The sequence below is a fragment of the Agelaius phoeniceus genome, chromosome 35 (genome assembly GCF_051311805.1).
Source record: "Agelaius phoeniceus isolate bAgePho1 chromosome 35, bAgePho1.hap1, whole genome shotgun sequence".
NCBI lineage: Eukaryota > Metazoa > Chordata > Aves > Passeriformes > Icteridae > Agelaius > Agelaius phoeniceus.
In genome coordinates this window covers 2197052-2304727 of record NC_135299.1, presented here as the reverse complement: position 1 = coordinate 2304727, position 107676 = coordinate 2197052, and the positions used below count along the sequence as shown (strand labels likewise).

The window sequence follows — 107676 nt, the reverse complement described above, 5'->3', positions numbered from 1 at the left end:
AACGGCGCTGCCAGCCCCGGGGGCGCTGCCAAACCGGGCACAGCCAGCCGGGTCCCCCCAGAACCCCCCGTTTGTCCCGGGAGTGGAACCGGCGGGTACGGCAAGGAACGGTACCGAGCCGGTACCGAGGTGGATCGGGAGATACCAAGGGAGTACCGGGGTGATACCGGACGGTACCGGCTGGGGAGCTGCGGGCGCTACCGGGGGGTATCACGGGAGGTGCTGGAGTGGTACCGAAGGGTACCGGGATGGTACCGGCGGGTATTGAGGGAGTACCGGGATGGTACCGGCGGGTATTGAGGGGGTACCGGGATGGTACCGGCGGGTATTGAGGGAGTACCGGGATGGTACCGGAGGGTATTGAGGGGGTACCGGGATGGTACCGGCGGGTATTGAGGGAGTACCGGGATGGTATTGAGGGGGTACCGGCGAGGCACCGAAGGGTATTGCGGAGTTCTGGGTCCCTTCCGTTCACCCTCCGGCCTCCCGCGGGCCCGGGCCGGCTCCGCACGGGCTGAGCTCATCTTTCCAGCCCGCGGGCGCTGTTCCCGGCGCCGGCGCCCGCCAGCAGCCGCCGCTCTTTCCATCGGCCCGGCCAGGGGCTCCCCGCGGGGACCGGGCGGGGGCGGGACCCCGCGTCATCCCCCCCGCACCCGGCACCGAGCAGGAGGAGCCCGGGGGTACCGGTGCCGCTGAGCACCGGAGATACCCAGATGGGCACCGGGCAGAGCGGTACCGGGGGTACGGGAGGCACCGGGGGCACACCGGGAATGGGGGCACACTGGAGATACCGGCACCGAGAGGGCTCCGGGGATAATGGTACCGGAGATACCGGCACCTAGAGGGCACCGGGAATGGGGGCACCGGGGTACCGGCAACGAGGGACACCGGGGATTCCGACACAGACAGAGAGATGGGCACTGGGCATAGCGGTACCGAGGGTACGGGAGGCACCGGGGGCACACCGGGAATGGGGGCTATGAAGATACCGGCACCGAGGGGGCTGCGGGGATGCCAACACTGAGGGGACACCGGGGATAACGGTACAGGAGACACCGGCACCGAGAATGGGGGCACCGGGGTACCGGCAACGAGGGGACACCGGGGACACCGACACCGAGAGGTTACCGGGGGTGGGGACTGAAGTGATGCCAGCACCGAGGGGGCATCGGGGGTGGGCGCACCGGAGTACCGGCAACGAGGAGACACCGGAAATCCAGGCAGCAAGAGAGCGACAGGGATGGAGGCACCGGCGGACACCAGCCCCGGTGTAACGGCAGCGAGGAGACACCGAAGAGCCACCGGCTCTGGGGACACCGGGGATACCCCGGACACCGGGGCCTCCCTGCCCCCTCCGGCGGCCCCCGGAGCCCCGGGGGGGATGAGTAGGGAAGCGAGGGGCGCCCGAGCTATTTTTAGCCGGGGCCGCGGGGTATTTTTAGCCGGGGCCGCGGGTGCGTCAATGGAACCCCTCGTGCGTCACGGCCGCGCCCCCGCCGGGGCCGCCCCCCCCGTGCGTCACCGGCCCCGCGCCGCCCCGCGCGTCACCGAGCGCTTAAGAGAAAGTAGTGGCGGGGCCGGAGCCCGGCGGAGCCCGCGGAGCGGCCGTGGCAGGAGCAGGAACCGGAGCGCCGCCGCGCCGGCACCCGGGTACGGGCGGCACCGGGATGCGGGGGGCACCGGGGGCACCGGGGGCACGGGGGTCGTGCTGGCAGCGGGAGGTGCACGGCGTCCCGGTGGTGTCCCGGTGGCACCGGGGGAACAGGAGCCGTTGTGTGTGCGGGGCGGCACCGGAGGGGTTCAGGTCGGGCGTGTCAGGTGGCACGGAGGGGATCCCGGGTCGGGCATCCCGGTGGCACCGGGGGCTCAGGGCGGTGTCATCCTGCAAGGTGGATGGATGTGGGCGGGTGTCCCGGTAGCACCACGGGCAACCGAGTCGCGCGTCCCGGTGGAGCCGGGGCTGACGTGTCCGAAGGACGCTGTGGAAGGAACTCCCGGTGCCACCGGTGAGAGTCGGGGGTCCCGGGGGAAGGCACCGGGCGGTGCGCGCTGTGCGGGGCTGCCCCTTGTCGGTATCCGGTGGCACCGGGAGGAACCGAGTCGTGTGTCCCGCGTGGCGCTGGGAGGCGCACGGGATCGGGCGTCCCGGTGACACCGGCAGGAACTCGGTCAGGAGTGCCGGTAGCACCGGGGGTCGCGCACCCGGCAGGAATTGGCAGAGCGACCCCCGGCCCCGGGAGTCCCGGGAAGAGCCCGACACGCCCCTGTCCTCTGTGAGGAGCTGCGCAGCACCGGGAGCTGCTTCTTGGGCCGTGGGGGACCGGGCTGGTTCCCCCATCACGGCACCCGAACCGGGACGCAGGAAATCCCCGTGTCTGGGGATCGCAGGGGGCAGAGCTACCCCACACCGGGCATCACCCCGAGAACCCCGAGCAGAGCGGTCACGGAACCGGAGAGGGCAGCAGCGGGGCAGGCAGGAGCACGCGGGCAGCACCGGGAACGCTGCAGCTGGGATGTGCGGGCAGCACCGGGAGCTGGCAGCGCAGACGGGGATGTGCGGGCAGCACCGGGAGCTGGCAGCGGAGACGGGGATGTGCGGGCAGCCAGCCCCGTGCGGGCAAAGCCCCCGCTGCCCACGTCCCTGCCGGCACCTGCTGCCCGGTAATGCCGCAGCGGCGGCTGCCGGGCCCGCGTGGGCAGCGGGAGCCACCCCCGGTGCCACCGGCTGCTCTCGCCCGCCCGCGGCTCGGGGCCCGGTGCCAGCGGCTGCCACCCGCCCGTGCAGGCGGCAGCCTCGGGGCTGGGCACGGACGGGCAGCTGCCCTCCCAGCGCAGGAATCTGCAAACAGAGCCCGGCCGTGGGCAGAGCAGAGGCTGCTGCGGGAATCTGTGCCCGCTCCCCGTGGGGACAGGGCAGAGGGGACCCCAGATGCTGTCAGCGAGTGGGTGGGAGCAGAAATGTTCAAACTGGGAGCACGGGAAGGGTCGAGGCGTTGCATCTGCCAGGGTTTCCATGCAGGCATGGAGAACTCCCCCTGGCACAGACAGCGTCCCCTGGGGCGAGTGCCCAGCACGGCCTCAGATCCCCTGGGCTTCATTTGGGGTCGGGAGGCAGCTGGGGGGTCTCTGTTCCCTCTGCACCCGGCTGGACACGCACAAACCCCACCGGCACCTCCAGCAGGGGGCTGGGGGCTGGTGCCATCCCCTGGGTGCCAGAGCTGCAGCCACGCTGGGTATTTTTAACCGCGGCTCCTGGCGGGGTGTCGGCTTTCCTGGTGCCCGAGAGAGCTGCCCAGATTTGGCTGGGGGAATCCGGGGGCTCTGGCAGCAGGGCCGTGCCAGGACGTGGCCGGGGGCCAGCGCAGCGTGACCTTTAAAGGTCTGAGAGATGAATTACATTATCGTCTTGCCATCGGGGTCACTTCTGCCTTGGCTTTCAGCTGGACACAGGACTCTGCTTGTCTTATGTCTCACCAGAGCCATGCACAGCCCCCGGGGGGCTCCAGGGACACAGGGTGGGCTCCTCTCCCCCTCACCTGCGCTGATGTTCCCAAAAAGCTCTAAAAGGGATTATGGGGGAAGTGGAATCCTCAAAACGCAGCTCAGCCCCAACTCTGGCTTCCCTTGGCCAACCCGAGGGCTTGGGAATCTGCTGGCCACATTCCTCCCTCATTCCCTTTCGGGGGCTTTTGCTAAGCCAGCGTTTTGGGCAATGTCCTTTGCACCCATTGGCTGTGCTGTGACCTTTCCTGGGGACACTGGTGGCCGCCACCACGCTGCCAGTGGCCATGGAGGCGCAGCTGCAGCACGAGGAGAACCCGGGGGAAGCTCTCACAGCTCCCACCCTGTCTCCATCCTCTGCACGGATGCCAGAGGGGCTGTACCGAGCTGAGGGGGGGGGGGGGGTGACACCTGGGTTTCTGCTTGGGAGCCCCAGCTGTGCCCAGGGTGACATCTGGATTTCTGCTGGGTGTGATACCTGGATTTCTGTGAGGGGTGACAGCTGGATTTCTGCTGGGGGAGCCCCATCTGGGGGGGTGTGACACCTGGGTTTCTGCTGGGTTGATACCTGGATTCCTGCTGGGGTGACACCTGGGTTTCTGTGAGGGGTGACACCTGGATTCCTGCTGGGGTGACACCTGGGTTTCTGTGAGGGGTGACACCTGGATTTCTGCTGGGGGAGCCTGAGCTGTGCCTGAGGGTGACACCGGGATTTCTGCTGGGGGGCCCGAGCTGGGGGGCTGTGACACCTGGGTTCCTGCTGGGGTGCCCCCTGTGTTTCTGACGCCCCTCTCTCCCCTCAGAGATGCCCTGCATCCAGGCCCAGTGCAGCACCACGGGCGCCGGCCCCTGCGAGCGCTGCCCGGCCGAGCTGCTCAGCCCCGAGGGCGGCCGATTCCCCATGGAAGTGGCCGGAGCCGATCTGGCGGCCGCCCCAGCCCTGCCCAGCTTCAGCACCTTCATGGAGGGCTACGCCGGCGAGTTCGACGCCTTCCTCTACCAGCTGCCATCCAGCGGCCAGCCCAGCGCCGCCACCGCCTTCAAGCTGGAGGATTTCCAGGTGTACGGCTGCTACCCCAGCGCCTTCGGGGGGCAGCCGGACGAGACCCTGTCCTCCAGCGGCTCGGACTGCTACGGGAGCCCCTGCTCCATCCCCTCGCCCGCCACGCCCGGCTTCCAGCCCCCGCAGGCCGCAGGATGGGAGGGCTCCTTCGGGCCGTACTCGCCGCTGCCGAACTATGAGGCTGGGCAGCCCTGGGCTGAGGCAGCCAAGGGTGGGGGGTCTCAGCCTCCTTTCTTCGCCTTCGGCCCCCCGGCCCCCAGCCCTGCCGGCTCCCCGGCCACCCTCAAGGGGCAGCTGGGCCCCTCGCCCCGCGTGGATCCGCGGCTGCTGGACACGGACGCCTTTCCCCCGAGCCAGGGGGCTCCCAGGGGCTTCGGGGGGCTGCCCCTGGCTCCCAGCTCGCCGCTGCTGGAGGGGCCGGCGCTGGCGCCCAGCAAGGTGCGCAGCCCCGGGGCAGGTGAGGGGCGCTGCGCCGTCTGCGGGGACAACGCGTCGTGCCAGCACTACGGCGTGCGCACCTGCGAGGGCTGCAAGGGATTCTTCAAGGTAAGGGGACGGCCTCGGGATGTCGGCACCGTGCTCTGCGGCAGCGGGAGGATGCTGAGGGGTGTCCCGGGGAGGGGCAGGGCAGGGGGCACGGCCGCCGAGCCCTCCCCGCGGCCACGGAGCCGGATGCTGGGCCGGAGAGGGAGGCAGGGGAGGACAGAAGGGCTTTTGTTCGGAGCTCGGCGCCCCGGGCTGAGCTGGGCCGCTCCTTCCCCACCCGCAGCGCACAGTGCAGAAGAATGCCAAGTACATCTGCCTGGCCAACAAGGACTGCCCTGTGGACAAGCGGCGCAGGAACCGCTGCCAGTTCTGCCGCTTCCAGAAGTGCCTGGCCGTCGGCATGGTCAAAGAAGGTACCAGGACCCCTCCCCTCCCCAGCAGGAGCGGGGAGTCCCCTCCCTGCAGCCTCTGTGGCTGCACTGGGGACAGGAACTCACCGCAAGTCCCAACCACAGTGGTCCGGACCGACAGCCTGAAGGGGAGGCGGGGCCGGCTCCCCTCCAAGCCCAAGCAGCCGCCGGATGCGTCCCCGGTCAGCCTCATCACCTCGCTGGTGCGGGCTCACATTGACTCCATCCCCAGCGCCACCAAGCTCGACTACTCCAAGGTAGGGCTGGTGCCACTCCATGCCCTGCCCAGGGCCGTGCCAGGGCTGGGGTTGGATCCTGACCCATCCCCAGCTCCTCACCCATCCCCATCCCAGTCCTGACCCATCCCCATCCCAATCCTGACCCATCCCCAGCTCCTCACCCATCCCCATCCCAGATCCTGACCCATCCCCATCCCAGTTCCTGATCCAAACTCATCCCTGTTGCTAACCCAACAGTTCCTGACCTGTCCCCATCCCAGATCCTGATCCATTCCCACCCAGTTCCTCACCCATCTCCATCCCAGGTCCTGATCCCATTCCCACCTCAATTCCTGATCCACCCCTGTCCCAGGTCCTGATCCATTCCAGTTCCTGACCCATCCCCATCCCCATCCTGACCCATCTTCATCCCAATCCTGACCCATCCCCATCCCCATCCCAGTCCTGACCCATCCCATCCTATCCCATCTCATCCCAATTCTTCACCCAATGCCCATCCAGTTCTTCACCCATCCCATCCCAATCCTGACCCATCCCACCCCAGTTCTTCACCCGTGCCCATCCCAATCCTGACTCATCCCCATCCCAGTTCTTCACTCATCCTCATCCCAATTCTGACCCATCTCCATCTCAATCCTGACCCATCCCAATCCCAGTCCTGACCCATTCCCATCCCCATTCTTCACCCATGCCCATCCTGGCCCATCCCCATCCCAATCCTTCCCCATCCCACTCCTGACCCATCCCATCCCAGTCCTGACCCATTCCCATCCCAGTTCTTCACCTGTCTCCATCCCAATCCTGGCCCATCCCCAATCCCAATCCTGGCCCATCCCAGTCCTGACCCATCCCCATCCCAGTTCTTCACCTGTCTCCATCCCAATCCTGGCCCATCCCCAATCCCAATCCTGGCCCATCCCAGTCCTGACCCATCCCAGTTCTTCACCCATGCCCATCCCAGTCCTGACCCATCCCACTCCTGACCCGTGCCCCCGGCAGTTCCAGGAGTCAGCACCGTGCCCGTTTGAGAAGGAGGACTCCGTGGACGTGCAGCAGTTCTATGACCTCCTCACGGGCTCCATGGACGTCATCCGCAAGTGGGCTGAGAAGATCCAGGGCTTCAGCGAGCTGCCCAAGGAGGACCAGGACCTCCTGCTGGAGTCAGCCTTCCTGGAGCTCTTCATCCTTCGCCTGGCATACCGGTGAGCCCCAGGGGGAGTGGGGTGGGAATGACGGGGGTGACACCTGGATTTCTGCTGGGGTGACACCTGGATTTCTGCTGGGGGAACTGAGCTGTGACCAGGGTGACACCTGGATTTCTGCTGGGGTGACACCTGGATTTCTGCTGGGGGAGCCCGAACTGTGCCTGGGGGTGACACCTGGATTTCTGCTGGGGAACCTGAGCTATGACCAGGGTGACACCTGGATTTCTGCTGAGGGTGACACCTGGATTTCTGCTGGGGGAACCTGAGCTGTGACCAGGGTGACACCTGGATTTCTGCTGGGGAACCTGAGCTGTGACCAGGGGTGACACCTGGATTTCTGCTGGGGGAGCCTGAGCTGTGACCAGGGTGACACCTGGATTTCTGCTGGGGGAGGTGACACCTGGATCCTGATCCATCCCCAGTTCCAGGTGTCACCCCCAGCAGAAATCCAGGTGTCACCTCTGGGCAGGTGTCACCTGGATTTCTCCTGGGAGGTGTCACCTGGATTTCTGCTGAGGGTGACACCTGGATTTCTGCTGGGGAGCCTGAGTTGTGACAAGGGTGTCACCTGGATTTCTGCTGGGGAACCTGAGCTGTGACCAGGGTGACACCTGGATTTCTGCTGGGGGAGCCCGAGCTGTGACCAGGGTGACACCTGGATTTCTGGTGGGGAACCCTGAGCTGTGACCAGGGTGACACCTGGGTTTCTGCTGGGGAAACTGAGCTGTGACCAGGCTGACACCTGGATTTCTGCTGGGGGAGGTGACACCTGGATTCTGACCCATCCCCAGTTCCAGGTGTCACCCCCAGCAGAAATCCAGGTGTCAGCTCTGGGCAGGTGTCACCTGGATTTCTCCTGGGAGGTGTCACCTGGATTTCTGCTGAGGGTGACACCTGGATTTCTGCTGGGGGAGCCTGAGCTGTGACAAGGGTGTCACGTGGATTTCTGCTGGGGAACCTGAGCTGTGACCAGGGTGACACCTGGATTTCTGCTGGGGAACCCTGAGCTGTGCCTGGGCCTTCTGCTGACCTGGATTTCTCCTGGCAGCTCCAAGCCAGAGGAAGGAAAACTCATCTTCTGCAACGGCGTGGTGCTGCACCGGCAGCAGTGCGTGCGAGGCTTCGGGGAGTGGATCGACGCCATCCTCGAGTTCTCCCAGAGCCTGCATCGCATGAGCGTCGATGTCCCCTCCTTCTCCTGCCTCGCCGCCCTCGTCATCATCACAGGTGAGATCCCCCCCGCTCCAGGCCTGGCGCTGTCCCCATCGCCACCTGGTGTCTGTCCCCACGGTCTCACAGCCTTTGTGTCACCGCAGACCGGCACGGGCTGAAGGAGCCGAAGCGGGTGGAGGAGCTGCAGAACCGCATCGTGGGCTGCCTCAAGGACCACGTGGCAGCAGCAGGGGCTGAGCCCGGCCGCTCCAGCTGCCTCTCCAAGCTGCTGGGGAAGCTGCCCGAGCTGCGCAGCCTCTGCACCCAGGGCCTCCAGCGCATCTTCTACCTCAAGCTGGAGGATCTGGTGCCGCCACCACCCATTGTAGACAAGATCTTCATGGACACTCTGCCTTTCTGAGTCCCGGGCAAGGGGCTGCCATGAGCCCCTGACCCGCCTGGGGACATCTGGGACCCGCCCTGGGCAACCCTGGTTCAGTCCAAGGATGCCTGGGAACCCCCTGGGAACCCCTGGGTCACCCCTGGGATGCCTGGAATATCTCTTGGGTACCCCTAGATCAGCCCTGGGATGTTTGGGACCCCCCCTGGGTGACCCCCAGAATGCCCAAAAACCACCTGGGCATCCCTGGATCACTCCCAGGACGCCTGGAACCTGCCCTGGTCACTCCTGGATCAATTCTGGGATGCCCAGGACATCCCTGTGGACCCCTGGATGACCTCTGGGACACCCAGGCCATTCCCAAGACTCCATGCACACCCCTGGATCACCCCCAGAACACCTGGAACCCCCTCCTGGGTCATCCACAGGATGCCTGGGACCCCCTGGGCACCCCTAGATCGCTCCTGGGATGCCTGGGACCACTCCCAGGATATCTGGAACATCCCCTGGGTACCCCTAGATTGCTCCTGGGATGCCTGGGACCACCCCTGCACCACTCCAGGGATGCCTGGGATCACTCCCAGGATATCTGGGTCCCCCCTCAGATGCCTGAGTCTTCTTGGGGGCACCTTTGGGGGTGCCCCACGTGCCTTCACGGCCCAGGGCGTGGCCTCCCAGCAGCCCTGGTGCCGTCTTCCCCGGGGGCATCGCCAGCGCGGTGCCCTTTTCCCCTGTAAAAACGCCCCTGATGTAAATAGCGCCGGCCGGGTCCTGTACAGAGCGGGGGCCGTGGGCGAGGGGTGGCTCCGGCCCCCTCAACCTCGGCCCCTTCCCCTTTATATATATTTTTCTGGGTTTCCCTCTTTTTGGCCATTTTCTGTATATAAACTTGTACGTACAGTGAGAGCCACTGGGCGGGACCTTGGTGCCTTGTGTGTTAATATTTTTCCTTTTTAGTTAAATTCGGGGATTGGGAAGGGGGGACAGGGGCTGGGGACAGCTGGGACGCTGGAGAGGGGGAAAAACCGGGATGTTGGAGTTGGGGGCAGCCAGAACATAGCGGAAGGGCAGAGCCTGAGGGAACAAACAGGACACGGGAGCTGCGACAGCCGGACTAGGGACAGTCAGAGCTGGGGACAGGAGATGGTGACAGCCGGAGCTCGGGACAGTGGAGATGTCAGAGCTGGGAGCAGCTGAGACACTTGGGCTGGATAAAAACAAGACGCTGGAGCCGGGGAAAAAACAGAGCACTGGAGCTGGGACAGCCGGGATGCCAGAGCTGGGGACAGCCGGGACAGTGGATCTGGGGACAGCCGGGACAGTGGATCTGGGGACAGCCGGGACAGTGGATCTGGGGACAGCTGCGGCACTGGAGCCGGCGGCAGCCAGGGCCAAACCGGGGACAGCCGGGATGCCAAACCCAGTGACAGCCGGGCCGGTGGATCTGGGGACAGCCGGGGACAGGCGGGATCCCAAAACCGGGGACAGCCGGGGCTCCGGAGCCGGGACATCCGGGACGCCAAACCGGGGACAATCGGGGCTCCAGAGCCGGGGACAGCCGGGGCTCTGGAGCCGGTGACAGCCGGGATGTCAAACCCGGGGACAGCCGGAGCTCCGGAGCCGGGCCGGTGGATCTGGGGACAGCCGGGGCTCCAGAGCCGGGGACAGCCGGGCCGGTGGATCTGGGGATCTGGGGACAGCCGGGGACAGCCGGGATGCCAAAACCGGGGACAGCCGGGGCTCCGAAGCCGGGGACAATCGGGGCTCCAGAGCCGGGACAGCCGGGACGCCAAACCGGGGACAATCGGGGCTCCAGAGCCGGGGACAGCCGGGACGTCAAACCGGGGACAGCCGGGGCTCAGGAGCCGGTGACAGCCGGGACGCCAAACCGGGAACAGCCGGGACGCCAAACCGGGCACAGCCGGGACGCCAAACCGGGGACAGCCGGGACGCCAAACCGGGGACAGCCGGGGCTCCGGAGCCTCACGTTGCCCACGGCGCTGCCCTTGAACCGTCACTCACCCCCGGCTGCCGCGGCCCCGCACCTGTCGCCCGCCTGATTTATCCTCCCCAAAATAACCGGGAAGCGTGACCGTGATCCCCGCTCGTGTTCCTGGGGACGTGGCCGCTGGCAGGGCCAGCCCTGGCGGGGGGGGTGGTGGCGTTTGGGGTCCCGAGCCCAGGAGTTGGGGACAGAGCCGGGGGGTCCAAGGCAAGGGTGACACGCGTGGCTGATGTGTCCCCCGGTTTGTCGCCTTCCTCCTGCTGGGGACAGCCTGGCCCCGGAGCAAACGCTAACGGGGACACCCGGAACAAGGGCCACATTGAGGCGCGGGGCCGAGGGCGCCCGCAGTGACACAAAACAAGGGTCCCTCTGTCCCCCCCGCCGCCGCCCCCGCCATGGGGACAGCGCTGACGCACGGCGGGGCCGCGAACGGGAACCGGGGCGGGGAACAGCGGGCACGGTGGGCACCGGGTTGGCACCGGTGCGGTTGTTCTGTCCCCTCCCCACAGCTCAGGGCTGCTCTCTGCCACCTTGTCCCCGTCGCTGTCCCCGTTCCCTCGGCACGGGCTGCTGCGGGAGGGACGGGGACGGTACCGGCAGGGCCGAGTAAAAGCAGCTCCGTGGAACCGGCGGGCGGGTCCGGGGCTGCTCGGCACAGACGCGGTCGTGTCGGTCGGTGTGTGCCCGGCTCCCCGCACGGTGACACGCCACGGCCACATTCCTGCTGCGACTGACACCGAGCCATGTGTCCTCATGGCAGCGTGGCCGATCACTGCCCCAAATGCCCATGTCCCCGTTCCCTGTGTCCCCATGTCCATCCATCCCCTGTTCCTGTGTCCCCCAAGTTCCCCCAAGTCCCCACGTCCCTGCTCCCACTGCACCCCATATCCACATGTCCCCATGTCCAGCCCTATCCAGCCATCTCACTGTCCCTTTGTCCCCCTAGTCTTCATGTCCCCTTATCCAGTATCCCCCTGTGTCACGCTGTTCCTTGTGTCCATCTGTCCCTGTGTCCCCACTTCTTTATTTCCCCTGCTGTCCCATATCCTTGTGTCCCTTCATAGCCAGGTGTCCCCGTGCCCCTGTGGTCCCCATGGGCCCTGTCCGTGCCCGTCTGTCCTGTGTCCCCACGAGTGTCCCCCCCGTTGTTGCCTTGTCCCTGCAGGGGTCAGACTGTCCCTTTGTCCCCCTAGTCTTCATGTCCCCTTATCCAGTATCCCCCTGTGTCCCCATATCCCCGTGTCATGCTGTCCCTTGTGTCCATCTGTCCCTTTGCCCACCCCCTCTTTATTTCCTCATGGTCCTGCTATCCCACATCCTTGTGTCCCTTCATATCCAGGTGTCCCCCGTGCCCCTATGCCCCTGTGTCCGGTGTCCCCACACGTGTCCCCCCCGTTGTCGCCTTGTCCCCGCAGGGGTCAGCAGGGGACACCGGCCCCGCTGCAGTAGCGGCGCCGCGGAGCCTCCAGCACAGAGGACGCTGTGGAGCCGCTGAGCCGCTCCGGGCTGCGGCATTGCAGCTCTATGGCCCCTTGGGAACGAACCAAGCAGCGAAGAGGGGAATCCACAGATTCCGAACGGCGATTCCGCCCCCGGTGACACCCCGCGAGCGGGAACGGCACCGAAGGGGAAAAATATTAAAGGAATCAAGTTCAGAGTGATGAAACACGGTGGTCATGGTCGGAAGAGCGGCTACGGTGGCCGGTGGTGTGTTCTGACCCCCCCCGAGCAGATGGGATGATCCACTTCCCTCCTCCGTGCCGTCAGATGGTCGGGCCCGGGCGGTGAGTGGGGACCGGGGCCGGGCCGGGGGTGAGGGGATCCAGGGACCGAGGGGGGACCGGGGCCGGGCCGGGGCTGAGGGGGCCCAGGGACTGAGGGGGATCCGGGGCCTCGAGCCTGGAGGGAGCCTGAGGCGCTCCGTGGGAGACTGAGGTGGGCTCGGACCGGGACGTCTGGGCCTGTGTGGTGTTTTGGGGGACCCAACCGGGATCCCCCGGGCCCCTCTGAGGTGGGGGTGGGCCCGTACCGGGACACCCGGGTCCCTCAGGGGTGTTGGATCCATGAGGGGACCTGAGCAGGACATTTGGGTCCCTGAGGGGACCTGACCAAGACATTCGGGTCCCTCAGGCGTACTGGGTCTCTGAGGGGACCCGATCAGGACATTGGGGTCCCTCAGGAGTATTGTGTCCATGAGGAGACCTGACCAGGATATTTGGGTCCCATCCTGGGACATCTGGATCCCTTTGGGACACCCAGTCCTGGACCCCCTTGAGCTTCTGTGAGGTGTGTGGGAGGGCCCATGTGTGTGGGATGTGAGGGATTTCAACCAACCCCATCTCTGTGGGGATTATGGGGCGGTGGGGGCTGTACCGAGGGTGCCTGGATCCTTGTGGCACGTGGTGAACTCAAATCAGGACACCTGGGGCTATGGGGGACTATGAGGGGTCTATACCGAGGGTGCCTGGGTTGTTTTGGCATGTGGGGGACCCAAATCAGGACATCTGGGTCTCTGTAGGGCTATGGGGGGGTCTGTACAAAGGGTGCCTGGATCTTTTTGGCATGTGGGGGACTCAAATCAGAACATCTGGGGCTATGAGGGATCTGCACCCAGAGCGCCTGGGTCCTTTTGGCATGTGGGGGACTCAAATCAGCACACCTGGGTGGGTCCCTGTGGGCTACCAGGACACCAGCATACAGGGGGGTGGCAGAGGGGCTGTCACCCAAACCAGGCTGCATCCAACCCCTTCCTGCCACCCTGGTGTCCCCTCAGCAGCCGCTGCTGTGGCCCCTCCAGCGCCAGCCCTGCCATGAACTGCCGCGCCGAGGTGCTGGAGGTGTCGGTGGAGGGCAGGCAGGTGGAGGAGGCCATGCTGGCCGTGCTCCACACCGTCCTGCTGCACCGCAGCACCGGCAAGTTCCACTACAAGAAGGAGGGCACCTACTCCATTGGCACCGTGGGCACCCAGGACGTGGACTGCGACTTCATCGACTTCGCCTACGTGCGCGTCTCCTCCGAGGAGCTCGACCGGGCGCTCCGCAAGGCTGTGGGGGAGTTTAAGGTGAGAGGGAAAATGGGGAGCATGAAAGGTTTTAAGGGGAAGCCACACATCTGCAAGGGTCCCCCAGGATGGAGCAGGGGGCTCGTGTGGGTGGATTAAAAGGAGCAGCTGAGTGTAGGGGGATACAGTACGGGTAAATTAAGGTGGTGTAGAATGTAATCTTATCCCCCAATGATTGTAGCTGGACCAATTGCTAAAAGATCAGGAGCAGGCCTGATCTTAACAAGCCACACCTGTGGCCAATAAGAACAAGTGGTATAAAAGAGTGGATTGGTGGGATCTGGAGTCAGATGACTACTGCAAGGACCAAGAAGAGTCAGTGCATAGAGGAACTGCTTACAGAAAACATCGAGGAGGCACAAAACTCTGAGGGTATAGAATCCTTGCACTATAATGATGATAGAACTCTTGATATATAAGACAACAGCTGAGGGCTGGAGGAGACTGAGAGGAGACTCATCAGCTTCATCCCCAGGGCAGCTCTGGTCTCTGCTCCCCAGGACAGTGACAGGACTGAGGGAATGGATAGGGCTGTGGCAGGGAAGGGGTAGGATGGATATTGGGAACAGCTCCTTCCCCCACAGGGTGATTGGGTGCTGGAACAGCTCCCCAGGATTTGGTCATGGCCTCAAGGCTGCCAGAGCTCGAGGAGTGTTTGGACACCGCTCTCAGGCACAGGGTGGGATTGTTGGGCTGTGCTGTGCAGGGCTGGGGTGGGTCTAGATCATCCTTGGGGGTCTCTTCCAGCTCAGGATATTCTGTAGAACCCAGTGGGATGTGCCTGGGGAGGGGTTGGTCAGTCCCTGCTCCCCCGTGAGCCCCGTGCTGTCCCGCAGGACGCGCTGCGCAGCTCCGGCTCCGACGGCATGGGGCAGATCTCCCTGGAGTTCTACCAGAAGAAGAAATCACGGTGGCCCTTCTCAGATGAGTGCATTCCCTGGGAGCTCTGGACCATCAAGGTGAACGTGGTGAACCTGGCCAACGAGCAGGAGCGGCAGATCTGCCGCGAGAAGGTGGGGGAGAAGCTCTGCGAGAAGATCATCAACATCGTGGAGGTGATGAACCGCCACGAGTACCTGCCCAAGATGCCCACCCAGTCCGAGGTGGACAATGTCTTTGACACCAGCCTGAAGGACGTGCAGCCCTACCTGTACAAGATCTCCTACCAGATCACGGACTCCCTGGGCACCTCGGTCACCACCACCATGCGCCGGCTCATCAAGGACACGCTGGCGCTGTAGGGCTGGTGTCACCCAGGCAGGGTCACTGTGACACTTTTGGGGCAGTGACTCTGCTTGGATTCCCCTCCTTCACCTCCAGAAAGCTTCTGGGAGGAGCTTGGCTTGGCCTAGCCTGTAATTTGGGGGTTGCTGCTCCTTGGTTTATGCCGTGGGGTTTTGGCCATCCTGGAGAACTGGCTCAGTGGCTCCAGCCTGGCTGATGAGCGGGGTGAGTCCTCAGGGCACGTGTGGCACCAGCCCTGAGGGGTGCTGGGGCCTGGCAGAGGGTGCTGGGGGTCAGGGTGACACCCCACCCCACCCCTCTGCAGCACACTTGGTGCCACACAGCCAGTGCTGGCCGTGTCCCTTACCACCACCTGTCCCCAGTGTCACTCCTGTCCCTGGGGGGCCAGAGCTGCCCCAAAAATAAAAGAATTTCTGCTTTCACATGGAGCCTGGTCACATCCTGGCTGTGGGAGCCATGGGAGGGGGGAATGGATGCTGAGGCTGAGCAGGTGGTCCCCATCACATCCAAAACCAAGGGGCTGAGCTGGGGGGTCCCCATTGCACCCCTGTGCTGTGGGGCTGAGCTGGGGGACCCTCATTGCACCCCTGTGCTGTGGGGCTGAGCTGGGGGGTCCCCATGGCACACTCACACCATGGAGCAGAGCTGGGGTTCCCCAGTGTAAAGGAGCTGAACTGCGGGGTCCCCATGGCACACTCACACCATGGGGCTGAGCTGGGGGACCCCAGTGTAATGGGACTGAGCTGGGGGATCCCAGTGTAAAGGAGCTGAGCTGGGGGTCCCCATGGCACAGTCACACCATGGGACTGAGCTGGGGGACCCCAGTGTAATGGAGCTGAGCTGGGGGTCCCCATTGGGGATCACAGTGCTGTGAGGATGAACTGGGGGTCCCCATGGCACGCTCACACCATGGAGCTGAGCTGGGGGTCCCCTGAGCCGTGGTGTCCCCATTGCTCCCCAGTGTAATGGAGCTGAGCTGGGGGTCCCCTGAGCCATGGGGTCCCCATTGCTCCCCAGTGCTGTGGAGCTGAACTGGGGGTCCCCTGAGCCGTGGTGTCCCCATTGCTCCCCAGTGCTGTGGGGCCAAGTGCCTGCAGTGGGGACAGGCAGAATGGGGAGCCCCAACTGCCCCCCCAGGGCACCTCGGGAGGGGCTGGGGTGGCTCCCCCTTCCCTGCAGGACTCTGCACCCCTCCAGGGGGGCTCCAGGGCGGAGCAAAGGGGGGGCACCCAGCGCCAGCGAGCGTGAGGGGGGCCGTGGAGGGAGGATCAGACAGTTCTTGACATCACTTAAACCCTCCCGTCTGTCACCGCCACACTCGGCTCCCGGGAGGAAGACCAGGAGGAGGAGGAGGAGGAGGAGGGGGACATGAACGCTACCCGTGAGGACACGGGGGCGAGCGAGGCCGCCCAGATCGCCGTGGTCCTGGTGCTCTGCCTCGCCGTCACCTTCGCCATCCTCTTCCTCGGCTGCAACTTGCTCCTGCAGGCCGAGAGCCTGGCAGCGCCCGCGGCGCAGGGGGAGCGGCGCCCGTCCGAGCCTGACGGTGCCACCGAGGGCACGTAGGGACCGGCTGGAGCCTCACGGATGGACAGATGGACTGATGGACGGCCGGGCACGGCTGGGTGTGGATGGACAGATGGACGGCTGGGTGTGGATGGACTGATGGACTGATGGACGGCTGGGTGTGGATGGACAGATGGACAGCTGTGTCCTTGCCTGTAGCACCTCTGAAGGCATGGGACGGCGCTGGAGGCTTGTGTGGGTGGATGTCACTGAGCTCATGTAGGGAACGGGCAGTGAGCCCAGTGGATGGACAGATGGACACAGATCAACAAGGATGGACATGGCTGGGCAGCAGCAGCCGCCTTGGCTGCAGCATCTCCAGTGACCCTTGGGAACAGGACGTGCACTGGGATCCTGCCCTGAGCACTGAGAACTCGGGGGCCTGGATGTCACTGAGGGCAGGTGGGACCTGCCTAAGCCTGGCAGACAGACGGACGGATGGATGGATGGACGGACAGATGGACACAGATCAACATCAATGGACATGGCCGGGCAGAAGTGTCCTTGGCTGCAGCATCTCCAGTGACCCTCGGGAACAGAGCAGGATGTGCACTGGGATCCTGCCCTGAGCGGCAGATGGATGGATGGATGGACAGACGGACACAGATCAACATGGATGGACATGGCTGGGCAGCAGCAGCCTTGGCTGCAGCACCTCCAGTGACCCTTGGGAACAGAATGTGCACTGGGATCCTGCCCTGGGCACTGGGGACTTGGGTGCTTGGATGTCACTGAGGGCAGGTGGGGCCTGCCTAAGCCTGGCCGATGGATGGATGGATGGACAGATGGACACAGATCAACATGGATGGACACGGCTGGGCAGAAGCGTCCTTGGCTGCAGCATCTCCAGTGACCCTTGGGAACAGGATGTGCACTGGGATCCTGCCCTGAGCACTGGGGACTCAGGGGCCTGGATGTCACTGAGGGCAGGTGGGACCTGCCTAAGCCTGGCGGACGGACGGACAGATGGATGGATGGATGGACGGATGGACATGGCCAGACAGCAGCATCTTTGCCCACAGCATCTCCGAGGGTCCCCCAGGATGGAGCAGGGGGTTTGTGTGGGTGGATTAAAAGGTCCCAGGTCAGCAGCGGCGCTGGGGGGGCTGAGGCCGGGCCAGATCCCACCCTGGGTGTGGCAGTGCTGGTAATCCCCCCAAGAGGATTAGGGAAAACTTTTATTCCCTGTTTCAGGGCTAATCCCTGGGCTGGTGGGGCTCAGCGAGGGAGGCCAGGCCCTTGTGCTGCTGCTGAGGGTCTGGGGGTCACATCCTGCCCCTCCCAGCACCCCCATGGCCACCCCCACAAGCCCTTTTTGCCATCCTGCCCCTCCAATCCCTTGGGACCTCATCCTGCTCCCCCTGCAGCCCCTCCCAGCCTCCAGTCTGTTCCCAGTGCCCCATAGCCACCAAAAATGGGGTGTACTGGGACCACCCCACACTGGAATGGGGCTGGGGATGCAGGGGGGCTCCCAATTCCTCCCCAAAGCAGGTCCCCCCTTCTCCTTAATCCCACAGCTTTAATAACAGCACTGCAAAGCTCTGCCAAATGTCTGGTCCCTGCACATCTTTGTGCCCCCTCCCTGCCCCCCCAGAAACAGAACCACAGCCTGGGGAGGCTCCCCAAACTCCTGGGCTACCTCTGTGTCCCCACCACATTCCCCCAAATCAGGCACTGGCCATGTAAAAGACTCCATATATTTCACATGTACAAAAAGTCACTGTGGGGGGGAAAGGGCAGGGGGGTCCTGGGGTGGGGGGCACCATCCTGCCCCTCTCCCAGTGCCCCCCCAGCCTGGCTTTGGTCCCTTTTTTTTGGCACTTAGTGTTCACCTCAGTGGTCAAAGTGTCGAGCGCGGGGTGGAGGGGTCCCTCTGGTCCTCTAGTGGGGCTGGGGGCTCTGAGCCCCCCCAGGGACCAGGGCACCCTGACAGGGAGGGGAACACCCCATGGGTCAGCTCCTGATGCTGGGGCCCCACCACAGATGGATTTGGCCTCTGCCCTGGGTGGGCAGGGGGTGCAGGGTCTCCCCAGGCACAGGGATGTCACCCGTGGGGATGGTGGCACGGGGACATTTTGGCCCTGCTCCACGTGGTGTCAGGGCAGGACGGAGCCTCACGGGGCACTTGGGGGGCAGAGGGGGGTGAGGAGGGGCTGAGGCAGCCCCAGTCCTCCCCTGCCCCCCGGTCGGGCTCCTTTGCCTTGCTGGGCTACAGGCGGATCCACCTTCGGGCTGTGGGATGGAAGGGACAGTCAGGGACAGAGCCAGGGACACCTGGCCTGGCCTGAGGGGGTGCCCAGCTGACCCCCCCAGAGTACAGGCACCACAGGCTGAGTCCTCCAGGCACTGGCCTAGGAGCCAGTAACGCTCTGGGATCCCCATTCTGGGCTCCAGCAGGGCACTGGGACCATACCCTGGCATCCAGTCTTGCACTGGGATCCTGCCCAGAACCCAGGAGTGCACTGGGACCTTCTCCTGGGACCCAGTAGGGCACTGGGATGCCAGTGTGGGATCCAGTACTGTGCTGGGATCCCATCTTGAGACCCAGTAGGGCACTGGGATACCAGCCTGGCATCCAGTCTTGCACTGGGACCCTGCTTTGGGATCCAGTTTTGCCCTGGGATCCTGCCCAGAACCCAGTAATGCACTGGGACCTTGTCCTGGGACCCAGGAGTGCACTGGGATACCAGCCTGGGATCCAGTACTGTGCTGGGATCCCACCTTGAGACCCAGGAGTGCACTGGGATCCTGCCCTGGGATCCAGTGACCCCACTCTGGGATCCAATATTGCAGTAGGATCTGTGCTGGAATCCAGCCTTGCTCCAAAATCCAGTACTGGGATCCTGCCAGGGCCCAGCCTTACATGAGGATCCAGTACTGGGATCTCATGCTGGAATCCAGCCTTGCACCAGGATCCTGGACTGGAATCCTGTGCCAGGATCCATGCTGGGCAGCAACATTTCACTGGGATCCAGTGCCAGGAGCTGGCCTTCCACCCAGATCCAGCCTTATGCTGGGATCCTGTGCTGGGATCCAGCCTTGAACTTGGATCCAGTGCTGAGACTCTGCCTTGAAGTAGGATCCTGTGCTGGGATCCAGCTTTGTGTTGGGATCCTGTGTGAGGATCCTGTGCTGGGATCCAGCCTTGAACTGGTATCCTGTGCTGGGATCCAGCCTTGCAGTGGGATCCTGTGCTGGGATCCAGCTTTGTGTTGGGATCCTTTGTGGGGATCCTGTGCTGGGATCCAGCCTTGCACCAAGATTCCTGTGCTGGGATCTAGCCTTGATCTGGAATCCTGAGCTGTGATCCAGTTTTGTGTTGGGATCCTGTGCTGGGATCCAGCCTTGCACTGGGATCCTGTGCTGGGATCCTGTGTTGGGATCCAGCTCTGTGTTGGGATCTTGCACTGGGATCCTGTGCTGGGATCCAGCTCTGTGCTGGAATCCAGCTCTGAGTTGGGATCCTGTGCTGGGATCCAGCTCTGTGTTGGGATCCTGTGCTGGAATCCTGCCTTGCACCAGGATCCTGTGCTGGGATCCAGCTCTGAGTTGGGATCCTGTGCTAGGATCCAGCCTTGCACTGGAATCCTCTGCTGGGATTCTGATCTGGGATCCAGCTCTGTGCTGGGATCCTGCCTTGCACTGGGATCCTATGCTGGGATCCTGTGCTGGGATCTAGCCTTGCACTGGGATTCTGAGCTGGGATCCAGCTCTGTGCTGGGATCCTGTGCTGGGACCCAGCTCTGAGTTGGGATCCTGTGCTGGGAATCTGTGCTGGGATCCAGCCTTGTACCAGGATCCTGTGCTGGGACCCTGTGCTGGCATCCTGCCTTGCACTGGGATCCAGTGCTGGGATCTAGCCTTGCACTGGGATCCTGTGCTGGGATCCAGCTCTGTGTTGGGATCCAGCACTGGGATCCAGCCTTGCATTAAGATCCTGCCCCAATCCAAAGGCCTGGGGCACACCAGACACCCTGGGGTGACAACATGCGGGGGGGGGGGCGTGCAGAAGGGGGGCATGCGGGGGTCAGGGGGAACCCAGGGGGATCCAGGTGGGATCCAGGGAGATCCAGGCATGCAGGTGGTACCTGGGCTCTTAACAGCTGGACTCGTCGTGGTGGGACGGGTCGCAGAAGAAGCGGGAGCCCCGCTTGGCCGTGCGGGCAGTGAAGGGGACGCTCTTCAGCGCTGCGGGGGGACGGGCAGGGGACGGGGGCGACAGGGACACGTCAGCCCCCGTGGCTGGCAGGGCCAGGGCAGGGGGCCAGGGCTGAGGGGGCCGTACCAGTGATGATGTCCTCGATGGTGCCATCCTTGCCCTCGTACATGGGCCGGTGGTCCTTGGCCTGGCGCCGCCGCAGCTCCGCGATCAGCTCCTGCTGCTGCCACTTGTTCCGCTGCGAGGGAGGCACAGGGGATCCAGGTGAGGGACAAAGGGGTCCCCTCCGTGCCCCCTACTCCCCAGCCCACCCCGTAGCTGCCTCCACCAACCTTCTCCTGCTTTTTAGCCTCCTGTGCCAGCAGCTTCTCCCGCATCACCTCCTCCTGCTTCTTGCGCGTCTCGTTTTCCTGCTCCGCGTCCTGCCGGGGCACACAGGTGGGGAGGGGTCAGATTTCCCCCACCATGGAGCCACTCACCTTCAGGGTACCCCCTCCTGGCCCCACCTCACCTTGTAGGAGTGGATGAAGCGGACAAAAACCGGGAAGAAGACAGACGGGGGGGTGGTCTTGGGGCTCTCGCCGAAATACCGCACCACAGTGTTGTAGGCGTCCTGGCACAGGAGCAGGGTCAGGCACAGGCAGTGCCCAGCACAGGGGGAGGGCAAGGCATGGTGGGCACCACGTGTGGGCAGAGCAGGGGAGGAGAGCACGAGGAGCGTGCAGAGCAAGGTGTGAGTGAAAAGGAATGCACAGAGAGAATGCAAAGGAAGGCAGGAGAGCACAAGGGGCGTGCACAGCCAGGAGCAGAACCAGATGTGCATGAGAAGTTTGCAAGACAAGGTGTGGATGACCAGGTATGCACAAGGACCGTGCAAGACAAGGTGTGGATGATGAAGAATGACATGGAGCATGCAAAGGTAAGCAGGAGTGCAAGAGGAGCATGCAGAGCAAGGTGTGGACCACCAGGTGTGCCCATGGACCATGCAAGACAAGGTGTGGATGACCAGCTGTGCACAAGGACCATGCAAGACAAGGTGTGGGTGACCAGATGTGCACAAGGACTGTGCAAGACAAGGTGTGGATGATGAAGAAGGACACGGAACATGCAGAGGAAAGCAGGGGTGCAAAGAGGAGCATGCAGAGCAAGGTGTGGATGACCAGATGTGCACAAGAAGTGTGCAGAGCCAGGAGCAGAACCAGATGTACATGAGAAGTTGGCAAGACAAGGTGTGGATGATGAAGAAGGACACGGAACATGCAGAGGAAAGCAGGAGTGCAAGAGGAGCATGCAGAGCAAGGTGTGGATCACCAGCTGTTTATGAGGAGTTTGCAGAGCAAGGTGTGGCTGAGCAGCTGTGCACAAGGACCATGCAAGACAAGGTGTGGATGACCAGGTGTGCACAAGGAGTGTGCAAAGCAAGATGTTTGCACAAGGACTGCATAGAGCAAGGTGTGGACGACGAAGAATGACACAGAGTATGCAGAGGAAAGCAGGAGTGCAAGAGGAGCATGCAGAGAAAGGTGTGCATGACCAGGTGTGCACAAGGAGCATGCAAGACAAGCTTTGGATGACTAGATGTGCAGAAGAACTGTGCAAGACAAGGTGTGGATGACAAAGAAGGACATGGAACATGCAGAGGAAGGCAGGGGTGCAACAAGAGCGTGCAGAGCTAGATGTGGCTGACCAGGTGTGCACAAGGAGTTTGCAGAGCAAGGTATGGCTGACGAATGGTGCACAAGGACCATACAAGACAAGGTGTGGATGAGCAGCTGTGCACAAGGAGTTTGCAGAACCAGGAGCAGAACCAGATGTGGACCAGGAGTATGAAACACAAGGTGTGGATGAGCAGATGTGCATGAGGAGTTTGCAGAGCGAGGTGTGGCCCAGCAGCTGTGCCCGTGGCTGGTGCCAGGCCGGGTGTGAGCCGCCCTCACCTCGGCCGTGCGCGCGTCGCGCTGCAGCCGCTCCAGCTGCCCCTCGCTGCCGCCCAGGAAGCTGCGCAGCACCGCGCTCTCGTGCTGCCCGCACTCCCGCCGCAGCAGCTCCATGCCCCGGCCCAGCTCCTTCACATCCAGCAGCACGTTCTCCAGGGACACTGCAGGGACACGGGATGGGTCAGTGTAGGGGGATACAGTATGGGTAAATGAAGGTGGTATAGAATGTAATCTTATCCCCGAAAGAGTTGCAGCTGAACCAATTACTAAAGATTAGGAGCAGGTCTGATGTTAACAGGCCACAGCTGTAGCCAATAAGAAGAGTGTTATAAAAGAGTGGATTGGTGGGCACTGGAGTCAGTTGGCTACTGTGAGGATAAGGAAGAGTCAGTGCCTGAAGGAGCTGCCTACAAGAAACATCAAGGAGGTACAAAACTCTAGTAATATGGAAGCTTTGCAATGTAATGGCAATGGAATTCCTGCGCTATAATGGTAACCAATGGTGACCCCAACGTGATTCGGGTGAAATGACCCCATGGATTCGGGAGAAAGGACTCAAATACTAAACTATATAACCCCATGGATTTGGGATGACCCCGTAGATTTGGGACTAAACTATATGACCCTGTGGATTTGGGGAAAAAGACTTGAATAATAAACTATTGGTAAAATATATCAATTGCAGCTATTAGTGTTTGTTAAATATGAGTATAAAAGATTTTGAAGATAAGTACTTTGTAAATTGAGAAAAACTGCAAAACTGAACCAACACTCAGGAATATATATATTCCTACTGTAATATGTTGTCTGAACATCTGTATAACTATTGGTTCTGAATGAAATATATGAATAGGTCATAATGTTAATTTATTTGAATATGTACTTCTAGAAATGCTGCAACTCTGTAATTAAAAGAAAACAGGGGAATTGTAGGGGGATACAGTATGGGTAAATGAAGGTGGTATAGAATGTAATCTTATCCCCTAAAGAGTTGCAGGTGAACCAATTACTAAAGGTTAGGAGAAGGCCTGATCTTAACAGGCCACAGCTGTAGCCAATAAGAAGAGTGTTATAAAAGAGTGGATTGGTGGGCACTGGAGTCAGTTGGCTACTGTGAGGATAAGGAAGAGTCGGTGTTTAGAGAAGCTATCTACAAGAGAAACATCAAGGAGGTACGAAACTCTAGTATTATGGAACCCTTGCAATGTAATGACAATGGAACTCTTGCACTATAATGACAACAGGTCAGTGGCTGTGTGGGGCCAGGACAGCGAGGTGGGACCATGGGTTAGATTGAGGAGCACCTGCTGCAGCTTTCTCCACAAAGTGCAGCTCCTGCCAGAAGGTCGCCAGCTCTGGGTACTTCTCCCGCACCGTCAGCGCGATGAAGTGCAGCAATGTCATCTTCCTGTCGGTTGACTTGGTGTCCAGGAGCTGCAGGAGGATTTGGGGAGGGGGTCAGGGCTGTGGGATGGGACCCTCAGGGTCCCAGGGAGCCGGGGAGGGGCTGCCCACCAGGTCCAGGCTCTGCAGTTTGAAGCCGTAGACTGCGCCGCGTTTGCTGCTGTTCATGTAATTGCCCAGAGCCAAGATGATCTGCAGGGGCAAAGCAGCAGGGTTGGAGGGTCAGGAGGGAGCGAGACCCTCACAGGATCCCCCTCACCCAGCTACAGTGAGGCTGGATGAAGGACTGTCCTCACATCCCCACCTCCAACATGTGCTTCAGCTTCTGCGACGACTTAACCGAGGCCGAGGCCGCGATGATGGCGTTGAGCTGCTGCAGGGGGACAGCACAGGGGGGCTCAGCTGGGGTTCAGGCTGCAGCAGCTCCTGTACCCCCCTCCCCAGCTCCGTACCGGTGTCAGCATCTGGATATTCTCGGCGAAGTTGCCGAGGAAGGCCATGATGGCCATGCGCTGGGGCAGCCTCTCCACCTTGCTGAACTGCAGCATGAAGCGATCCTCATCCGCCAGCTCCTCCAGCGGCTTCCGCTCGCGCTCGTACTGCCTCAGCGCCTTGGCCTCCGCCTCCGTGGGCAGGAACCGCATCAGGCACTCCACAAAATCCACCGGCAGCGTCGCCAGGTCGAACCTGCCCCCGCACCGCAGTGTTGGGGAGCAGATCCCCATGGTGCCCACTTTGGGAAGCCTGGATCCCATCCTTTGGCCACCCAGAACCACAGCCAGAGCCCCTGCACTCTGCCTGGACCTCTGTACCCCACCTGGACCTCCTGAACGCCAGTCAGACCACATGCCCCCCAGCCAAGTCCTCTGCACTCCAACAAGCCCTTGCCTGCCTCTCCTGTTGATCCCCCTCCCCCTGGCCAGACCCCCTGCACCCCAACAAGCCCCTCTGTATTCCAGACAGTCTCTCTGCACCCTGCCTGGACCTCCTGAACTCCAGTCAGACCGTGTGCCCCCCAGCCACGTCCTCTGCACCCCAACAAGCCCCTCTGCATTCTAGATAGTCTCTCTGCACCCTGCCTGGCCCCCCTGAACCCCAAACAACTCCTGCTGCACCTCTGCCAGGACTCCCTGTACTCTGCCTATGTCCTCTGAACCCCAAGCAGCCCCCTTGCCCCCAGCCAAACCATCTGCACCCCAACCGACCCCCTTGCACCCCAACCAACCCCCTTGAACCCTGTTTACCCTCCTGCACCCCATTCCTGGCCCTCCCTGCCCCGTTTCTGCCCCCGCAGTGCAGCCCATACGTGTGGATGGCCCGGCAGATCTCGTCGGCGCTGCGGCCGGCCTTGCGCAGGGTGATGGCCAAGTTCTTGGCACGGTTGGCCTCCAGCAGGGTCACCTTGGTGGCCACTTTCTGCGCCGCCTTGCTCTTGGCACACACCAGGTCCAGCGCCGGGCCCTGCGCCTTGGTCTTGAACAGCTCCTCGAAGCGCTCCAGGTCCAGGTCCTGAGGGGATCAGGGGGGTCAGAACTGGGGCTGGGGGTGCCCACATGGAGAGGAGGACTCCATAATATCAGAAGGCTAATTAATTACTTTATTATACTATATTGTTCTATACTATATTACTACTATACTATATTCTGTACTATATTCTATACTGTATTACTATTATTATACTATAATCTATTATTCTATTCTACATTGTTCTATACTATATTACTATTATTATACTATATTCTATTATTTTATACTACATTACATATTATAATATACTATATTATACTATATTCTATACTATATTATAGTGTATTCTATACTATATTACAGGATATTATTCTATACTATATTACTATTATACTATATTCTATACTATATTAGTAAATTATATACTATATATATTAGTATATTCTATGCTATATTACAGGATATTATTCTATACTATATTATATAATATATATTAGCATATGATATACTATATTACTATATATATACTACATATATATTAGTATATTATATCCTATATTACTATACTATACTATATTACATATTATAATATACTTATTATAGTATATGCTATACTATATTACAGGATATTATTTTATACTATATTACTATTATACTATATTATTCTATACTATATTACTATAATATTATATACTATATATTAGTATATTATATACTATATTACTGTACTATATTACATATTGTAATATACTGTATTATAGTGTATTCTATACCATATTACAGTATATTATACTATAATATAGTATATTCTACACTATATTACTACATCTAAACTGAATCTGCCAAGCACTCAACTCCACTGCACAGAATCTAGTGACTGTCAGCTGACAGTCCTGACACCCACACCTGGATTCAACTGGTCAGTTAATCAAATTGACCAGAATAATTGATCAAATAACCTGAATCCAATTATCAATTCCCTTCAGGTAAAAAATCTTCCACAATGCACCCTACTCGCGAACAACAAGAGGAGCAGCAATTGAGATAAGAACTGGTTTTTTCCTTTCTCTGAGCTTCAGAGAATGTGAATCCCAGAAATATCCTAGGGAAGTTGTGCCTTGCTTTTTCTCTGTGGAGAGAAATGTGGCTCCAGAGGGGTCCTGGGCTCACCTCCAGCACCCTCTCATCATCCAGCTCGCTGAACACCGTCCCGCTGATCTGGCTGGGCTTCAGCGCTGTCCAGTTGAACACAGGCAGCCGGAACTTGGTCTTGATGGGTTTCTTGATCCGGATGGCTGCCAGCGGGGTGGGAGCCAGCTCAGCACCCCCAGGGCACGGGGACATGTCCTGTGCCCACCCTGAGCCACCTGAGCCTGGTGTCATCAACCCCCGGGTCACCCAATCCCTGTGCTGGGGTCCCCTGAGCGCGTGTTCCTTGGGGATTGCAACTCCAGCACCCTGGTCCCCACATCTTCCCTGTCCCTTGTCCCTGTCCCCACAGTTCCCATGTCCTCCCTGTCCACACAGTCCCTACACCATCCCTGTCCCCATGGTCCCCACATCCTCCTGTCCCCACTGTCCCTGCACTGTTCCTCTCCCCACACCCTCCCTGTCCCTTGTCCTTACAGTGCCCATGTCCTCCCTGTCCCCACTGTCCCTGCACTGTCCCAGTCCCCACACCCTCCTTGTCCCCTGTCCCCACTGTCCCTGCACTGTCCCAGTCCCAACATCCAGTGCCCACACCCTCCCTGTCCCCTGTCCCTGTCCCCACTGTCCCTGCACTGCCCCACAACCCACACCCTCCCTGTCCCATGTCCCGTGTCCCAGCACTGTCCCAGTCCCTACATCCTCCCTGTCTTCTGTCCCTGCACTGTCCCACTCCCCACACCTCCCTGTCCCTGTCTCCATGGTCCCCACATCCTCCTGTCCCCACTGTCCCTGCACTGTCCCACTCCCCACACCCTCCTTGTCCCCTGCCCCCTGTCCCCACTGTCCCTGCACTGTCCCAGTCCCCATATCCAGTGCCCACACCCTCCCTGTCCCCTGTCCCCACCCCGTGGTCCCCCTCATCCCCACGTACCTGAGAGCCCCACGGTGAGGGCGATGGAGGGTGAAGCCCCGGGCAGCGGCGGGGCCGGGGGACATTTCCCTGTGGAGCCATCAGAGGTGGGGGGTGAGACCCCAATTCTGGGGACCACCCACCCTCGGGTGTGACCCAGCACCAGGGACATCCTTGCCTGGGACCCGTCCCACCCCTCTGGCAGCTCTGAGCTGCCCCATTTTGGGTGCCCCAGGAGCTTCCCCTCCTCCTCCTCCTCACCTGGGAGCGGGGGCGCGGGGGGCGGCAGCGGGGGAGGCGGAGGGGGCGGCGGGGGGGGCGCGGCTTCCACGGGGGGCAGGACCGGGGGTCTCAGGGTCTCCTCCGAGGGCTCGGGCAGCGGAGGGGGCGGCTCGGCCCCGCTGGGAAGCGGGGGCGGCTCGGAGCCGTAGTGCCGCCGGAAAGCCTCGTCCTTCTCCTTGATCATCCTGCGCAGCGTGTGCACCTGGTGGCTCGTGTGCTCGTAGGTCTCCTGGGGACAGCGAGGGTCACACCGGGGGGATCGGGACCCTTCCCCATTCCCGACAGCCCCTATAGCCCCCCCCCCAGCACACCTTGACCACCTCCAGCTCCTTCTCTCGCTGCAGCAGCTGCTTCTCCAGCTCTGCCACCCGCATCATGTTCTCGTTCTCCAGGTCCAGCAGCTTCTCTGTTAGCTGGGGAAAGGGACACGGCTGTGACAGCAGCTCGGGGACACCCCTGGTGTCACCTCTGACCTCCCTGGGACCCAGCAAGGAACATCCCCACATCCCCCTGTGCTCACATACGTGGGACAGGTGCTCCTCCAGCTCCTCCACCTTCTCCAGGGCCACATTCTTGGTCTCAGCATCCTCCAGCAGCCCCCCCACATCGAAGACGTTGTCCAGGTACGCCTGGATCTGCACCTGCAGCTTCTCACTCTCCGTGTGCCTCGACTTCTGTGGGCACAAAGGCACCATCAAGGATGGGGGGGCCCCCCAACACAATTCCCCTGACCCTCGACCCCCTCCCATACCTGCAGGAACTCCTCCAGCCCCAGTTTGGTGAACTCGTACTGGAGATGGACGCGGAAGTTCATGTCCTCCACCGAGTGCACCACGATGTTGATGAACTGCATGCAGGCCACCTGCAGGCAGGGCTGGCGTCACCAGGAGTCCTCCTGGCCCCCCAAAGAGCCTCCCCCTCACCCAGGACAGGGTGTCCCACCATGAAGTCGATGCTGCTGTCCTCGTTGCGGAAGTATTCCATCAGCCGCTCGAAGCGGTGTTTCTCCTTGCACACCTGGGCAGGCAGAAATGGGGTTCACCTGGCGTGGCCCCCCAGCCACTGACCCTCCTCTCATCTCCTGGACTCCACTTCCCTAATCCCAGTCTGGTCCTGCTGCTCACAGATCTTCCCTGATCCCTCCATCCCCTGCACTCCATTCCCCCCATCCCACCCTGGTCCTGTCTCCCTCCATTCCCCCCATCCCACCCTGCTCCTGTCTCCCTCCATTCCCCCATCCCATCCTGGTCCTGTCTCCCTCCATTCCCCCCATCCCACCCTGGTCCTGTCTCCCTCCACTCCCCTCATCCCAGACTGGTCCTGGTGCCCCCATCCCAACCTTCTTTTGGGGTTTCTCCCATCCCAGATTGCTCCTGGGGACCCCAGTTCCTCTATTCCAAGGGTCCTCTCCCCAGTCCCAGCCTGATTCTGGTGCCCCCATTCCCCCATCCCATCCTGGTCCTGTCTCCCTCCATTCCCCCCATCCCAGCCTGGTCCTGTCTCCCCCAGTTCCCCCATCCCATCCTGGTCCTGTCTCCCCCCATTCCCCCATCCCAGCCCCGTTCCCACTCCCCTTGTACCTCCTTGAAGTTGTCAAAGGCCGCCAGGATGATCTCATGGCCGCCCCTCACCAGGCACACAGCAGCCAACAGCTCCAGCACCAGCGCCTTCATCCTGGCCACAGCGTCACCATCGCCATCAGTGTCACCATCACCATCAGTGCCACCCCCTGCCAGCTCCAGGACCCCTGTCCCACCCTGCCAGCCCCTCCCTCACCTCGGGTTCTTGTTGTTGAGGCTCAGGGCGATCTCATTGACGGCGTGGGGGTGAGACATGACCAGGTTGAAGCCGTACTGTGGGGATGGAGAGCAAAACCAGCATCAGCCACGGTGGCAGCGGTGACAACGGCGTCCCCACCGTGTGGTGACAGTACCTGGTAGTTCATGATGGCCCGAAGACACATGATGCAGAGGTGAACATCGTCCTTCTGGCTCACCAGGCGTGAATTCTTCAGTGCCCTGCGGCTGGGCAGCGTGCCATAGCTGCAGGACAGGGCACACAGTGAGCGGGGCTGGCACCAACGGGGGGGACAGCGTGGGGACAGCCAGCAGGGATTCAGAGGGACAAAGGCAGCCAGAGGGTGACAGGGACAGAGCGTGCAGAGGCGGAGCAGAGGCGGGCACGGGGCTGGCCCCGGAGAGCCGGTACTTACCGGGCGGGCGGCGAGGTGGGCACGGAGGGGACAGAGAGAGAGCACAGCCAGAGAGGGGCACCCCGGCCCTGGAAGCAGAAACGGGGTGCATTACCCCGGGGCACAGGGGGACAGCCAGAGCAGGGTGAGCGGAGCCGCGGGGGCAGAGGACAGGCGGGATGGCGAGACAGCGATGGCAGTGCCAGGCCTGCGTGGGCACGAGAGGCAGAACAGGCTGTGACACGTGTGGCACGTGTGGCACACCAAGGGCGAGGCACAGCACTGCGTTTGTGCCATGCAGGTGGCGTGGGACAGGGCGGTGAGTGGCACCATGGCAGGACAGCGCTCGGCATGGCACACTGGCACACAGCATGGCACACAGCATGGCACACAGCATGGCACACAGCATGGCACACTGGCACAGCACTCAGCAAGCAGCCAGAGCCCTGCAGCAGGACGTACCCCCATGGCAGGACGTCCCCCCAGAGTGGGACATCCCCCCGGGCACGTACCGTAGGGCGGTCTGGCGGGCAGAGCGTGCCAGGCTGCTGGTGAAGGGGGCGGGCAGGGCGCTGGGGTGCTGCAGATCCTCGATGGATCTGCTCCAGGAGCGCAGCTTCTCCAGGGCACCGTCCTCAGCGCCTTCCAGGCCCTCAAAATCCAACCTGGAGGGGGAACACGCGCACGGCGGGGGGGGCACTGCTTTGGGAGGGGGCACAAGGCACTGGTGGGTGGCACAGGGCTCTGGCAGGGGGGACACAGCTCTGGCAGGGGGCACAGGGCTTTGGCAGGGGGCACAGTGCCCTGGAAGGGGGCACAGGGATCTGGCACAGGGCCCAGAGCTCTGAAGGGGGGCACAGGGCTCTGGCAGGAGGGACACAGCTCTGGCAGGGGGCACAGGGCTTTGGCAGGGGGCACAGTGCCCTGGAAGGGGCCACAGGGCTCTGGTGAGGGGCACAGGGCTCTGAAGGGGGGCACAGGGCTCTGACAGTGGGCACACTGCTCTGGTGAGGGGCACAGGGCTATGGCAGGGGGCACAGGGCTCTGACAGCAGGCACACAGATCTGGCAGGGGACACAGGGCTCTGGCAGGGGGCACAGGGCTATAGCAGTGAGTTCATGGCTCTGGTAGAGGGCACAGGGTTCTGACAGCAGGCACAAGGCTCTGGTGGATGGCACAGGGCTCTGGCAGGGGGCACAGGGCGCTGGCAGCTCTGGTGGGGGGCACACAGCTCTGGTAGGGGGCACACAGCTCTGGAGGGTGGCACACAGCTCTGGCAGGGGGCACACAGCTCTGAAGGGTGGCACACAGCTCTGGTAGGGGGCACACAGCTCTGACAGCGGGCACAGGGCTCTGGCAGGGGGCACAGGGCGCTGGCAGCTCTGGCAGGTGGCACAGGGCTCTGGTAGGGGGCACACAGCTCTGGCAGCGGGCACAGTGCTTTGGCAGGTGGCACAGGGCTCTGGCAGCTCTGGCAGCGGGCACACGGCTCCAGCACAGATGCAAGCACTGAAGCAGGTGCCAAGTGGGCACTCGCGGGGTGGGCAGAGGCACGAGGGTGGCTCAGGAATTCCCAGAGCAGCCAGGGAGGGTCTGAAATTCCCGCATCCCTCAGAAACGCGCTGGTCCCGCCCTGCCTCAGGGCTGATAAGGGACCCAGCCGGTATCAGGGAGCTGCCACGGCCACCGGCAACTTCCACACTCCCCAAGGATTCCCTGGAGCCCCGTCCCCTCACCCAGAGACCCCCCCGACCCCACTCACATGACGGCGCACTGGGCGAAGGACAGGTAATTCACCAGCACATCCAGCCCCTTGTTCTCATCATTGAGGAACTCCCGCACCCACCTGCGGCACCAGGAACCCATCAGAGCCCCAGGGGAAACGGGGACCCCCCCAGAACAGCCCCCTCCAACACGGGGACCCCCCCAGCACAGCCCCGTCCAACGCGGGACCCCCGTCCTGGCACGGGGCCGGTGCGGGCACTGCCCTGGTGGGTGCAGCCCCTCCGTTATCAGCGGTGCCAGCGCCAGCGCGGGGTTATCTGAGGAGGGCAGGGCAGGGAGGGATCGGGGCGGGCGGGAAACGGAGCTTGGGGATGGGGCTGCACCCCCATCCCCACCCGTCGTGGGGAAAGGAGGGGATTCGGGGTGCCCCGACCCTTGGGGTGCAATTGTGGGGTGCCAAGAAGGGGGTGGGGGTACAGGGGGTGGGGGGTTCATCCCGACCCTTGGGAGGGTTTTGGGGTGCATTGTGAGGTGCTGTGCCCACGGGCAAGGAGGGGGGAGTGGATTCACCCCGACCCCTGGGAGGGTGTTGGGGTGCACTTGAGATGTGCTGTGCCAAGGAGGGGGTGGGGGGTTCCTCCCGACCCTTGGGAGGGTCTTGGGGTGCATTGTGAGGTGCTGTGGGGGTACAGGGGGTCCCCGACCCTTGGGAGGGTTTTGGGGTGCAGTTGTGGGCTGCCAAGAAGGAGGTGGGGGTACACGGGGTGGGGGATTCATCCCGACCCTTGGGAGGATTTTGGGGTGCATTGTGAGGTGCTGTGCGGGTGGGGGTACAGGGGGTCCCCGACCCCTGGGAGGGTCTTGGGGTGCAATCGTGAGGTGCAAGGAGGGGATGGGGGTACACGGGGTGAGGGGTTCACCCCGGAGAACCGGGGGTCCCCAGCCCACCCCACCGCCGTGCGTCAGGGAGCCCCGGGGGCCGCGGCCGCCCCTTTCCTGCCGCCGCCAGCCCCCTCGCCCCAGCCCGTTTCCTGTCTCCGGCTGCTGCTATTTTGGGTTCCGTGGGCAGGGACGAGCGGGGCCGGCGGCGGGGAACAGCCCGCACGTGCACGAGCCGCCCCGGGCACGGCTGTGCCACCGGGAACCCTCCGCTGATGTCCCCGACATCCCCCGGGAACGGCTCCGTCCCGGCCGCTCCCTGCGCGGCTCCGGGGCATCATCCCGGGGTGGGTCGGGGATGGAAGCGACCGAGCCCCTCCGGTCTGTCGGGAGGAGCCGGACGGGATCTGGCCACGCTGCCTCGCTCAGGGCGTCATCGGCGGCCCATCCGCCCCGGCATCCGCCCCCGGGAGCTGCCCGCGGGCCGGGGCAGGAACCGGCCCAGTTCCTGCAGCGCCTCCGGCTTCCCCTGCAGCTGCGTGGGGCTGGTGACAGAACCCCCGATCCCCGCCGGGACCCCACGAGCCATCCGGAACTCTGCACCCCCAGCTTGGACCCCACAAACCATCCCCAGGACCCCCCAGCCCCTCCCCAGGACCCCCCGCTCACCCAATGTGGTTGGTCCTCAGGCTGATCTCCAGCTCCCGCAGCACCTTGGTGGACTCCTGCACCCTCCTCCTGAACTTCTGGGGGCAAAGCAAGGCTGAGCCGTGCCCCCCCAGATTGCCCAAACCCTCCAAGGCACCCCCAAGCCCCCCAAAGCCCCCCAAGGCTCCCCCAAAGCCCCCAGCCCCTCACCTTCCGTGTGACACCCGGCTCCAGGAAGCTGCGCAGCTTCTGGATGTAGGCATGGGGTGGGCTCTTCACCTGGAACCGCTCCTGGGAGGGGACAGGAGGGTGTTGGTGACATTGGGACGGCGGCATTGTCCCCTCCCCAGACCCTCCACGGGCCACCCAGCCCCACCTGGTCACAGATGAGGTCCCACTTCTTCTCGTTGTCGTATTGGCGCAGCAGCCGAGCTTTGTCCGGGGGCAGGTTCATGGAGCTCTGGGGACACAGGGGGGGTGTCACCCTGAGGGGCACGGGGACAGTGCCCCCCAAGGGCCACCGAGACCCATGGCACAGTTTGGGTGGCCCCAAAAAGCACCCACAGCACAGCCAGGATCCCCTCTAAGGGCACCCTGAGCCGTGACATTGCCAGAGCGCCTGGCACCAGGGTGGGTGCCACCCTGAGGGACACGGGGACAGCGCCCCCCAAGGGACACCGAGACCCATGGCACAGCCTGGGTGGCCCCAAAAAGCACCCACAGTGCCCCCCAAGGGGCACTAGGACCCATGGCACAGTTTGGGTGGCCCCAAAAAGCACCCACAGCACAGCCACGGTCCAAGGGCACCCTGAGCTGTGACATGGCCAGAGCGCCTGGCACCAGGGTGCACCAGCGGGCACAGATGTGGCACGGGCACAGCAGTGCCACTGGGGCCACGTGCCAAGCACCAGAGGCACCAAATCTCTCCATCCCTGACGCATCCTTCCTGTCTGCAGCCGCTTCCGTGCCACAACCGCAGCCTCCGCTCCCGACCGTGGCACGGGGCCAGGCACCAGTGCCAGCTGCCCAGGACACCAAACACGGGGCCAGGCACCAGTGCCAGCTGCCCAGGACACCAAACACGGGGCCAGGCACCAGTGCCAGCTGCCCAGGACATCAAACACGGGGCCAGGCACCAGTGCCACCTCCCCAGGACACCAAACACGGGGCCTGGCACTGGTGCCACCTCCCCAGGACACCAAACACGGGGCCAGGCACCAGTGCCACCTCCCCAGGACACCGGACACAAGGCCTGGCACTGGTGCCAGCTCCCCAGGACACCGGACACAAGGCCTGGCACCAGTGCCATCTCCCCAGGACACCACACACAAGGCCTGGCACTGGTGCCAGCTCCCCAGGACACCGGGCACAAAGCCTGGCACTGGTGGCTGCTCACTGGGACACTGGGCACAAGGCCAGGCTCTGGTGCTGGTCCAGGGTCATCGGGAAGACCCCAGTGGGATGTGGCACAGGACAAATGGGGTGCCACAGTGGGCACCAGGGATGCCAGAGAGCCTCTGAGTGCCCTGATGGGCAATGCCAGCCCAGGGAGAGATGCCAGCCCATGTGGGCGATGTCACCCTGGTGGGAGATGGCATTGCTCTGGGTGATGTCACCCTGGTGGGAGATGCCACCCGAGTGACACAGCCCGGGGCAGCCCCGTTATCAGGAGCTGCTCCACCCCTCCATGTCAGCCCTGCCCTGCTCGTCCCGATCCCACCGGAAACCGGGACAGAGCCCGGCGGGAGGCCACGCACCCCTGGACAAGGTTCCCATGGGACTGACCCTCAGGACAGACTGACCCTCAGGACAGACTGACCACCAGCAGGGACTGACAACCGGGACAGACTGACCATCAGGACAGACTGACCACCAGCACCAAAACTGCCCCCCGAGGGGCACCGTGCCCTCCCCACGGGGCTGTGGTTGTCCCCCCTTGCCCAGCAGTAAAACCCCGGGCCTGGCTGGGAACGGGGGCGGAAAGGACGCCCAGAGACCCCGCCTGGGGGCGAGGGGCACCCGCGGGGGGCTTTGAAGCGCAGCCGCCCGCCCGTCCCGGCGTTCCCGCTGCTCCGTTTCCTGCCTTTGTGGTGGGAACGCGGCCGCTCCCGGCCGGGCACTTCCCCTCCGCCGTCCGCCCCACCGGGAGCCCCCCATGGCTATCCCGGGCTTGAATCCCACCGGGAAACGGCGGCACCGGGGCTTGGGGGGGCTCCGGGGCGGATCCTCGCCCCCAGGGGCCGCCGGGCTTCCATCACATGATGGAATATTTTCCGCCCCCGGGACGGCACCGGGAGCTGCCGACGGCCGCGGGGACATTTTGGGGGAGGCAGGTGCCACCACCCTGCAAAGTGACCCCCCCCGGTACCGGTGTCGCCCGGCAGGACGTGTCCCCCCCGCCACAGGCCCCGCGTGGGATGCGGGACGGGCGGGAGCCGCTCGTTACCGGCGGGACGCGCCCACGCCGGTGCCCCCGGTGCCCCCCGGTGCCCCGATTTCGCCTTCCAGAGCCCCGTGGGACCGCACTCGGCATTTCCTGCCCGGCTGCGGCTTCCGCTGGCGGCGGCTCCCACCGGGATGGCGGGGGCCGGGGGGCACCGGTGTCACCCAGCCACGGTGTCCCCCCCACCCAAAACAAAGCCGGCGCCGCGGAGGGGCCACCGGGACGGCTCCGGGGCCACCCAAGCGCCAGTGGGACCCTTCGGTCCCGGTGGCACCGGGGACACCGGCGAGCCACGTCCCGGGGCCGCGGTGGCACCAGAGTGGCCACCGCCCCGGCAGTGACAGCGGACCGGGAACCGCGCAGGGCACCCGCGCCCACCGGGAGCCACTTCATGCACCGGGAAACCGGGAACCCCCGCACCCAGCGGGGAATCCCAGCCCCGCGCGCTGCCCCGACCGGACTTTCCCGGTTTACAAAGTCCCCGGGCCTCAGGGGCCCCCGCGGTGGCACCGGGAGTGGCGTCACCCCCGGGGCTGTCCCGGGTGGGGATCCCCCCGCGGTCCCGCGGTTGCTGCCCATCCCCGCGGGCACCGGCGCTCCCCGCCCGTCCCTGGCGGCTCCCGGCGGCGGTGCCGTCCCGGCGGTGCCCGGTGCCCGCCAACTGCTCCGGGAGAGCGCATCGGGAGGAGTCCCGGGAAGGGATGAACCGGGAGGGGGCTCAGCGGGAACACGGACGGAGCGAACGGGCGAAGCGCACCGGGGGGCACACCGGGGACGGAGGGTGAGCACCGGGAACTGGGGAGCGCGGCGGGGGTCGGCCTCTCACCAGCACCAGGGCGAAGCGCTCCTCCAGCTCGCAGGGCTCCGGCATCGGCATCTTTCCCGGGGCGAAGAGTCCGGCTCCCCCCGGGGCCGCCGGTGTTCCCGGGCCCCGGGGCAGCGCCTCCCCGTCCGCGCTCTCCACGTTCCCCATCCCCGGCCCAGGCACCGGGGGGCGGTGGGGGAGGTTCAGCCCGTTGTGTCCGGCGCTGCCGCCGCCTCCCGGTCCCGCCCCGCCCGCCCCGCCGGGTCCCGCCCCAGCGCTGCCCGTGCGCGGCGCCTCCACCAGGGGGCGCCATCCAGGGCGGCGGCGCCACCGGAGGGCGCCCGAAGGCCGGCAGCGAGCGTCGCGCTCCCATTGGCCAGGCCGCGCCCACACTGACCAATCAGCGCCGCGCTCGCGCGCGGGGGCGGGCTCTGCCCCTCCAACGGCGGCGCTCGGGCGCGGCCCGGACCGTGACGGCGGCTCGAGACCAGCCCCGCCCCGAGCGGTGACGACAGCCAATAGAATGAGTCGGGAGGCGGGACTCCGCGGGGTTTCAGCCAATGAGCGGCGGGGGCGTGGCGCAGAGCTCGCGGCCTGGCACGGACGGCGGACGCGGCGCAGGTGCGGGCGGGGGGCGCGGGCGGGGCGGCCCCGGGGCGGCCCCGGGGGATCCCCGGTGGTCCCGGAGCGCCTGCAGAGCCCGGGTGACCCCCACAGTACCCCCAGAGCCCATCCCGAGCGGCCCGGGGGGTTCCGCCCCCACCAGGCCCCGTTTGCGGGGGGGGGGGGGGGCGCGCACGGGTTGGGCCCCGGGGGCTCGGCCCGGTTGTAACGGGAGGAGCGGGGGGGGAGCGGGGCGGCGGAGCGGGGGAAGAAACGGGCAGCGCCGGCCGGGGCGGGGGGGTAAAGGTCGCTTGGAGCCGGCCAGGGGCGGCAGCAGCGAAAGCGGCGCTGGGGGCGGGGAGCGCGGCTCGGGGCCTGCCCGGTGGAACCGGCGGTCACCGGGGCCGGAGGGTGTCACCCCCGGCTGGGGCGGCTGTCACAGCCCTGTCCCAGCCGTGTCACGCACACCCTGCCCGGGACTGTCCCCGCGGCTCCTCGCCCTTTGACCTGGGGCTTCCCCAGCCCGGCGGTGGCAGCGCTCCGGTGCCACCCGGTGTCACCGTGCCCGTGCCCCGCTGTGGCACCGTGGGGCTCCTCTCCTGGAGCCTCCTCTCCGCCTGGGTGGCTCCTTGAAGCGTCCGCCCCGCTCCCCCTCGGGCTGTGCTCTGTCCCCTCCATCCCTTGGGGACACCTGGCTCCTGCCACTGGCTGGGCAGGTGCCACAGGGGACGGAGCCGGCCGAGCCGGCTGGACCAGGAGCAGGAGGAGGAGGAGGAGGGCGAGGAAGAGGAGGAGGAGGCCCTGCTGGGAGCCTCCCGCTGCCAGAGCCACCTCTGGGGACGTCATTACGGGCACTAATAGTCACCTGGCACAAAGACGTTTCCAGCTGCCAGCAGCGCTCCCACGACGCCTTCGGGAGCTCCCCTGGCCCCAGAGCAGCTCTGCTGCAGATCCCTCAGGGCTGCCCTGGCCTTGCAACAGCCCTGCAACACCCCAGGGCTCCCTGGCCCTGCAATAGCCGGCTGGGCTTGCACCAGCTGGACAAGGAAGGCTCCAGAGCAGCTCCTGGGCTCTCACTCAGCTCCTGGGGGAGGTTTGGGAGTTTTGGGTGGGCTCCAGATCCTGGGGGAGGTTTGGGAGCTTTGGGGCAGCTCTCAGCTCCTGGGGGAGTTTTGGGAGCTTTGGGTGGGCTCCAGATCCTAGGGGAGGTTTGGGAGCTTTGGGTGGGCTCTCACTCAGCTCCTGGGGGAGGTTTGGGAGCTTTGGGTGGGCTCCAGATCCTGGGGGAGATTTGGGAGCTTTGGGTGGGCTCCAGATCCTGAGGAAGGTTTGGGAGCTTTGGGTGGGCTCTCAGCTCCTAGCAGAGGTTTGGGAGCTTTGGGTGGGCTCTCAGCTCCTGGGGGAGTTTTGGGAGCTTTGGGGGCCTCCAGGTCCTTGCTGACCCCTCTTTCTTTCTTTCTTTCTTTCTTTCCCCTGGCAGTTTGCAGCCCCGTGGAGCGGCCCTGGGCCCATCCCAGCCTGGCACCATGAACGTCTTTGACCGCAGCATCAACTTCGATGCCCTCTTCAAGTTCTCCCACATGTGAGCGACACAAGGGCAGGGCAGGGGGTTCAGGGGGGCTGTGCCAGCCCTCCCTGCCCACCTCACCACCCTCCTCCTCCTCACCCACAGCTCAGTCTCCACCCAGGAGCACCTGAAGAGGGTCTATGGCAGCTTTGCCATCTGCATGTTTGTGGCAGCTGCGGGCGCCTACATCAATGTGGTCACCCACCTTTTCCAGGTGAGGGACCTTTGAAGGGCTGCAGGTGGCACCCCCAGCCCTGCAGCACCCAGGTGAGGCAGTGCCCAGCCCTCACCTGTCTCTCCCTCTCCCAGTTTGGGTTCCTGACTGGCCTGGGGGCTCTGGGGCTGATGATTTGGCTCATAGCCACCCCTCACAACCGTGAGACCGAGCAGAAGAGGCTGGGGATGCTGGTTGGCTTTGCCTTCCTCACAGGTAGGTGGGCACTGGGGACTCCCCCCACATCCCAAGGGATCCCAAATCCTGCAGAGGGGCCGGATGAAACCCCCCACAATGGCTCTGGTGCTACCCAATTCTGTCCTTCCAGGCATCAATCTGGGACCCCTCCTGCAAATGTGCATCTCCGTCAACCCCAGGTAGAAGACCCCCCCTCAAAGACCCCATTCCCCACTTCCAGCTGCCACACAGATCCTGTTTACCCCCCTGATGCCCCCCAAAACCCTCTGACCCCCTTCTCTTTGCCCCCAGCATCATCCCCACCGCCTTCCTGGGCACTGCCACCATCTTTGCCTGCTTCTCCCTGAGCGCCCTGTACGCCCGGCGCCGCAGCTACCTCTACCTAGGAGGTGAGAGGGGCTTTGGGGAGGGCTCTGGGAGGGCTGGGGACCCCCACTTTGGTGGGGGGGGTCTCCCCAAACCTGGCCCTGACTCCCTCACCCTCCAGGTTTCCTGCTCTCCGGCCTCACCCTGCTGCTTCTCTCCTCTCTGATCAACGCCTTTGTGAGATCCACCTGGCTCTTCACGGTGAGTCCACCCTGCTGAGGATGGGCAGGCAGACAGGTGACACCAGCAGGGAGGGGACAGTCCCCAACTGACGCCAATCTACCCCTCACAGGCCCACCTGTACGTGGCCCTGATGATCATGTGTGGCTTCGTGCTCTTCGACACGCAGCTCATCATCGAGAAGGCGGAGAGCGGGGACAAGGATTACATCTGGTGGGTGCTGGGGACACAGGGGGGTGACACAGGGGGCAGGGGGGCCCTCCCTGAGCATCCATCCATGCCTCCAACCCTCTCTTTCCCAGGCACTGTGTTGATCTCTTCCTGGATTTTGTCAACATCTTCCGGGAGCTCCTGATAATCCTGGGCATGAATGAGGTGGGTGAGGGGCCCTGGGCAGGGCAGGGGGACAGAGGGACAGAAGGACAGAGGGACAGAGCCCATGGTGACCTTGGCCACTCTCCTCTTGCAGAACAAGAAGAAGGAGAAGAAGTGAAGAGGCTCTGGGCCGAGGCAGAGCCACCCCTGTGTCCCCATGTCCCCTCCCGTCCCTCTCTGTCATTAAAGGGGCTGCGCTTTGCTGCCGAGGAAGCAGCCAGAAGCTTTTGCACCCTCGTGGGTTTTTCTCTTGTTCAGCTTTTTTTTTTTTTTTTTTTTTTGATTAAAAACCAGCCAATTTGTGGATCCTGCTGGAGTTTGGCTCCCCTTGGTTTTCCCCCAGCCTTGTGACCCTTGGAGTGGTCACCATTGTGTCCTCTTCCCTCCGAGGTTTGTCCCCAGCCCCACCTGGGGTGTCACCTTTCCCCAAGAGGCCATGAGGCCCCAAAACCAGCCCTTGGGGGGTCGTTGGTGGGACCCCCCCTCAGCCAAACTCATTGGTGGAGCCTCCCCTTCAGCACCAGTGCCAAGAAATGAACGTGTGCTGGGAGGGGGCCGTGGGGACGGGGCATTCCCAGCGCTCCCAGTCCCGCCATCTCCGCTCTTTGTACACCGGGATGATTCAATAAATCGCTCAGACTCCAAACTTTTGTCCCCCTCTTTCCGTCTGTCCGTCCGTCCTCCCATCCCTGGAGCACGGGGGACACAACAACAACAACAGCACCAGCACCACCACGTGTATAAATAACCCGGGCAGGGGAGGGGGTGGCTTTATTGAGTTAAAAACCCATCGGCAGGGGCTGTACAGGGCCATAGCACCATCGGAGAGAGCCGGGAGAGGGAGCGACAGACACCGGACACTCCCAGCCCGGGCAGCACCCTCAGAGCAGGAGCGGGGAGCGGCGGGGACGGGCTGGAAGACGCGGGAGCGGGGCCGGGGCGGCTCAGCCCTGGCTGCCGCAGGAGGAGAGGCTGTCGTAGAGCGAATCGCTGAGGGACTCGGAGTGCTCCAGCCCGGCGGGGCCGTGCCCTCCATCCCGGGACCGCGCCTCCGTGCTGCCCTCGTCCCCCACGTCCGAGGCGCTGGGGGTCCGGCTGCTGCTGGCGCTCAGGGCGGGGGGCAGAGGTGGGGGAACCTCCGGGGATGCCCCTCGATGCCCCCCCGGGCTGCACACGGGGGCCTGGGGAGGGACAGCGTGGACAGGGGGGGTTGCTTGTGGCAGACACCGCATCTGTCACTGCCCTGCGGTGGGGAACCTCTGCACCCACCCAGGGACACTTGAAATCCTCCCCACCGCGGGCAACACCATCACAGAATTCCGGGGAGTGAACTCTGCACCCACCCAGGGCCACTTTAAACCCTCCCCACCGCGGGCAACAGGATCACAGAATTCCGGGGAGTGTTCTCCCCACGTCCTCTCCCCGTGGCTTCATCCCCACAGCAAAGACAGGAGGGTCTCATGACAGACAGACAGACAGACAGACACCACACCTGTCACTCCCCTGTGGTGGGGAACCTCTGCAGCCACCCAGGGACACTTTAAATCCCCCCCACCCCAGGCCACAGAACTCTGAGAAATGCTCCCCCCACATCCTCTTCATCCCCACAGGGTGGGCAGGAGGGTCTGGGGTCCCTCTGCCAACAGTTTGGGGTCCTGCTCCAGAGTTTCAGTGTCCTTACTCTGGAGTTTTGGGGACCCCACCCCAAGGTTTTGGGCTACTCCAGGGTCCCACAAGCTGCCCTTACCTGCACAGGCCGATGCAGCCCCTCTAGCCCCCCGGGTGGGCACACGAAGGGGTCGGCAGCACCGCAGGCTTTGGCGTTGGGGAAGGTCCAGTTCTTGCTCTGCTGGACGCGCCGCGGCTTCCTGGCCTCATCCCCGGTGTCTGCGGGAACAACGAGGGCAGCGCTGACCCGGGGGGGTCCCCACACCCCCATCTCCCCCCGTGAGCCCCCGAGGGTGGGCACACCCTGGCACAGGGGGGATTCACCCACCTTGGGGTGCGGCGCGGTGCCCGTGCGAGCTGGGGGGCGCCGGGAGGCGGCAGCCCGGGCCACTCCGGTGTTTTCCCGGTACCAGCAGCTCCTCGGCGCTCGGCACCTCCCGCTCCAGCGTCCGGGCCTTGCGCGGCACTTTGGTGACGGCGGCCGGCACGGCCCCGGGCAGCGGCTCCGGGCGGCCCCGCGGTTTGGGGGTGCTCTTGGCGGGGACCCCCCCATAATCGGGGGGTGGGAAGGTGCCGATCCCGCTGTCCAGTGTCCGCGTCAGAGACCCGCAGGCTGCGGCACACGGGGACGGATGAGTCGAGGAGCCCATTCTGGTGCCCCCTCTCCACCCTAAGCTCCCCATCGCCCCCTCACCGGCGAAATGCTGCCCGGTGCCCGACTCGGACAGGCTCTCGTCGGACGGCAGCTCATCCCGGAGCGCCACGTCGGGCACCTGCGGGGATGCAGAGGCTGAAGGGCTGCGGGGTCCCCCCGGAGCCGAGGCCTGCGGGGTCCTCACCTTGTCCGAGGGCTCCCGCAGGTGTCCCACGATGCCGTTGCGGGGTGGGCGGCACAGCCGCGGTTCTTTGGCGTCGGGGGGGACCCTCCGGAGGTCACAAAGCTCCCGCTTGTGCTCCAGGCGGGTCTCGTAGGGGACGTCCTTGCCGTCCACCCTGTGGGGAGGCAGCGATCAGGGGGACACCCCACCCTCACCCTCACCCCGAGGGCACCCAGCTGGGAGCTCACCTGTCCAGCAGCTGCTGCATGAAGGTCTCGGCCGTCACCTCCTGGTACATCACAGGGAGGGGGCCGGGGCCTCTCGGGGGCCCACGGGGACGCCCCTTCTCCAGCGCCAGTCCCTGCAGGAACGCGTGCTCCTCCCGCAGCGCCTTGCGCAGATCCTCCGCCTTCTCCATCAGCTTCGAGATGTTGAGACTCTCGGCTTCCAGCTTGCGGGCGGCCAGCTTGACCTCTCGGCGAAGGGGTGCGGGGGTCCCAGCCCACTCACGCCCGCGCCCACCGTCCCCTCTGCGGCTCAGCGCGGGCAGTTTGCTCCGCCGCAGCCCGAACCAACTCGCCAGCCCCGCTGCTTTGCCCTTGGCCTCGGCGCCCGGCGCCCGCTCCTGCCCCTGCAGCCGCAGCACGTTCTCCTCGATGCCCTTCATCACCTTCTCCTCGATGGCCGAGTGCCCCGCGCCGCTCGCCGCCGGCCCCGTGGGTTCCGCGGGGTCTGCGGGGGTTTTGTGGGGACCCCCGCCCGCCTTGGCGCCCACGGGCTGCTCCTCGCCCCGCGGTGCCCCCGCGGCTTTGCCCGCCTTGGTTGGCAGCTTGGTGGGGCTGCCGTGGGGGCTGCGGGAGGTTTTGGCGGGGGGCGTGGGGGGGGTCCGGGACGGGGTCCGGCCGGTTCCAGGGCGGCTTTTGCCCCCCGCTTTACCGGGGTCCCCCATGGAACCGGAGGAGTAGCAGCGAGCCAGGGGCTCGGCGCCGTGCGCTGGCTCGGGGTGCTTCAAGCTGCCCCCCAAACCCCCCCGGGGTGGGGGGCGTAGCTCGGCCCCATGGCCCCGTTCGGGCCGCCCCGGGCCGGGCGGTTCTCGGCCCTCGGCGCCCCGCAGCTTGCCCAGGGCTGCCAGGCGCTCCTTGAAGGGCAGGTAGCCCGGCTCGGGGGGCTTCTTGCCGGGCCGGCGGCAGGGGGCCGAGCCCCCCGTGCCACGGCGGGAGCTGGGGGGGGACGCCGCCGCCCGCTCCCCGCCCGCCGCCGGTGCCGGGGGCCCGGGGGGCTGCTCCACCGCCTCGAAGGTGTGGGGGAAGGCGGGGGGCTCGGTGGAACCGGGCTCTGGGGCGGCGTCGGGGGACGGGCGGCGGCTGAGCACCGGGGACGCCTCGGGGTGGGCGCCGCGACACGGGATCTTGGAGGGGTGGGCGAGCTGGGGGCTGAGGCGCAGCCCCGCGGGAGGGGGGGGCGGCAGCTTGAGCACCTTGCTGGGGGAGGGCAGGGGGTTGGGGACGGGTGAGATGGGGGTGAAGCCGCCCTCGGGGCTCTCCTCGCCCGCAGCGTAGAGTCCCAGGAACGCGGGGTGCTCCCCGCGCCGCTGCCGGGGGGGGCCCCCGGGGGCTTCCCCGTTGCGCCGGCAGCAGCCCCCGCCCTCACCCCGCAGCAGCCGCTCGGCCAAGGCGCTGAGCAGAGCCCCCCGAGGCGGCCCCGCTTCCTCGGGGGAGGAGCAGGGGCTGCCCTCGGTGCCCCGCCAGGCCCCCGCAGCCCCCGGGCCCCGCAGAGGGCAGGGGGGCCACGCCAGGGCCGTGCAGGGCTCGGGGGAGCCGGGGGAGGCTGGGGGGGGGCCCAACAGAGGGTCTGTCTCCTCCAGCTTGCGCAGCACCTCCAGGATTTGGGCTTTCTTTTTGAAGAATGGGGACAGGGCATCCAGGGGAGGGGCACCGGGGCTGAGGCCAGGGCTGCCCGATGGCACCGGTGGCAGCACCTGTGGGGACAGGGCACCGTCACCCTGTGAGCACCTGGCACTGAGCCCCCCTGGTAGCAGAGGGGGACACTCTGGAAACACAGAGGAGGACACAAGAGGCTTTGGGATGGGGACATGATGGGGACAGGGACATCTGGGGCAATGGGTTCTGGAGCCAGAGACATCACAGATGGAGGTGGACACCATGGACCTGGAGAGGTGACACCACAGGGACCACAGGGACAGGGACCCTGTTTAAAGTGCCATAGGCACTTGGATGGGGACACAGATCCAGGTGGGGGGACAGGACAGGACACCGTGGGCCTGGGAAGCCACATGTCACAGGCCTGGTGACACCACACACACACACTGGGAAAAGACAATGGAGAAGGGGGTGACACTGCCCAGAGAGGGGACACTGGGACAGGAAGGGCTTGGGAACACTGACACCCACCTCGGGCAGGGACAGACAGAGGCCAGGGAGCAGCTGGGGGGGCTCTTGCTCGGCAGAGCTGGGCTGGGGGGTCACTGGGACATCCGGGGGCACTGGCACCGGGTGCAGCGGCAGCTGGAGAGCAGAGAGGTGCTGGGTTAAGCTCTGGGGGGGCTCTGCCCCATGCCCACTCCCCCCCAGCCCCCAATGCAGCCCCAGGCACACCTGAGGGAGGGAGCCAGTGGAGAGCTGCAGCTTCTGCTGGAAGAGGTCGCTCAGCACCTGGTTCTGCCGCTCCAGCTCGAACACGCGTTTCTTCAGCTTGATGCATTCCTCACGCAGGTCCTGCCCGGGGTGTTGGGGATCAGCCAGGACCCCCGGGACCCCTCAGCATCCTCCAACCCCCTGACACCCTCCTGACACCCACCTTTTGGTTGAGCAGTGCCTGCACCACGTGGTTGGCAACCTGGGGAGGAGAAGGGAGATCTGGGTGGGGGCACAGGGCACAGGGAGGGTCCTGCCCAGCGCACAGGTGGGCACAGGTGGGCACAGGTGGGCACAGGTGCCCTGAGTGTGTGCCCTGCTCTCCAGTACCTCGTCCAGGCAGCGCTCGTACGTCTCCCTCTGGTTCTCATTGGCCTGGGCCAGGGCTGAGTTCTCTGCCTAGAACAGAGCAAGGACAGCTCAGGGCACAGCTCAGGGCACAGCTCAGGGCACAGCTCAGGGCACAGCCCCTCTGTCTCCTGGTGCCACACACAGCAGGATGGGGCTGCCCCAGAGGGCCATGAAAAACTGGCCCTGTGGCACTGGCCTGGCTCTTGGCACAGCTGCCCAGTGGTGCCACGTCCTGGTGCTGCCATCCCCACCTACCTCCAGCTCCCGCAGGCGCTGCAGCAGCTCATGGCTGGTGCCCGTCTCCCCCAGCGCCGCGGGGCTCCCGGCTCCCGGCGCCTCGGCCACGCTCTCCGACATCGCTGCTGCTGCGGGGGACACGAATCACCACGGGCCCTCTGCTGGCCCCTGGCTGGTGGCTCTCGGCCTGAGGCACCGCCAGACCCTGCAGAGCCCGGCCTGAGGCGCCCCCAGGCCCGGCACAGCCCGGCCCTCTCTTACCTGGCTTCGGATGTCCCCAGCCCCGGACCTGTGCGGTGTCACCTGCCAGGGAGAACCGGGCTGAGGAAGAGGATGGAGCCTGCAGGGCCGAGTCCTGACCCCTCCCCTCCTGCTGCCCCCCTCCTTCCCGGTGCTACGGGGGAATGATCGGCCCCGGGATCGGCACAGCACGCCCGGGACCGGCACCGGGAGCAGCCCTGGGGCACCGGGATGTGCAGCACCACCGGGAACGGCACCGGCATCAGCCCCGGGGCACCGCTGAGCCCCAAGAACCGGGACCGGGTCACGAGGATGTGCAGCAGCACCGGGACCGGAATCGGCACAAGAAGCCCCGGGGCACCGGGATGTGCAGCACCCCCGGGCTACCGGGATACGCAGCGGCCCCGGGACTGACCCCGGCCCCGGAGCACCGGGATGCGCGGCCCCGGTGCGCACAGGACCCCCGGGCGTCCAAACGGGCCCCCCCCAGTGCCGCACACCCCCCGCTCCACCCCGGGCTTCCCCCGTCCCTCCGCTGAGCGCCGGTCCCGCTCCGTACTCACGCCCGGGGCTCCCGGTAGCGCCGGTAGTCGCGGCTCAGAGCGGCCCTGGGGCCGGTCCCGGCGACGGCGGCGTTTCCATCCCGGCCCGGCCCGGCCGCGCTATTGTTGGGAGGCGGCGGCGGCGGCTCCGCCTTCCCGGCCGCGGCCGGGGAGGAGCCGGGATGGAGCCACCGCCTCCCCCGGTGCGCGGCTCCGCCAGCGCCAGCCCCGGGCAACCGGCGCTGAGGCCCCCGGGAGCGGCGGCACCGGGAACCATCCCGGGAGGGGAAGCACCGGGAACCCCCCGGCGGCACCGGAGGGACGGGGCAGAGCACGGAGGGGTCCCCTCAGGGCATCCCGCACCCTCCGGAGGGACGGCCCGGGACCCCCGGGACCCCTCGTGGAGCCCCCGGGGCAGCGGGAGCGGAGCCGAGCCGGGACCCCCGGCCGTGGCTGCCGCCCCCCGAGCGGGAGGTTTGGGGTTTTGGGGTTCACACGGGGCCGCGCGTCCCCGGTTCACCCCTGGGGGGGGCTCGGCAGGACGGGGGAGAGCGGAGGGGACGAGAGGAGAATTTGGGGCGGCTGCGGGGGACAACAAGAGGATCTGGGGGTGATGGAGGGACAAGGGGAAGGTCTGGGGGGGCACGGCCACACCTCGCCCGTGCTGTCCCCGTCCCCCGCAGCCCGTGGGGCGAATCCCCGCGGGTCCCCATTGTCCCTGAGGTGCCCGTGGGCCCCTCGGCCGCCCCCCCGAGCAGGAAGCGGCCCCGGGGCCGGCGGCTCCGGCTGCGTCACGGGGGGAAGTGAGGCTCCGTCTGGAGGGGAAGAGCGGCCCGCGGCCCCCCCAAGCCCCCGGCGGGGACAGCCGGGGGGGCCCCGACAGATGGACAGCGAGGCCATCCCCTCCCCCAGCGCGGGGCCCTGCGCGGGAGGGTCCCTGTGGGGAGGGGGACACTGCCAGGGCCACCCAGAGCCCGTGTCCCCTCCCCAGTGTCCCCCCAGCCACTCTGTCCCCGCTGCCCCGTGGGGACACGGCGAGGGGACAAACCGCAGCCCTGGACGTGCCAGCGTGGCTGTGACGGGCTGGGCCTGGCCCTGACCCCCACACCAGGGTCCCTATGGCGAGCCAGGTACAGGGGTGACAGCCCCGAGAGTCCCCAGCCCTGGTGAGCCCCTATGGGGGCAGCCAGGACACCTTGGGGACAGTCCAGGGCCAGCCAGGATGCAGCAGGGACAGCCAGGACACCCTGGGGACAGCCAGGACACCCTGGGGACAGTTCAGGGCCAGCCAGGATGCACCAGGCAAGGACACCCTGGGGACAATCCAGGGACAGGGGTGACAGCCCCGAGTGTCCCCAACCCCACTGAGCCCCTATGGGGGCAGCCAGAACATTGGGCACAGTCCAGGGCCAGCCAGGATGCACCAGGCAAGGACACCCTGGGGACAATCCAGGGACAGGGGTGACAGCCCCGAGTGTCCCCAGCCCTGGTGAGCCCCTATGGGGGCAGCCAGGACACCCTGGGGACAGTCCAGGGCCAGCCAGGATGCACCAGGGACAGCAAGGACACCCTGGGGACAGCCGGGACACACCGGGGACGAGTGGGATGTGCCAGAGAAATGGCCTCGGGCTGCGGGGACACATCGAGGACAGCTGGGCAGGGACACGCAGGGACAGCCAGGGATGCAGTGGGGACACTGCATGGAACAGTCAGGATGTGGTGGGGACAGCAGAGACACACACAGGGAACAGCTGGGGACACCCCAGGGACAGTCAGGGTGCAGGGGGACACTGGGGACAGCCGGAATGCTCTGGGGACACTGGGACACCCCAGGGACAGCCAGGGTGCAATGGGGACACTGGGACACCCCAGGGACAGCTGGGATGCGCTGGGGACATCCCAGGGATAGTCAGGGTTCACTGGGGACCCTGGGGACAGCCAGAATGCTCTGGAGACACCCCTGGGACAGTCCGGGTGCACTGGGGACACTGAGGACACCGCAGGGAGAGTCAGGATGCACTGGGGACACTGGGGACACTCTGGAAACAGTCAGGACGCAGTGGGGACACTGAGGACACCCCAGGGACAGTCAGGGGTCACTGGTGACCCTGGGGACAGCTGGAATGCTCTGGAGACACCCCAGGGACAGCCGGGGTGCACGGGGGACATTGGGGACACCCCAGGGACAGTCAGGATGCACTGGGGACACCAGGAATGCCCCAAGGAGAGTCAGGATGCACTGGGGACACTGAGGACACCCCAGGGACAGCCAGGGTGCACGGGGGACATTGGGGACACCCCAGGGACAGCCGGGGTGTAATGGGGACAGTGGGGACACCCCAGGGACAGTCAGAATTCACTGGTGGCCCTGGGGACAGCCGGAATGCTCTGGGGACACCCCAGGGACAGCCGGGGTGCAATGGGGACATTGGGGACACCCCAGAGACAGCCGGGGTGCACTGGGGACAATGGGGACACCCCAGAGACAGCCGGGGTGCACTGGGGACATTGGGGACACCCCAGGGACAACCAGGACGCAGCGGGGACACCTCCGAGACATCCGGGATGCTCTGGGGACAGCGGGGACACCCCAGGATGCACCGGGGACAGCCGAGGACACAACGGGGACGCACCGGGGACACGCGGGACGCCACCCACCGGGCCACCCCCGCCGCTCCCCCGGGATCCCCCCCCACCCTCCCGGTGCCCGGAGGCCACCGATGCCGCCCCCCCCACCCCCGCCTCCGGTACCCCCGAGGAGCGGCCCCAACCTCCCCCCACCCCGGTCCCCCCCGCCCCGGAGACTCACCGGGGGCTACGGCGGGGCCGGGGCGCCATGGCCGGGGCTGGCACCGGCACCGGCACCGGGGCGGGACCGGCGGCGGCGGCGGTGACGTCATGGCCGCACCGGGCCGGCCCCGCCCTGCGCCCCCGCCGCCGCCAATCCGCGCGCACCGGGCATCCCCCAACCCCCCCCCCAACCGTTCCCGTGATCACCGGAACCGCCCGGAACGGAGCCGGCACCGCCGCCTCCCTCCTCCAGCCCGGCGGGATCGGTACCGAGTCCCCCCCGCCCCCGGTGGAGCTGAGCCGGGATGGGACCGGAACGAACCGAACCCCACCGAGCCCCCCTGAGCGTGACCCCCCCCCGCCACGGGAACCGGACCGGAGTCAAGAGGGACCCCGAAGGGACCCTCAGGGTACCCCCAAACCCCACAGGGCACCCCAAACATCCCAGGGTACCCCCAAACACCACCCAGGGCACCCTCAAACATCCCAGGGCACCCCAAACACCCCCAGGGCATCGCCAAACATCCCCCAGGGCACCCCCAAACCCCACAGGGCACCCCAAATACCCCTCAGGGTACCCCAAACACCCCAGGGCATCTCCAACGTCCCCCAGGGTACCCCCAAACACCCCCCAGGGCACCCCAAAGACACCAAGGCACCCCGAACATCCCTCAGGGCACCCCAAATACCCCCCAGGGCAACCCCAAGCACCCCCAACAACCCCAGGGCACCCCAAACACCCCAGGGCATCTCCAACACCCCCCAGGGCACCCCAAAGACACCAAAGCACCCCAAACATCCCTCAGGGCACCCCAAACACCCCCCAGGGCACCTCCCAACACCCCAGGGCACCCCAAACACCCCCCAGGGCAACCCCAAACCCCACAGGGCACCCCCAAAGACACCAAGGCACCCCACACATCCCTCAGGGCACCACAAACACCCCAGGGCACCCCAAACACCCCCCAAGGAACCCCAGATAACCCCCAGGGCACCCCAAACATCCTCCAGGGCATCCCCAACACCCCCAAACACCTCAGGGCACCCCAAACACCCCAGGGAACCCCAAACACCCCTCAGGGCACCCCTAAACACCTCAAACACCCCCAAATCCCAGACTCATCACACAACACAGGGACACCGAGCACCCACCTCCATCACTTTATTGTGGGGGTGAATGCACAGAATGGAACCTCTGTCCCCCCCAAAACCCCACAGGGCCACATCATCCCCCCAGGACCACCAGGGTGTGGCAGAGACCCCAAAAATTTGGTGATTTCCCTCCTGTGGCAGCTCCATCCCTATGGAGGACGGGAGGGTCTGGATGGGGTTTCTGGGGGGTTTGGGGTTTCTGGGGCTGCAGAATCAGCAGAGCTGGAGCTGCAGCTCCTCCTGGCACTGGAGAAGGACTTGAGACCACCCCAGGTCCCACGGTGAGGGTCCCCCAGAATTTGGTGATTTCTGTCCCCCAGAATTTGGTGATTTCCCTCCCCAGCTGCATCCCCACAGAGAACAGGAAGGTCTGGATGGGGTTTCTGGGGTTTTTTGGGTTTCAGTGGCTGCAGAATCAGCAGAGCTGGAGCTGCAGCTCATCCTGGCACTGGAGAAGGACTCAAAGTCCCCCCAGTCCCACGGTGAGGGTCCCCTGGGTGTCCCCCAGTATTCGGTGATTTCTGTCCCCCAGAATTTGCTGATTTCTGTCCCCAGCTCCATCCCCATGGAGGACGGGAGGGTCTGGATGGGGTTTCTGGGGTTTCTGTGGTTGCAGAATCAGCAGAGCTGGAGCTGCAGCTCCTGGCATTGGAGAAGGATTCAAGCCCCCCCAGGTCCCTCAGTGAGGGTCCCCCAGAATTTGGTGATTTCCCTCCCCAGCTCCATCCACACGGAGGACAGGAGGGTCTGGAGCCCCACCTTGGGGTTTCTGGGGTTTCTGTGGTTACAGAATCAGCAGAGCTGGAGCTGCAGCTCATCCTGGCACTGGAGAAGGACTCAAAGCCCCCCAGGTCCCACGGTGAGGGTCCCCTGGGTGTCCCCCAGAATTCGGTGATTTCCCTCCCCAGCTCCATCCCCATAGAGGACGGGAGGGTCTGGATGGGGTTTCTGGGGTTTCTGTGGTTGCAGAATCAGCAGGGCTGGAGCTGCAGCTCCTCCTGGCACTGGAGCAGCTCTGCAGCCCCCCCAGTCCCACGCTGAGGGTCCCACACCGGGCTCAGCCCACAGCTCCCGGCTCCAGGCTCCCGTTGGCTCCTCGGGCTGGGCTGGACGAGGTCGCTCCCTGTGGCTGCTGCTCCTGGGGCTGCAGAGGGAAGGTGACACTGCTGGGACAGCACAGGGACATGGCAGGGGGTGCTGGGACACAGCCTGGGTGGGGCAGTGTCACTCCCACACGAATTGGGAACTCCATGGGCTGGGAGCACCAACAGACCGGGAGGGATTTTGCTCTGGGCTCCTGCTTGAAACCAACAGCTACAGCAAAACTGGGGGTCTTCAGTCGGAGCCTGGGATGTGGGTCCCCCTCCCCACCCCAAAATTTGGCTTTTACACCATGACAGGACAGTGGGTGACATCACCTGTCCCTGTAGGGACACCCCAAAGAAGCCCCAAGTTCCAGCCAGGATGAGAGGAACAAATTTCAGTCATCTCAGTGAAAATTAAGAGTACGAGAAAGGAGAACCCCTGGGCTGTGGCCACCCCACCCCAAAACTTGGAGCCATGACAGGACAGTGGGTGACATCACCTGTCCCTGTGGGGAAACCCCAAAGAAGCCCCAAGCTCCAGCCAGGATGAGAGGAACAAATTTCAGTCAATAAATTTCAGTCATCCCAGTGAAAATTAAGACTGCAAGGAAGAAAGGAGAACCCCTGTGTGTGTGATGTGGCCACCCCACCACAAAACCTGGCCTTCACCCCAGGAATTATGACAGGACAGTGGGTGACATAACCTGTGGGGACACCCCAAAGAAGCCCCAGGCTCCAGCCAGGATGAGAGGAACAAATTTCAGTCAATAAATTTCAGTCATCCCAGTGAAAATTAAGACTGCAAGGAAGAAAGGAGAACCCCTGGGATGGGAAACAACTCCCCTAAACCCCCCCCAGCTGGGATTAAGAGGTTTCAAGAGCATCCCAGACATCCCCAGTGTCCCAGACACCTCCAGGACAAGGGTGGCACCCACAGAGCCACCCCAGGGGCTGCCACCACCAGCCTGGCCCTCCTAATGCCACCCAGACCGTGGGCACACCCAGGCTCTGGAGCTGCTGTGTGGGAGGAAGAGGAGGGAAGAGAAAACCCCGTGCCAGGGTGGGGGGATCAGTCCCACCTGGCCATACCTGGGCAGGAGCCTCGGCTGGAGGCATGAGGGGCGTGGAGGAGCTGCCCCTGTCGGGCTCCTCCAGGGCCAGGATGTCGATGGGAGCCTCGGCCACGTCCCTCAGGGCTGGGTCCAGGGTGACAGAAGGGTCAAAGAGCAGAGGGGAGGGGGGGCACTGCATCCCATCACCCACCACGTCCAGGTCCTGGCAGGGAAAAGAGATCATCAGGAGGGGGGGGGGCTGAGGGGGCTCTGGAGCAGCGGGAAAGGGAGGAGAAAGGCAGGGAGGAGGAGGAGGAGGAGAGGGCACCAAGCCAGGGGGACCCCCAGGCAGGAACACAGCCCAGGAACCCCCTTCCTCCTCCTCCTCCTCCTCCTCCTCCTCCTCCTGGAATGCCATGATCCCGGCTGGCACTGCTGAGGACAAGGGCTGGGACACACCAGCTGGAGGCCAGCATGATGTGCTGTCCCCAAAGTGTCCCCCCAGCACCTGGAATGGCTTTGACAGGGTCCAATCACACCTTTCTGAGGACCCCCAGAGCCATCCCTGCTCTCCTGGATGTCACACACACTGCTGGGGACACCCAGAGCCATCCAGGGTGTCACACACACTGCTGGGGACACACAGAGCTATCCAGGGTGTCACACACACATTCATGGGGACACCCAGAGCAATCCAGGGTGTCACACACATTCATGGGGACACACAGAGCTATCCAGGGTGTCACACACATTCATGGGGACACCTGGAATATCCCCAGCCTCTCCTGGATGTCACACACACTCCTGGGGACACCCAGAGCAATCCAGGATGTCACACACACTCATGGGGACACCCAGAGCCATCCGGGGTGTCACACACACTGCTGGGGACACCCAGAGCCATCCAGGGTGTCACACACACTCATGGGGACACCCAGAGCCATCCAGGATGTCACACACATTCATGGGGACACACAGAACAATCCAGGGTGTCACACACATTCATGGGGACACCCAGAGCCATCCAGGGTGTCACACACATTCATGGGGACACCCAGAGCCATCCCTGCTCTCCACGGTGTCACACACACTCCTGGGGACACCCAGAGCAATCCAGGGTGTCACACACACTCATGGGGACACCCAGAGCCATCCAGGGTGTCACACACACTCATGGGGACACCCAGAGCCATCCAGGGTGTCACACACACTCATGGGGACACCCAGAGCCATCCAGGGTGTCACACACATTCATGGGGACACACAGAACAATCCAGGGTGTCACACACACATTCATGGGGACACCTGGAATATCCCCACCCTCTCCTGGATGTCACACACACTCATGGGGACACACAGAACAATCCAGGATGTCACATACATTCATGGGGACACCCAGATCAGTCCCTGCTCTCCAGGATGTCACACACACTCCTGAGGACACCCAGAGCCATCCAGGGTGTCACACACATTCATGGGGACACCCAGAGCCATCCAGGGTGTCACACACACTGGAGGGGACACACAGAGCCATCCCTGCTCTCCTGGATGTCACACACATTCATGGGGACACCTGGAACATCCCCAGCCTCTCCCAGGATGTCACACACACTCCTGAGGACACCCAGAGCAATCCAGGATGTCACACACATTCACGGGGACCCTCAGAGCAATCCCTGCTCTCCTGGATGTCACACACACTCCTGGGGACACCCAGAGCAATCCAGGATGTCACACACACTGCTGGGGACCCCCAGAGCAATCCAGGGTGTCACACACATTCATGGGGACACCTGGAACATCCCCAGCCTCTCCCAGGATGTCACACACACTGCAGGGGACACACAGAGCAATCCAGGGTGTCACACACACTGCTGGGGACACACAGAGCTATCCAGGGTGTCACACACACATTCATGGGGACACCCAGAGCCATCCAGGGTGTCACACACACATTCATGGGGACACCTGGAATATCCCCACCCTCTCCTGGATGTCACACACACTCCTGGGGACACACAGAACAATCCAGGATGTCACACACATTCATGGGGACACCCAGAGCAATCTAGGGTGTCACATACATTCATGGGGACACCCAGATCAGTCCCTGCTCTCCAGGATGTCACACACACTCCTGAGGACACCCAGAGCCATCCAGGGTGTCACACACATTCATGGGGACACCCAGAGCCATCCAGGGTGTCACACACATTCATGGGGACACCCAGAGCTATCCAGGGTGTCACACACACTGGAGGGGACACACAGAGCCATCCCTGCTCTCCTGGATGTCACACACATTCACGGGGACACCTGGAACATCCCCAGCCTCTCCCAGGATGTCACACACATTCATGGGGACACCTGGAACATCCCCAGCCTCTCCCAGGATGTCACACACACTCCTGAGGACACCCAGAGCAATCCAGGATGTCACACACATTCACGGGGACCCTCAGAGCAATCCCTGCTCTCCTGGATGTCACACACACTCCTGGGGACCCCCAGAGCAATCCAGGGTGTCACACACATTCATGGGGACACCTGGAACATCCCCAGCCTCTCCCAGGATGTCACACCTCCTGTGTTTGCTCTGACAGCACAGATGGGGATGGACAGGCTCTGGGCACTGCTCCATCTGCCCTCCCTGACAAGGGCAGAGGCTGGGATTCAGCAGAGGCTGGGATTTGGGAGAAGCTGAGATTTGGGAGAGGTTGGGATATGGGAGAAGCTGGGATTCAGGAGAAGTTGAGATTCAGGAGAAGCTGAGATTTGGGAGAAAGTGGGATTCAGGAGAGGCTGGGATTTGGAAGAGGCTGGGATTTGGAAGAGGCTGGGATTCAGGAGAGGCTGGGGTTCAGGAGAGGTTGAGATTCAGCAGAGGCTGGGATTTGGGAGAAGCTGGAATTTGGGTGAGGCTGGGATTCAGGAGAAGCTGGGATTCAGCAGAGGCTGGGGTTCAGGAGAGGCTGGGGTTCAGGAGAAGCTGGGATTTGGAAGAGGCTGGGATTCAGGAGAGGCTGGGATTTGGGAGAAGCTGGGATTCAGGAGAGGCTGGGATTCAGAGAAGCTGGGATTCAGGAGAGGTTGAGATTCAGCAGAGGCTGGGATTTGGGAGAAGCTGGAATTTGGGTGAGGCTGGGATTCAGGAGAGGCTGGGATTCAGCAGTGGCTGGGATTCAGCAGAGGCTGGGACTCAGCAGATGCTGGGATTCAGGAGATGCTGGGATTTGGGAGAAGCTGGAATTCAGGAGAGGCTGGGACTCAGCAGAGGCTGGGACTCAGTAGAGGCTGGGATTCAGAAGCTGGGATCTGGGAGAAGCTGGGATTCAGGAGAGGCTGGGACTCAGCAGATGCTGGGACTCAGTAGATGCTGGGATTCAGGAGAGGCTGGGATTCAGCAGAGGCTGGGATTCAGGAGAAGCTGGGATTCAGAGAAGCTGGGACTCAGCAGAGGCTGGGGTTCAGGAGAAGCTGGGATTCAGGAGAAGCTGGGACTCAGCAGATGCTGGGACTCAGTAGAGGCTGGGATTCAGAAGCTGGGATTCAGCAGAGGCTGGGATTCAGGAGATGCTGGGATTTGGGAGAAGCTGGGATTCAGGAGAGGCTGGGATTCAGAGAAGCTGGGACTCAGCAGATGCTGGGATTCAGAAGCTGGGATCTGGGAGAAGCTGGAATTCAGCAGAAGCTGGGATTCAGCAGATGCTGGGATTTGTCCTGGCTCCAGAGGGGCTTTGACACAAGGGTGACATTCCCGTGACTCGGGAGTGGCGCCTCCCCAGCCTGGCACCATGTGAGACACAACACAGCTGCCCCCAGCAGCTCCCATGAATCTGCAGAGCTCCAGAGGGAGCTCAGAACCCTCTCCAAGCTCAGGATGAGGGAAAAGAGTCCTGGTTTACCTTTCTAACCCCAAAAATCACCTCCTGTTTGCACAGAAAGGGGCTGGGATCTGATCTGAGCCTTCCCCCAGCCTGGCCCAGCTCCTGCTGCTGGAATTCCCTTCTCCATCACCAAACTCCAAAGGAGATCCAAGGTTTGCCTCCAACAGCAACCTCAGGAGCACCCAAACACTGAGGGGACACTGCCAGGAGCAGCTCCCCTGGATCCTGCTGCTCTGCTTTGGCCTCAATGCATTCCTGAGGCTCTGAGCTGTGCTGCTTTCAATGCACGATGATGCCACAATAATCTGGGGATTAAAATCTTCATCTTTTCCTATTGCCAGAGAAAATGGGGGTGGGGTGGGATAAAATCCTCTTTTAAAGAGGTCCCTGCTCTTAAAGAGCACAGCCATTCCAAAGGAGCAGCCACCAATGCTGGAATAGCTCCCAAACTTTCCACATTCCTGCATTTTCAGACTCTCAGGATGCTTTAGAATGTAAAAATCATCCATGGACAGGGACATGGACACCTTCCACTATCCCAGGTGGCTCCAAGCCCTGTCCAACCTGGTCTTACACAATTCCAGGGATCCAGGGGCAGCCACATCTTCTCTGGAAAATCCATTCCAGGGCCTCCCTAGGGAGAAACCTGGGGAGATCTTCACAGGGAGAAATTTGTTCAAAATATCCCATCCAACCCTGCCTCTGGCACTGGAAACTATTCCCATTTGTCCTGGCACTCCATCCTTTGTCCCAAATCCCTCAAAATATCCCATCCAACCCTGCCTCTGGCACTGGAAACCATTCCCCCTTGTCCTGGCACTCCATCCTTTGTCCCAAATCCCTCTCCAGGTACAAGGGGCCCTAAGATGCCCCTGGATCCTTCTTCTCTCCAGCTTGGACATCCCCAACCTGGCTCCAGAGCTCTTCCAGCCCTTGGCCTCACTCCAGCAGCTCCTCCTGTGCTCAGAACCCCAGCCCTGGATGCAGCATCCCAGGTGGGCTCTCAGGTGGAAGTGGAGGAAAGGGTTGGGAAGAAAAGGCTGCAAGAAGTGAATGGGGGTTGAAAAAGAGGAAGGGGTGGGAAAAAAAGGATGGGGATGAGAAGGAGAGAAAGAGGAATGGAAGAGGAGAAAAGGGTTGGAAGAAAAGGCTGGAAGAAGTGAATGGGGACTGAAAAAGAGGAAGGGGTGAAAAGAAGAGAAAGAGATGGGAAGAGGCTGAAAAAGAGGAAGGGGTTGGAAGAAAAGGATGGGGATCAGAAGGGGAGAAAGAGAAATGGAAGAAGAGGAAGGGATGGGAAGAAAAGGTTGGAAGAAGGGAATGGAGGTTGAAAAAGAGGAAAGGGTGGGAAAAAAAGGATGGGGATCAGAAAAGGAGAAAAGGATGGAAGAGGAGGAAAGGGTTGGAAGAAGGGAATGGAGGTTGAAAACGAGGAAGGGGTGGGAAAAAAAAGGATGGGGATCAGAAGGAGAGAAAGAGGGATGGAAGAGGAGGAAGGCATGGGAAGGAAAGGTTGGAAGAAGTGAATTGGGGTTGAAAAAAAGGGGTGGAAAGAAGAGAAAGAGATTGAAAGATGCTGAAAAAGAGGAAGGGGTTGGAAGAAAAGGATGGGGATCAGAAAAGGAGAAAGAGAAATGGAAGAGGAGGAAGGGATGGGAAGAAAAGGTTGGAACAAGTGAATGGAGGCTGAAAAAGAGGAAGGGGTGAAAAGAAGAGAAAAGAGATTGAAGAAGAGGAAGAGGTTGGACCAAAAGGATGGGGATCAGAGAGAAATGGAAGAGGAGGAGGGGATGGGAAGGAAAGGTTGGAAGAAGTGAATTGGGATTGAAAAAGAGGAAGAGGTTGGACCAAAAGGACGGGGATCAGAGAGAAATGGAAGAGGAGGAAGGGATGGGAAGGAAAGGTTGGAATAAGTGAATTGGAGTTGAAAAAAAGGAAGGGGTGGGCAGAAAAGGATGGGGATCAGAAGGGGAGAAAGAGAAATGGAAGAGGAGAAAAGGGTTGGAAGAAAAGGCTGGAAGAAGTGAATGGGGACTGAAAAAGAGGAAGGGGTGAAAAGAAGAGAAAGAGATGGGAAGAGGTTGAAAAAGAGGAAGGGGTTGGAAGAAAAGGATGGGGATCAGAAGGGGAGAAAGAGAAATGGAAGAAGAGGAAGGGATGGGAAGAAAAGGTTGGAAGAAGGGAATGGAGGCTGAAAAAGAGGAAAGGGTGGGAAAAAAAGGATGGGGATCAGAAAAGGAGAAAAGGATGGAAGAGGTGGAAAGGGTTGGAAGAAGGGAATGGAGGTTGAAAATGAGGAAGGGGTGGGAAAAAAAAGGATGGGGATCAGAAGGAGAGAAAGAGGGATGGAAGAGGAGGAAGGCATGGGAAGGAAAGGTTGGAAGAAGTGAATTGGGGTTGAAAAAAAGGAAGGAGTGGAAAGAAGAGAAAGAGATTGAAAGAGGCTGAAAAAGAGGAAGGGGTGGGAAGAAAAGCATGGGGATCAGAAGAGGAGAAAGAGAAATGGAAGAGGAGAAAAGGGTTCGAAGAAAAGGCTGGAAGAAGGGAACGGAGGTTGAAAAAGAGGAAGGGGTGGGAAGAAAAGCATGGGGATCAGAAGAGGAGAAAGAGAAATGGAAGAGGAGGAAGGGATGGGAAGAAAAGGTTGGAAGAAGTGAATGAAGAAGTGAATTGGGGTTGAAAAAAAGGAAGAGGTTGGACCAAAAGGATGGGGATCAGAGAGAAATGGAAGAGGAGGAAGGGATGGGAAGGAAAGGTTGGAGAAGAGAATGGAGGCTGAAAAAGAGGAAGGGGTGGGAAGGATGGGGATCAGAAATGGAGAAAGAGAAATGGAAGAGGAGGAAGGGGTGGGAAGGAAAGGCTGGAAGAGCCTCCCCTCCCATGCCCAGGTGGGAGCTGGAGGCACTCCCAGCTTTGGCACTCACGTCACTGAACTCCAGGGGCAGGCTCTCGCTGGGCTGCAGCTCAGCTGCACTCAGGTACAGCTCGGTGGGGGCTGCCCCCAGCTCCTGGGGCACGGCCAGCACCTGCTCGGGCACGTACATCTGGGGGGGCAGCCGCAGGTGCAGCGGGCAGCAGGGCTCCTCCGACAGGCTCACGGGCACGGGCTTGTTGCAGGGCACTTCCTCAGAGCCCTGGCAAGGCTTGAAAAGGGTCTGGTTGGTGTCCTGGCAGATATCTGGGAAGAGGAGGTCAAGGAAAGCAGCAGGGGTACAGAGAATGCCATATTGGGGTCATGCCATATTGGGGAATCCTTAATCTCACATTGGGGAATCCTTAATCCCATATTTGGGGGTGATCCCTGAGCTGAGGAATCCTTAATCCCATATCTGGGGGTCATCCCTGAGCTGGGGAATCCCTGATCCCATATTGGGGGTGATCCCATATTGCTGGTCATCCCTGAGCTGGGGGATCCTTTATCCCATATTTGGGGTGATCCCTGAGCTGGGAGATCCTTAATCCCATACTGGGGGTCATCCCTGAGCTGGGGAATCCTTGATCAAATATTGGGGTGATCCCTGAGCTGGGGGATCCTTGATCCCATATTGGGGGTGATCCCATATTGGGGGTGATCCCATATTGGGGTGATCCTTGAGCTGGGGAATCCTTGATCCCATATTGGGGAATCCTTGATCCCATATTTGGATCATCCCTCAGCTGGGGGATCCTTAATCCCATATTGGGGGGTGATCCCTAAACTGGGGAATCCTTGATCCCATATTGGGGGTGATGCCTGAGCTGGGAGATCCATGATCCCATATTGGGGAACCCTTGATCCCATATTTGGGGTCACCCCTGAGCTGAGGAATTTTTGATCCCATATTGGGGAATCCTTGATCCCATATTGGGGAATCCTTAATCTCATATTCAGGGGTGATCCCTGAGCTGGGGAATCCTTGATCCCATATTGGGGGTCATCCTTGCGCTGGGGAATTTTTGATCCCATATTGGGAAATCCTTGATCCCATATTGGGGGTCATCCCTGAGCTGGGAGATCCTTAATCCCATATTGGGGGTGATCCCTAAACTGGGGCATCCTTGATCCCATATTGGGGGTCATCCTTGTGCTGGGGAATTTTTGATCCCATACTGGGGTGATCCCTGAGCTGGGGGATCCCTGATCCCATATTGGGGAATCCAGAGGGATAAACACTGACAAATGCTCCCCATTCCCCCACCAATGGTGTTAAACCCAGCCCCATTTCTCCCAGATCAGGACTGCAGAGGCCAGAGCTGCACCCCAATGCCCAGGGATGTGGGTGCCATCATTCCCACGATGGAAAACTGGGACAAGAGCCACAACCCCCCTTTGTGGGGGCTGGGAGATGGGGCTGGATCCCTGGGAGCACTGAGACTCTCAGCTGGATGGCACAAAGGGCCAGGATTAACTTTTGTTTGCAGCCATGCACGGGAAATGCTCAGCTCCAGCCCATGGCAGGAGATCCCAGCACACACAAGGCCTTTCCCACAGCCAGCGTTTTAGTTCTGCTATTTCCATCCTCCCACTGCATTTTCTTTCCCAGTGGAAAACCTGTTCCTGCCAGAGGTGTAAATGGGATTTCCTGCCTTTAATCCCAAACAGAAACTCTGCTTCAATTGCATCACACTTGCAGAGTGATCCAGAGGCACAGGAGCTACAGATCAGAACCCGGCCTGCTCTGAACCCAGCACCTCCCAACCCTTTCTCCCTCTTCCCACACCCATCCTCTTCTTCCAAGCCCTATTCTGACCCCATCCTCCTCTTCCAACTCCATCCTTTTCCTCCTCTTTCAATCTCTTTTCTCTTCTTTTCACCCCTTCCTCTTTCTTCAACACCAATTTACTTCTTCCAACCTTTTCTTCCCATCCTTTCCTCCTCTTCCATTTCTCTTTCTCCATTTCTGATCCCCATCCATTCTTCCCATCCCTTCCTCCTCTTCCATCCTTTTCTCCTTTTCTGATCCCCATCCTTTTCTTTTCACCCCTTCCTCTTTTTCAACCCCAATTCACTTCTTCCAACCTTTTCTTCCCATCCTTTCCTCCTCTTCCATTTCTCTTTGTCCTTTTCTGATCCTCATCCTTTTCTTCCAACCCTTTCCTCCTCTCCCATCCTTTCTTGCCTTTTCTGATCCCCATTTCTGATCCCTTTTCTTCCCATCCCTTCCTCCTCTTACATTTCTCTTTCTCCTTTTCTGATCCTCATCCTTTTCTCCCCATCCTTTCCTCCTCTTCCATTTCTCTTTGTCCTTTTCTGATCCTCATCCTTTTCTTCCAACCCTTTCCTCCTCTCCCATCCCTCTTTCTCCTTTTCTGATCCCCATTCTGATCCCTTTTCTTCCAACTCTTTCCTCCTCTTCCTCCCACCTTTCTCCTCTTCCATCCCCTTCCAACCAGGATCATCCCAACTGCAATTTCACCAGTGTGGGAGGGGGGAAAAAAATTCCAAATCCACATAAAACTGGGAGAAGACACCAAATTTAAGCCAGTTTCTTAAAGCTGGCAAGGTTTGAGATTCACCCCTCCCTACTGCAAGGATTTCTCAGGAATTCACTTCCTGGCAGGCTGTGGAGAGCCAGAATCTGGGCTGGCAGCAAAGTCAGAGCCCAGCCCAAGAGAAAAGGACCTGGGACACCCAAGGGAAGATGTGGTGAGGGAACAGGGAGTGGAGAAATCAGATTTTCATCTCCTGGAGCAAACTCCCAGCTCCAGCACTGACTTTAGTGGTAGCCAAAAGCACAGATTGCCAAGAGGACAAAAATCCCAAGCTCCATCTGGAAGCTCCCAGCCTTCCCCCATCCCTTTAGTGCCCTGGCACAAACAATCCAGCTCCTGGAAGCAAACAGAGCCCCAGAAGCTCCAGAAAAGCCACAGATGTTATCAGATGTTATCAGCTGCCCCAGGAAAAGCTTGTTTGTGTCACTGAGAGCCAGAGCCAGCTCTTCCCTCCCTCCCAAGAGCACCAGCTGCCAACAGCAGCTTCTCTGGCTGTTTTATGGGATTTCTCCTGGTTTTACTTTGAGGTCTGTGGTGGTTAAAGAGAAACAAAGGCAGCTTCCAGCTCCTGCTCCTTGCACAGGGCTGGGGGAGTAGGAGAACTCCAGGGAAAAACAAAACAAACCACAAGGGTTCTCAAAAATCCAGAATTCCCCAAGAAATCTGAAAGCTCCTCAAGACCTGAGAGGTGCCAAAAACTCAGGAGTTCCTGCAAATCCAGGAGCTCCCACAAATCCAGCAATTCCCAGAAATCCAGCAATTCCCAGAAATCCAGCAATTCCCACAAACCCAGAGTTCCCAAAGACTCAGGAACTCTGATAACCCCAAGAGCTCACACAAACCCAGCACCTCCCACAAATCCCTGAGCTGGGGAATCCTGGATCCCATATTGGGGGTCATCCATGAGATGGGGAATCCTTGATTTCATATATGGGGTCATCCCATACTGGGGAATCCTTGATCCCATATTTGGGGTCATCTCTGAGCTGGGGAATCCCTGATTTCATATATGGGGTCATCCCATATTGGGGAATCCTTGATCCCATATTGGGGAATCCTTGATCCCCTATTGGAGCTCTGCTCCCAAGGAACAAGGGACAGGACAAGAGGGAAGAGCCTCAAGCTTTGTCAGGGGAGGTTCAGGAATTTCTGAATTCATCAGGAGGAATTTCTGAATTCATCAGGGATTTCTGAATTATCAGGAATTTCTGAATTTATCAGGGATTTTTGAATTCATCAGGAGGATTTTCTGAATTCATCAGGAGGAATTTTTGAATTCATCAGGAATTTCTGAATTCATCAGAGATTTCTGAATTCATCAGGGATTTCTGAATTCATCAGGGATTTCTGAATTCATCAGAGATTTCTGAATTCATCAGAGACTTCTGAATTCATCAGGAGGGATTTCTGAATTCATCAGGGATTTCTGAATTCATCAGGAGGAATCTCTTCCATGGAAAGGAAGATCTGCCATTAGAGGAGCTGCTCAAGGAGGTGGAATCCCCATGCCTGGAGGGGATCCATGCACATCCCTCCAGCTCAGGCCTGCCTGGATTCTCTGTTTCCAGGTGAAATTCCCACCTTTGGGCTGTTTGGATGCTCTGGACCCAGGAGACCACGACAGGAGCAGCCCTGGGACCAGCCCTTTGTTGCTCCCACACGAATTGGCAGATCCATGGCATGGGAGCACCAACAGACAGGGAGACATTTCCTCTGGGCTCCTGCTTGAAACCAACGGCTACAGCAAACCGAGGGCCTTGATTCAGGGCCAGGGAGGGAGAAAAGAGGCACAACCAGGGGGAAAACTGCTGGGAAACACTCAGGGAGAGCTTGGGATCAAAGGATACGTGTGAGGCAGTGGCGGGTCAGCGGCAGGGATGGGTTGGAGCATCGGACGTCGTCCACAAAGGCCAAGCAGCGCTGGCTGGAGCGGGTGGTGTGAGCCTGAAATCATGGAATGCTTTGGGTTGGGAGAGATCTTAAGGCTCCTGTTTTCCCATAGGCAAGGACACTTTCCACTGTCCCACACTGCTCTATGTCATATCCAACCTGGTCTTGAGTACTTCCAGGGATGGGGCAGCAACAGCTGCTCTGAGAGGGCCTCCCCACCCTCACAGGGAGGAATTTGTTCCCAATATCTCATCTAAACTTCTCAACCATTTCCTCTTGTCCTGTCACTGGATGTCTATTTAAAACTGCCACTCCCTTTTTTTATTGAGCCTCTTTTAGGCACTGGAATGGACTCACTCAGACCCAGGAGCTCCCATAAACCCAGGAGCTCCCAAAAACCTGAGAGCCTTGACAAACCCATGAGCTTCCATAACCCATGAGCTCCCATAAACCCAGGAGCTCCCAAAAACCTGAGAGCCTTGACAAACCCACGAGCTTCCATAACCCATGAGCTCCCAAAAACCTGAGAGCCCTGACAAACCCATGAGCTTCCATAACCTGTGAGCTCCTACAGACCCAGGAGCTCCCAAAAACCTGAGAGCCCTGACAAACCCATGAGCTTCCATAACCCAGGAGCTCCCAAAAACCTGAGAGCCTTGACAAACCCATGAGCTTCCATAACCCAGGAGCTCCAACAGACCCAGGAGCTCCCAAAAACCTGAGAGCCTTGACAAACCCACAAGCTTCCATAACCTGTGAGCTCCAACAGACCCAGGAGTTCCCAAAAACCTGAGAGCCTTGACAAACCCATGAGCTCCAACAGACCCAGGAGCTCCAACAGACCCAGGAGCTCCCAAAAACCTGAGAGCCTTGACAAACCCATGAGCTTCCATAACCCATGAGCTCCCAAAAACCTGAGAGCCTTGACAAACCCATGAGCTTCCACAACCTGTGAGCTCCCATAAACCCAGGAGCTCCCAAAAACCTGAGAGCCTTGACAAACCCACGAGCTTCCATAACCCATGAGCTCCCAAAAACCTGAGAGCCTTGACAAACCCATGAGCTTCCACAACCTGTGAGCTCCTACAGACCCAAGAGCCCCCCAAAATCCTCAAGCCTCCAAATACCCTGATCCCTTTTTCTCCAGGATGAGCCCCCCCAGCTCCCTCATCTCCTCAGGAGTTTTCCAGACCCTTCTTGTGCTCCAGTCCCTTTCCCTTCTCTGGACTTGACCCTCAAAATCTTTGTTGCTGTGAGAAGCCCAAAACTGACCCCAGCATTCAAGGTGTGGACACCAAGAGCTCCCACAGACCTGAGAGCTCCTGCAGACACAGGAGATACCACAGAGCCAGAAGCTCCCACAAACCTCAACATCCCCAGGAGCTTCTCCAAACCCAAGAGCTCCCACAACAACCCCAGGAGCTTCTCCAAACCCAAAAGCTCCCACAACAACCCCAGGAGCTCCCACAACAACCCCAGAAGCTCCTACAAACCCTAGAGTTCCTACAACAACCCCAGGAGCTTCTCCAAACCCAAAAGCTCCCACAGATCCAGAAGCTTCTCCAGGAGCTTCTCCAAACCCAAAAGCTCCCACAACAACCCCAGGAGCTCCTACAACATCCCCAGGAGTTCCCACAAACCCAAGAGCGCCCTCAACAACTCCAGGAGCTTCTCCAAACCCAAGAGCTCCCACAACAACCCCAGGAGCTTCTCCAAACCCAGGAGCTCCTACACACCCAAGAGCTCCCACAACATCCCCAGGAGCTCCTACAACAACCCCAGGAGCTTCTCCAAACCCAAGAGCTCCTAAAACAACCCCAGAAGCTCCTACAAACCCAAGAGCTCCCACAACAACCCCAGGAGCTTCTCCAATCCCAGGAGCTCCTACACACCCAAGAGCTTCCACAACATCTCCAGAAGCTCCTACAAACCCAAGAGCTCCTAAAACAACCCCAGAAGCTTCTCCAAACCCAGGAGCTCCTACAACCCCAAGAACTCCCACAACAACCCCAAGAGCTCCTAAAACAACCTCAGAAGCTCCTACACACCCAAGAGCTCCCACAACAACCCCAGGAGCTTCTCCAACCCCAGGAGCTCCTACAACCCCAAGAGCTTCCACAACATCTCCAGAAGCTCCCACAACAACCCCAGGAGCTCCCACACACCCAAGAGCTCCTACAACAACCCCAGGAGCTTCTCCAAACCCAAGAGCTCCCACAACAACCCCAGGAGCTCCCACAACATCCCCAGGAGCTCCCACAACCCCAGGAGCTCCCACAACATCCCCAGGAGCTCCTACAAACCCAGGAGCTCCCACAACAACCCCAGGAGCTCCTACAACAACCCCAGAAGCTCCTACAAACCCTGGAATTCTTACAACAACCCTAGGAGCTCCCACAACAACCCCAGGAGCTCCTACAAACCCAGGAGCTCCCACAACAACCCCAGGAGCTCCTACAAACCCAGGAGCTCCCACAACAACCCCAGGAGCTTCTCCAAACCCAGGAGGGTGGCAGCCTTGCAGGAAGGGCATTACATGAGGCAATCTGCCAGAGTGTGGGGTCACTCCCAGAAGGACAGGAGAGCACAGACCCCTCCAGGATGTCCCCACGGACCTGCTGGGCCGCGCCGTCGGTGGCCAGGACGCGGCGCTCGCGGAGCTGCCGGTGCAGCAGAGCCTCCACCCCGTAGCGCTGCCGGTAACGCCGCAGGCACTTGAGCCTCTTCAGGTTCTCCCTCTCCTTGGCCATCAGCCCCTCTGGCCCTGTCAGGAGGCTGCTCCCTGCAGGAATAAAGGAAGAGTCAGGAACCTGCCTGGATTTTTGGGCTTTGAGGGCTCCATCCACAGCACCAGCTTTGGGTGACGCCTGGCGGTGCAGGGTGCGTCCCAAAATTCATCCTGACCTCTCCTGAAACACCAGGAACCCACAGAGTATTTTTAAAACCTCCTTTCAAAATAATTCAAGCCGCTCCTGTGCATTGTGATTTCAGCAGAATAGAAACTTGTCAAATTCCAGGTCACTCCTGTGTGAGTTCTGGAAGCTTCCTGCCAGCATTCCTGGTGTAATTACAGGGCAACGCTCAGGATCTGCTTTTCTCTGCCTCATTTGCTAAAAAGAGTTCTGCAAAATTGGTATGTACCAAACTCCTGGTTATTTTTACTTGAGCCTGAGCTGAATTATGGCGTTTTCCAGGAGGAGCTATTAAAGGATGATGCTGGAAAAAGAGTCCTTTGCTCTGCAATACTTGGGATCAGTTACACAACTCGGTTTTGCCTCTGTTGAACTGGGAATTCCTGCTTTCAAAAGCATGCTCTGCACAGAGAGAATGCCAGCAGAGGCAGAGGGAAAGCTGCTAAGGAGGAATAAGCCAGTACAGCAGCACTGGTGTTACTGGAATCAGCTCCTATCCACACACCAAGGGCCTTATGGATGAATATTTTTTTTTGTTCGTAAAAGGAAAAAACAGGAAATCCCAGTACAAAATAAGCACTTTTGTCTCAGAATTAACATTATAGCTCATTTCCTGCCCACGCTGCAAGCTCTGAAGAGCAAAGAAATGCACAAGCTTTGGAACTGCAGTGATAGAGATCTCTGGGCACAGGACCAGCACAGAACCATGGAATCACTCAGGCTGGAAGAGCTCTCCAGGATCAGAGTCCAACCTGTGACTGATCCCTGCCTTGCCAACCAGATCAGAGCACTGAGGGCAATGTCCAGCTGATCACTGAACGCCTCCTGGGGCATTTCCAGTGCCTTTCCCATACAGAAATCCTCTTGATGCCCACCCCAAACCTCCCCTGGCACAGTTTGAGGCCATCTCCTTTTGTCTCATTGTTCTGTGGGAGCAGATATATTACACTATAATATATCTATAATACTATATATTATATATCTATTATATACTATATCTATTATATACTATAATATTATAGTATTATAGTATAGCATATAATATACTATATACTCTATAAATACTATATGTATACTATATATACACATACACCATAATATTCTATACTACTATGATATTCTATATGCTATATATACACTATATATACTATATATATTGCACTATACTATAATTATACCATAATTATGTATGTAGAGGGTTATACTATAGTATATAGTATAACTATACTATATATATACATATACTATAATATTCTATACTATATACTATATTATATATATACATATACTATTATATTCTATGCTATATATATGGTACTATATATACTATTTATATACCATATATTATACTACAATTGTACTATTATATATGTATAGGGTTATACTATATATAGTATAGTATATATAGTATATACATATACTATGATATCCTATACTATATAAATTCTAGATACTATATATATGGTACTATATATGCTATATATATGCACTATATATAAATTATAGTATACTATAATTATATCTGTATAGGGTTATACTATATATATAGTATATACTATAAATAGTATACCATATAATATTCTGTACTATATATATTCTCTATACTATATATAGTACTATATATACTATATATACACTACATTATACTACACTATATATATTCTATACTATATTACATTACATCTAAACTATATATTCTATACTATATATACTATATATTCTATACTATATTACATTACTATATATTCTATACTATATTACATTACATCTAAACTATATATTCTATATATTCTATATTATATATTCTATACTATATATTCTATACTATATTACATTACATCTAAACGAAGGAGGAATGATGAGGAGGACTCCATGGATATCATTGATACCTGACCCCCACCTGGCTGTCCTCTCCTGTCAGGGAGTTACAGAGTGAGATGGTCCCACCTGAGCCTCCTTTTCTCCAGGCTCATCCCCTCCCCAGCTCTCCAGACCATTTTCCTTGTGCTCCAGCCACTTCCCCATCTCCTCAACAAAACACTGAGTGTGGAACCCTGCCCTCACCCTGCTCTGAAATCTGCCTCTAAAAGGCCCAAACCCTCCATTTTTAGCAGATTTCTGTGCCCACCCTCAGGCAGGAGGTCCAGGCTCACCGATAGCCTCATGCTCTCCCTTCCTGCTGTGCAGGAACCGGCGTTTCTTCTCCTTCAGGAGGTGCTGGAGCCGCTTGAACTGGTCGATGTAGAGGGACTGGAGGCGGATCAGCTTCTCCCTCATGATCAGAGCCACTTCCTCGGCTGTGTACACACCAGCATGCCTGGAAAACCCAAGGAAATAGGGTCTGTTTGGGGGGTTCCTGGAGACTGATCCCCCCCAAAGGGTGTGGGGACCCCTCAGGGCTGATTCCTGAAGGTTCTGGGGATCCTGTGGGTTTTTTATGCTGAAGAGTCTGAGGATCCTTCAGGGATGAACCCCCAAAGGGTGTGGGAGTCCCTCAGGGCTGATCCCTGAGGGTCTGGGGATCCCGTGGGTTTTTTATGCTGAAGAGTCTGAGGATCCTTCAGGGATGAACCCCCAAAGGGTGTGGGAGTTCCTCAGGGCTGATTCCTGAAGGTTCTGGGGATTCCGTGGGTTTTTTTCTGCTGAAGAGTCTGAGGGTTCTTCATAGAAGAGTCCCCAAAGGGTGTGGGAGTCCCTCAGGGTTGATCCCTGAAGGATCTGGAGATTCTGTGGATTTTTTCTGCTGAAGAGTCTGGGGGTCTCTCAGGGATGAGCCCTCAAAGGATGTGGGGATCCCTCAGGGTTGATCCCTGAAAGGTCTGGGGTCCCCGTGGGTTTTTTCTGCTGAAGAGTCTGAGGGTTCTTCATAGAAGAGTCCCCAAAGGGTGTGGGAGTCCCTCAGGGCTGATCCCTGAAGGGTCTGGGGACCCCGTGGGTTTTTTCTGCTGAAAAGTCCAAGGATCCTTCAGGGACAAACCCCCAATGGGTGTGGGAGTCCCTCAGGGCTGATCCCTGAAGGGTCTGGGGATCCCATGGGTTTTTTATGCTGAAGAGTCTGAGGGTTCTTCATAGAAGAGTCCCAAAGGGTGTGAGAGTCCCTTAGGGTTGATCCCTGAAGGATCACGATTTTTTCAGAAGGGTCTGGGGACCCCGTGGATTTTTTCTGCTGAAGAGTCTGGGGGTCCCTCAGGGATGAGCCCTCAAAGGATGTGGGGATCCCTCAGGGCTGATCCCTGAAGGGTCTGGGGATCCCATGGGTTTTTTCTGAAGATTCTGGCTTCCAGGCTGAGCCCCCCCAAAATATTAATTTAACTGCTCCCCCAACCTACTTGAGAGGATCCTCCTGGTCGCTGTCGATGCTGTCAGCTTCACTGTCAGGGTCCCCACGCCACGTCTGCTCCACGGTGACAGGGTCCTGCTCGCAGTCACTCCAGCTGTCCTCGTCTGCAAGACACAGCAGCAGAGTGACAGGACACTGTGCCACGCCCCAGCATGGCCAGGGACACCCTGGAGCTCAGCCCCATCCCAGCTTGGCCAGGGACACCCTGGAGCTCGGCCCCATGGAGCTGAGCAGGCTCTGCCTCATGTCAAGAGCGAATTCTCCACCTCAAAACTCTGAGAGAGGGACATGGAGCAGGAAACAACAGGAAACCTCCCAGTTTGGAACAACCAAAATTCCAAAACACACTGGGAATGATGTTTCAGCCCTCCCAGGAACTACAGAATTCCAGAACACACTGGGAATGATGCTTCAGCTCTCCCAGGAACTACAGAATTCCAGAACACACTGGGAATGATGCTTCAGCCCTCCCAGGAACTACAGAATTCCAGACCACACTGGGAATGATGCTTTAGCTCTCCCAGGAACTACAGAATTCCAGAACACACTGGGAATGATGCTTCAGCCCTCCCAGGAACCAGGGAATTCCAGAACACACTGGGAATGATGCTTCAGCCCTCCCAGGAACCACAGAATTCCAGAACACACTGGGAATGATGCTTCAGCCCTCCCAGGAACCACAGAATTCCAGAACACAGTGGGAGCAATGCTTCAGCCCTCCCAGGAACCACAGAATTCCAGAACACACTGGGAGCAATGCTTCAGCTCTCCCAGGAACCACAGAATTCCAGAACACACTGGGAATGATGCTTCAGCCCTCCCAGGAACCAGGGAATTCCAGAACACACTGGGAATGATGCTTCAGCTCTCCCAGGAACCACAGAATTCCAGACCACACTGGGAATGATGCTTAGGCTCTCCCAGGAACCACAGAATTCCAGTCAGCATTAGGGGCTCTTTGGGATCAGTTATTGGGTTAAAAGGGAAAATAATCTAGGTATCAAAAGGGGATCAGTTCTTTGGGATCAGTTATTGGGTTAAAACTGAAAATAATCTAGGTGTCAGTTCTTAATTGGATAGTTTAGTCTTAAAAGACCTTGTAACAAGAGATTGTTGGCCATTTTGTGCCTTGCTGCTGAGCTCACAGTAGTGAAGCTGTTTTACTGATAACAAATAATAAACACTTGAGTCCAAACATGAATTACTGTCTCAAGTTCCTTCAATCCAGACCCAGAAAAACCAACGACTGGCACCCCCACAGGATTTGAAAAAAATAAAAGGCTAAAATCTCAAGGCAAGGGGCTCAGTGCTCACCCAGGATGCGGCTGGCCTCGCTGCGGCTGCTCTCGGCGCTCGGGATGCCCAGCTCTGCCCGGGCATAGGAGCTCAGCTGGCACAGGAGGGTCTCACCCACGGGCCCGGGGCTGGATTTCTTCACCTGAGCCTGCAGTGCCAGCGCGTTGCGCCGGGCGTGCTCCGCGCAGAACGAGGTGCTGTGGGACAAAGCAGGGCTCAGCACTGTGGAGGAATTTGGGTAGGAAGAAGGTAAAAGCTCATCTGAGCCCCCCCCGCCTCCTCCCCAGCCTGACCCTGCTTGGTGTCCCAGCTCCTGCTGCTGGAATCCCTCCTCCATCACCAAACACTACAGCTGTGCTGAGGAGGAGGAATGATGAGGAGCACTCCATCGATATCAGAAGGCTAATTAATTATATTATTACACTATATATTATACTATATTATACTATATGCTACCTATGCTATATATAGTATATATACATATACTATAATATTCTATACTATATACTATATATACACTATATATATATAATGTATATATATACAAATATACTATAATATTCTATACTTTATATAAAGTACTATCTGTACTATATATACACTATATATATTATACTATACTATAATTATACTATATATATTATATATAGGGTTATACTATATATCATATACTATATATGCAGTATATACTATATATAGTATACTATAAGATTTTATACTATATTACATTACATCTAAACAAAGAAGGAGTGATGAGGAGGACTCCATCAATATCAGAAGGCTATTTAATTACTTTTTTATACTATAATATTATAGTATATATGATGTACTATATTATATTATAATGCACTATACTATATGCAGTATATACTATATATAATATATATACATATACTATAATATTCTATACTATATACACTATATATATTACACCATACTATACTACAATTATACTATATATAGGTTTATAATATATATAGTATATACTATATATACTATAATATTCTACACTATATACTATATATGCAATATATATACATATACTATAATATTCTATATACTATATGTAGTACTTTATATAGTAAAATATATACTACATATATATTATCCTATGATTATACTATATATAGTATAGTTCATACAGTATATTCTATACTATAACCATACTATATATATTAGACATATAGGTTTATACTATATATAGGATACTATATACATAGTATACTAAATATAGTATATACTATACTATGATTATACTATATATTTTATATATAGGGTTATACTGTACATAGTATACTATATATATTATACTATATACATAGAATATAATATAAAAAGTATACTAGGTATAATATATACAATATATATTATATATAGTATATATAGTATACATAGTATACTATATATTATGTATAGTATATACATATATATGTATATACTATATATAATATATATAGTATACTATATATAATATACTATGTGTATATATATAGTATATATATTCTATACTATATTCCATTACATCTAAACTGAATCTGCCAAGCACTCAACCCTGCACACAACATTCTGCAACTCGTGACTGTCACCACACACACACTCTTGGCCCTGATAGGCCAGGGAAACAAAACAGCATCACTTTGGGTAAACAATCTCCATATTGCATTCTACTTTTGCACAAACACGGGCACAGCAAGTGATAAGAATTGTTTCTCCTTCCTCTGAGGTTCAGAGAATGTGAATGCCAGAAATATTCTTGGGAAGAATTGTGCCTTGCTTTTCTCTGTGAAGAGAAATGTGGCTGCAAAACACCAACGCACAACCAAGGTTTGCCTCCAACAGCAGAGCTCAGCAACCTCAGGAGCACCCAAACACTGAGGGGACACTGCCAGGAGCAGCTCCCCTGGATCCTGCTGCTCTGCTTTGGCCTCAATGCATTCCTGAGGCTCTGAGCTGTGCTGCTTTCAATGCACGATGATGCCACAATAATCTGGGGATTAAAATCTTCATCTTTTCCTATTGCCAGAGAAAATGGGGGTGGAGGGGGGAAATCCTCTTTTTAAGAGGCCTCTAAAGGCATTTAAATGAGCACAGCCATTCCAAAGGAGCAGCCACCAGCCCTAATAGCTCCTAAACTTTCCACATTCCTGCATTTTCAGACTTCCAGGATGCTTTGCATTTGGAATGTCAAAACCATCCAGTTCCACCCCTGCCATGGGCAGGAACCCCCTCCACTATCCCAGGTGGCTCCAAGCCCTGTCCAACCTGTCCTTGGTCACTTCCAGGGATCCAGGGGCAGCCCCAGCTTCTCTGGAAAATCCATTTCAGGGCCTCCCCAGCCTCACAGGGAGCAATTTGTTCCAAATATCCCACCTAGGCCTGCCCTCTGGCAGTTGGAAGCCATTCCCTCTTGGCCTGGCACTCCACCCCTTGTAAACAGTCTCTCCATCTGTCCTGCAGCTCTTTCAGCATTTAAAGCCACAACTGGGTCACCTCTGAGCTTCTCTTCTCCAGAACAATTTAAATTCTCTCAGCCTTTCCTTCTAAGAGAGCTGATCCATGCTCATCTCTGGACTTATTCCAACTGCTCCATGTTTTTCCCTGGGCTGGGGGTTCAGGAAAAGCTTCCTGAGCTCTGGAGGCAGCTCTGGATGCAGGGTTTCACCTGAGCAGGGCAGAAGGGCAGGGAACAAGCCCTGGCACTTGGAATCTCTCACAGGGAGCTGCCTGCACTCCAGCCTGGGAATGCTGAGAGCCACCCATCCCTGTGGGAACATCACCTCTAGCACCAGCAGCAGGGAGTAAAAAGCTTTTGGTTAAAGCCAGGGAGGTGAGTGAGTTTTTGAGCTCTTCTGCTTCCAAATGTTCTCACTGGACTCTGCCTTCCCCACATTTTATGGCCACATCCCAGTAAATCCTGGAAGCAATGCTCCTGTCAGGAATCTGTGCTCTATCATCCATAACTGTTCCACCCCTTGAGCATTTTAAAGGCCTAAGGGAAGCAGCAGCACAACCAGGCCAAAGCTCCAGAGGGATCTGAGTGGCTGCTCTGGGGATTATCCCCTGGCACAGGATGTGCTGGGATGAGGGAGGAACAGCACACACAGATCCCAGTGCAGGGCCTGGAGCACTGCAGCCACCTTCTGCTGGGTCAGGGCACAGCCCACAGTCCCCAAATAACTCCATGGAGCCTTTCTCAAGCTTAAAAACATTTTGGAAAAAGGGAGACGCTTCTCAGAGTTAACCAAAATGCAGCAGCTGAAAGAGAAGAATCATGGAATATCCTGAAAGGGACCCATCAAGATCATCAAGTTCAACTCCTGGCCTTAACAGGACATCCCAAAATCCCACCATGTTCCTGGGTGCATTATCCAAACACTCCTTGGGCTCTGGCAGGGCTGTGAATGTCACCACTGCCCTGAGGAGCTGCTCAACTGGAGGAAGAACCTTTTCCCAAAATCCAGTCTAAATCTCTCCTGACACAGCTCCAGCCATTCCTTCAAAAGGGAAGACAAAGAATAAAACCTCCCCCTGTTTTAATTCCAGTTTGGAACTGGAAAACCAAGAGGAAGAGCCACTCACCCATCCTTCTTCTCAGGTTTGGGAGCAGCATTGGGACAACGCTTCCCATTCTTTGTGGACACGTAGCTGCACTGTTTGAAGGGAGCATTCCTGTCCTCGAGGATGTGCTTGATGCAGAATTCCTGCCCTTCCAGGCGGGGCTGGGAGCAGGGCCGGGGGCTGAAGGAGCAGGCCAGGGGCTCCTGAGGCCGAGGCACCGGGGTCAGGCGGCCCCGGCTGGTCGGCAACACGTGAATGCGGATCCTGTTCATGCCCACGCTGCAGAGCAAGGGAAGGGAGGGGAATAAAACGCTGATACAATGAAAAGTAGCAGCGGGAAAGAATTTGAATCAAAGTCTGACCCCTTCAGCAGAAGATGAGGCTGCTCCTATGGAGGTAATTGCCAATAATGCTCGAGGGAGCTTTTATCGCTGCAGGAATGTGGGGGGGATCCTCTTCTCCCAGTGCACCCCCAGAGCATCTCCTGGGTGCTCCCAGTGCCCATCGCTGCCTCTGTCCCGATGTCTCCCGGTGACTCGTCCTGCCCCGCAGCCTGTGTCCGTGCACGGCTCCGTACCGGGGCATCCCCGGTGCCCATCCAGCCCCAGCCACGCTCTATATCCCGGTCTATTCCCGCCTCTGTACCGGTATCCCCCAGTGCGCATCCCGGTCTACCCCTGGGTTTATCCCGGTGCCAACCCTAATCTATCTTCGCCTCTATCCCGGTCCATCCCAGCCTCTCTCCCGGTGCCCATCCTAATCTATCCCGGTACATCCCGGTCCATCCCAGCCTCTCTCCCGGTGCCCATCCTGATCTATCCCGGTCTCTATCCCAGCCTCTCTCCCGGTGCCCATCCTGATCTATCCAGGTCTCTATCCCGGTCCATCCCAGCCTCTCTCCGGGTGCCCATCCTGATCTATCCCGGTCCATCCCATCCTCTCTCCCGGTGCCCATCCTGATCTAGCCCGGTCTCTATCCCGGTCTCTATCCCGGTCCATCCCAGCCTCTCTCCCGGTGCCCATCCTGATCTAGCCCGGTCTCTATCCCAGCCTCTCTCCCGGTGCCCATCCTGATCTATCCCGGTCTCTATCCCAGCCTCTCTCCCGGTGCCTGTCCCGGTCCGTCCCGCCGCTCTCCCGCCCGCGCACGTGCTCTGCCGCCCCGCTCCCGCGCATGCGCGCTCCCGCCGCCCAGGCGCCGCCATTTTGTCCGCGGGCGGCGGGCGTGAGGGGCAACCCTGAGGGGCGCCCAGGAAGCGCTACCGGAGGGGAGAGGGAGAGGAAACCCGTCCTCGGGACGGTACACGACAGACAAGCCCTGGGGAAGAACTCAGGGGCCGCGCTGAGGGGCACACCGGGCCCCATTGTGAGCAGGAGGCGCCGCCGCCATCTTACCTCTCTGCCGCCGCGGCCTCCGCGCTGCCGCGCCGTGCGCCCGCCCCGCCTCCTCACTGGCCCGCCCGCTCGCCAATCAGCGGCGAGCACGGGGACGTTCTCGATTATGATTGGCTCAGCTCGTAGTCACTCAGGGACAGAGTGACCACGCCTTCCTATGGTCACGTGAGGGCGGCGCGGCGGGAACGCGACACGTGGGGGCGGCGGGAGCGGGGCGGGGGGCCCGGGACAGGACCGGGGCGGATCCCGGGGCAGGACACCGGGGGAGAGGGGAGTCCCGGGCCAGGACACCAGGGCGGGGATCCCGGGACAGGAGAGAGGGGGTCCCGGGCCAGGACACCAGGTTGGGGGTCCCGGAACAGGATTGGGGCAGATTCCGGGGGACAGGGGGGTCCCGGGACACGACACCGGGGCAGGGGTCCCGGGAAAGAACCGGAGCGGATCCTGGGCCAGGACACCGGGGGAGAGGGGATCCCGGGACAGAATACCGTGGTGGGGGTCACGAGATAGGATCGGGGCAGATCCCGAGCCAGGGGTCCCGGGACACGACACCGGGGCGGATCCCGGGCCAGGACACCGGGAGGGGGTAGTCCCGAGCCAGGACACCGAGGGGATTCCCGTGCTAGCCCACCGAGGCGGGGGTCCCGGGACAGGACACTGGGTGGGTTCCGGGACCAGGACACCGGCCCAAAACCGGGGTAGAGAGGGGGAACAAGCCGGGACCCGGTGTGTTTTGGCTCCGGGTCAGGAGATGCTCGTGGCAGGCCCAGCTCGGTCCCAGAGCACCACCCTGGGACCCTCCGGCATCACTCGGTGCCCTCCTGGTTTCCCGAGCCCGCCACGAACCGACAGAGCCTCGACACCCCGGGAGGAGCCGCCTCCAAGAGAGGCTCCAAAAGAGGGAAGGGAAGCAAGGGATGGGCCTGCCCAGAGCCTGAAATCTGAGAATTGGTCCCAAAACTGGACCAAATCGGTCCCCAAATCCTTGGAGGGGGTTTGGAAGCAACAATTCCTCCTAAAAACGAGCTCGACATGGAACAAGAGTTTCCCAAAAGCATCCAGAGACCACCCATTTATTGAAGGTCAGAAAAGTCAAGTCTAAAAAAGAAAGGAAATAGGGCTTTTTTCCCAAATATTCAACCCAAACCCTGGCAGGTCCCCTGGCCCTGGGCTGAGGTTTCAGGAGGAGCTGTTCCAGCTCAGCTGGGAACAGCCATGTGCCAATTGATTCCCTGAAGAGCTGCCCCGGGCATGGTGCCTACAGGACCAGCCTGGCACTTTCTCATCCCAGATCCCACTGGGAACTCTGCCCCCAGGGTTTCCAGAGGAAATCCAGGGATCTGCAGGAAGGGAGCAAGGCATGGAGACAGGATCTCGAACCAGAACAGGTGCAGGGGCAAGGAAACACAACCCATGGGAGGGAAAACAGCTCCCGTCACCTGGGATTCCCTCAGCCCCCCACATCCCTCCATCCCCCAAAAAACTCAACACCAATGCCTCAAATGGAACCTCCCCAAAAGTCCCCCTGGGCTCTGCCACAGCCCCTCGAAATTAAAAGGAACCAAACCACTGAGATATAAGTTAATGCTTAAATTATTTGTAAAACATCTTAAATTTTCTGTGACATATTTTAAATATCCCCCATGTTCCCCAGATGGGGGGGTCAAAGCCCAACACTAACTGGGAGCCTATGGGGGAAAGGGAGGAATAGAGAAAGGGTTCCTTATCCTTTCACAGCTTTTAACAACTAAATATCAATAATAAAAGTTATATTATAATAAAATAAGTTCTTCGTGAGGCAGTGGAGATCAAAAAGCCCTTAGAAAAGCCCCGCGGGTTTGGGCTCGGGCTCTGGACTCAGTAGTAAAAAGGGGGAGGGGTTATTTGGGGAGGGGAGGCAGCGGAGGGGGCGGTTCCGAGGGCAGAGGGGGCGGTCGGGGCTTGTCCGTGTTGCTGGCAGCTCTGGAGCCGCTGGAAGCCCGGGGGTTCAGGAGCTCGTACGAGTGGAATTCGAAGGCTGGGGGCTGGGTGGGCTGCATGCCCTGAGCGCTCAGCAGCGAGTGCAGCATGTTCACCGTGTCCTGATAGTCACTGGCCTGGCTGACGTTGTGCCCGTTGGCCCCCGAAGGCCCCTTGTCCGATTTGTGAGCGCCCCGAGCTTTGCCGGGCTGCGCTAAATCCGAGCTGTGCCCGGGCAGATGGGCAGCCCCGGGAAGGTGAGCGTACGGGAACGGCACTCCGGGCCCTTTGGAGACTTTGCCCACCTTGGGCTGGTGCTCGTGGGCCATGGCCGGGGGCTCCTCGGGCATGGGTCTTTTGCGGGTGGGGGCGAGAGGCCCGTAGCCCTTGTGGGGGGTGGCGGCAGCGCCGGCTTGGGTGCCGTGTTTGGAGTCCCCCGGGCGTTTGGCCGCGGTGCTGGGGCCGGCGCCGAGCTGGGCGTGCAAGTGTTTGTGCGAGTGGTGGTTGTGGTGGTGGTGGTGGTGGTTGGATGAGTGGCCCTTGTGCTTCTCTTTGTACTCCCTGCTCTTCCCGCTGCTGCTCTCATCTGCAGAGCTGTGTCTGTCTCCGGGAGCCGGCACCTTGAGCCGCATCTTGATATCCTCCTGCTTGGAGGGGATCGGCCTCTCCCCGCCTCCTGCCACCGCCGGGATCCTCATCTTGAGAGCTTTGTCACCCTTGTCGGTGCCGGGTGGGTTCTCCTGCCCCGTGCTGGGGATTTTCAGGACGATTGGGGAGGGGTTGCTGTCCTGCTGCCCTTCCCTCTCCCTCTGCTGCTGCACCAGGAGGTTTTGAGCGGCGTAGGCGTATTGGGAGCGCACGTTCGCCTCCATGTTCTCCAGCTGCCGCTTCTGCGCCGCCAATTCCTCGGCGTGCTTGGCCCGGTATTCCTTGAGGGACACCTTGGCTGAGGGTGCGTTCTTGGTGCTCTGCTTGGGGTAGGCAGCACCATCCTGCTGCTGGTGCTCAGTGCCTGCTGTGCCCTCGTTAGTCCTGTGGATGTCCAGCTTGGCCGGGGGGTGCCAATGATCCGCCTGCGAGGGATCAGCAGCGCTCGGCTCCCCGGGGGAATCGGCCGAGGCCGGGAGCGCCGGCCCCGCTCCGGCCGTGGAGGAGGTGGACATGCTCATGAGCCCGGCGATGTTCATGTCCGAGCTGTTGTTCCTGGAGATCATGTTGAGGATTGTCTGCTCTGACAGGTTCTCGTCGTCGCCGTGGTCGTCGGTTTTGGATTTCCTGGCTGCTTGAGAGGCCTGGAATTAAACAAATCAGTGGGTGTTTACTTGGGGTGTTGCTGGAGTTGGTGTAATCCAAGCAGCTCACCAGGACAGTGCAAGGTCTTCTTTACAGACAGATCCACTTTGTTCCCATCCCTCCTTGTGGAAAAATTCCCAACCCCTGGAAGCAGGGCTGCTAATGCAGCTGGAAAACCAAAGTTCTGTACAAGTTAATTCAATGCAGATGAATTCAAGCACCACGAGCATCACCCACAGCATCCAAATTCCACACACAATTTCTGTACAAGTTAGTTCAAAACAGGTGAATTCAAGCACCACAAGCATCACCCACAGCATCCAAATTCCACACACAATTTCTGTACAAGTTAGTTCAAAACAGGTGAATTCAAGCACACGAGCATCACCCACAGCATCCAAATTCCACACACAATTTCTGTACAATTTCTGTACAAGTTAATTCACAAGAGATGGACTCAAGCACACGAGCATCACCCACAGCATCCAAATTCCACACACAATTTCTGTACAATTTCTGTACAAGTTAATTTACAAGAGATGGACTCGAGCACCACGAGCATCACCCACAGCATCCAAATTCCACACACAATTTCTGTACAAGTTAATTCACAAGAGGTGAATTCAAGCACCACGAGCATCACCCACAGCATCCAAATTCCACACACAATTTCTGTACAAGTTAGTTCAAAAGAGATGGACTCAAGCACACGAGCATCACCCACAGTATCCAAATTCCACACACAATTTCTGTACAAGTTAGTTCAAAACAGGTGAATTCAAGCACCACAAGCATCACCCACAGCATCCAAATTCCACACACAATTTCTGTACAAGTTAGTTCAAAACAGGTGAATTCAAGCACCACAAGCATCACCCACAGCATCCAAATTCCACACACAATTTCTGTACAAGTTAGTTCAAAACAGGTGAATTCAAGCACACGAGCATCACCCACAGCATCCAAATTCCACACACAATTTCTGTACAATTTCTGTACAAGTTAATTCACAAGAGATGGACTCAAGCACACGAGCATCACCCACAGCATCCAAATTCCACACACAATTTCTGTACAATTTCTGTACAAGTTAATTTACAAGAGATGGACTCGAGCACCACGAGCATCACCCACAGCATCCAAATTCCACACACAATTTCTGTACAAGTTAATTCACAAGAGGTGAATTCAAGCACCACGAGCATCACCCACAGCATCCAAATTCCACACACAATTTCTGTACAAGTTAGTTCAAAAGAGATGGACTCAAGCACACGAGCATCACCCACAGTATCCAAATTCCACACACAATTTCTGTACAAGTTAATTCACAACAGATGGACTCAAGCACACGAGCATCACCCACAGTATCCAAATTCCACACACAACTCTCTCCCTTGCTGTCCTGCACGGTGATGAATCCCAGCCTGTGGCCAAGGTTCTTACCCGCCAGTTCCGGATCCGTTTCAGCCGGCTGGGAGTTTTCTCAAGGATTTGCAGGAATTCATGAGTCAGTTCTGCAGAGGAGACACAAACCCAAGCAGGAGGGTCAGAACAGCCCCAGTCCAGCAGGACAACCCCCTCATCTGCCAGATGGAGCTACTGGTGGGATGGAGCTGTGACAGGAGGGACATTCTGACAATCTGACCCATTCAAACTCATTTCTCTGTGCTGCTGCTGCCCTGGAAAACCTCAACAAGCCCTGAACTCCTGGAGCCCGTGAGGTGATGTTGGAACCATCAGACCCTCCAAGGACCAACGATGCCAAAATCATTTTTTAAGAGCCTTTTGCAGGGGAAAAAAAAAAAACAAAAAACCAAAAAAAAACAACAAAAACACCTCTCTCCCAAACTTACCATCTAAGAGCTCCAGAGTTACAGTGCCATCAACGTACTCCCACCAGTGCTTCCCGTCCGTGGAGACTGGGATCTCCCAGTTGGACCACTTACAGGCCAGGTGGATACAGACGCAGGCCACAACGGGAGGGGTGTACTGCAGGCTGAAGGTGGTCAGGTGCAGGCTGACATCACCGGGAGAGAAAACAAAAATCCATCAACTCCCACGTCTGAGCTGCAGATCCACGCGGGATATTGGGGGGATGTGGCCCTCAGGAGCACCCCAGAAGGAGCCTCAGGCACCACAGGCAGCTCCATCCTGCTCCAGCACAGATTGTTCGGCCTTGATTTGTTACAGGGAGGTTGGGTTCTCTTTCTCTCCATCAGTTTTTTGTAGAGGTGATTTGGAAGCTTTTCTAAAAGGGGAAAAGCACTGGGGATCTGCCCAGCCCCACCTGTGCTCTGCAGAGAAACTCATCCTTGTTTGACTACAGGAAATTTGGGATCTCCTCCACCAATTTCCCTGTTTATCCCTCTCTTGATGCAGGAAATTTGGGATTCCCCTCCAAGCGGGGGGAAAAAGTCATTGGGCACCAGCCCCACCTCTGCTCATGAAGAAAAATTTCTCCATTTTTTAGCTCATCCCCATTTTGCTACAGGAAATTTGGGATCTCCTCCACCAATTTCCCTGTTTATCTCTCTTTTCATGCAGGAAATTTGGGATTCCCATCCAAGAGGGAAAAGTCACTGAGGACCAGCCCCACCTCTGCTCATGAAGAAAAATTTGTCTGGTTTTTTGCTCATCCCTGTTTTGTTACAGGGAGTTTGGGTTCTCCTTCTCTCCATCAGTTTTTTGTAGAGGTGATTTGGGAGCTTTTCTGAGAGGGGAAAAGCACTGGGGATCTGCCCAGACCCACCTGTGCTCTGAGGAGAAACTCATCCTGGTTTGACTACAGGAAATTTGGGATCTCCTCCAAAAGAAAGAAAATCAGTGCTGAGGTCACTCAACCAACCTCTGCTCTGAGGAGAAACTCAGCCTTGTTTTGCCACAGGAAATTTGGGATCTCCTCCACCAATTTCCCTGTTTATCCCTCTTTTGATGCAGGAAATTTGGGATCTCCTCCAAGGGGGGAAAAAAAATCACTGGGCACCAGCCCCACCTCTGCTCATGAAGAAAAATTTGTTTGGTTTTTTGCTCATCCCCATTTTGCTACAGGGAGTTTGGGTTCTCCTCCATCAAATTCCCTGTTTATCCCTCTTTTCATGCAGGAAATTTAGGATCTCCTCCAAGGGGGGAAAAAAATCACTGGGCACCAGCCCCACCTCTGCTCATGAAAGAAAAATTTCTCCATTTTTTAGCTCATCCCCATTTTGATGCAGGAAAGTTGGGATCTCCTCCATCAATTTCCCTGTTTATCCCTCTTTTGATGCAGGAAATCTGGGATTCCCCTCCAAGGGGGAAAAGTCACTGGGCACCAGCTCCACCTCTGCTCGTGAAGAAAAATTTGTCTGGTTTTTTGCTCATCCCCATTTTGCTACAGGGAGTTTGGGTTCTCTTTCTCTCCATCAGTTTTTTGTAGAGGTGATTTGGGAGCTTTTCTGAGAGAGGAAAAGCACTGGGGATCTGCCAGCCCCACCTGTGATCTGAGGAGAAACTCAGCCTTGTTTTGCCACAGGAAATTTGGGATCTCCTCCACCAATTTCCCTGTTTATCCCTCTCTTGATGCAGGAAATTTGGGATCTCCTCTCCACCAGTTTTCCCTTTTTCTCCCTCTTTTCATGCAGGAAATTTGGGATTCCCATCCAAGGGGGAAAAGTCACTGGGCCCCACCTCTGCTCATGAAGAAAAATTTGTCCATTTTTTAGCTCATCCCCATTTTGTTACAGGAAATTTGGGATCTCCTCCATCAATTTCCCTGTTTATCCCTCTCTTGATGCAGGAAATTTGGGATTCCCATCCAAGGGGGAAAAGTCACTGGGCACCAGCCCCACCTCTACTCATGAAGAAAAATTTCCCCATTTTTTAGCTCATCCCCATTTTGCTACAGGAAAGTTGGGATTTCCTCCATGTCTGTTCATTCTTGCTTTGCTACAGAAAAATTTGGGATCTCCTCCACCGGTTTCCTTGTTCATCCCTGTTTTGATAGAGAAAATTTGGGATCTCCAAGGACAAAAGTCACTCTTGGGGTCACCTGCCAGCCCCACCTCTGTTCTGGGGACAAAACTTCCAAGCACAACTCCCAGATGGCATCCAAGATGCCCTTTTCAGCTTTAGGAAGGGTCTGGTTCTTCCCAAAGGATTTTTAGGAATGCACTTTATGCTCAAAAGAACCTGAGCCAGTTGATCCATAAAATATTTTCATCAATAAATTGATTTTCCACGTGGCCATGAGTGCTGTGAGTGTGTGGGCAGCACCAGGACCAGGAGAACTGAGGGATTATGAGGATCCTGCAGGGACACCAGAGCTTAAGGAAACACAGAAACCAAGTTTTGAGTGTGGGATTTGCCCACTCCTGAATGGGGATTCTGCCACTGAGCCCCCACATGGCACCATCTCCTCAGCACCTTTTTCATCAGTGAAAAGTGGGGAGGTTGAAGTTTGGCATCTACAACCAAAAAAATCCTCAAGTTTCGTGGCTACTGGGTTTATGCAGAGAAATTCAGAACCTTGGGAGAGCAAATTCAAGGACAACAAAAAGCCTCAACCCTGCCAGAATGAAACCAAAGGGAACACAAGGATTAATTAAATTAAAGTTCATGCCAGAACTGGCTCTCTCAGGCAAAACCAAAGCTCTTCTTCACACTTTCTGCCTGGATTTCCCTCAATTACAGCCTTAACTCCTAATCCCATGGCTTTGAAATTCTGGCTGTGGGGATAAACCAGGTTTTAGGGTTGTGTTTACCCAAATTTCAGCACCAGCACCCTCCCGAGGCCCAAAATCCACAGGGTGCCCTTTGGAGCACCAAAAAAAACCTTCAACAAACACTGAAGGTGAGCAGGAAACACCTCCCAGGTGGAAAAAGGGAAATCACGTGCCCAGACATTCCCAGACACAGCTTGGAGGCATCTCCAGCCCTGCAGCTTCACCTGTGTTGGCACCTAAACCACTTTTCCCTGAGGAATTTCCTAAAAATTCAGCGTTTTTCACGTCTGTTTGTCTGTTCCAAATATGAACTCTGTCATTTGTCTGAAGTTGATAATCCAGGAAATTAAATTTAGAAATAATCCCAATAAAAGTGCTGACATCAGGCTGGCAGTGAAAATTTAGGGACAAAAGAAAGTAGAGGAAGAATCTGGGGCTGATTTTCATTTCCAGGGAAAATTTAGGGACAAAACAAGCAGAACTAAGAACTTAGGGCTGATTTTCCTTTCCAGGGAAAATTTAGGGACAAAACAACCCAAATGAAGAACCTGGGACTGATTTTTCTTTCCAGGGAAAACAACCCATACAAAAAAAAACTTGGGGTTGATTTTTTCTTCATTTATGCCCCAAACCACCTATTTTTTGTGAGGAACTTTGAATATTCATGGACAATTTCCACAGCACCTTGTTGAAAACTCTTCAACACCCAGGAATAAGCAAGAAAAAAATTTTATATATTCATTTCCCCTCCACCTTTCTGGTTTGTTTGGGGTTTTTTTTTTTCCAAACTTTCACAACTAAATTCCTATTAAATAAGCAGTGAAGCTCCTGAGTATCCCATCTGCCTTATTTTCCAGATTATTTTACCCAGCAGCTGGCAGGAAAAAAAGGCTGGAACCCTTTCTTAAGGCTCTTCCTGTGGGGATTCCCAGCTGCTCCCAGGCTGAGCGATGCCTCTGGAGCCACAAGCAGAAGATAAATGATCAAGCAATTATAAAATTATAAAATAATAACCTGTTTGTAGCCATGAAATAGGAAGTTTGTGCCAAGTCCTTGCTGGCTGCAAGAAAAAAAGAAAAAAAAAAAAGAACAATCAGGGTGTTATTTGCATATTTTTCATGGTTTTTTTAGTGCAAGAAGAACCATGGGCCACCCACAGATTGACCACAGGATTTGGGGAATTGCTGCTCACTGAGAGCTTTGTGTGGTTCAGAAGGGCCTAAAAACCATCTAAAAATGCCTGAACCATCTGAAAATGCCTTTGTTTTGAGAATCAGAGGGATGGATCAGCTCTCCCTGTGAGGAAAAGCTGGGAGAATTGGGAATTTTCAGCCTGGAGAAGGCTCTGGGGTGACCCTGTTGTGCCTTTCAGGTTCCAAAAGAGCTGAAGTGGGACTCTGGGGTGGCAGGAATGGTTTTTCACTTGGAAAAGGTGAGACTAAAATGGGATATTGGGAAAAAATCCCTTCCTGTGAGGGATCCCTTTGAGAATCAGAGCTCTCCCTGGGAGAATTGGGAATTTTCAGCCTGGAGAAGGCTCTGGGATGACCCTGTGGTGCCTTTCAGGTTCCAAGAGAGCTGAAGTGGGACTCTGGGGTGGCAGGAATGGTTTTTCACTTGGAAAAGGGAGAATAAAATGGGATATTGGGAAGAAATCCCTTCCTGTGAGGGATCCCTTTGAGAATCAGAGGGATGGATCAGCTCTCCCTGGGAGAATTGGGAATTTTCAGCCTGGAGAAGGCTCTGGGGTGACCCTGTGGTGCCTTTCAGGTTCCAAGAGAGCTGAAGTGGCACTCTGGGGTGGCAGGAATGGTTTTTCACTTGGAAAAGTGAGACTAAAATGGGATATTGGGAAGAAATCCCTCCCTGTGAGGCTGGGGAGGCCCTGATTGTCCAGAGAAGCTGTGGCTGCCCCATCCTTAGAAGTGTCCAAGGCCAGCTTGGAACAACTTGGACAAGTGGAAATTGTCCTTGCCCTCCCAACCCAACCCATCCCAGGCTTCTGGGAAGCTCTGGATCAATCCCAGCTGGATATTTCCCCATATTTTCCTCCCAATCCCCTCTCACCTCGGACAAGCTGGGTGCACTTCACCACATGGGTGTGAGGATGGTCAATGGTGATCTCAAACCCTGAAAGGACACAGACAAAAACCCATCAGAACCAGCAGCACAGCCCTGGATTTGTGTTTTCCTGCACCCCTTCCCTCCTACAGCCCTGCAGGAATAGAGGAGCCCATTTTTTCCTGTATCCAGAAGCCTCAAGTTTGTCCAGCTACAAACTCAGAAGGTCCCTGCTGCTGCCAGACCTCCCAGCTTCTGAAAGGCCTCACTGGAAACAAAACAACTATTAAAGGTTTTAAAAATAGCAAGACAAAAGCCTCTTGAAGCAGCTGGGAGGAAGGCAAAGACAATGGCATCTGCTCCAAGGGATTTCTCTCACCCAAAAAGCTGAGAGGAAGCAGATTGTTTTCCCTTTGAATGGGCCTAAAGCATTGAGGACAACTGAGTTTAATCCTGGCTCCTGCTTCCTCCTCACTTTGGGAATTCTGTTTGAAAGGGGGGGAAAAAAAAAAATAAAGAATTCCAATTGGTCCATGTGCACAGCAGATCTGCAGAACGTTCTGGGAGAATTGGGGGGTTTAAAAAGGCCCCTGGAGAACTGAGAGGCTGCAGAATTGGGCTGGGTTCAGCCACAGGCTTGTGGCTCACAGCACCTCTGCCCCCACTGAAGGAGGGACACGGAGTCTGCTCTGAATCCAGTCAGGAATAACAAATCCTGCTCTTTTGGAGGGAAAGTCTACCTAAAAACTGCCTCTGAAACAGAACATTTGTTAGTGAACACAACTTTGAACAGTACATTTGATAAAGAAACAGGGCACCAACTCCACCAGCCACAGCCCTACGTGGAGACTCCCAAAAACACCCAGAAACTCCTCCTGGTTTGTTGAGCTCTGGGGATTTCCCCCTATTTCATTATTTGATCAAAATATTCACTTCTAACCCATTTTTTAAGACATCTCTCAGTACAAACTGCTTCCTGCAACAGAACTGGAGTATTATGGCCTGGAATTGGATCTTTAAGGTCCCCTCAAACCATTCCATCATTCTAGAATTTTTTTAAGACATTTCTCAGTACAAACTGCTTCCTGCAACAGAACTGGGGTATTATGGCCTGGAATTGGATCTTTAAGGTCCCCTCAAACCATTCCATCATTCTAGAATTTTTTTAAGACATTTCTCAGTACAAACTGCTTCCTGCAACAGAACTGGAGTATTATGGCCTGGAATTGGATCTTTAAGGTCCCCTCAAACCCAAACCATTCCATCATTCTATAATTTTTTTAAGACATCTCTCAGTACAAACTGCTTCCTGCAACAGAACTGGAGTATTATGGCCTGGAATTGCATCTTTAAGGTCCCCTCAAACCCAAACCAATCCATCATTCTACATTTTTTTTAAGACATTTCTCAGTACAAACTGCTTCCTGCAACAGAACTGGAGTATTATGGCCTGGAATTTGATCTTTAAGGTCCCCTCAAACCCAAACGATTCCATCATTCTATAATTTTTTTTTAAGACATCTCTCAGTACAAACTGCTTCCTGCAACAGAACTGGAGTATTATGGCCTGGAATTGGATCTTTAAGGTCCCCTCAAACCCAAACCATTCCATCATTCTATAATTGAGCTGGAAAGCACAACCCAGGACAAAAAAAAAATCGATGTTTCAAACAGCACAAAATCCTGATTTTTTTTTAGGGGAAAAAAAAAAAAACAACCACCAGTGACAAACCACACTTAAATCTCTCAGCAATGAGCCTGGCACAGGTTACAGCTGAAAAATGGATGTTAAAAACAGGGTTTGTTGTGTGCACTCTGTGGAATTCTCCTGGCTCTGGGGTTCGTCCGGCCGCTCCGAGGAACTTACCCAGGGTCTGTAGGATTATGCTCTCTAGAATGACCAGGTCTTGGGCTTGTTGCAGGTAAGCCTGGGGTTGAGAGGACAGGCAGGTTACTCATGGAGAGGCACTCTGATCAAGCCTGCACATTCCTAACACCCTTCTCTCCAAGGCAAAAATGGGAATTTCCCTGCACGGGGGAAATGGCAGAGATTCCCTGCAAGCGTTCGAGGCCAGGCTGGATGGAGCTCAGAGCAAGATGGAAAATGTCCCTGCTGGTGGCAGGTGGGTGGAATGGGATGGGATTTAAGGTCCTTGCAACCCAAAACTTCTGGAGATTCTAAGAAAGAGGGATCAGAGTGTTTGGGGGGCTCTGGGTGCTGGTCCCCCACAGGAGCAGTGCAGGAATCACCTGCTTTTCCTGCTTGTTTTTAAATTTTCTGGAAATTTCCCTGGAAAAAGCTGCCCCTTCCAGCAGGACTCACTGCTCAGCTCCAGCTAAAAGGGGCTGTCTGGAGAGATGAGGGATCAGCAGCGTTTTTAACCCACTGAGACAGGAGCTGGCACAAACTTCTCCCCCAGTGGAGCTCCTCTGCAGCACTCCAGGGACACTGGCACACAGCACACCTGGATCCAGGTGTGCAGCAGAGCAGAAAAAAAGCTTTGCACAGATGGGGGAAGCCCAAATCTCTCTGCAGCAGGAGAGGTTGGATGGAGAAGCTGCCCCTGAGCACCTCAGGAGGGTGGAGGAGCAGCAGGAGGCACAAGATTCCAATGGATTCCCACTCCTCCAGCTGTCCCAGCACATCCCAAGCCTTCCTCCCCACACTCACCTCACTCTTGGTGTCCAGCAGAGGCTCCTGGGGGTGCAGACAGGCATGTGCCACCTTGATGACGTGCTCCAGCTTCCGAGGCTGCTCCTCCACCTTGGCTGCCAGGAAAAGAGCTGCTGGCACCACTGACTGTGGAGGAAAATGCTCTGTTTGCTTAAAAAGCCACTAACAATTCAAAATTCAAAGAAATCAACCAGGTGGAATCTCAATATTCCTGCAGGGAATGAAGGTTGTTCACACCTGGCCACCACCAGGAGGGACAAAAGGGTCCCTCTGCCTTCCCAAAACTCCTCCCAAGGTGGGTTGCCCTCCCCAGGAGTGGATTTGGGGGTTCCCAGAGTGCCCCAAATTCCCCCAAATCCCTGCACTCACATTCCTGTGGAACTGGGTGAAGGACTGCACCATGTAGAAGCGATGCATGTACACGATGGCTGTGTTGATGGTGAGCTGGGAGCTGGGAATGGGGTTAAGGAAAAACACAGAGACCCCCAGAACCCTCAAACAGGCCCAGGGGAGCCCCTGGAACAAACCCCACACACCAACAGCACCAGGATGGGACAGGCTCCCCTCACTCCCAGGGCACATCCCTGCATCCCAACACAGCTCTCCTGAACCCCAAAACAGGCTCAGTGCTCCCCATAACCAAGCTGAGCCTTCTTAACACCCCCAGGAGAGCTCTCCCTGCTCCCAAAACGGGGTCTCCTGGATCCCAAACAGGCTCAGCTCTCCCTGCTCCCAAAATCCCTTTTAAGACTTGCTTTGTCCTAAAATAAGCTCAGCTTTCCCAGGCCCTCGTGGGCTGATTTTTCACAACACCTCAGTACAGCTTTTCCTACTCCTCTAACCGGATTTCCTCAATCCCAAAATGGGCTCAGCACTCCCCATAACCAAGCTGGGCCTTTCCAAAACCCCAGGAGAGCTCTCCCTGCTCCCAAAACGGGGTCTCCTTGATCCCAAACAGGCTCAGCTCTCCCTGCTCCCCAGACAGTCCTTTCTCAAAAGCTGGCACAGCTCTCCTTGCTCCCAAAATCTTTTATGGGATCTCCTTGGTCCTCAAATAAGCTCAGCTTTCCCAGGCCCTCGTGGGCTGAGCTTTCACAACATCCCAGTACAATTTTTCCCATTCCTCTAACCGGATTTCCTCAATCCCAAAACGGGCTCAGCACTCCCCACAACCAAGTTTCCAAAACTGCAGGAGAGCTCTCCCTGCTCCCAAAATCCTTTTTAGGATTTGCTTTGTCCTAAAATAAGTTCAGCTTTCCCAGGCACTCGTGGGCTGAGCTTTCACAACACCTCAGGACAGCTTTTCCCATTCCTCCAACCGGATTTCCTCAATCCCAAAACGGGCTCGGCTCTCCCCACTCCCAGGCCGGGCCTTCCCGAGTCACCAGCACAGCTTTCCCTGCTCCTGAAACGGGATTTCCGCGACCTCCATAGGGGCCCGGCTGTCCCTGCTCCCGCCCTGGCCGTGTCCTCCCTTCCCCGCTCCCGAAATCTCCTCGATCCCAAACCGGGCCCGGCACACCCGGGCCGTGCCCGCCGCTCCCTTCCAAGCCTGCCCAAACCTTTCCAACACGCCAGCACAGCTTTCCCTGCGCCCCAAACGCGATCTCCCGAGCTAAAACCGGGAAAAGCGGCTTTGCCCGCCCCGAGAGCCGCCCGGGCCTTTCCGACACCGCAGCACCGAGCCGGGGCCGGGTTCTCCTCGATCCCCACAACACTCAGCTTTCCCCACATACTCTCCCGGCTCTCCCCGTACCGACTCCCGGCTCTCCCCTCACTCCCTCCCGGTTCTCCCCTCGTCCCGGTTCTCCCCGCCCCGAGAGCCGCCGGGGCCTTCCTGACACCCCAGCACCGAGCCGGGGCCGGGCTCTCCTCGATCCCCACAACACTCAGCTCTCCCCGCACGCCCTCCCCGCTCTCCCGGTACCGACTCCCGGCTCTCTCCTCACTCCCTCCCGGCTCTCCCCCGTCCCGGCTCTCCCCGCCCCGCCCCGCTCCCACCCGCGGCCTAGCGCGGCCTAGCGCGGCCGGATACACGTTGAGGCGCTGCCCCATGTCCTGCAGCAGGTTAGCCGCCTGCTGCCGGTACGAGAGCTCCTTATCGGGGTCCAAGCCGGCGCGGCGGGATGGGCTCCGCTCCAGCTGCTCGCGGCTGAAGTACCAGCGCCGCCCGGGCCCGGCGCCGCCGCCGCCCGCCGAGGCCTCCATGGCGGCTCTGCGCCCGCGCGGGGGACGCGGCGTGCGCACGCAGCGCGGCGGCGTGATGACGTCAAGCGTCGGGTGGGCGGCCGCGGGGGGGAGCCGTTGGTGGCGCGAGCGTTCCAAAGCAGGGAGGGACGTCAAGGGGCGGGGAGTACGAGAGACCACGCCCCTTTAGAGACAGGCCACGCCCCGCACGCTGAGGGGCCGCCCGCGCTTCCCCTCACGCCGTGAGGGGCTCCGGTTTCGGGGGGTGGGGGAGGTGTTCCTGCAACACTCCCGCACCTCGGAACGGTCCACCGTGGCCCCACCACCGGTTTCTCAGCTCCCCCTTCTACGCACTGACACCAGAGGGATCTGGTGTGGCACTCCAGCCCGAGACCCCCGCCTCACCGGGAGCTCAATGTACCCCTCCGGTATGTTTCCCCCGTACTCCGGGAGCAGCAGGATCCCCCCACCCCTCCAAGATCCGGTTTTACCGGGGTCCCGCAGCCTCAAGACGTATCCTGTGCCCCCACAACCGACTTTTCACCCCCTTTCTCTTACCGGGGCGCCCGCGCTTCCCCTCACGCCGTGAGGGGCTCCGGTTTCGGAGGGTCCCGCAACACTCCCCGCACCTCGGGGCGGTCCCCGTGGCCCCACCGGCGGCTTCTCAGCTCCCCCTTCTACGCACTGACACCCGAGGACCCCCGGGATACCGGTGTGGCACTCCAACCCGAGACCCCCGCCTCACCGGGAGCTCAGAGTACCCCTCCGGTATGTTTCCCCCTATCCCGGGAGCAGCGGGATCCCCCCACCCCTCCAAGATCCGGTTTTACCGGGGTCCCGCAGCCTCCAGACGTTGCCTGTACCGCTCCAACCGACTTTTCACCCCGTTTCCCTTACCGGGACACCTCCCGCTCCGACTGTATCTCCCTCCGGGACCCCTCCTCACCGGCTCCCCGTGTTTTCTCCCCCCTGGGATCCCGAGCCCCCTCCCAACCGGTAGCCCCGTACGCCCCCCTGCCCCACAGGCCAGGCCACAGCTCGTATCCAAAGTGTTTTATATATAATTTATCTGTACACACGAAGGACAAAGTACCTCAGGTCTGCGCTGGGGGTGAGGGGACCAGTGCCCCCCCACCCACCCATTCCCCCCGGGTTGAGCCCCCCCCTCCCCAAAACTGCTTCCAAAAAAAAAAATAAAAGAAAAAAAAAAAAGTCACTTCATTAGGGTTTTTTTGCATTTAAAAGGGGGAGGGTCTTTCCCCCCTCCCCTCCCCGCCACAGTCCCCCCGGAGGGAGCTGGGACCCCCGGGGGGTGAGGGGGCTGCGGAGATGCTGGGCCTGCGCCTCCCCACCCCCGCAGGCGGCACTTCAATTTGGCACATGGAGGGGGCTGGGGACCCCCAAAACCCCCTGCAGTCCCTTTTCTGGGGGGCGGGGGGCCCATCTCCCCTCTTTGGCACATGGGGGGTTCAGCAAAGGGATGGGGGGTTACCATGACCCCCTCCCACAAAAAACACCCCGGTGCAGGGCTGGGAAACACCCCCTAAAACACCCACGGAGGAGGGGCATAGGGTTACCTTCCCACACCCCCCAACCACCTCCTTGTGTCCATTTCTCCCTTTTTTTTTTTTTTAATATATTTGGGGATTTTTTCCTTTTTTTTTTTTTTTTTTGCCTGAGCTCGGCACAGGCTGGGGGAGTCCCCAGCATGGGGGGACACCACGGGGACCCCCCTAACTGCCCCCAGGGCCCGCATTGAGGAAGTAGGTGGTCATCTCCCCCTTGCCCTTGACCTTGACCAGCCCCCGGCACTCCAACACGTAGCCCTTGGCCGCCAGCACCTGGTACAGGTCTGTTGTCACCTGCAGGGGGGGGACACAGGGGTAAGGAGGGGACACTGAGGGTCTCTGGGCAGGTGTCCTGTGTCCCTCCCACCCCTGACTGACCTGGATGCGGTCGGGGACCCCAGTGCTGTCCATGCGGCTCGAGACGTTGACCGTGTTGCCCCAAATGTCGTATTGGGGTTTGCGAGCCCCGATGACTCCTGCGACCACCGGGCCCATGTTCAGGCCTGGGGGGGACAGGGTTGAGAGTCAGGGATGACCCAAACACTTGGGGAAGAGGGAAAAAGAGGAGTGAGGGGGGAAAAGAAGGGGTGGGGGGTGAGATTGGAAAAGGAGAGAGTGACAGGGAGAAAAGGAATGTGGAGGGGGAAAAGGGGAAATGAGGGGGGAAAAGGGGAATGGGTGAGATTGGAAAAGGAGAGAGTGACAGGGAAAAGACGAATGTGGAGGGGGAAAAGGGGAGGTGAGGGGGGAAGAGAAGGGGAAGGGGTGAGATTGGAAAAGGAGAGAGTGACAGGGAGAAGAGGAATGTGGAGGGGGAAAAGGGGAAATGAGGGGGGAAAAGAAGGGGAAGGGGTGAGACTGGAAAAGGAGAGAGTGACAGGGAAAAGAGGAATGTGGAGGGGAAAAAGGGGGAAATGAGGGGGGAAAAGAAGGGGAAGGGGTGAGACTGGAAAAGGAGAGTGACAGGGAGAAGAGGAATGTGGAGGGGGAAAAGGGGAAATGAGGGGGGAAAAGAAGGGGAAGGGGTGAGATTGGAAAAGGAGAGAGTGACAGGGAGAAGAGGAATGTGGAGGGGAAAAAGGGGAGGTGAGGGGGGAAGGGGAAAAAGGGGGAAATAGAGGTGGGGGGGAAAGAAGGGATGAGGGGTGAGATTGGAAAAGGAGAGAGTGACAGGGAAAAGAGGAATGTGGAGGGGGAAAAGGGGATGTGAGAAGGGAAAAGGGAAAGGGAGAAAGTAAGATTAGAAAAGAAGGGAGAGATTGGAAAAGAAGGGTGAGGGGGGAAAAGGGGGTGAGGGGGAGAAAAGGGGGTACAAGAGGGTAAAAAGGGCAGGAGGGGAGAAAAGGGGGTATAAAAGGAAAAGGGGTGTGAGGAAAATGGGGTAAGAAAGGGAAAAAGAAAAGGTGATTGGGAAAGGGAGGGAGGTGAGAGAGGAAAAAGGGGTGCAAGAGCCGCCACCACAAAGCCACAAACAACAGCGTGGGCTGGCTGGAGGTGCAGAGGGGCGTGCAAGGGGCGTGCAAGGGCTCACCAATCTTCATCTGGAAGTTGTTGAAGGAGTGCTCGTTGATGTACTTCATCTGCTCCATGAGGTGCATGGCGTAGTCGGCCAGCGCCGCGATGTGGCTCCGGCCCTCGCGGTCGTAGGTGGCCGCGTTGAGCCCCGAGGCCGCCATGTAGGTGCTGCCAATGGTCTTGATCTTCTCCAGCTGCCGGTACTTCTGCTCGCTGATGATCTGGGGGATGGGCTGGGGTCACCCCCACAGCACCTCGACAGGGGGATGGGTACCCCAAATCCTGCCCCCCCTCCTGTGGCTCCCTCAATGCTGTTTCATGGGTTTCCAGTAGCTCCTACACCTGCACTGTGGCTCCACCAATGCTGCTCCACAGCCTCTCCAGCTCTGCACCCATTCCTGTGGCTCCATGAAAGCTGCACCTTGGCTTCTCCAAGGGTGACGTACATCCTGTACCTCATCCCCACTGCTCCACAGCCTTTCCAGCACCCCATGACCACATCCCGTGCACCCCATCCTCATCCACGGTGCTCCACAACCTCTCCAGCACCCCCTGCTGCATCCTGTCCCAAATATGGTGCTCTGCAGCCTCTCCATACCTGGTGCCTCCTATCTTGCACCTCATCCATGGTGCTCCATAATCCATGTCCATGTTCCCTGTACCCCATCCTCATCCATGGTGCTCCACAGCCTCTCCAGCAACCTGTGGCTGTTGCAACCCCTGCACCCCATCCTCATCCATGGTGCTCCACAACCTCTCCAGCACCCTGTGCCCACCATCTCCTGCATCCTGTCCCAAATATGGGGCTCTGCAGGCTCTCCCTACCTGGTGCCTCCCATCTTGCACCTCATCCATGGTGCTCCACAGCTTCTCCAGCACCCTGTGCCCACCATCTCCTGCACCCTGTCCCCAAACCTGGTGTTCCACAGCCTCTCCCACACCCCATCTTCCTGCACCTCATCCTTGTGCACTCCACCCACGCTGCTCCACAATGCCCTGCACCCATTCCTGTGGTGAAAGCTGCTCCTTGGCTTCTCCAAGGGTGAAGTACATCCTGTACCTCATCCCCACTGCTCCACTGCCTTCCCATGACTCCATGACCACATTCCCTGGCCCACAACCTCATCCCCACTGCTCCACAGCCTCTCCAGCACCCCATGAACCCCATCCCTGTGCACTTCACCCCCATGCACCCCCTCGCCCCTTCCCCACCCCAGCACCTCATCGAAGTCGGCGATGATCTCGTTGAGCAGCCGCAGACACTCCACACCCTCGTTGTTGGCCTCCAGCTCCACGTAGAACTCGGAGAAGTTGCTGATGGAGGCGAACATGACGGCCACGCACTCGCAGGACTGGTAGTAGAGCTCGTCGTTGCGCCGCTCCCGCGCCAGAAAGTGCGCGGCCACGTCCTTGGGCAGGATGTTGTGCAGCAGCCGCCGGTTGTAGGCCTGGAGCTCCTCCATCTCCTCCTTCTCACCCGTTGCCTGTGGGCACAGAGCCAGGTGGGAGCTGCCACAGGAACCCCACAGCCACCCCGGCAGCAGGGTGTGGAGAGGGGTTTGGTCCCAGCCCCATGGTCACCCCAGTCCTGGGGTTTGGGGTGAGGGTTGTTCCCAGCCCCATGGTCACTCCAGTCCTTGGTTTGGTCCCAGCCCCATGGTCACCCCAGTCCTTGGTTTGGTCCCAGCCCCATGGTCACTGCAGTTCTGGGGTGCAGGGAAAGGGGGCTGCTCCCAGCCCTGCAGCCACCTTTGTGTCAGGGTGTGGGGACAGGGTTGGTCCTGGCCCTGGATTGGTCCCTGTCCCATGACAACCCCAGTTCTGGGGTGCAGGAAGGCGGGTCAGTCCCAGGATGCAGGAAAAGGGTCATTCCCAGCCCCCCACACCTTGGTCCTACCTGGAGCTTCCAGAGGAAGTCGAGGCGGGCGGTGGACTCGACCTGCTGTGCGTGCAGGTACAGGGCGAGGGCAAACACGGCCAGGACCACGGGGGTCACGTAGCGCAGGGCCACCTTCCCCTCTGCTGGGCTGCAGGACCCCCAGGACCCCTGAGGTGGGCTGGGGGATTGGTCCCTGCCCACCCAGAGATCCCAAACTCCACCCAGAGATCCCGAAGATCCACCCACCCAATCCAGGGACACCAAATCTGCACTCAGAGCCCAAAGTTCCCACTCACCCACACAGGCGAACTCCAAACATGCACCCAACCCCAAACATGCACCCACCCAATCCAGGGACACCAAATCTGCACTCAGACCCTCCCAAGTTCCCACTCACCCACACAGGGGAACCCCAAATGTGCACCCAACCCCAAAGATTCACCCACTCATCCAAGAGAACCAAAACCTGCACCCAGACCCCAAGGATCCACCCAGACCCCCAAGATGCGTTCACCCTCTTCAGGGACCCCACAGCTGCATCCAAGACCCCAAACATTCACCTTCCCATCCCAGGCACTCTAAATCTGCATGGTAGACCCCAAAGATCCACTCACCCACCCAAAGGAGCCCCAGATTTGCACCCAGACCCCAAAGCTGAACCCACACCAGAGACCCCGAGGCTGTACCCAGACCCCCAAGGGACCCTCCTGCTTCTGCCCACCCTCACAGCCCCACTGGCTCCAGCTTCCCACTCACCACTCTCCCTGGGTCATGTTGAAGGGTGGCCTGTGGGGACAGGAGCCAGGTGTCAGTGGGGTGGGGACACAGCTCCAATGTGGGGACCCCTGGGGGACTGGGGACACTCACAGGGCGTTGGCCAGGACCAGCAGGTCAGCATTGTCAAAGAGAGCAGCGTGAGGCCCCTCCACCAGCAGCAGGAACGTGGCCTCGATGCCCACCATGAGCAGCAGCTTCCCAATGCTGCTGATGTGCAGGAAGACGGAGCAGGCCAGCAGGCTGAGCACCACGCTGTAGCTGAAGTACTGGGGGGCACATGGTGGGATGCAGCAGCACCCCAGGAACGCCAGGTGGTACCCAGGAACACCAGATGGCACCCCTGGGATCCTTGCAGCGCCCTGATGGCACCACAGGAACCAGGACTGGCATTCCAGGAACCCCTGCAGCACCCCCGGAATGCTGGATGGCACCCTGGGAACCCCTGTAGCACCCTGGGAATACCAGCAGGCACTCCTGGAAATCCCTGATGGCACCCCAGTAACCTCTGCAGCACACTGGGAACCCCACACGGCACCCCTGGAAACACCAGCCTACACCACAGGACTACTGAAGCACCCCAAGAACCCCAGAGGGCACCCAGGAACCATGGATGGTACCCCAGGAGCCCTGAATGGCACCTTGGGGACCCCAGGAACTCCTGCAGCACCCAGGGACCCCAGACAGCATCCCAGGAACCCCTACAGCACTTTGAGAACACTGGATGGCACCTTTGGGAACCCTGCAGCACCCCAGGGACCCCAGAGAGCATCCTAGGAACCCCTGAAGCACCTTGGGAACACTGGATGGCACCTTTGGGAACCCTGCAGCAGCCCTGGAACTCCTGCAGCACCCCAGGAATCCCAGCACCTCCCCACGCCCACAGGGACCTTGCACCCCTGGGGACACTGTGCCAGCACCCAGCAACCTCAAGGGCTCAGTGCCAGCACCCACTGAGGACCTTGGACCTGAGCAATCTGTCCCAGCACCCCGTGTGTGTGGGGACCCTGTGCTGGCACCCTGCACCCATGGGGACCCAGTGCCAGCACCCTTGGGGACACAGTGCCTACAGAGACTTGTGCCAGCATGTTTGGGGACACTGCACCCATGGGGACCCTGTGCCAGCATCCTTAGGGACACAGTGCCTGCAGGGACCCCATTCCAGCACCCTGCGTCCTCAGGGACCCTGTGCCACCATCCTTGGGGACACAGTGCCTGCAGGGATCCCTGTGTCCTCAGGGACCCTATGCCAGCATGTCTGGGGACACTGCACCCATGGGGACCCAGTGCCAGCACTCTGGGGGACACTGAACCCTCTGGGACCCTGTGCCAACATCCTTAGGGACACAGTGCCTGCAGGGACCCCATTCCAGCACCCTGCATCCTCAGGGACCCTGTGCCAGCATCCTTGGGGACACTGCACCCATGGAGACCCTCTGCCAGCACCCTTGGGGGCACAAAGCCTACAGAGATCCGTGCCAACATTCCTGGGGACACCACTCATGAGGATCCAGTGCCAGCACTCTGGGGGACACTGAACCCTCTGGGACCCTGTGCCAGCATCCTTGAGGACACTGCACCCATGGAGACCCTCTGCCAGCACCCAGGAGGGACTTGGCACCAGCAGGGACCCCTGTGGGAGCCGTGCCCTGTGCCAGGCAGTGCCCATGGCCACTCACCTCAGGGAAGTCACAGGCCAGCCCGTCCCCGTGGCAGGAGCCCACGGCGGTGCCCAGGGAGAAGTTGAGGGCACGGAGCTGGCAGGGCCCCACAGAGCCGGGGGTGACGTTGAGCTCACGGGCAGCACAGTCCCGCAGGGCCACGCGGCTGCAGGAGAACTGGGGGGGCAGAGGGGTGAGCTGGTGCCCCACAGCCCCCCCAAAACCCCCCAGACCCCCGGGACCCTACCATGTTGACGAAGGCAGCGATGAAGACGAGGAGGATGGTGAAGACGGCGATGCCGGTGCTGCGGGCACGGGACTGGACGATGCCACGGGAGAGCTGCTGCAGGGCGGTGGGGAAGAGCTGGGGGGGCACCAAGGAGCCTGTCAGGTGTGGCTGAGCCCCCCAAAAACCCTCACCCAGCCCTCAGGTACTCACAGTGACGCAGGAGTAGATGGCACAGATGAAGAGGATGGCAGCAAGGAGGATGAAGATGCTGACGTAGACCCCGAGCATCAGCGAGGAGCTGGGGAGAGGTGGGAGGTGAGTGATGGGGTTGGGGGGGGATCAGAGCTGGTATTTGGGGGGGCTGCAGCACTTACTGGGGGAACACCAGGATCTGGAGGCAGCAGATGAAGCAGAAGACGAGGAGGGTACAGGCCACATAGCCACCAAAACGGTCATCGACCTTCTTGGAGTACTGAGGAGACAGGGGGAGGTGGGATGGTTGGATGGAGACAGGGGGGACCCCGGGAACCCCAGGGGGATCCCAGGGGAAGAATGGAGGTGGGACTGAGGGGACACCAGTGAATGGGAGGAACCTGGGGGACAGGATGGAGGGAAATGGGAGGACCCCAAAGGATGCAGATGAAGGGGGACTGGGGACATCCCAGAGGATGGGATACAGGGGGACAGGGGCAACCCCAAAGGGTGGGATAGAGGGGAATGGGGAACCTCAGGGGATGCAAGAAATGAGATGGAGGGGAAGGGGGGACCCTAGAGGGTGGGGAAAAGGGGCACAGGAACACCCTGGGGCATGGGATGGAGGGGCATGGGGGGGACTCCAGGGATGCAGGGAATGGGATGTAGGGAGGGGATCCCAGGGGATGGGAGGGGACAGGGGGGACCCCAGAGGATGAGGTTGAGAAGGTGGAGGGGACCATGAAAGCAGCACAGAGAAGACCCCAAGGGATGCAGGAGAGAAGGGAGGACAAAGATGCTGATGGGGCCAGGGCAGAGGGGACTTCAAGAGACAGCCAGAACAGTAGGTCCAGAACAAAGGGAACAGAGGGCCCCCCAACCTTCTTCTCCAGCTCAGGGGTCTGGAAGGTGAGCAGGAACTTCTTGACGTGGTCCTTGCGGAGCTGGTCGATGCTGCGGGCGTCGATGGCCCGGCTCAGGAACTCATCCACCTCATCCTCAGGGTTCAGGGCCTCCTGGGCACCACGGCTGGGGAATGGGGGGGGTCAGGACCCTCCCAGGCCCCCCAGCTCTGCCCCAGGGAGGGGCTGGTCATGACCCCCCCAGCAGCCCAGCATGGGAACACTTACTTGTCCTTGCTGGAGTCATCGATGCCCTGGGAGACACAAGGGAGGTGTCAGAGACACTGGCATGGATGGGGGCAACCCTCATGAGTGACAAGGACATGGGACACCACCCCAGGGTCACCCAGGATGGGGGACAGAGTTCCAGGGGTAAATAGGGCAGGAGAAGTCCGCAAGGGTTTTTGGCAAGGACAAGAGGGTCCCAGGGGTCTGCAAAGGGAGGAGGGAGGGGTCTAGGGGGGGTGTCTAACTCCAGTGAGGATGGGAGACCCCTGAGGGTGCCCAGGACTGGTGACAACAAGGAGGATAAGGAGGATCTCCAGTGTCTGCTGAGCACCAGGGGCCACCCAGGAACTCCCTGAGCCCTCAGGCACTGGAGGAAGCCACGAGGGCTGCGGGCAGGGCTGGGGAAGCCACTGGCAGCCACGGAAGGGCAGCAAGGGGCTGATAGCACTGTGGTGAGGGTTCCCTGTGCCCGATCCCCTGCCCAGGCCTGCTCACCATCTGCCGGAAGGCCTTGGAGTCCTTGGTGCGGGAGAAGGAGCGCTCGGGCACCCAGCGTGGCACCAGCCCCTCGGTGGAGTTGGCACGAGTGCGCTGCAGCTTGGCCAGGATGGCTTTCTCCTCCTTCTGCAGGGTGACACAGCCATGAGGGGGGTGACCCCAGCTTTCCCACGCCGCTGCTGCCCCCTCAGACCACCCCCAACTCACGCGTTTCTGGCTGCAGCCGACAATGAGGAAGGTCTCGATGTTGTGCTCCTTGAGGTAGGCGTTGCGCTCGCCCCCGTGGCCCGGCTCCACCTCGTAGTCCCCGTTCAGGTACTGCAGCGTCGCCCAGGTGATGTGGATGCGCCTGGGGATGGGGGGATGATGGTGCTGAGCCCTCCCTGCCCAGCACCCCCTACCCAGAGCCCAGCCCGGCCCCTCCTGCCCGGCTCACCCGGCTTTGCCGCCCGCTTCCATGTGGTTGGCGAGGGTGACATCATTGGACCAGACATCGAACTGCCACTTGCGCAGCCCCAGCACACCGCAGTGAACGCGCCCGCTGTGGATGCCCACGCGCATGTTCACGTTCACCCCCGTCACCTCACGCACCAGCCTGTGGATGGCACCGGCACTGTGTCACCCCCTGGACACTCCATGGCACCCTCCATGGCACCCCCAAGCACCCTATGGCACCCTCCATGGCATCCTCCATGGCACCCCATGGCACCCCAAGCACCCTATGGCACCCTCAAGCACCTCATGGCACCCTCAAGCACCCCCAAGCATCCCATGGCACCCTCTATGGCACCCTCCATGGCACCCCCAAGCACCCTATGGCACCCTCCATGGCATCCTCCATGGCACCTCAAGCACCCTATGGCACCCTCAAGCACCCTATGGCACCCCCAAGCACCCTATGGAACCCCCAAGCACCCTATGGCACCCTCTATGGCATCCCCAAGCACCCTATGGCACCTTCATGGTACCATGTCACCCCCAAGCACCCTATGGCACCCCTAGGCACTGTGACCCAGACTGGTGAGTACTGGGAATGTGCCAGCAACACGAATGGGACCTGTCCCCCAAGCTGTGGTGGCACCAGGGACACACCAGTACCAGACACAGCTTCTCAGGGTTGTGGTGGCACTTGGGACATGCCAGCCCAGGAGATGCCATCCCCCACATTGTGATGGCATTGGGGACACACCAGCACCAGGGTTGGATGCAGCCCCCCAAACTGTGGTGGCACCGGAGATGTGCCAGCCCAGGGGATGGGCACAGCAGGGTCAGATGCAGCCCCTCAAGCTGTGGTGGCACCAGTGATGTACCAGCTCAGGGGATGGGCACAGCAGGGTCAGGTGCAGCCCCCCAAGCTGTGGTGGCACTGAGGACTGGCACAGCAGGGTCAGGTGCAGCCCCCCAAGCCGTGGTGGCACTGGGGACTGGCACAGCAGGGTCAGGTGCAGCCCCCCAAGCTATGGTGGCACCAGTGATGTGCCAGCCCAGGAGATGGGCACAGCAGGGTCAGGTGCAGCCCCCAAGCCATGGTGGCACTGGGAATGGGCACAGCAAGGTCAAGTGCAGCCCCCCAAGCTGTGGTGGCACAGCAGGGTCAGGTGCAGCCCCCCAAGCTGTGGTGGCACAGCAGGGTCAGGAGCAGCCCCCCAAGCTGTGGTGGCACTGGGGATGGGCACAGCAGGGTCAGGTGCAGCCCCCAAGCTGTGGTGGCACTGGGGACAGGCACAGCCCCAGTTCTGCCCCACTCACGAGATGGCCTCGATCATGTCCACGCCCATCTCCACGCAGCAGTGAGCGTGGTCCCCGCGCGCCTCTGGCAGCCCTGACACGCAGTAGTAGCAGTCCCCCAGGATCTTGATGCGCAGGCAGTGGTTCTCCTGGGGGGCACCAGCAGGTTAGGAGGGCTCCAGGACCCCCCCAAAGTCCCCCAGCCCCTCCACTCACCGCAGCCAGCTTGTCAAAGCGGGCAAAGAGCTCATTGAGTGTCATCACCAGCTCCTGGGCCGTGCACTGCGAGGCCAGGCTGGTGAAGCCCTCGATGTCCGCAAAGAGGATGCTGCCAGGAGGAAGAGCACAGGCTGAGGAGGGCCCACACGGTGCCCCAGACACCCTCAAGCACCCCATGGCACCCCCAAGCACCCTATGACACCCTCAAGCACCCCATGGCACCCCCAAGCACCCCACAACACCCTCAAGCACCCCATGGCACCCCCAAGCACCCCATGGCATCCCCAAGCACCCTATGACGCCCTCAAGCACCCCATGGCACCCCCAAGCACCCCACAACACCCTCAAGCACCCCATGGCACCCCCAAGCACCCCATGGCATCCCCAAGCACCCCATGGCACCCCCAAGTACCCTATGACACCCTCAAGCACCCCATGGCATCCCCAAGCACCTTACAACACTCTCAAGCACCCCATGGCATCCCCAAGCACCCTATGACACCCTCAAGCACCCCATGGCACCCCCAAGCACCCTACAACACTCTCAAGCACCCCATGGCATCCCCAAGCACCCTATGACACCCTCAAGCACCCCATGGCACCCCCAAGCACCCCACAACACCCTCAAGCACCCCATGGCACCCTCTATGGCACCCTCCATGGCACCCCCAAGCACCCTATGACACCCCCAAGCACCCCATGGCACCCTGGTGATGCCTCCCCCAAAGCTCTCCCACAACACCCCTGTCCCCACAGTACCTGACGTTGTCGTGCTTCTGGATGTAGATCTTGTGGAACATCATGTCCTCCTTCTTGGTGTTGATGTCCTCCTTCATCTCCATGGCCACGTGCTGTGGCAGCACTGACAGCAGCAGCCGCTCCTGCAGCCACAGCCGTGCCATCAGCAGGGTCAGGGGGTGCTGCTGGACCCCCAGCTCAGCATGGGGACCCCCGGGACCCCCCGTCCCACCTGCTGACGGTTCTCCCTCTGGAGGTGCAGGCGCGCCTGGATGTAGCCACGGGTCTCCTGGAAGGCCTGGCGCTGCGACACCTCGGCCGGGTAGTGGGTGCAGACCCCCACCACGTTGGTGCAGAGGAAGATCAGGGCATTGGCACTGAGCTGGGACGGGAGGTGGGCTCAGTGAGACCACCCAAGGACCCCCAGCCAGCTCTGCCCCCCTCTCTGCAGCACAGAACCTCGGCTTTGGTATGGGGGGTGCTGCTAAAGGGAGGAGAGGGGGCTGCAAAGAGGGGGGTGGGTATGGGAACATGGGGGCTCAAGGCAGGGGAACAGGGGGGTTCTGGGACACAGGGTCAGGGGGATGTGGGGCACCAGAGGACATGGGAAAACAAGGCAAGGGGGCTGCAGGGACATGGGGCACTTGGGGCTATGAGAAATTAGGGGATGCAGGGACCTGGGGACACAGGATGGGGGGCAAAGGGACACGTGGGTGCAGAGGAAGATCAGGGCATTGGAACTGAGCTAGGGGGGAGGTGGGCTCAGTGAGATCACTCAAGGACCCCCAGCCAGCTCTGCCACCCTCCTCTGCAGCACAGAACCTTGGCTTTGGTATGGGGGTGCTGCTAAGAAGGGGGTGTGGGTATGGGAACATGGGGGCTCGAGGCAGGAGGACAGGGGGGTTGTGGGACACAGGGTCAGGGGGATTCAGGGGACAGGGTCAGGGAGATGTGGGGCACCAAAGGACATGGGAGAACAGGACAAGGGACATGGGGGACTTGGGACTGTGAGAAATCAGGGAATAGGGGATGCAGGGCCCTGGGGACACAGGATGGGGGGCAAAGGGGACATGGGGACACAGTGTAGGTGGGGCAAAGGGAACATAGGGTAGGGGGCTCACAGGGGCCTGAGGACACAGGTTAGGGTGGCAGAGGGGACTTGGGGACACAGGGGACATGCACAGGGTGAATGTGGAGAGCCAGGGCAGGGGGAACATGGGGATGTGGGGATGTAAAAACCAGAGCAGGGGGGATCTGAGGATACAGGGGGCAGGGGTCCTGGAGCATGGGGGTCATGGGGACGCCCTCGGGAAGCAGAGGAAGTCAGAAAGCGGAGATGGCTGCGGAGGGAGCTGCGGTTTCCCCCGTCCCCCATCCCCCGGGACCGGGGCCAGGGCTATTTATAGCGCTCCAGCACACTGGGACACTGGGAGCAGAGGCCTCACATCCCCTCCCCGGCCCCATCGCATCCCCCGGAGCCCCATCGCTCCTGCCCTGAAAGGGTGAACCCTCCCCAGGGGGGGCGGCCCTTCCCGTGACCCCGCTGGCCTCGGATGTCATTGTGTTCCTCGCCCTGTGCCCCGCGGGGACAGCACGTGGCCCTGGCCCCGGCCAGGCAGGGCGAGGGTGACGGTGACGAGCGGCTCTGCTCAAGGAGGGGGAGCTGCTGGGGCCGGGAACACGCGGCCCCAGGGGTGGGGGACCCCTCTGCACCCCCCGTGCAAGCAGCGCCCCTCCGGGAGCACCCAGAGAGGCAGGACAGGGGACACTGGGGACATTGGCAGTGTCCCAGCCCCCCTGGGTGACGGCCACTCCCCTGCCCTGGTGCCCTGCACTCGCGTCCCTCCTCGGGGGTTTCCGCCAACCCTACAACGGGGGCTTTGTGGGTGCCCCCTCCTCCTGTGCAGCCCACAATGCTGGGTCTGTGCCGGGGTGAGGAGCCCATCCCACCCCACTACGGGACCCCAGCACGGAACCTCCCCCATCCCCGAGTAGCCAAGGGGCCCCTCCTGCATCTAGAACTTTCCACCAAGTGCAAAAAAAAAAAAAAAAAAAAGAAAAATATCCCAAATTTGCCGAGCGGGATTCGGGGATGGGAGGTCCCACCTGCAGCAGGGCGGGACCCCGCGGGGCTCAGCCCCTCCCAGGTGTGTCCCTTACCTGCTTCCAGAGGAAGGGGTCGGCGGCGTTGCGGTGCCAGGCGATGGCGAGGTGTAGGGCGGAGAGCAGGACCCCGGCCAGCACCGCCGCCCGCATCCGCACGGGCAGCAGCGTGTAGGTGATGTAGATGAAGAAAACGCTCCACCAAACCCCCTCGGCAGCGCTTCGGGGAGCCACGGCCACCGTCCCCAGCGCCTGCACCCCGGCCAGCAGCCCCAGCACCACGTAGCTCACCACCCACATGTAGTCCTGGGGGAAAGCGCTGCGACTGCACAGCACCATGAGGAGCAGGAACAGCGCCGTGGCACCGGCCAGCGCGGCGGCCGCCGGCACGTGGGGGGCACCGGGCAGGCAGAGGAAGAGCAGCATCACCCCACAAACCAGCACCAGCACTCCCATCAGCACCGTCAGGCTGCTCTGGTTCATCTGGAAGAAGTAGCGCTGGTAGAGCCGCTCCAGTTTGGCCGACTGGAAGCGTTTGGAGCGGAAAACCTGGAGCAGGCGCCGCCAGCACTCGCCGGCCGACGGCCGCCCCCCATGTCCCGCCGCTCCCTTCGGCCCCTTGGCCTCGCCGTCCTCCAAGCCCGCGTCCACAGATTTGAGTCCCAGATCGCCCGCGGGCCCCTTCTTGCCGTAGTGATCCTCCTGCCAAGTGCAGCGCAGCCCCCGGGGGGGTCCCGCGCCCCGCTCCATCTCAGGGTCCTGCAGGCAGCTCATGTAGCGGGGGCCACAGAGGCCGGCTCGGGGCCGCGGGCCCTTCTTGCCGTTGCGCTCCCCCCATGCCGTCTTCCGCTCGTCCACCTTGGGCACCAGGATGCCGCTGAACCACGACATGCTGTGGGCACCGAGGAGGGGTCAGGGCTTGGTCCCCCCACCCTGACACCCCAACAAGAGCCCCGGTGTCCACGGGGGTGCGAGGCCGTGCAAGGAGTGGAGGGTTCTGATGTCCCCACCACCATCCTGGGGATGCAGAGCTCAGCTCTCCCTCTGTCCCCATGGGCCCTGTGGGCACGGCCAGTGCTGGGTTCCCGGTGCCCCAAAGTCCCGGTGCTGGGTGCCCGGTGCCAGAATCCTGGTGCACAGCGCCGGGTTCCCGGTGTCGGGTTCCCGTTGTCCCGGTGCCCAGTGTGTCCTGGTGCCCGGTGCGTGGCCCTGCCGAGGCCGCCCCGAGCCCGCCCTTCCCGGTGCAGCGACCTGCGACAAAGCTGGGACCGACCCGGGCGTCCCGGCCCTGTTTGTCTTGAACGGCGGCCAACGGGTTTTACCGGGCACGGCCGCCCCGGGGCACCGGGAACCAGCCGGGACGTGGCAGCCGGTCCCTGCTCGGGGCCAGCGGCGGTGGAGAACGGCCACCGGGAAGGGCCGGCCCCGGTGGTGGCGGCCGCCTCCCTCCTCCCCTCCGTCCCTCCCCGCTCCGGGCACGGGAGCCCCGCCGAGCCCGGCCCGTACACCGGGACCCACCAGCGCCCTCCGGCCGCCGCACCGGACTCTCCCACCGCACCGGCAGCTCCCGCCGCACCGGACCCCCCCCGGGGGCCGCACCGCTCCCGCCGCCCGGGGGCCCAGCCCGGTGTCGCCCCCCCGCCCCGATCCCAGTTCCAGTCCCGGTCCCGATCGCGGTCCCGGTCCCGATCCCCGACGCCGCCGCCGCCCCGATCCACCCCCCCCAGCCCCTCCCGCCGCTCCCGGTGCGCCCGGGCGGCCCCGCTCACCTCCGCCTCCGGCGCCGCCGGCCGCGGGGCCCCGCGCCCCGCCACGGCCCCGCCGCCGCCCGCTCCTACACGGCGGCCGCGCCGCGTTCCCGCCGCCCCATCTCGCGCCCAGGCCGGGCCCCCGGTGGCGGTGGCGGCCCCGGTCCCGGTCGCGGCCGCGCAGCCCCGGCCCGCCCCGGCCGGTGCCCGCCCCCCCTCCCCCCCCCCCCGCCCGGATCCGCTCCCGGGCGCTCCCGGCCGGGCGGCCTTAAAGGCGCAGCGGCGGCGGCGGGAACGGCCCGGTACAGCCCGGAGCGGCGGGGGCGGACTCGCACCCCCGGGGCTGCGCACACGCGCACGGACACGGACACGGACACGGACACGGACACGGACACACGCACCGACATGGCGGGGACAGCGCGGACACCGCGGCGGGGATCCGCACAACCCCCCCGAGTGTGGCACTTGCACACCCACCCCAGTGCCCCCGGGCACATCCCCGTGCCCCCCTTGCACACGCACGCACTGCACACCCTGGCACACGCGCGTTGCACGCTCAGGCACACGAATCCCTTTGCACACCCGCGGCGTGCACACACGCCTTGCACTCACCCCTACACGCACACTCATCCCTTGCACACGCAC

The 107676-nt window shown here is 59.6% G+C and overlaps 8 protein-coding genes and 2 non-coding genes across 25 annotated transcripts; 3 read left to right on the top strand and 7 right to left on the bottom strand.

The window, feature by feature from the left end:
- Positions 1 to 1156: 1156 nt before the first annotated feature.
- NR4A1 (nuclear receptor subfamily 4 group A member 1) lies at positions 1157 to 9362 on the top strand. Its single transcript, XM_054649323.2, is given in 8 exon segments — positions 1157 to 1611; positions 1613 to 1650; positions 4305 to 5110; positions 5334 to 5463; positions 5566 to 5717; positions 6699 to 6901; positions 7953 to 8131; positions 8221 to 9362. Coding segments are annotated over 8 exon segments (2136 nt in total). The 5' UTR covers positions 1157 to 1240; the 3' UTR covers positions 8478 to 9362.
- Positions 9363 to 12095: 2733 nt separating this feature from the next.
- Positions 12096 to 15190, top strand: ATG101 (autophagy related 101). 3 transcript variants are annotated; one of them, XM_054649354.2, is made up of 3 exons: positions 12096 to 12245; positions 13235 to 13523; positions 14360 to 15190. In XM_054649354.2, the coding sequence occupies exons 1-3, from the start codon at positions 12199 to 12201 to the stop codon at positions 14762 to 14764; spliced, it is 741 nt and encodes a 246-aa protein (XP_054505329.2). In that variant the 5' UTR covers positions 12096 to 12198; the 3' UTR covers positions 14765 to 15190. The 3 variants fall into 3 exon arrangements, with proteins under 3 accessions (XP_054505329.2, XP_054505330.2, XP_054505328.2); XM_054649355.2 differs by having other exon boundaries at positions 12143 to 12245; positions 13238 to 13523; XM_054649353.2 differs by lacking the exon at positions 12096 to 12245 and adding an exon at positions 12322 to 12747.
- Positions 15191 to 18015: 2825 nt separating this feature from the next.
- On the bottom strand, positions 18016 to 36642 carry FMNL3 (formin like 3). 6 transcript variants are annotated; one of them, XM_077192589.1, is made up of 27 exons: positions 36355 to 36642; positions 33462 to 33545; positions 33296 to 33376; positions 33107 to 33183; positions 31596 to 31679; positions 30346 to 30498; positions 29576 to 29684; positions 29419 to 29495; positions 29223 to 29316; positions 28585 to 28659; positions 28394 to 28504; positions 28167 to 28313; positions 27954 to 28055; positions 27622 to 27871; positions 27382 to 27450; positions 26472 to 26596; positions 25141 to 25343; positions 24287 to 24521; positions 24139 to 24207; positions 23946 to 24026; positions 23735 to 23864; positions 22431 to 22591; positions 21005 to 21106; positions 20826 to 20915; positions 20620 to 20731; positions 20423 to 20522; positions 18016 to 18566 (listed from the first exon to the last, which is right to left on the bottom strand). In XM_077192589.1, the coding sequence occupies exons 1-26, from the start codon at positions 36499 to 36501 to the stop codon at positions 20431 to 20433; spliced, it is 3060 nt and encodes a 1019-aa protein (XP_077048704.1). In that variant the 5' UTR covers positions 36502 to 36642; the 3' UTR covers positions 18016 to 18566; positions 20423 to 20430. The 6 variants fall into 6 exon arrangements, with proteins under 6 accessions (XP_077048704.1, XP_077048702.1, XP_054505294.1 ...); XM_077192587.1 differs by having other exon boundaries at positions 28167 to 28316; positions 33107 to 33180; positions 36355 to 36641; XM_054649319.2 differs by having other exon boundaries at positions 28167 to 28316; positions 36355 to 36639.
- Positions 36643 to 36798: 156 nt separating this feature from the next.
- TMBIM6 (transmembrane BAX inhibitor motif containing 6) lies at positions 36799 to 40482 on the top strand. The gene is made up of 10 exons (XM_054649357.2): positions 36799 to 36954; positions 38417 to 38518; positions 38609 to 38717; positions 38813 to 38933; positions 39046 to 39094; positions 39207 to 39304; positions 39403 to 39482; positions 39574 to 39674; positions 39764 to 39836; positions 39931 to 40482. The coding sequence occupies exons 1-10, from the start codon at positions 36857 to 36859 to the stop codon at positions 39952 to 39954; spliced, it is 855 nt and encodes a 284-aa protein (XP_054505332.2). The 5' UTR covers positions 36799 to 36856; the 3' UTR covers positions 39955 to 40482.
- A 95-nt stretch (positions 40483 to 40577) lies between these two features.
- NCKAP5L (NCK associated protein 5 like) lies at positions 40578 to 49258 on the bottom strand. 7 transcript variants are annotated; one of them, XM_077192573.1, is made up of 13 exons: positions 49156 to 49258; positions 45826 to 45867; positions 45583 to 45692; positions 45307 to 45375; positions 45140 to 45178; positions 44938 to 45057; positions 44734 to 44847; positions 42571 to 44300; positions 42344 to 42497; positions 42199 to 42277; positions 41833 to 42117; positions 41584 to 41723; positions 40578 to 41017 (listed from the first exon to the last, which is right to left on the bottom strand). In XM_077192573.1, exons 1-13 carry the CDS (start codon positions 49244 to 49246, stop codon positions 40781 to 40783), a joined length of 3210 nt encoding a protein of 1069 aa, XP_077048688.1. In that variant the 5' UTR covers positions 49247 to 49258; the 3' UTR covers positions 40578 to 40780. The 7 variants fall into 7 exon arrangements, with proteins under 7 accessions (XP_077048688.1, XP_077048686.1, XP_077048687.1 ...); XM_077192571.1 differs by having other exon boundaries at positions 42199 to 42497; XM_077192572.1 differs by having other exon boundaries at positions 42199 to 42497; positions 45583 to 45689.
- Positions 49259 to 50282: 1024 nt separating this feature from the next.
- On the bottom strand, positions 50283 to 76243 carry KANSL2 (KAT8 regulatory NSL complex subunit 2). Of its 3 annotated transcripts, XM_077192603.1 has the most exons (10): positions 75143 to 75298; positions 74802 to 75059; positions 71241 to 71419; positions 69916 to 70030; positions 68740 to 68903; positions 66290 to 66456; positions 63632 to 63728; positions 59237 to 59490; positions 52463 to 52648; positions 50283 to 51432 (listed from the first exon to the last, which is right to left on the bottom strand). In XM_077192603.1, the coding sequence occupies exons 2-10, from the start codon at positions 75050 to 75052 to the stop codon at positions 51346 to 51348; spliced, it is 1500 nt and encodes a 499-aa protein (XP_077048718.1). In that variant the 5' UTR covers positions 75053 to 75059; positions 75143 to 75298; the 3' UTR covers positions 50283 to 51345. The 3 variants fall into 3 exon arrangements, with proteins under 3 accessions (XP_077048718.1, XP_077048717.1, XP_077048716.1); XM_077192602.1 differs by lacking the exons at positions 50283 to 51432; positions 75143 to 75298 and adding an exon at positions 76176 to 76243 and having other exon boundaries at positions 51439 to 52648; XM_077192601.1 differs by lacking the exon at positions 50283 to 51432 and having other exon boundaries at positions 51439 to 52648; positions 75143 to 75659.
- On the bottom strand, positions 51508 to 51637 carry LOC129130772 (small nucleolar RNA SNORA2/SNORA34 family). The gene has a single exon (XR_008535577.2). It is a non-coding gene; the product is annotated as a small nucleolar RNA SNORA2/SNORA34 family (small nucleolar RNA).
- Positions 63429 to 63556, bottom strand: LOC129130771 (small nucleolar RNA SNORA2/SNORA34 family). Its single transcript, XR_008535576.1, has one exon. It is a non-coding gene; the product is annotated as a small nucleolar RNA SNORA2/SNORA34 family (small nucleolar RNA).
- Positions 76244 to 77750: 1507 nt separating the features above from the next.
- On the bottom strand, positions 77751 to 91121 carry CCNT1 (cyclin T1). The gene is made up of 9 exons (XM_054649321.2): positions 90898 to 91121; positions 89232 to 89313; positions 88860 to 88988; positions 88056 to 88116; positions 86195 to 86257; positions 85142 to 85187; positions 81284 to 81447; positions 80874 to 80944; positions 77751 to 79426 (listed from the first exon to the last, which is right to left on the bottom strand). Exons 1-9 carry the CDS (start codon positions 91068 to 91070, stop codon positions 78056 to 78058), a joined length of 2160 nt encoding a protein of 719 aa, XP_054505296.2. The 5' UTR covers positions 91071 to 91121; the 3' UTR covers positions 77751 to 78055.
- Positions 91122 to 92207: 1086 nt separating this feature from the next.
- ADCY6 (adenylate cyclase 6) lies at positions 92208 to 107241 on the bottom strand. The gene is made up of 22 exons (XM_054649318.2): positions 107053 to 107241; positions 105341 to 106175; positions 103413 to 103562; positions 103202 to 103323; positions 102440 to 102551; positions 102245 to 102372; positions 100932 to 101090; positions 100703 to 100844; positions 100493 to 100621; positions 99998 to 100023; positions 99749 to 99896; positions 99050 to 99147; positions 98886 to 98973; positions 98694 to 98810; positions 98465 to 98623; positions 96879 to 97054; positions 96768 to 96797; positions 96030 to 96159; positions 95353 to 95616; positions 94149 to 94353; positions 92996 to 93120; positions 92208 to 92911 (listed from the first exon to the last, which is right to left on the bottom strand). Exons 2-22 carry the CDS (start codon positions 106172 to 106174, stop codon positions 92783 to 92785), a joined length of 3471 nt encoding a protein of 1156 aa, XP_054505293.2. The 5' UTR covers position 106175; positions 107053 to 107241; the 3' UTR covers positions 92208 to 92782.
- Positions 107242 to 107676: the final 435 nt, after the last annotated feature.

What these genes read in the sequence shown, in the direction of transcription:
- ATG101 (XM_054649354.2), top strand. Translation starts at nt 12,199, where the DNA reads ATGATCCACTTCCCTCCTCCGTGCCGTCAGATGGTCGGGCCCGGGCG. An exon ending in CAGATGGTCGGGCCCGGGCG is followed by an intron (nt 12,246 to 13,234) that starts GTGAGTGGGGAC and finishes GTGTCCCCTCAG; the next exon opens with CAGCCGCTGCTGTGGCCCCT. An exon ending in AGGCTGTGGGGGAGTTTAAG is followed by an intron (nt 13,524 to 14,359) that starts GTGAGAGGGAAA and finishes GCTGTCCCGCAG; the next exon opens with GACGCGCTGCGCAGCTCCGG.
- FMNL3 (XM_077192586.1), bottom strand. Translation starts at nt 36,501, where the DNA reads ATGGGGAACGTGGAGAGCGCGGACGGGGAGGCGCTGCCCCGGGGCCCG. An exon ending in GCCCGCCAGACCGCCCTACG is followed by an intron (nt 29,685 to 30,345) that starts GTACGTGCCCGG and finishes CCTGTCCTGCAG; the next exon opens with CTATGGCACGCTGCCCAGCC. An exon ending in CTCAACAACAAGAACCCGAG is followed by an intron (nt 29,317 to 29,418) that starts GTGAGGGAGGGG and finishes CGCTGTGGCCAG; the next exon opens with GATGAAGGCGCTGGTGCTGG.
- TMBIM6 (XM_054649357.2), top strand. Translation starts at nt 36,857, where the DNA reads ATGAGTCGGGAGGCGGGACTCCGCGGGGTTTCAGCCAATGAGCGGCGG. An exon ending in CAGCTACCTCTACCTAGGAG is followed by an intron (nt 39,305 to 39,402) that starts GTGAGAGGGGCT and finishes CTCACCCTCCAG; the next exon opens with GTTTCCTGCTCTCCGGCCTC. An exon ending in GGGGACAAGGATTACATCTG is followed by an intron (nt 39,675 to 39,763) that starts GTGGGTGCTGGG and finishes TCTCTTTCCCAG; the next exon opens with GCACTGTGTTGATCTCTTCC.
- NCKAP5L (XM_077192571.1), bottom strand. Translation starts at nt 49,246, where the DNA reads ATGACGTCACCGCCGCCGCCGCCGGTCCCGCCCCGGTGCCGGTGCCGG. An exon ending in CGGCCCCGCCGTAGCCCCCG is followed by an intron (nt 45,868 to 49,155) that starts GTGAGTCTCCGG and finishes TCTCCCTGGCAG; the next exon opens with GTGACACCGCACAGGTCCGG. An exon ending in TCTGTCTGTCCCTGCCCGAG is followed by an intron (nt 44,301 to 44,733) that starts GTGGGTGTCAGT and finishes CTGTCCCCACAG; the next exon opens with GTGCTGCCACCGGTGCCATC.
- KANSL2 (XM_077192602.1), bottom strand. Translation starts at nt 75,052, where the DNA reads ATGAACAGGATCCGCATTCACGTGTTGCCGACCAGCCGGGGCCGCCTG. An exon ending in AAACCTGAGAAGAAGGATGG is followed by an intron (nt 71,420 to 74,801) that starts GTGAGTGGCTCT and finishes TTTGTCCCACAG; the next exon opens with CACCTCGTTCTGCGCGGAGC. An exon ending in GACCAGGAGGATCCTCTCAA is followed by an intron (nt 68,904 to 69,915) that starts GTAGGTTGGGGG and finishes TGGGTTTTCCAG; the next exon opens with GCATGCTGGTGTGTACACAG.
- CCNT1 (XM_054649321.2), bottom strand. Translation starts at nt 91,070, where the DNA reads ATGGAGGCCTCGGCGGGCGGCGGCGGCGCCGGGCCCGGGCGGCGCTGG. An exon ending in TGCTGGACACCAAGAGTGAG is followed by an intron (nt 88,117 to 88,859) that starts GTGAGTGTGGGG and finishes TCTCAACCCCAG; the next exon opens with GCTTACCTGCAACAAGCCCA. An exon ending in GTGCACCCAGCTTGTCCGAG is followed by an intron (nt 85,188 to 86,194) that starts GTGAGAGGGGAT and finishes TTTTTCTTGCAG; the next exon opens with CCAGCAAGGACTTGGCACAA.
- ADCY6 (XM_054649318.2), bottom strand. Translation starts at nt 106,174, where the DNA reads ATGTCGTGGTTCAGCGGCATCCTGGTGCCCAAGGTGGACGAGCGGAAG. An exon ending in CCCCTGAGCTGGAGAAGAAG is followed by an intron (nt 99,148 to 99,748) that starts GTTGGGGGGCCC and finishes CTGTCTCCTCAG; the next exon opens with TACTCCAAGAAGGTCGATGA. An exon ending in CAACTTCCAGATGAAGATTG is followed by an intron (nt 93,121 to 94,148) that starts GTGAGCCCTTGC and finishes TGTCCCCCCCAG; the next exon opens with GCCTGAACATGGGCCCGGTG.